The 144,179-nt window shown below is 47.6% G+C and overlaps 1 protein-coding gene across 1 annotated transcript; it reads right to left on the bottom strand.

Moving 5' to 3' along the window:
* Window positions 1-34,934: 34,934 nt before the first annotated feature.
* Window positions 34,935-139,742, bottom strand: LOC148148138 (putative G protein-coupled receptor 139). The gene is made up of 2 exons (XM_087993990.1): window positions 139,610-139,742; window positions 34,935-35,845 (listed from the first exon to the last, which is right to left on the bottom strand). Exons 1-2 carry the CDS (start codon window positions 139,740-139,742, stop codon window positions 34,935-34,937), a joined length of 1,044 nt encoding a protein of 347 aa, XP_087850116.1.
* Between the last annotated feature and the right edge of the window lie 4,437 nt (window positions 139,743-144,179).

The following is a 144,179-nucleotide window of genomic DNA, read 5'->3' as shown; positions in this document are numbered from 1 at the left end:
GGAGGGACACGCACACTCACAGCGAGGGAGGGACACGCAAACTCACAGTAAGGGAGGGACACGCACACACACAGCGAGGGAGGGACACACACACACACACAGCGAGGGAGGGACACACACACACACACACACACAGCGAGGGAGGGACACACACACACACTCACAGCGAGGGAGGGACACGCACACACATATCAAGGGGAGGGCATGTGCACAGAAATTGAGAGGGGGCACACACATGCAAAGCGAGGGAGGGACATGCACAAATACACACACACACAGCGAGGGAGGGACACGCACACACACAGCAAGGGAGGGACACACACACACACAGCGAGGGAGGGAGACACACACACGCAGCGAGGGAGGGAAACACACACACACACAGCGAGGGAGGGACACACACACACACAGCGAGGGAGGGACACACACACACACACAGCGAGTGGGGGACACGCACACACACAGCGAGAGAGGTACACGCACACACAGCGAGGGAGGGAGGGACACACACACAGTTAGGGAGGGACACACGCACAGCAAGAGAGGAACATACACACAGTGAGGGAGGGACGCGCACACTCACAGCGAGGGAGGGACACGCACACTCACAGCGAGGGAGGGACACGCAAACTCACAGGGAGGGAGGGACACACACAGCGAGGGAGGGACACACACTCACAGCGAGGGAGGGACACGCACACACATGTCAAGGGGAGGGCATGTGCACAGAAATTGAGAGGGGGCACACACATGCAAAGCGAGGGAGGGACATGCACAAATACACACACACACACACACAGCGAGGGTCGGGGACGTACACACGCAAAGCGAAGGAGGGACACTCGCACATACACACACAAACACACAGCGAGGGAGAGACGCACACACACAGCGAGGGAGGGACAAACACACACTCTTACGGTGAGGGGAATATACGCAGACAGACAGCGAGGGTGCGACACGCACATACACTGCAAAGGAGGGACACGCACACACTGCGAAGAAGAGACAAGCACACACATGTCGAGGGGGAGGGTATGTGCACAGAAATTGAGAGAGCGCGCGCGCACACACACAAACACACATACAGCGAGAGAGGACACACACAGACACGGCAAGGGTGGGACACAGGCACACAGCAAGCTGGTCACACACACACACACAAGGGACAGACACACGCAAAGCGAGGGAGTGACACGCACGCGTACATACACAGAGCAAGGGAGGGACATGCACACAAGCACACATGCACACAAGGGACGGACACACACTTATACACATACAGAGCAAGGGAGGGATTAACACACACGCACACAAGGGAAGGACACACACGCAAAGCGAGGGAGGGACACGCACAGATATACAAACACACATATACACACACATAAACACAGAGCAAGGGACGGATGCGTGGACACACAGCGAGGGAGGGACACACAACACAGCGAGGGAGTGACATACAAACACACACAGTGAGGGGGTTACCCGCAGACACACCACGAGGGAGAGATACACACAAACACACACACACACAGCGAGGGATGGGCACACACAAACATACAGCAAAGGAAGGGACACATACATGTTACGGGGGAGGGCATGTACACAGAAATTGAGAGGGGGCATGCACACACAGCGAGAGGGGTCACACAGACACGTCAAGGGTGGGACACGCACTCACACACACAAGGGACAGGCACGCAAAGCGATGGAGGGTCACGCACACATACATACACACACAGAAACACAGAGCAAGGGAGGGACATGCACACACGCACACATAAACACAAGGGATGGACACACACATGCAAAGCGAAGGAGGGACACGCACGCATACACAAACACAGAGCAAGGGAGGGACATGCACCCAAGCACACATGCATAGCGAGGGCGGGACACGCACAGATACACACACACATAAACACAGAGGAAGGGACAGACGCGTGCACACACAGCGAGGGAGCGACATGCAAACACACACAGTGAGGGGGTTACCCACAGACACACTGCGAGGGAGGGACACACACAGCGAGGGACAGGGACACACTCATGCAAAGCGAAGGAGGGACACGCAGACAGACAGCGAGGGAGGGACACACAGACTGCGAGGGATGGGGACACATACGTAAAGCGAAGGAGGGAGACGCACACATACACAAAGCAATGAGGGACACGCGCACACACAGCGAGGGAAAGTCACACACAAACACACACACAGAGCAAGAGAGGGATACATGCACACACAGCGAGGTGGAGACACATGCACACGCAGCGAGGGAGGGCCACGCATACACACATACGCACAGCAAGAGGGTCACACACACAAACACACACACACACACAGCAAATAGGGGAACCTCACACATACACAGCGAGGGAGGGACACACACACAGACACAGACAGTGAGGGTGGCACTACACACATACACACACGCACACACACAGCGAGGGAAGGACACACGCGCACACACACACACACACACACACACACACAAAGCAAGGGAGGGACACACACACACGCTCACGCACAGCGAGGGAAGGACGGACACACACACATAATACAGTGAGGGGGGACACGCACATGCACACAGCGAGGGAGGGCCACACACACACACACACAGCGAGGGAGGGACGGACACATACACACACACACACACACACACACACACACACACAGATACAGCGAAGGGGGATACGCACACACACAGCGAGAGAGACCCGCACACTCATAGCGTGGGAAGGAGAAACACTTACACACACAGGAGCAACACGCGCGTAAACACACACACAGAGCGAGGGAGCGATACGCACACACACACACACAGAAACATACACACAACGCGATGGAGTGACACACACTCAAACAGCGACTGAGGGACACGCTGTGAAGGGGGGATACACAAACATATACAGTGAGGATGTGACACGTACACACAACCAGCGAGGAAGGGACACCCACACACATACACACACATAGCGAGCGAGGGAGGGACAAGCACACACAGCGAGGGAGGGACACATGCACACACAGCGAGGGAGGGAGAAGGACACATATGCACATTCACAGAGCAAGGGAGGGGTACGCACATATACAGCAATGGAGGGACACGCACACACACAGGGAAGGAGGGACAAGCAGACAGACGGCGAGGGATAGGGCATGTGCACAGAAATTGAGAGGGGGCACACACACACAGCGAGAGGGGACACGCACAAGCACAGCGAGAGAGGGACATACGCACACACAGCAAGGGGGGATATGCACTCACACACCGAGGGGAGATGCGCACATACAGTGAGGGGGATGAACACAAAGAGCAAGGGAGGGACACACACACACAAGGGAGGGATACACACACACACAGCAAGGGAGCAATACGTGCACACACATTGAGAGAGGGGCATGCGCACACAAATAGGGAAGGACATGCTACACGCGCACGTACACACACACACACACACAGAGGGAGGGATGGAGGGACACACACACAGCGAGGGCAGACACGCACACTCACAGCGAGGAGGGAGACGCACACACAGAATGAGTGAGAAACACATACACACAACACGAGGGAGTGACACACACGCAAACAGCGAGTGAGAGACGTGCAGCAAAGGGGGACACACACAAACACATACTGTGAGGGTGTGACACATACACACACACACACACACACAGCAAGCGAGACACACACACACAAAGCGCGAGCGAGGGACTCACAGCAAGAGAGGGAATTCTTGAGACACGCAGTGAGGGAGGAACACGCACACGCATAGCGAGGGAGGGACACGCGCACACACAGCGAGGGAGGGACACGCACACACAGCGAGAGCGAGACACAATCACTCTATCCCCCTCACAGTGACATCAATGTCACTGTCACACTGGCCCACTCACACTCACTCCGTCACCGTCACCCTGACCCCCTAACACTCACTCCATCAGTCAGCCTCACCCCCTTACAATCACTCGATCACAGTCACCCTGACTGATTCACACTCACTACATCACCATCACCATGATCCCCGCACACTCACTCCGTCACTGTCACACCGGCCCACTCACACTGACTCCATCACTGTCATCCTGACCACCTCACACTCACTCCATCACTGGCACCATGGCCACCTCACACTCACTCCATCATCATCTGCCTGACACACTCACACTCACTCCATCACTGTCACCCTAACCCCCTCATAATCACTCCATTAACGTCACCGTGACCCTGTCGCACTCACTCCATCACCATCACACTGATCTACTCACACACACTCCATCACCGTCACCATGGCCCCCTCACACTCTCTCCATCACTGTCACCCTGACCCCCTCACACTCACTCCATCACTGTCACCCTGACCCACTCACACTCACTCCATCACCGTCACACTGATCACCTCACACTCACTCCATCACTGTCACACTGACCCTCTCACACTCACTCCATCACCGACATCCTTTCCCGCTCTCTCACTCCATCTCGGTCACACTGACCCAATCACACACACTCCATTACCTTCACCCTGAACCGCTTACAATCACTCCATCACCGTCACAATGATCCCCTCACACTCACTCCATCACCGTCACCCTGACCCCCTCACACACACTACATCACTGTCACCCTTCCACCCTCACACACATGCCATGACCATCACACTGACCCTCTCACACTCACTCCATCATCGACACCCTGACTTCCTCACACTCATTCATTCACCGTCACATTGACCCCCTAACTCTCGCTCCATCATTGTCACCCTGATCCCCCACTCTCATTCTATCACCGTATCCCTGACCCCCTCACACACACTCCATCCCCGTCACACTTAACCATCACACTCGCTCCATCAATGTCACCCTGACCAACTCACACTCACTCCATCACCGTCATACTGACCCTCTCACTCTCACTCCATCATTGTCACCCTGACCCCCTCACACTCAATCCATCACCATCACCCTTACCCACTCAAACTCACTCCATCACCGTCACCCTCCCCTTCACACTCACTCCATCACCATCTCCCTGACCCCCTCACACTTAGTCCATCACCGTCACATTGATCCCCCACACTCACTCCATCGTTGTCATCCTGACGCCCTCACACTCAAGCTCTCACACTCGTGTAATCATTGTCACCCTGACTCTCTCACGCTCACTCCATCACCATCACCCTGAGAGTCTCACACTCACTCCATCACCGCCATCCTGACACCCTCAAACACACTCCATCACCGGCACCATGGCTCCATCACACTCACTCCATCTTCGTCTACCTGACAGACTCACACTCACTCCATCACTGTCACCCTGACCCCCTCACACTCACTCCATCACCGTCACCATGAGCCCCTCACACTCACTCCATCAACATCACCCTGAGAGTCTCACACTCACTCCATCACCGCCATCCTGACACCCTCAAACACACTCCATCACCAGCACCATGGCCCCATCACACTCACTCCATCTTCGTCTACCTGACAGACTCACACTCACTCCATCACTGTCATCCTGACCACTCACTCTCATTCCATCACTGTCACCCTGACCCCCTGACACTCACTCCATCTTCGGCAAACTCACCCTCTCACACTCGCTCCAAACCGTCACACTTAAACCCTCACATTCACTCCATCACTGCCACACTGACCCCCTCACACTCACTCCATTAACGTCACCCTGACCCTCACACACTCACTCCATCACCATCACATTGATTTACTCACACACACTCCATCACCATCACCATGGCCCCCTCACACTCTCTCCATTAACGTCACACTGACCCAATCACACTCATTCCATCACTGTCACCCTGACACCATAACACACACTCCATTCTTGTCACCCTGACCCCCTCACATTCACTCCATCACCGGCACACTCACGCTCTCACACTCATTCCATCACTGTCACCATTATCTCCACACACTCACTCCGTCAGTGTCACGCTGGCCCACTCACACTCACTCCATCACTATAACCCTGACCCGCTCACACTTACTCCATCAGTCAGCCTGACCCCCTCACACTCACTCCATAACCATCACCCTGCCGCCCTCACACTCACTGCATCAACGTCACACATCCCCTCACACTCACTCCATCACTGGCACACAAACCCTCTCACACTCACTCCACACTGTCACCATTATCTCCAAACACTCACTCCGTCAGTGTCACAACGACCCACTCACACTCACTCCATCAATGTCACACTGACCCCATCACATTTACACCATCAGTCAGCCTGACCCCCTCACACTCACTCCATCACAGTCACACTGATCTACTCACACACACTCCATCACCGTATCCCTGACCCCCTCACACACACTCCATCACCGTCGCCCTGACCATTACACACTCACTCCAGCACCGTCACACTGCCCGTCTCACACTCACTCCATCATTGTCTCCCAAACTCTCTCACACTCACTCCATAACCGTCACCCTGACAACTCACACTCACGCAATCACTGTCAGCCTGACTCCCTCACACTCACTCCTGCACAGTCACACTGACCCCCTCACACTCACTCCGTCTCTGTCACTCAATCCCCCTCACACTCTTCGATGTCACTGTCACACCGGCCCACTCACACTCACTCCATCACCGTCACCCTGACCCCCTCACACTCACTCGATCACCGTCACCCTGACCCCCTCACACTCACTCCATCACCGTCACCCTGACCCCCTCACACACACTCCATCACCGTCGCCCTGACCATTACACACTCACTCCAGCACCGTCACACTGCCCGTCTCACACTCACTCCATCATTGTCTCCCAAACTCTCTCACACTCACTCCATAACCGTCACCCTGACAACTCACACTCACGCAATCACTGTCAGCCTGACTCCCTCACACTCACTCCTGCACAGTCACACTGACCCCCTCACACTCACTCCGTCTCTGTCACTCAATCCCCCTCACACTCTTCGATGTCACTGTCACACCGGCCCACTCACACTCACTCCATCACCGTCACCCTGACCCCCTCACACTCACTCGATCACCGTCACCCTGACCCCCTCACACTCACTCCATCACCGTCACCCTGACCCCCTCACACTCACTCCATCATCGTCACCCTGACCCCCTTACACTCACTCCATCACCATCACACAGACCGTCTCACACTCACCCCATCATTGTCACCCTGACCCCTCACACTCACGCCATCACTGTCAACCTGTCACCCTCACATTCACTCCTGCACAGTCACACTGACCCCTTCACACTCACTCCATCTCTGTTACTCTATCCCCCTTACACTCATCAACGTCACTGTCACACTGGCCCAGTCACACTCACTCCGTCACCGTCACCCTGACCCCCTAACACTCACTCCATCATCGACACCATGAACACCTCACACTCACTCCATTACCGTCACAATGACCCTCTCACACTCACTCGATCACTGTCACCTTAACACCCTCACACTCACTCCATCAGTCAACCTGACCCCCTTACACTCACTCGATCACAGTCACCCTGACTGATTCACACTCACTTCATCACCATCACCATGATCCCCACACACTCACTCCGTCACTGTTACACCGGCCCACTGACACTCACTCCATCACTGTCATCCTGACCACTCATACTCACTCCATCACCGTCACCATGACCCCCTCAAACTCACTCCATCACCGGCACCATGGCCCCATCACACTCACTCCATCATGGTCTCCCTGACCCACTCACACTCACTCCATCACTGCCACCCTGACCCCCTCACATTCACTCCATCACTGTCACCATGCCCCCCTCACACTCACTGCATCACCGTCACACTGACGCCCTCAGACATACTCCATTACCGTCGCCCTGATCGCCTCACACTCACTTCATTACTGTCACCCTGACCCCCTCACACTCACCCCAATCTCGGCACACAACCCCTCTCACACTCACTCCATAACCATCACACTTAAACCCTCACACTCACTCCATCACTGTCACAGTGAACCCCTCACACTCACTCCATTAACGTTACCGTGACCCTGTCGCACTCACTCCATCACCATTACACTGATCTACTCACACACACTCCATCACCGTCACCATGGCCCCCTCACACTCTCTCCTTCACTTTCACCCTGACCCCCTCACACTCACTCCATCACTGTCACCCTGACACCCTCACACTCACTCCATCACTGTCACACTGTCTCTCTCACACTCACTCCATCACCATCACCCTGATCCCCTCACACTCACTCTATCACTGTCACCCTGACCCACTCACACTCACTCCATCACCGACACCCGTTCCCGCTCTCTCTCACTCCATCTTGGTCACACTGACCCAATCACACACACTCCATTACCTTCACACTGACCCTCACACACTCACTCCATCACCGTCCCCATGACCCTCTCACACTCACTCCATCACCGTCACACTGACCCACTCACACTCACTCTGTCACCGTCACACAAACACTCTCACACTCACTCCATCACCGTCACACTGACCCTCTCACACTCACTCTATCACCGTTACACTGACACGCTCACACTCACTCCATCGCCGTCACACTGACCCTCTCACACTCACTCCATCTCCGTTACACTGACACGCTCACACTCACTCCATCCCCGTCACACTGACCCCCTCACACTCGCTCCATCTCCGTCACCCTGACCACCTCACACTCATTGATTCACCGTCATTTTGACCCCCTCATAGTCATTCCATCAATGACACCCTGACCCCCTCACACTCATTTCATCACCGTCTACCCGGCACACCCCCACTCACTGCGTCCCCGTCACACTTAACCCTCACACTCCATCCATCACTGTCAACCTGAGACCATCACACACACTCCATCAACGTCACCCTGATCCCCTCACACTCACTGCATCACCGTCAACCTGACCCCTCACACTCATTCCGTCACTGTCACCCTGAACACCTCACATTCACTCCATCACCGTCACCCTGAACCCAGCACAGTAACTCCATCACCGTCACACTGATCTACTCACACTCACTCCATCACAGCATCCCTGACCCCCTCACAAACACTCAATCACCGTCACCCTGACCCCCTCACATTCACTCCATCATTGTCACCCTGACACCCTCGCAGTCACTCCATCGCCATCACCCTCACCATCTCACACTCCTTACATCACTGACATCCTTGCACACTCAGGCACACTCCATCACCATCTCACAGACCCTCTCACACTCAATACATCACCGTCACCCTGACCGCCCACACTCACTACATCACTGTCAACATTGCACCCTCACACTCACTCCATCACCGTCACACTGACCATCTCACAAACACTCCATCACCGTCATGCTCTCCCCCCACACTCAGTCCATCACAGACACACTGACCCATTCACACTCACTCTAACACAGTCACCGTGACTCCCTCAAACTCACTGCATCACCGTCACCATGACCCCCTCACACTTACTCCATCAAACAGCCTGATCCCCTCACACTCACTCCATTAACGTCACCCTGACCCTCTCACACTCACTCCATCACCGTCACACTGACCATCTCACAAACACTCCATCACCGACATGCTCTCCCCCCACACTCAGTCCATCACAGACACACTGACCCATCACACTCAATCCAACACTGTCGTCCTGACCCATTCACACTCACTCTAACACAGTCACCCTGACTCCCTCACACTCACTCCATCAATGTCACCGTGACCCCATCACACTTACTCCATCAGTCAGCCTGATCCCCTCACACTCACTCCATCACCGTCACACTGACCGTCTCTCACACACTCCATCATTATCTCCATGACTCTCTCACACTTATTCCATAACAGTCACCCTGACCCCTCACACTCACGCCATTACTGTCAGCCTGACCCCCTCACACTCACTCCCGCACAGTCACACTGACCCCCTCACACTCACTCCATCTCTGTCACTCAATCCGCCTCACACTCATCAATCTTACTGTCACACCGGCCCATTCACACTCACTCCGTTACCGTCACCCTGACCCGCGAACACTCACTTCATCACCGTCACACCGGCCCACTCACACTCACTCCATCACCGTCACCATGACCCCCTCACACTCACTCCATCACCGTCACCATAGCCCACTCACACTTACTCCATCACCGTCTCCCGGACCCCCTCACACTCACTCCATCATTGTCACCCTGACCCCCTCACACTCACTCCATCACCGGCACACTCACCCTCTCACACTCACTCTATCACTGTCACCATGCCCCCTCACACTCACTGCATCACCGTCACACTGACGGCCTCAGACACACTGCATTACCGTCGCCCTGGTCGCCTCACACTCACTTCATTACTGTCAACCTGACCCCCTCACACTCACTCCATCATCGGCACACTCACCCTCTCACACTCAGTCCATAACCGTCACACTTAAACACTCACACTCACACTCACTCCATCACTATCACACTGACCCCCTCACACTCACTCTATTAACGTCATCCTGACCCTCTCACACTCACTCCATCACCATCACACTGATCTACTCACACACACTCCATTACCGTCACCATGGCCCCCTCACACTCTCTCCATCACCGTCTCCCTGATCCCCGCACACTCACTCCATCACTGTCACCCTGACCACCTCACACTCACTCCATCATTGTCACCCTGACTCCCACACACTCAATCCATCACCGGCACACGCACCCTCTCACACTCACTCCATCACTGTCACCATTATCCCCACACACTCACTCCGTCAGTGTCACACCGGCCCACTCACACTCATTCCATCACTGTAACCCTGACCCGCTAACACTGACTCCATCAGTCAGCCTGACCCCCTCACACTCACTCCATCACCATCACCCTGCCGCCCTCACACTCACTGCATCAACGTCACACTGCCCCCCTTACACTCAATGCATCAGCGGCACACTCACCCTCTCACTCACTCCATCATTATCACGATTATCCCCACACACTCACTCCGTCAGTGACACACCGGTCCACTAACACTCACTCCATCACTGTCATCCGGACCTCCTCACACACACTACATCACCGTCGCTCTGACCCCTACACACTCACTCCACCACCGTCACACTGACCCCCTCATACTCACTCCATTAACGTCACGCTGACCCTCTGACACTCACTCCATCACCGTCATCCTGACCCCCTCACACACACTACAGCACCGTCGCTCTGACCCCTACACACTCACTCCACCACCGTCACACTGACCGTCTCACTGACCGTCTCACACTCACTCCATCATTGTCTCCCTGACTCTCTCACATTTACTCTGACACTCACGCCATCACTGTCATCCTGTCCCCCTCACACTCAGTCCCGCACAGTGACACTGACCCACTCACACTCACCCCGTCTCTGTCACTCAATCCCCCTCACACTCATCAACGTCACTGTCACAGCGGCCCTCTCACACTCACTCCGTCACCGTCACCCTGACCGACTAACACTCACTCCATCACCGTCACATTGACCCTCTCACACTCACTCCATCACTGTCACCTTAACACCCTCACACTCACTCCATCACTGTCACCCTGACTCTCCAATACTCACTCCATCACCGTCACACAGACCCTCTCACAATCACCCCATCATTGTCACGCTGACTCTCTCACACTCACTCCATCACTGTCACCCTGACCCCTCACACTCACTCCATCACTGTCACCCTGACTCCTCCATACTCACTCCATCACCGTCACACAGACCCTCTCACACTCACGCCATCACTGTCAGCCTGACTCCCTCACACTCACTCCCGCACAGTCACACTGACCCCCTCACACTCACTCCATTTCTGTCAGTCTATCCCTCTCATACTCATCAACGTCATTGTCACACCGACCCACTCACACTCACTCCGTCAACGTCACCCTGACCCCCTAACACACACTCCATCACCATCACCATGAATACCTCACACTCACTACATTACCGTCACACTAACCCTCTCACCCTCACTCGATCACTGTCACCTTAACACCCCAAACACTCACGCCATCACTGTCACCCTGACACCTCACACTCACTCCATTAGTCAGCCTGACCCCCTTACACTCACTCGACCACAGTCACCCTGACTGATTCACACTCACTTCATCACCATCACCATGATCCACACACACTCACTCTGTCACTGTCACACCGGCCCACTCACACTCACTCCATCACTGTCACACTGACCCCCTCACACTTACTCCATCACCGTCACCTGACCCCTCACACTCACGCCATCACTGTCATCCTGACCCCCTCACACTCACTCCCGCACAGTCACACTGACCCCCTCACACTCACTCCGTCTCTGACACTCAATCCCCCTCACACTCATCAATGTCACTGTCACACAGGCCCACTCACACTCACTCCGTCACTGTCACCCTGACCCCCTCACACTCACTCCATAATTGTCACCCTGACCCTCTCACACTCACTCCATCACCGGCACACTCACCCTCTCACACTCACTCTATCACTGTCACCATGCCCCCTCACACTCACTGCATCACCGTCACACTGACGCCCTCAGACACACTCCATTACCGTGGCCCTGATCGCCTCACACTCACTTCATTACTGTCACCCTGACCCCCTCGCACTCACTCCATCATCGGCGCACTGACCCTCTCGCATTCAGTCCATAACCGTCACAATTTAACCCTCATACTCACTCCATCAATGTCTCCCATCAACGTCACTCTGACTGACTCACACTCACTTCATCACCATCATCATGATCCCCACACACTCACTCTGTCACTGTCAGACCGGCCCACTCACACTCACTCCATCACCGGCACACACTCTCACACTCACTCCATAACTGTCACACTTAAACCCGCACACTCACTCCATCAATGTCTCCCAGACCGCTTACATCCACTCCATCGCTGTCTCACTGATTCCCTCAGACACACACCATCACCGTCACCTTGAACACCTCACACTCTCTCGATCACTGGCACCCTTCCCCTCTCACACTCATTCCGTCAACGCCTCCTTGACATCCTCAAACACACTACATTACAGTCACCCTGACCCCTCACACTCCCTCCATCAGTCAGCCTGTCCCCGTTTCACTCAATCTATCACAGTCACCCTGGCACCCTCACACTGACTTCATCACCGTCACCATGATCCCCACACACTCACTCCGTCATTCTCACACCGGCCCACTCATCAGTCAGCCTGACCCCCTTAAACGGACTCTATCACCTTCACCTGACCCCCTCACACTGACTCCACCACCATCAGCCCGACCCCATCACACACACTCCATCACCGTCCCCCTGAACACCTCACACTCACTCCATCACCGGCACACTCACCCCCTTACACTCCATCACTTTCTCCCTTACCCCCTCACACTCACACTATCACTGTCACCCTAACCCCCTCACACTCACTGCATCACCCTCAACCTGACCACCTCACACTCACTCTATTAAAGTCACCCTGACTCACTTACGTTCACTTCATCACCGTAACAATAACCCCCACACACCCACACTCCATTACAGACACACCGGAGCACGCACACTCACTCCATCATTGTCACCCTGACCCCCTCACACTCACTCCATCACCGTCACCATGACCCACTCACACTCACTCCATCACCGGCACACTCACCCTCTCACACTCACTCCGTCACTGTGTCAACATTATCTCAACACAGTCACTCCGTTAGTTTCACACTGGCCTATTCACACTCTCTCCATGACTGTCACCCTGACCCCCTCATACTCACTCCATTAACGTCACCCTGACCCTCTCACACTCACTCTATCACCGCCACCCTGACACCCTCACACACACTCCATCACCGTCGCCCTGACCCCTACACACTCACTCCACCACCGTCACACCGACCGTCTCACACTCACGCCATCACTGTCAGCTTGACCCCCTCACACTCACTCCCGCACAGTCACACTGACACCCTCACACTCACTCCGTCTCTGTCACTTAATCCCCCTCACCCTCATCAACGTCACTGTCACACCGGTCCACTCAAACTCACTCCGTCACCTTCACCCTGACCACCTAACACTCACTCCATCACCGTCACAATGAACCCTTCACACTCACTCCATCACCGTCACATTGACACTCTCACACTCACTCGATCACTGTCACCTTAACACCCTCACACTCACTCCATCACTGTCACCTGACTACCTCATACTCACTCCATCATTGTCACGCTGACTCTCTCACACTCACTCCATCACTGTCACCCTGACCCCTCACACTCACGCCATCACTGTCAGCCTGACCCCTCACACTCACGCCATCACTGTCAACCTGACCCCCTCACACTCTCTCCTGCACAGTCTCACTGACCCCCTCACACTCACTCCATCTCTGTCATTCTATCCCCCTCACTCTCATCAACGTCACTCATATTCACTCCATCACCGCGATCCTGACACCCTCAAACTCACTCCATTACAGTTACTAAGACCACCACACACTCACTCCATCTCCATCACTCCGGCCCACTCACACTCACTCCGTCAACGCCTCCCTGACATCCTCAAACACACTCCATTACAGTCACCCTGACCCCTCACACTCCCTCCATCAGTCAGCCTGACCCCGTTTCACTCAATCTATCACAGTCACCATGGCACCCTCACACTGATTTCATCACCGTCACCCTGATCCCCACACACTCACTCCGTCATTCTCACACCGGCCCACTCATCAGTCAGCCTGACCCCCTTAAACGGACTCTATCACCTTCACCTGACCCCCTCACACTGACTCCACCACCATCAGCCCGACCCCATCACACACACTCCATCATCGTCCCCCTGAACACCTCACACTCACTCCATCACCGGCACACTCACCCCCTTACACTCCATCACTTTCTCCCTTACCCCCTCACACTCACACTATCACTGTCACCCTAACCCCCTCACACTCACTGCATCACCCTCAACCTGACCACCTCACACTCACTCTATTAAAGTCACCCTGACTCACTTACGTTCACTTCATCACCGTAACAATAACCCCCACACACCCACACTCCATCACAGACACACCGGAGCACGCACACTCACTCCATCATTGTCACCCTGACCCCCTCACACTCACTCCATCACCGTCACCATGACCCACTCACACTCACTCCATCACCGGCACACTCACCCTCTCACACTCACTCCGTCACTGTGTCAACATTATCTCAACACAGTCACTCCGTTAGTTTCACACTGGCCTATTCACACTCTCTCCATGACTGTCACCCTGACCCCCTCATACTCACTCCATTAACGTCACCCTGACCCTCTCACACTCACTCTATCACCGCCACCCTGACACCCTCACACACACTCCATCACCGTCGCCCTGACCCCTACACACTCACTCCACCACCGTCACACCGACCGTCTCACACTCACGCCATCACTGTCAGCTTGACCCCCTCACACTCACTCCCGCACAGTCACACTGACCCCCTCACACTCACTCCGTCTCTGTCACTTAATCCCCCTCACCCTCATCAACGTCACTGTCACACCGGTCCACTCACACTCACTCCGTCACCTTCACCCTGACCACCTAACACTCACTCCATCACCGTCACAATGAACCCTTCACACTCACTCCATCACCGTCACATTGACACTCTCACACTCACTCGATCACTGTCACCTTAACACCCTCACACTCACTCCATCACTGTCACCTGACTACCTCATACTCACTCCATCATTGTCACGCTGACTCTCTCACACTCACTCCATCACTGTCACCCTGACCCCTCACACTCACGCCATCACTGTCAGCCTGACCCCTCACACTCACGCCATCACTGTCAGCCTGACCCCCTCACACTCACTCCCGCACAATACACTGACCCCCTCAGACTCACTCCATCTCTGTCATTCTATCCCCCTCACTCTCATCAACGTCACTCATATTCACTCCATCACCGCGATCCTGACACCCTCAAACTCACTCCATTACAGTTACTAAGACCACCACACACTCACTCCATCTCCATCATCCCGGCCCACTCACACTCACTCCATCACAGACACACTGACCCCCTCACACTCACTCCATTTTCGTCACCCTGACCCCCTCACACTCACTCCATCGACGTCACACTGATCTACTCACACACACTACATCACCATATTCCTGACCCCCTCACACATTCCATCACCGTCGCCCTGACCCCTACACACTCACTCCACCGCCATCACACTGTCTCACACTCACTCCATCATTGTCTCCCTGACTCTCTCACACTCACTCCATCACCGTCACCCTGACCTCTCACACTCAAGCCATCACTGTCAGCCTGACCCACCTCACACTCACTCCCGCACAATACACTGACCCCCTCAGACTCACTTCATCTCTGTCACTCAATCCCCCTCACATTCATCAACGTCACTGTCACACCGGCCCACTCACACTCACTCCATCACCGTCATCCTGATTGCCTAACACTCACTCCTCCCCCTCACCATGAACCTCTCACACTCACTCCATCACCGTCACACTGACCCTATTACACTCACTCGATCACTGTTACCTTAACACTCTCACACTCATGCCATCACTGTCATCCTGACACCTCACACTCACTCCATCAGTCAGTCTGACCCCCTTACACTCACTCGATCACAGTCACCCTGACTGACTCACACTCACTTCATCACCATCACCATGATCCCCACACACTCACTCCGTCCCTGTCACACCGGCCCACTCACACTCACTCCATCACCGTCACCCTGACCCCCTTACACTCACTCCATCACCGTCACCATGAACCCCTCACACTCACGCCATCAATGTCATCCTGACACCTCACACTCACTCCATCAGTCAGCCTGTCCCCCTTACACTCACTCAATCACCATCACTATGATCCCCACACACTCACTCCGTCCCTGTCAAACCGGCCCACTCACATTCACTGCACCACGGTCACCCTGACCCCCTCACACTCACTTCATCACTGTCACACTGATTCCCTCAGACACACTCCATCACCGTCTCCCTGACCCCCTCACACTCTCTCGATCACTGTCACCCTACCCTTCCTCACACTTACTCCGTCATCGCCTCCCTGACACCCTCAAACGCAGTCCATTACCGTCAACCTGACTCCTCACACTCCGACCAACCGTCAGCCTGACCCCCTTTCACTCAGTCTATTACAGTCACCCAGACTACCTCACACTCACTCCATCACCGTCACCATGATCCCCACGCACTCACTCCGTCACTCTCACGCCAGCCCACTTACACTCACTCCATCAATCAGCCTGACCCCCTTAAACAGACTCTATCATCTTCACCCTGACACACTCACACTCACTCCACCACTGTCACACTGACCCCCTCACACTCCCTTCACCCCGTCACCATGGCCCCCTCACACTCACTTCATCACTGCCAGACTGATTCCCTCAGACACACTCCATCACCGTCACACTGACCCATAACACTGACTCGATCACTGTCACCTGAACACCCACACACTCACGCCGTCACTGTCAGACTGACACCTCACACTCAGTTCATCAGTCAGCCTGACGCCCTTCGACTTCCTCGATCACAGTCACCCTGACTGACTCACACACTCTTCATCACCATCACCATGATCCCCACACACTCACTCCATGCCCGTCACCAACGACCCCTCACACTCACTCCATCACCTTCACAGTGACCCTTTTACACTCATTCCATCACTGTCACCCTGACGCTCACACTCACTCCATCACCGTCACCATGACCCACTCACACTCACTTCATCACTGTCACACTGATTCCCTCAGACAGACTCTATCACCGTCACCCTGACCTCCTGACACTCTCTCGATCACTGTCACCCTACCCCGTCACACTCACTCCGTCATCGCCTCCCTGACACCCTCAAACGCACTCCATTACAGTCACCACCACTGTCCCTCTCACACTCACTGCATCACAGTCACCCTGACTCCCTCACACTTACTCCAACAACGTCACATTGATCCCCTCAAACTCACTCCATCACCGTCACTCTGCCCCTCTCACACTCACTTCATCACTGTCACACTGATTCCCTCAGACACACTCCGTCACCGTCACCCTGACCCCCTCACACTCTCCCGATCACTGTCACCCTACCCCCTCACACTGACTCCGTCACGCCTCCCTAACACCCTCAAATGCACTCCATTACAGTCACCCTGACCCCTCACACTCCCTCCATTAGTCAGCCTGACCCCCTTTCAATCACTCTATTACTGTCACCCTGACTACCTCACACTCACTCAATCACCTTCATCTAACCCCCTCATACTCACTCCATCACCGCCATCCTGACACACTCAAACTCACTCCATTACAGTCACTATGACCACCACACACTCATTGCATCACCATCACATCGGCCCACTTACACTCACTATATCGCTGTCACTCTGCCCCTCTCACACTCACACCATTAATGTCACCCTGACCCTCTCACACTCACTCCATCAATGTCACACTGATCTACTCACACACACTCCATCACCGCATCGCTGACCCCAGGGCACACACTCCATCACCGTCGCCCTGACATCTACACACTCACTCCACCACCGTCACACTGACTGCCTCACACTCACTCCATCATTGTCTCCCTGACGCTCACACACTCACTCCATCAATGTCAGCCTGACCCCCTCACACTCACTTCTGCACAGTCACACTGCCCCCCTCGCACTCACTCCATCTCTGTCACTCAATCCCCCTCACACTCATCAATGTCACTGTCACACCGGCCCACTCACACTCACTCCATCACCGTCACCCTAACCCCCTAACACTCACTCCATCACCGTCACCAGGAACCCCTCACACTCACTCCATCACCGTCACACTGATCCTATTACACTCACTCGATCACTGTCACTTTAACACCCTCACACTCACGCCATCACTGTCATCCTGACACCTCACACTCACTCCATCAGTCAGCCTGACCCTCTTACACTCACTCGATCACAGTCAAACTGACTGACACACACTCACGTCATCACCGTCACTATGATCCCTACACACTCACTCCGTCCCTGTCACACCGGCTCACTCACAATCACTCCATCACTGTCACCCTGACCGCCTCACACTCACGTCATCCCTGTCACCATGACCCCCTCACACTCACGTCTGCAATGTCACACTGATTCCCTCAGACACACTCCATCACCGTCACCCTGACCCCCTGACTCTCTCTCGATCACTGTCACACTACCCCCTCACACTCACTCCATCATCGCCTCCCTGACACCCTCAAACGCACTCCATTACAGTCACCCTGACCCATCACACTCCCTCCATCAATCAGCCTGACCCCCTTTCACTCACACTATTTCAGTCACCCTGACTACCTCACACTCACTCCATCACCGCCACCATGATCCCCACACACTCACTCCATCACTTTCACACCGGCCCACTCACAATCACTCCATCACCGTCACCCTAACCCCCTAACACTCACTCCATCACCGTCACCAGGAACCCCTCACACTCACTCCATCACCGTCACACTGATCCTATTACACTCACTCGATCACTGTCACTTTAACACCCTCACACTCACGCCATCACTGTCATCCTGACACCTCACACTCACTCCATCAGTCAGCCTGACCCTCTTACACTCACTCGATCACAGTCAAACTGACTGACACACACTCACGTCATCACCGTCACTATGATCCCTACACACTCACTCCGTCCCTGTCACACCGGCTCACTCACAATCACTCCATCACTGTCACCCTGACCGCCTCACACTCACGTCATCCCTGTCACCATGACCCCCTCACACTCACGTCTGCAATGTCACACTGATTCCCTCAGACACACTTAATCACCGTCACCCTGACCCCCTGACTCTCTCTCGATCACTGTCACACTACCCCCTCACACTCACTCCATCATCGCCTCCCTGACACCCTCAAACGCACTCCATTACTGTCACCCTGACCCATCACACTCCCTCCATCAATCAGCCTGACCCCCTTTCACTCACACTATTTCAGTCACCCTGACTACCTCACACTCACTCCATCACCGCCACCATGATCCCCACACACTCACTCCATCACTTTCACACCGGCCCACTCACAATCACTCCATCAGTCAGCCTGAGCCCATTAAACAGATTCTATCACCTTCACCCTGACACACGCACACTCACTCCACGACTGTCACACTGACCCCCTCACATTCACTCCATTAACGTCACCCTGAAACCCTCACACTCACTCCATCACCGGCACAATGTCCCCTCACACTCAATCACTTTCTCCCTTAACCCCTGATACTCACACGAACACCATCGCTGGTGGGCGGCACAGTGGCACAGTGGTTAGCACTGCTGCCTCACAGCGCCAGAGACCCGGGTTCAGTTCCCACCTCAGGCGACTGACTGTGTGGAGTTTGCACGTTCTCCCCGTGTCTGCGTGGGTTTCCTCCGGGTGCTCCGGTTTCCTCCCACCATCAAAAGATGTGCTGGGTCAGGTGAATTGCCCATACTAAATTGCACGTAATGTTAGGTAAGGGTTAAATGTAGGGTTATGAGTGGGTTTCGCTTCGGCGGGTCGGTGCGGACTTGTTGGGCCGAAGGGCCTGTTTCCACACTGTAATCTAATCTAAATCGCCATGACCCCCTCACACTCACTTCACCACAATCAACCTGACCCCATCACACACACTCCATCACCGTCACCTTGATTTCCTCACACTCACTCCATCACCGGCACACTCACCCCCTCACACTCCATCACTTTCTCTCATATCCCCTCACACTCACACCATCACCATCACCCTAATCCCCTCACACTCACTCCATCAACCTCACACTGACCAGCTCACACTCACTCTATCAACGCCACCCTGACTCACTTACGCTCACTTCATCACCGTAACCATGACTCACACACCATCACTGTCACACTGGACCACGCACACTCACTCCATCATTGTCACCCTGACCCCCTCACACTCACTTCATCACTGTCACTCTGATTCCCTCAGAGACACTCCATCACCGTCTCCCTGTCCCCCCACACTCTCTCGATCACTGTCACCCTACCCCGCTCACACTCACTCATTCATCGCCTCCCTGACACCCTCAAACGCACTCCATTACAGTCACCCTGACCCCTCACACTCCCTCCATCAGTCAGCCTGACCCCCTTTCATTCACTCTATTACAGTCACCCTGACTACCTCACACTCAATCCATCACCATCACCATGATCCCCACACACTCACTCAGTCACTCTCACACCAGCCCACTCACACTCACGCCATCAGACAGCCCGATCCCCTTTAACAGACTCTATCACCTTCACCCTGGCACACTCACACTCACTCCATCACCGTCACCATGAACCCCTCACACTCACTCCATCACCGTAACACTGACCCTATTACACTCACTCGATCACTGTCACCTTAAAACCCTCACACTCACTCCATCATTGTCACCCTGACCCCCTCACACTAACTTCATCACTGTCACACTGATTCCTTCAGACACACTTCATCACCGTCACCCTGACCCCCTCACACTCTCTCGATCACAGTCTCTCTAAGCCCTCACACTCACTCCGTCATCGCCTCCCTGACACACTCAAACGCACTCCATTACAGTCACCCTGACCCCTCACACTCCCTCCATCTGTCAGCCTGATACACTTTCACTCAATTTATTACAGTCACCCTGACTACCTCACACGCACTCCCTCACCGTCACCATGATCCCCACACACTCACTCCGTCACTCTCACACCAGCCCACTCACACTCACTCCATCAGTCAGACGGACCCCCTTAAACAGACTCTATTACCTTCACCCTGACACACTCACACTCACTCCACTATTGTCACACTGTCCCACTTATTCTCACCCCACCACTGTCACACTTACCCACTCACACTCACTCCATCACCGTCACCCTGACCCCCTGACACTCACACCATCACCGTCACCATGAACCCCTCACACTCACTCCATCACCGACACACTGACCCTATTACACTCAGTCGATCACTGTCACCTTAACACCCTCACACTCACGCCATCACTTTCATCCTGACACCTCACACTCACTCCATCAGTCAGCCTGACCCCCTTACACTCACTCGATCACAGTCACTCTGACTGACTCACACTCACTTCATCACCATCACTATGATCCCCACACATTCACTCCGTTCCTGTCACACCGGCCCACTCACACCCATTCCATCACTGTCACCCAGACCACCACACACTCACAGGGTTATGAGTGGGTTTCGCTTCGGGTCGGTGCGGACTTGTTGGGCCGAAGGGCCTGTTTCCACACTGTAATCTAATCTAAATCGCCATGACCCCCTCACACTCACTTCACCAAAATCAACCTGACCCCATCACACACACTCCATCACCGTCACCTTGATTTCCTCACACTCACTCCATCACCGGCACACTCACCCCCTCACACTCCATCACTTTCTCCCATATCCCCTCACACTCACACCATCACCATCACCCTAATCCCCTCACACTCACTCCATCAACCTCACACTGACCAGCTCACACTCACTCTATCAACGCCACCCTGACTCACTTACGCTCACTTCATCACCGTAACCATGACCCCCACACACTCACACACCATCACTGTCACACTGGACCACGCACACTCACTCCATCATTGTCACCCTGACCCCCTCACACTCACTTCATCACTGTCACTCTGATTCCCTCAGAGACACTCCATCACCGTCTCCCTGTCCCCCCACACTCTCTCGATCACTGTCACCCTACCCCGCTCACACTCACTCATTCATCGCCTCCCTGACACCCTCAAACGCACTCCATTACAGTCACCCTGACCCCTCACACTCCCTCCATCAGTCAGCCTGACCCCCTTTCATTCACTCTATTACAGTCACCCTGACTACCTCACACTCAATCCATCACCATCACCATGATCCCCACACACTCACTCAGTCACTCTCACACCAGCCCACTCACACTCACGCCATCAGACAGCCCGACCCCCTTTAACAGACTCTATCACCTTCACCCTGGCACACTCACACTCACTCCATCACCGTCACCATGAACCCCTCACACTCACTCCATCACCGTAACACTGACCCTATTACACTCACTCGATCACTGTCACCTTAAAACCCTCACACTCACTCCATCATTGTCACCCTGACCCCCTCACACTAACTTCATCACTGTCACACTGATTCCTTCAGACACACTTCATCACCGTCACCCTGACCCCCTCACACTCTCTCGATCACAGTCTCTCTAAGCCCTCACACTCTCTCCGTCATCGCCTCCCTGACACACTCAAACGCACTCCATTACAGTCACCCTGACCCCTCACACTCCCTCCATCTGTCAGCCTGATACACTTTCACTCAATTTATTACAGTCACCCTGACTACCTCACACGCACTCCCTCACCGTCACCATGATCCCCACACACTCACTCCGTCACTCTCACACCAGCCCACTCACACTCACTCCATCAGTCAGACGGACCCCCTTAAACAGACTCTATTACCTTCACCCTGACACACTCACACTCACTCCACTATTGTCACACTGTCCCACTTATTCTCACCCCACCACTGTCACACTTACCCACTCACACTCACTCCATCACCGTCACCCTGACCCCCTGACACTCACACCATCACCGTCACCATGAACCCCTCACACTCACTCCATCACCGACACACTGACCCTATTACACTCAGTCGATCACTGTCACCTTAACACCCTCACACTCACGCCATCACTTTCATCCTGACACCTCACACTCACTCCATCAGTCAGCCTGACCCCCTTACACTCACTCGATCACAGTCACTCTGACTGACTCACACTCACTTCATCACCATCACTATGATCCCCACACATTCACTCCGTTCCTGTCACACCGGCCCACTCACACCCATTCCATCACTGTCACCCAGACCACCACACACTCACTCCATCACCATCACCCTGACCCCCTGACACTCACACCATCACCGTCACCATGAACCCCTCACACTCACTCCATCACCGACACACTGACCCTATTACTGTCACTCGATCGCTGTCACCTTAACACCCTCACACTCACGCCATCACTTTCATCCTGACACCTCACACTCACTCCATCAGTCAACCTGACCCCCTTACACTCACTCGATCACAGTAATCCTGACTGACTCACACTCACTTCATCACCATCACTATGATCCCCACACACTCACTCTGTCCCTGTCACACCGGCCCACTCACACTCACTCCATCATTGTCCCCCGGACCCCGTCACACTCACTTCATCCCAGTCACCATGTCCCCCTCACACTCACTTCATCACTGTCACACTGATTACCTCAGGCACACTCCATCACCGACACCCTGACACCTACACACGCACTCCACCACCGTCAGACTGACCGTCTCACACTCACACCATCATTGTCTCCCTGACTCTCACACACTCACTCCATCACTATCAGCCTGGCCCCCTTACACTCACTCCTGCACAGTCACTCTGACACCCTCACACTCACTTCATCTCTGTCATTCAATCAACGTCACTGTCACACCGGCCCACTCACACTCACTCCATCACCGTCACCCTGACCCCCTAACACTCACTCCATCACTGTCACCATGAACCCCTCACACTCACTCCATCACCATCACACTGACCCTATTACACTCACTCAATCACGGTCACCTAAACACCCTCACACTCACTTCATCCCAGTCACCATGACACCCTCACACTCACTCGATCACAGTCACTCTACCCCCTCACACTCACTCCGTCATCGCCACCCTGACACACTCAAACGCACTCCATTACAGTCACGCTGACCCCTCACACTCCCTCCATCAGTCAGCCTGACACACTTTCACTCACTTTATTACAGTCATCCTGACTACCTCACACTCACTCCCTCACCGTCACCATGATCCCCACACACTCACTCCGTCACTCTCACACCAGCCCACTCACACTCACTCCATCAGTCAGACGGACCCCCTTAAACAGACTCTATTACCTTCACCCTGACACACTCACACTCACTCCACTATTGTCATAATGTCGCACTCACTCTCACCCCACCACTGTCACACTTACCCACTCGCATTCATTCCATCACCGTCACCCTGACCCCCTGACACTCACACCATCACCGTCACCATGAACCCCTCACACTCACTACATCACCGATACACTGACCCTATTACACTCACTCGATCACTGTCACCTTAACACCCTCACTCTAACGCCATCACGGTCATTATGACACGTCATACTCTCTCCATCAGACAGCCTGACCCCCTTTCACTCACTCGATCACAGTCACCCTGACTGACTCAGAATCACATCAATCACCATCACTATGATCCCCACACATTCACTCCGTTCCTGTCACACCAGCCCACTCACACCCATTCCATCACTGTCACCCAGACCCCCACACACTCACTTCATCCCCGTCACCATGACCTCCTCACACTCACTTCATCACTGTCACAATGATTAACTCAGACACACTCCATCACCGTCGCCTGACACCTACACACGCACTCCACCACCATCACACTGACCGTCTCACACTCACGCCATCATTGTTTCCCTGACTCTCTCACACTCACTCCATCACCGTCACCCTGACCCCCTAACACTCACTTCATCACCGTCACCATGAACCCCTCACACTCACTCCATCACCATCACACTGACCTTATTACACTCACTCAATCACGGTCACCTTAACGCACTCGCACTCACGCCATCACTGTCATCCTGACACCTCACACTCACTCCATCAGTCAGCCTGACACCCTTACACTCATTCGATCACTGTCACCCTGACTGACTCACACTCACTTCATCACCATCACTATGATCCCCACACATTCACTCCGTCCCTGTCACAGCGGCCCCCTCACACTCACTCCATCACTGTCACCCTGACCCCCTCACACTCACTTCATCCCAGTCACGATGACCCCCTCAGACTCACTTCATCACTGTCACAATGATTCCTTCAGACACACTTCATCACCGTCAGCCTGACCCCCTCACACTCTCTCGATCACAGTCATTGTACCCCCTCACACTCACTCTGTCATAGCCTCCCTGACACTCTCAAACACACTCCATTACAGTCACTCTGACCCCTCACACTCCCTCCATCAGTCAGCCTGACACACTTTCACTCACTTTATTACAGTCATCCTGACTACCTCATACTCACTCCATCACCGTCACCATGATCCCCACACACTCACTCCTTCACTCTCACACCAGCCCACTCACAGTCACTCCATCAGTCAGACGGAACCCCTTAAACAGACTCTATTACCTTCACCCTGACACACTCACACTCGCTCCACTATTGTCACACTCTCCCACTCATTCTCACCCCACCACTGTCACACTTACCCACTCACACTCACTCCATCACCGTCACCCTGACCCCCTGACCCTCACACCATCACCGTCACCATGAACCCCTCACACTCACTCCATCACCGTCACACTGATCCTATTACACTCACTCGATCACTGTCACCTTAACACCCTCACACTCACGCCATCACGGTAATTCTGACACGTCATACTCTCTCCATCAGTCAGCCTGCCCCCCTTACACTCACTCGATCACAGTCACCCTGACCCCCTCACACTCACTTCATCACCATCACAATGATCCCCACACATTCACTCCGTTCCTGTCACACCGGCCCACTCACACCCATTCCATCACTGTCACCCAGACCCCCACTCACTCACTTCATCCCCGTCACCATGACCCCCTCACACTCACTTCATCACTGTCACAATGATTACCTCAGACACACTCCATCATCGTCGCCTGACTCCTACACACGCACTCCACCAACGTCACACTGACCGTCTCACACTCACGCCATCATTGTCTCCCTGACTTTCTCACACTCACTCCATCACTGTCAGCCTGACCCCCTCACACTCACTCCTGCACAGTCACTCTGGCCCCCTCACACTCACTCCATCTCTGTCATTCAATCCCCCTCGTACTCATCAACGTCACTGTCACACCGGCCCACTACACTCACATCATCACCGTCACCCTGACCCCCTAACACTCACTCCATCACCGTCACCATGAACCTCTCACACTCACTCCATCACCATCACACTGACCTTATTACACTCACTCAATCACGGTCACCTTAACAAACTCACACTCACGCCATCACTGTCATCCTGACACCTCACACGCACTCCATCAGTCAGCCTGACCCCCTTACACTCTTTCGATCGCAGTCTCCCTGACTGACTCACACTCACTTCATCACCATCACTATGATCCCCGCACATTCACTCCGTCCCTGTCACACCGGCCCCCTCACACTCACTCCATCACTGTCACCCTAACCCCCTCACACTCACTTCATCCCAGTCACCATGACCCCCTCACACTAACTTCATCACTGTCACACTGATTCCTTCAGACACACTTCATCACCGTCACCCTGACCCCCTTACACTCTCTCGATCACAGTCTCTCGAAGCCCTCACACTCACTCCGTCATCGCCTCCCTGACACACTCAAACGCAATCCATTACAGTCACCCTGACCCCTCACACTCCCTCCATCTGTCAGCCTGATACACTTTCACTCACTTTATTACAGTCACCCTGACTACCTCACACTCACTCCCTCACCGTCACCATGATCCCCACACACTCACTCCGTCACTCTCACACCAGCCCACTCACACTCACTCCATCAGTCAAACGCCTTAAACAGACTCTATCACCTTCACCCTGACACACTCACACTCACTCCACTATTGTCACACTGTCCCACTTATTCTCACCCCACCACTGTCACACTTACCCACTCACACTCACTCCATCACCGTCACCCTGACCCCCTGACACTCACACCATCACCGTCACCATGAACCCCTCACTCTCACTCCATCACCGACACACTGACCCTATTACACTCAGTCGATCACTGTCACCTTAACACACTCACACTCACGCCATCATGGTCATCCTGACACGTCATACTCACTCCATCAGTCAGCCTGCCCCCCTTACACTCACTCGATCACAGTCACCCTGACTGACTCACACTCACTTCATCACCATCACTATGATCCCCACACATTCACTCCGTTCCTGTCACACCGGCCCACTCACACCCATTCCATCACTGTCACCCAGACCACCACACACTCACTCCATCACCGTCACCATGACCCCCTCACACTCACTTCATCACTGTCACACTGATTACCTCAGACACACTCCATCACCGACACCCTGACCCCCTCAGACTCACTCCATCACTGTCACCCTACCCCCTCACACTCACTCCGTGTTCGCCTCCCTGACACCCTCAAACGCTCTCCATTTCAGTCACCCTGACCACTCACACTCCCTCCATCAGTCAGCCTGACCCCCTTTCACTCACTCTATTGCAGTCACCCTGACTAACTCAAACTCACTCCATCACCGTCACCATGATCCCTACACACTCACTCGGTCACTCTCACACCGGCCCACTCACACTCACTCCATCACTGTCACACTGGCCCCCTCACACTCACTCCATTAACGTCACCCTGAACCCCTCACACTCACTCCATCACCGGCACACTGACCCCTTCATACTCCATCACTTTCTCCCTTACCCCCTCACCATCACATCATCACCATCCCCAGGACCCCCTCACACTCACTCCACCACAATCAACCTGATCCCATCACACACACTCCATCACCGTCACCCTGAATTCCTCACACTCACTCCATCACCGGCACACTCACCCCCTCACTCTCCATCACTTTCTCCCTTATCCCCTCACATTCACACCAAAACCATCACCCTAACCTCCTCACACTCACTCCATCACCTTCACACTGACCCGCTCACACTGACTCTATCAAAGTCACCCTGACTCACTTACACTCACTTCATCACCGTAACCATGATCCCCACACACTCACACACCATCACAGTCACACCGGCCCACGCACATTCACTCAATCACCGTCACCCTGCCTCCCTCACATTCACTCGATCACTGTCACAATGACCACCTCACACTCACCCTATCACAGTCACCCTGACCCGCTCACACACACTCCATTACCATCACACTGACCATCCTCACTCATGTATTCACCTTCACCCTGACCCCTACACAGTCACTCCATCACACTCACACCGGTCCACACACACTCGATCCATCACCATCACTCAAAGCCCCTCACACTCACTCCATCACTGCCTCCCTGACACCCTCTAACGCACTCCATTACAGTCACCCTGAACCCGCACACTCCCTCCATCAGTTAGCCTGACCCTCTTACACGCACTCTATCACAGTCACTCTGACCCCCTCACACTCACTTCATCACCGTCACCTTTATCCCCACAGACTCACTCCATCACTGCCACACCGGCACACTCACACTCAATCCATCACTGTCACCCTGACTCACTCACACTCACACCATCACCGTCACCCTAACCCCCTCACACTCATTCCATCATCCTCACACAGACCACCTCACACTCACTCTATCAAAGTCACCCAGACTCCCTCACACCCATTCCATCACCACAACACTGATTCCCACACAATCACTCCATCACCTTTCCCGAACCCCACACTCACTCCATCACCGTCACCCTGACCCCCTCACACTCCCTCCATCACCATCACACTGACCACCTCACACTCACTCCATCACCATCATCCTGACCCTCTCACAGTCACTCCTTCACTCTCACCCTGACCCCCACACAGTTACTACATCACTGTCACACTGACCACCTCACACTCACTCCATCACCATTACCCTAACCCCCTCATACTCACTCCATCACTGCCTCACTTACAGCCTCAAACACACTCCATTACAGTCACCCTGACCCCTCGCACTCACTCCATCAGTTAGCCCTACACTCACTATGACTCACTCCATCACTGCCACACCGGCACACTCACACTCACTCCATCACCATTACCCTAACCCCCTTACACTCACTCTATCACAGTCACCCTGACGCCCTCACACTCACTTCATCACCGTCACCTTTATCCCCACAGACTCGCGACATCACTGTCACTTCGGCCCACTCACACTTACTCCATCAATGTCACCCTGACCCCCTCTCACTCACTCCATCACCGTCAACCTTACACCCTCACACACACTCCATCACCGTCACACTGACCACCTCATACTCATCTATCAAAGTCACAAAGACTCCCTCACACTCACTTCATCACTATCACACAGGCCCACGCACACTCACTCCATCAATGTCTCCCTGATCCCATCACACCCTCTCCATCACCATTACCCTGCCCACTCTCACCCTCTCCATCACCTTAATACTGATTCCCTCACACTCACTCCATCACCTTCCCCCGACCCCCTCACACTCATTCCATTACCGTCAACCTAACACCCTCTCACTCACTCCATCACCATCACACTGACCACCTCACACTCACACCAACACCATCACACTGACCCCCTCACACTCACTCCATCACCGTCACCCAGAACCCCTCACACCCACTGCATCACCATAACACTGACCCCCTCATACTCACTCAATCACTGTCAACCAGACTTTCTCACATTCACTCCATCACTGTCACAACTGCCCCTTTCACACTTGCTCCATCACAGTCACCCTGACTCCCTCACACTCACTCCATCACTGTCACACTGAACCCCTCACACTCACTGCATCACCGTCACCCTGACACCCTCACACTCACTACATCACTGTCACTCTGCCTCTCTCACACTCACTCCATCACCGTCACACTGACTCCCTCAGACACACTCCATCATCGTCACCCTGACCCCCTCACACTCTTTCGATCACTGACAACCTATCCCCCTCACACTAAATCCGTCATCGCCTCCCTGAAACCCTCAAACGCACTCCATTACAGTAATCCTGACCCCTCACACTCCCTCCATCAGTCAGCCTGACCCCCTTTCACTCACTCTATTACAGTCACCCTGACTACCACACACTCACTCCATCACCGTCACCTAACTCCCTCATACTCACTCCATCACCGCCATCCTGACACCCTCACACTCACTCCATTACAGTCACTATGACCACCACACACTCACTGCATCAACATCACACTGGTCCACTCACACTCACTTCATCACTGTCACACTGACCCCCTCACACTCACTCCATTAACGTCACCCTGACCCCCTCACATTCACTCCATCAACGTCACACTGATCTTCTCACACACACTCCATCACTGCCGCCCTGACCCCTGCACATTCAGTCCACCACCGTCACACTGACCGTCTCACACTCACTCCATCATTGTCTCCCTGACTCTCTCACACTCACGCCATCACTGTCAGCCTGACCCCCTCACACTCACTCCTGCAACAGTCACACTGGCCCCATCATACTCACTCCATTTCTGTCACTCAATCCCCCTCACACTCATCAACGTCACTGTCACACCGGCCCACTCACACTCACTCCATCACCGTCACCCTGACTCCCTAACACTCACTCCATCACCGTCACCATGAACCCCTCACAAATAGTCCATCACCGTCACACTGACCCTATTACACTCACTCGATCACAGTCACCCTGACTGACTCACACTCACTTCATTACCATCACTATGATCCCCACACACTCACTCCGTCCCTGTCACACCGGCCCATTCACACTCACTCGATCACTGTCACCCTGACCCCCTCACACTCACTTCATCACAGTCACCATGACCCCCTCACACTCACTTCATCTCTGTCACACAGATTCCCTCAGACACTCTCTCGATCACAGTCATTGTACCCCCTCACACTCACTCTGTCATTGCCTCCCTGACACCCTCAAACGCACACCATTACAGTCACCCTGACCCCTCACACTCCCTCCATCAGTCAGCCTGACCCCCTTTCATCACTCTATTACAGTCACCCTGACTACCTCACACTCACTCCATCACCGTCACCATGATCCCCACACACTGACTCCGTCACTCTCACACCGGCCCAATAAAACTCACTCCATTCGTCAGCCTGACCCCCTTAAACAGACTCTATCACCTTCACCCTGACCCACTCACACTCACTCCATCACTGTCACACTGACCCCCTCACACTCACTCCATTAACGTCACCCTGAACCCGTCACACTCATTCCATCAGCGGCACAATGACCCCCTCACACTCCATCACTTTCTCCCTTACCCCCCAAACTCACACCATCACCATCACCATGACCCCCTCACACTCACTCCACCACAATCAACCTGACCCCATCCCACAACTCCATCACCATCACCCTGTTTTCCTCACATTCACTCCATCACTGTAACCATGACCCCCACACACTCACACACCATCACAGTCACAACGGCCCCCGCACACTCACTCCATCACTGTCACTCTGACCCCCTCACACACACTCCAACACCGTCACACTGACCCCCTCACATTAACTCGATCACCGTCACACTGACCACCTCACAAGCACCCTATCACCGTCACCCTGACCCCCTCACACTCACTTCATAACCATCACACTGACCATCCACACTCACTCCTTCACCCTCACCCTGACCCCCACACAGTCACTCCATCACTCTCACACCGGCCCACGCACACTCGCTCCATCACCATCACCCTAACCCCCTCACACCCACTCCATCACTGCATCCCTGACGCCCTCAGCACACTCCATCACCGTCACTCTGACTCCCTCACACTCACTCCTTCACCGTCATACTGATCGCCTCACACTCACTCCATCACTGTCACCCTGACACCCTCACAGTCACTCCATCACCGTCACCCTAACCTCCCCTCACTCATTCCATCATCGTCACCCTGCCCCCTCACTCTCACTATGTCACACATTGCCGCACACCGCCCTCATCATCTTGCTCACCACCACTCACTCCACCACCATCACTCTCACAGCCGCACAAAACCCCCACCGTCCCACACACACCCACACATTCCACCATTATCACAAACGTTGCCACACACTACCCACACTTTAATGCTCTGCCACCACACTTCACCACCATCATACACACTGCCCTACCCCAACCCCACGGACACGCTCACCCCCACGCTCTCCTCCACCATCACATATACTGCCCCACACCACCTCCACCGTCACGCTCACTCCCATACACTCCAACACTCTCACACACACTGCCCCACACCACGCCCACCGTCATGCCCACACCCACACACTCCACCTCCATCACACACACTGCCCGCACCACCGCCACCGTCACGCTCACCCCCACACTCTCCACCACCCTCACACACACTGCACCATACCGCCCTCACCGTCATGCTTACGACCATCACACTCTACCACCATCACACACAATGCCTCAAACCACACCCACTGTCAGGCCTACCCTCACACTCTCCCCTACTGTCACGTTCACTCTCCTGCACAGTCGCCCACCATCACACTCATTCCACCACACAATGCCCCACTGTCATGCTCACTCACCCTGCACAAAGCCTCACAATCAGACTCACTCAAATACATTCTTCCCCATTGCATCGCTCATTCCCCCAAACACAGCCACAACCTGATTCTCAGACCCCGTGCACTCCCCCACCATCACGCTCACTCTCCCGCATATTCCCACTGTCCCGTACACTCCCCAGCACACGCCCCCATCGTCATACTCACTTCCTCACACTCTCCCACACCGTCACGCTCTCTCCCCCACACCTTCCCCCACCATCAGGCTCATTCCCTTACACACTCCCCCCGCATCACGCTCACACGCCCACGCAGTCTCCCACCATCACACCCATCACACACCTTAAACTGAGCTCCTACCTGTGAACACCGACCAAGTTGATCCCCTCTAAATGGCCTTTGACTCCATCCCCATTCAAATTCCTGAGTAACAGACAGTATGTCTCACACAATGTGTTCTGTTTGTGATAACTTGTTGTACTAGTCTCAGCCACAGACTATGGTGCCACTCCACCTGTTACCCCCTAGTAACAGCTCATGTTCGCACACCCACTGTGTCCCCGAGCAATGGCGTTTGGCCCAAGCTCCATACAGTTGCCGAACAATAGCCTGACATGCCCTCCCAATCTCTGTTGCCTAAAATCGGCCTGAAGATCGACAACCCTCTTCTGTTCCCCCAGCACAGAAGGATTAGAGGAAGACAGCAACGTTGGGAGGTTATGATTGCAAAATGGAAAGAGAGTGAATGAGATTAGGGAAGGCAACGACAGTGGAATTGAGTGTGTAAATGGGAAAAGGAGAGAGAAATAGCAGCGCAATGTGAGAGTGAGAGGGATATATGAAGGGAGAGGGACAAAGGGAACAAGGTGAATTCTGCTGATAGCCAAGTTGGAGTGGGAGACCCAGAAGTGCGAGTAAGGGCAGAGGGAGTTAAACCCATCTCCTGAGCTCAGGGCGCAGTGCCCTCCCCTTCCCTGAGGATCAGGACTTGGGGCTGAGTCTGTCTCACTCCAGCTCAGCTTCTCCAACAAAAAGGCACACAACAGCATCGGTCACTCTGCTGCTCGGCACGCTTTAATGAACATTTTTATTGTTTACAAATGGAAGTGATGGATATAGTCAGTGGGATGGTGACTTTTCTCACTGGCCCCTGAGTTGTGAGAAACATTGAAATGTTACCCTGTAACCCCCCTGTGGGATAAAGATGGACAAACCAGCGCTACCCTCAGTCTGTTACCATAGCGACAGCCTGCTCCATCGATGAAACACTTCACTGAAATGAGAAAATCCCGGATGGATTGATTAATGAGGGAATTTGATGGATGGATGGATTTGGGTGAAGGGATATTTCAGCACATTCTTCAGCTGTTGCCTGAACTTAGTCTGGGTCACGGCATAAATCACGGTGTTTGTGCAGCAACTGAGGAGCTGCAGCATGAAGCCCAATTCCCGCACAAAGCCATCGAGATACACAGTCGTATTACCAATATACCAAATCCGACTCCATATAGAATACAACATTAACGTTGACCATAACAGGATGAAATTGGCCGAGATCACAAACAGTAAAATGATGGATTTTTTTCGGTTTCTCATTTCAGTGTCAGACTGAGCGTTCCCATTGGTGTGAGTGCGGAGTCTCCTGCGGGCTCTGCTGGTCACTAAAATGTGTCTGACGGTGAGAACATTGAGCAGCAGAATCAGGAGAAATGGGACACACGGGGTTAGAATGTGGTGGAGGAACTCGATTGTGACCCAGACAATGGAGAATGCAACAACGTCTGTTACCTCACAAAACCAGGGGTCGTTCCACATCCAATACCGAGCCGTGAGCATGAAATACCAGGAAATGTTCTTTAAACAGCTCAGCACAGTCACTGCTCCCAGAACCACAGCCGCCGTTTTCTCACTACAATATTTACTTTTCAGCTTCTGGCAACAAATGTCCACAAACCGATCAAAGGTGAAAGTGACGGTGAACCAGACAGAGCAGTCAGTGGCTGCATAAAGCAGGACGGCGTGGATATTACACACGGGGACAGAGTAACTCAGGAAATAAAACTGTTCCCGATAAACAATAGGAATGTGTCTCAGGATCAGGTCGAGGATAATGACCAGGAAATCCGCCGCTGCCATGGCCCCCAGGTAACATCTGACACATGGAGACAATCCACAATCTTTATAAAGCAGGACGTAGATGGTCACTACGTTAACTGTGAGGAAGGAAAACAAACCCATTATCCATCAGCCTGGAGGCAAAGGGACCCGTTTGATTGGGGACCCAGTGAGATTTTCAAATGTGTCCCTGTATTCAGAGATTTATTAAAATAATTTGAGCTGGAATAACAAATGGGAAGGTCGGAATTACTGACAAAAATGTGACATAAACCACAAGAAACCCTCCCTCCCCAAACACACAGAGACACATCCATAAGGACAGATGCTTTCTGGAACATTCCCACACACTCGATCACTCGACAGCAGACACAGGTCACTCCTTCCCAGTTCCTAATACGGAGGGTGGAAATATTGCTGTCCTGAAGGATTCTCTCCCAGTTTCTTGAATACAAACGGAGTTTGGGAATTTCTGTATTTTGGACTAAATTGTGGTCGATCCTGTGTCGTGAAGAAATGAAAACGCAGGGAAAACGTATTCACCCCTTTAACTGCCTGAGGAGCCTTTGGAACAGTGTCTCCTTCTCTCCCTGGAACGGGATTTCTTCCCTCGGGATCCTATCGTTTGTTCAATTCACTGACATCCAGCCATTCACAAACAATGTCAGGGACAGAACGTTCCGGGGAATGTCAGTTATAGAATGTTGGGGACTGAACGTTCCGGGGAATGCCAGTTATAGAATGTCGGGGGCAGAAATTTCCGGGGAATATCAGTTATAGAATGTCGGGGCCAGAATATTCCGGGGAATGTCAGTGATAGAATGTTGCGGACTGAACGTTCCGGGGAATGTCAGTTATAGAATGTCGGGGACAGAAATTTCCAGAGAATGTCAGTGAAAGAATGTTGTGGATAGAGCATTCCGGGGAATATCAGTTATAGAATGTCGGGACAGAAAGTTCCGGGGAATGTCAGTTATAGAATGTCGGAGACAGAACCTTCCGGGGAATGTCAGTTAGAGAATATCGAGGGCAGAACGTTCCGGGGAATGTCAGTTTTAGAATGTTGGGGACAGAACGTTCCGGGGAATGTCAGTTATAGAATGTTGGGGACAGAACGTTCCGGGGAATGTCAGTTATAGAATGTTGGGGACAGAACGTTCCGGGGACTGTCAGTTATAGAATTTCGGGGGCACAACGTTCCAGGGAACTCTTTGACCTGTCCAACAACTTTCCCCACTACCCACCCCACCAACATGATGTACTGTGCACAGGCTACATATCCATCCAGTACGCTGAGCTGCACTGACTACATCATTGCATAATCTCTAAACTTATTCACTAGATAGTCTATTCACCACAACGACCTGTGCAATAATCACCCGTGAATTAACCTGCAAACTTGGAGCAGTTACCCTCCCCTCATGTAGAGCTGTGCACCCCACCCCAGTGCATTGCTCAGTAACACTGTGTTAGATCACTGCCCAGTGTGGGGAAACTTGCATCCCATGCTGGAAGTGACAGGATGTGCAGCTCCCACCCATTTCCAGCTCCATGTCTAGATTAGAGTGATGCTGGAAAAGCTCAGCAGTTCAGGCAGCATCCGAGGAGGAGTAAAATAGACGTTTCAGGGAAAAGCCCTTCATCAGGAATGAATGTTGTTACCCGAAACGTTGATTTTACTCCTCCTCGGATGCTGCCTGAACTGCTAAGCTTTTCCAGCATCACTCGAATCGAGACTCTGGTTTCCAGCATCTGCAGTCATTGTTTTTACACAACTCCATATCTCCATTGTGCCATGACAAGGGGGTGCTGTGAGTGTGAACATCACTGCCAGAGAGAGATGGTGGGGGTATCAGTTTAGATATCACCACAAGAGAGGGGTTTAGGGTATAGACAGAGAGGGGGAGACTGAGAGACAGTGTCATAGAAGGATGTGTTCCCAGGTTTCAGAATGCTGAAATGTAGACACTTCGATAACATCCTGTAACATGAGCCAGTCTTCCCAGGAAATATGGGAAAAAGGGATATTGATGTGAGGTCAGATGAGCATTTGTTCTGCATCTTTGTAACAGGAAGTGGTTTCAACAGAATCTATGACCCATTGGGCAGATTATAACAGTAAATTATTTTTGTTTGATTTTCCTTGAGTGTGACAGAGAGATCGTCCAAACGAGGCTGAGCTAGTTTCCTGGTGCTGTCGTACCGAACTCCCCTCATTAACTACCCAACCCACCCTTTCATTCAGTAACAGCCCGATTCTGCCACCCATCATAACTGGAGGTACTCACCACCACCCGGTTATCTCTGGATATTCCGACTATGGCAATTACACCACGGTTTGTTGACAGGGCACGGAGGTCCTGGTTGATGTGCTAGTATAGAGGGAGACCATTCATTTCCCAGAGAGAGCCACACCACCAGACCCACCGAGCATGGTCTGAGCTCACCACCCAGCTCAGTGCGGTATCTTCAGTCTGAGGAAATGTCCAGCAATACGGGACAAGCATCAAAACGCTTCCCCGCTCTGTCAGGGTAAAGGTCACTGTGTCCTCTCTGACCCCTCGCACTCACTGTATATCTGTTACAGCACCTACACCCAAACAAGGCTCATGCTCTACCACTCTCACTGCTGCATGCAGCACCTTCCCCTCCACCCCATCTCTCTCTCTCTCTCTCTCCCCTCCACTTTCCCCACACCAACAGCATTGCATGGATCTAACACTGTGTCCTGACTCCCTCCGAACCCCTCCCTATATTTCCCCACCGACACCAGCACTAACAGCAGGACCATTCACTCCCATCCTTAGTCCCTCCCTCTCTTCTTCCCATTCCAGGAGAAACAGCCTGTAAAAGGACATAAAGGGCCAAGCTGGGTGGTGGAGTGCCCGATATCCGTTCCCTCACTCCCCCTTCCCCCGCCATGTGTGTGTGTGTGGGGGGTTCCATGGTATGAGCCGGAGCGGATGGGGAAGCCTCGTGTGGAGATTCTGAAACATCCACGTCCCACCGACCGAGTAATGAGCAATGTTCAGTGAAGGGCAATTCTCACTTTAAAACCACTGGCAGCTCTGTTTCCCCCCGGCACAACTTATAAGCTGTGGCCCTGATGCCATCGCCCTTTTGCGTTGAGCTGCGACAAATGGAATCCCCACGGTCTCGGTGGGCTCACAACACATCGTCACCACTTCCTCCCAGGAAGGGAATATGAGGGTCCCTCATACACCTCCCTCTGTGAACAGCTCAGATACTGAAACTAATCTGTGATAGTTACTGCTCTCCCCACTTGTCCTGACATCTTCAACAATCTGTGCTCATATACAACAGCGCTCGCTGCTCCTGCACCCGCTTTGTAATGGCACAGCCTGTTTTCAACTATCTTTCATTGTCTTTCCTGCCAAAGTGTATCACCTCAAACTGCTCTGCATTGATCCCCATCTGCCATAAACCTGACCACTACACCAACGTGTGATTGTCCTGTTAGAGTTCCACACTCTCCTCCATAGACTTCAGGTTTGGTCTTATCTACAAACATTGAGATTGTCATAGCATCACAGTCCTCATGAAACAACTGAAATTCCTGTCCCACTCACGAGTGTGAGCCAGTGAAATACTGCTATATTCCCAATACTGCTGTTTAATTTAATTTACCAGATGAGCTTCACGCCGTGTGCTAACAATTCCTGTCAGTGTATCTGTGTGTCTCTGAGTGGGGCAGGTCTGGCAGTCCCTGTGGTGCTTAAAGTGATGCAATGCCACCCTCTGCTGGCCTCTACACGCCTCTGCACAGGCATTTTCAGAGGGTGAAAACCAACAGGGATTAATTTCGAGAGGGGGAGGGAGAGGGCACCTGCTCACAACACCATCCAAAACTGATGCCTCATCCATGTACTGATCTAAATATTCTTTAAACGTTGTAGCTGTCCCTGCCTTCACGACTTCCTCTGGAAGTTCATTCCACACCCAAGCCAGCTTCTGTCTAAAATCATAACCTCTCATGACTTTTGTAAATCTTTTTCCTCGCACCGTAAAATATCCCTCAGTTTTGAATCCCCAACTCTAGGGAAAAGACATTAGCCCTTCAGATTATCTGTACCCCTCATTATTTTGTAAACTTCTGTGAAGTTACCCCTTAATCTCATCCTCTCCAGTGAAAAAAAGTCCGAGCCTAACCAGACTCTCCTTATCGATCACGATCTCCACTCCCAGCAACATCCAGATTAATCTCTTCTGAACCCTCTCCAGTTTAATAATATCAAGGTCAATAATATTAAAGTGAAAAGTCAATGTATTTTATAAGTGTAGGGGAGACCAAAACTAGAGGGCATAGGTTTAAGGTGAGAGATAAACATTGAAAAGTGACCTAAGGGGCAGATTTTTCACACAGAGGGTGGTGTGCCTATGGAATGAGCGGGCAGGGAGACCGGACTGACACAGTATTCCAGAAGAGGTCTCGCCAATATCCTGTACAACCACAACATGACGTCCCAATTCCGATACTCAAAGGTCTAACCAATGAAAACAAGTGTGCTAAACACCTTCTTAACCACACTATCTATCAGAGATGCAAATTTTAAAGGACTATGCCTGATGGCCTAGGTCTAAGTTCTGCAACACTACCAAAGGCCCTACTTTTAATTGTATAGGTCCTGCTCCTGTTTGATTTACCAAATCCAATACCTCGCATTAATCCAATCCACTTGCCACTCTTCAACCCAGTGATTGATATTACCACCTACTCACCTTCCTCGTTTAATTTTAAAATTCCTTCCCCTCTGCAGGATACCTTGATTCCGGCCTTGATTTTCACAAAGACCCTGAGCTTGGGTTGCCTTGTGTTGTTAGGGGGATGAGGGACTGATTGTAGACACAGTCAGTGGGGAAGAGAGGTTGGACAGTAATCAGCTGTCTTGTATCATTTCATGGTTTAAGGAACAGGGCAGTCACACATGAGAGGTGGGTAATGCTGATCCGTATTTTGAGGCCAGAAATTATGGTCTTTCTCTGTCTCTGTCTATTCAAGACCCTTTATTGTGCAGAGTGTGTCTGCAGGATTTCTTTCCCTAATATTACAGACTACAGATAATAGTGATTAAAGATGGTCATAATTAATTTCGATGGCACAGCACGTATACTCAACATCCTACAGTTAAGACAAATACCTTGCATTTGTTTAGCAACACAAAGTGTTTTGTGTCGTTCAATAATGGTAACCTGATTATAATAAATCCACACAAAGCTGAACGCTGTTACATAAAATATGACCGAAAATCTGGGTATGGTCGTGTAGTTGGTAGTGTCCCTGCCTCTGAGCCAGAGCTCTGCATTTTATTCCAATACCTGAACTTGTGTGGTAGGGTTCCTCGCTCTGAACTAGAAGGTCTGGATTCAGGTCCAGCCTGTTGCAGAGGTATGTCACAGCATGTCAGAACAGGCTGATGAACAAACACACAGGCGAATAATGTTACAGCTTTATGGGTATTGCTGAGTGACGCTAGTGTCCCTACCTCCGGACACAAAGGTCTGGGTGTAAATCCCACAGAAATGTCCCAGGATACATCTGAACAAACTGACTAAAATGGATTTAGAATTGTGACTTGATGGAGAAGGAAGAGGTGTCAGTATTGATTTTAAGAATTTAGGTGCGGGATGACTGAAAGCAACCGCAGGAGGTGCAAGACTTGGGCCCACACCTCCCCCCTCACCTCCCTCCAAGGCCCCAAAAGAAACTTCCATATCCGCCACAGATTCACCTGCGCCTCCACACACATCATCTATTGCATCCTCTGCACCCGATGTGGCCTCCTCTATATTGGGGACACAGGCCGCCTACTTGCGGATCATTTCAGAGAACACCTCTGGGACACCCAGACCAACCAACCCAACCACCCTGTGGCTCAACACTTCAACTCCCCCTCCCACTCCACCAAAGATATGCAGGTCTTTGGACTCCTCCATCGCCAGACCACAACAACACGACGGTTGGAGGAAGAGCGCCTCATCTTCCGCCTAGGAACTCTCCAACCACAAGGGATGAACTCGGATTTCACCAGTTTCCTCATTTCCCCCCCCAACCTTGTCTCAGTCTAATCCATCGAATTCAGCACCGCCTTCCTAACCTGCAATTTTTTTCCTGACCACTCCGCCCCCACCCCAGTATGACCTATCACCCTCACCTTGACCTGTTTCCACCTATCACATTTCCGACGCCCCTCCCCAAGTCCCTCTTCCCTACCTTTTATCTTAGCCTGCTGGACAAACTTTCCTCATTCCTGAAGAAGGGCTTATGCCCGAAACGTCGATTCTCCTGTTCCCTGGATGCTGCCTGACCTGCTGCGCTTCTCCAGCAACACATTTTCTGCTCATGACTGAAAGTACAGCCATTCGTGTTGATTGGGGTCACATTTCGCAGCAGTAAAGGTTTTTAATATCAGAACGGTCAAGGATAGGGTGAGTAGTCAGGGTTTTTCATCAGGTTATGGGTGTCCAAAACTAGAGGGCATTGGTTAAAAGTGAGAGGGGCAAGGTTTTGAAGAGGCCTAAGGAGCACCTTTTCACGCAGAGGGTGGTGTATGTCTGGAATGAGCTGCCAGAGGAAGTGATGGAGGCTGGTACAACTACAGCATTCTAAAAGGCATTTGGATGCTGACAGACCTGCCGAGCTTTTCCAGCAATTTCTGTATTTGTTACAAAATGCATTCATTTTAACACAGGTATACTGAATACATTAAACATTTTAGGTTTTAATGACGCAGCAACATATAAACATATCTTCAAAGCGACCGAGACGATTTTCTGTTAAGGGTATGGCTCTGTGTATGACAGCAGCAATGATGCACCTACATGGGACAGGGAATATGATGGAGACATAGGTTGAACAATGTACAAGGAGACCTCACATGGTCCCGTTTGGGAAAGGATGACATTACTGTATGATACAACTCAGAGAGGCAGAAAATGTAATCTGCCTGAGAAGGATTGGCCTGTTGCAATCTCTCTCCTTCCTTGTTCCTCATTACAGCAATGTGTGCGAGCTAAAAATACAACTCTAAAATCATCGTTACCATTCTTATTTTTATAGAATCCCTGCAGTGTGAAACCATGCCTTTCGGCCCAATAACTCCATACCAAGCTTCCAAATAGTAACCTTCCCACCCGTTACCCTATATTTACCCCTGACGAATGCACCTAACCTAGAAATCCCTGAACACTATGGACCATTTAGCATGGCCAATCCACCTAACCTGCATAGCTTTGGACTGTGGGAGGAATCTGGAACACCCATTAGAAGCTCACACAAACAAGGGGAGAATGTACAAACTCCACACAGACAGTCGCCCAAGTTTAGAATCAAACACGGGTCCCTGATGCTATGAGGCAGCGGTGCTAACCATTGAGCCACCGTGCTACTCTTTGGGCGATCACTGACCAGAATCCAATGGAATCTCCTCCCTGCCTAATGCTCAGGGAATTCACCGAAATCCAACTGTTCCAGGATGAAATCCCATTGCTAGCAGCTGTGTGAGTCGAATATCTTCAGAAGCAGAATAATATTTTAGGCAATCTCAGTTTTTACTTTTGTCGTGAGTTACACTAAGATTTCGACAAAGTTCTTTCAAGTTAAAATTACAGAGATTTTGTTTATCATTGTGTGTGTGTGTGTGTGTGTGTGTGTGTGTGTCTCAGTGTTTTAAACAGGGAAATATTGATTATATATTTGCATTACCCAAACATTCATCTTTCCATCCTTGTTTGAGTAAAATTGCTCTGGATCATAAACATGCTATTTTAGCAGATTAAAGAAACTAGCCTGACGTGTTCCTAAAACTGACCCTGACCCAGTCTGAGACCGATATCATCGGCCACATCACCGACCTGGTTACACTTTACATTTGTTGTGAGCAGTGGAGCAGTGGGACTAGAAAAGGAAACAGTGACCAAAAAAGCCGGGAACTATAGACCCGTGAGCCTGATGTCAGAGGTGGATATGTTGTTAGAGGTGATTCTGAGGTATAGGATTTACATACATTTGGGAAGGCAAGGGCTGATCGGGGTAGGCAACGTGTCTTTCTGCTTTGGAAATCATGTCTCATTAATTTTATTGAGTTTTATGAAGAGGTGACAAAGAAGATTGATGAAGGCAGTTTGCTAGACATTGTCCACATGGACCTCTGTAAGGTGTTCATAACATTCCGATTGGTAGGCAGATGAGTAAGGTTCGGTCACATGGGATACAGAGGAAGCTCGTCATAATCGATTTGAAGGAAGAGACGTATTTTTCAGACTGGAGGCTAGTGAGAAGCACTGTGCTGTAAGAATCAGTACTGAGTTCACTGCATTTTATCATTTATGTCAGGGATCTGGATGTGAATATGGGGGCCATAGTCCGTAAGGTTACAGCTTACATCAGAAAGGTGGTGAGGTAGATTATTTCAGAGTACAACGAGACCACAATTAGATGGAACAATGGTGCAAGATGACAGATGACGTTTAATTTCGATAAACACGAGGTTATGCAATTTGGGAAGGCAAATCAGGGCAGAAATTATACACTTAATGGTAAGGTCCTGGGGAGTGTTGTAGAACAAAGGGACCGATGGCTGCAGGTACATTGTTCCTTGAAAGTGGAGTTGCAGGTGGACAGTGTGGCGTAGAACACATTTGGCAATTTTGACTTAATCAGTCAGAGCATTGAATATAGGGGTTGCATCTGTATAGGATGTTGGTGCGGCCACGTTAAGAATACTGCATACAACTTGTTGGTCTGCAGAAAAGAGTGACACGGATGTTCCAGGACTGGAGGGAATTGAGCTTTTGGGAGAAGTTGATTAGGTTGAGGTGTTTCTCCCTGGAGTGTCAGAGGCAGAAGGGTGACATTATAGTGGTATATAAAACCATCAGGGGCATGTACATTCCGAACAGACACTTTCTGTTTCCCAGGGTAGGAGAGCCCACACAAGAGGGCATAGGTTGAAGGCGAGAGGGCGAATGATTTAGAAGGGACCTTAGGGTAAATGTTTCACACAGAGAGTGGTGTGTGTACAGAAAGTGCTGTCAGAGGAAGTGGTGAAGTTGGTTACAATCTCACATTTAAAAAGTATCTGAAAGAGGAGGGATATTGGCCAAATGCTGGCAAATGGGACTGGATCAGATTTGATATCTGATCGGAGTGAACAAATTGGACTAACGGGTCTGTTTCCGTTCTGCATGACTCTCTGATTCTACAAGAGGGATGACGAAAAATTCTAAAATACCCTTTCAAGTCAGAATTCTCTTCACTGAAAATTTATCGTGCCTCTATGTTCACATTGATTGAAGGCTGCTTTAGTTAAATATTTGACAGGGAAGTGAGTCACAGATAATGGGATACAGACAGGACAGTGGGACTGAGTCCAAAATCTGATCAGCCACAATCTTAGTGCCTGGTGAAGAAGGCTCAAAGTATCTAATGACCCACTCCTGCTCCTCAGTCCCATGTTCCTGTGTTCCATTCTGCACACCAACCCTTTTAGACAGGAGCAGTGGAAGGCTACTTACTGCTATAAACTGGTGCACAGCAATAGAGGAGATAATTCAGCCCTTCAAGACTATCATACACGCTTTGAGGTGATTTGGGAAATGTAATTGGAAAGCCCAGGCTGGGTATGAAAGAGGCCCTTCATCTCTCTTTACAGAGCTTCTCCTGTCTGCGACTTGTGCTTCATTGTTGGTCATGTTCTAGACACAAATTCAATGTAAATACAGCCGACATATCTCACCAATCAATGCCTTACAAAGTCATCTGGTCTCCCTGACTGCAACATTCAATATCAGAACATTCACGAAAATAACACCCACTACCTTTCCAATGACAGAATGTGTGACTATTAGAAACAGGGGCAGGTCATTCACTCCCCAAGCCTGCCTTGCCCTTCACTAAGATCGTGACTGATCTGTTCTTGGTCTCAAAACCTCTTTCATAACCAATTCTTCATAGCTCTCAAAGCTGTGACAGGACAATATCCATCGACCTCCTCTTCAAATACTTTCAGTAATCTAGCTCCCCGAACACTCTTGAGAAGAGAAATCCTGACATTCAATACCATCTGTTTGAAAAAAGCACTCGCTCCTCCTATATCATGGCTTATTGATATGAACAAAAGGGGTTAACACAAGGGTTCAGGTACAAATGACTGGCCCTGATATCAAGGCTGTGGTTACCTTCCGCTGGCATCAAGGAGCTTAATAAAACTGGACTTAATGGGAAACAGTGAAAACTCTCCAGTGTTTGGAGTCAAACATGGCACAACGGAAGATGTTCATCATCTCCGTCCGGGGTCACCTCGGTGGGAGATCCTCAGGGTAGCTTCCTCTTCACAAACATCTTCAGCTGCTTTATCAATTTCTCCCCGCCCCCACCTTCCCTACAATATGATCAGAAGTGGGGATGGTCACTGAAGATTCCACAATGTTCAGAACGTTTTGTCCCCGTCAGCTTCTGAATTGGCCTGTATCCATGAGCAGCAAGACCCACACTCCATTGAGGCTTGTGCTGTTAAAGTGTCTGTAACATTCATGTAACAGCACTACCTGACACTGCACATTGCCACAGTAAAACAAGAGTTCATTCAGCACCTCACGCTGGTTTCACAGGAATATGAGGAAGTCATTCAGCCCATTGACATTATTGGAGATGAACAGGGACAGCCCATTCAGTGCCTCCAGCCTATTACTCAGGAAGAGAAGGGGTCAAGCTGATGGACCACACCAGAGCCCCTCGAAAATATTTGAAGGCGGTCGTGTGGACTCTAATGTTTTCTTATTTTAAAGGAAATGTAAAGTGTCTGTTCCAGATACAATGTGACTGGTCAAACTACTCGGTGTGAAGCAAAACCACCATCTACTTAAACATGAAAGATACGATGAAACCAAAGATAGAGGAATTTAGAATAACTTAAATCTATTGTCCAAGTTAACAGAATAATGGATCTTCAAACTATTACTAATGAACTGTTCCTATATACGAAAATCCCATAAACACAGCCCCTGGCAAAAAAGAATATTCAGAAACAAATTGTCACAAACATTTCTCCAATTTAGGAATTAAAAACAGCATCAAGAGAAAATTCAGAAAGAGTAGCAGCCAGGAGACATAGATTGAAGCTTCCAACCCTGTGGAGACCCCAATAGTCTCTGATGTTACTGAGAAACCAAAGTCCAATGATCCTTATCTGTGAGAGCTGGCCACACCCATTCAGGCTGCATTAAAATTAACCTAAGGACATCCTCGCTGTTTACTCAAGTGGTCTGAACTAGCCAGCTTGTTAACGATCATTCAATCTCTCTCTGAAAAGAAACCAGGACAAAATAACCTCTTGGAACTACAGCATCATCGCACTTTTAGCACATCGAGACGTCAACAGTAACCAGGGGTAACCCAAACAGGCCCTTGTCCCTGTCCAATCGGACAAGGAAGAACCCAGTCAGTCCCTTGAGTCACTTCAACAGCAATAAGATGAGGCCATTCAGCCCCTTGAGTGAATTCCACAGCAACAAGGGGAGGCCATTCAGCCCCTCGAGCCACTTATACAGGAACAGGAGGAGGCCATTCCCGCCTCAACGTACTTACACAGGGACAGAATGAGGTAATTGATGCTAATTCATGATGAATGGCTCATGCCCGTAACATCGATTCTCCTGCTCCTCGGATGCTGCCTGACCTGCTGTGTTTTTCCAGCAATCCACTCTCTACTCTGATCTCCAGCATGGACAGTCCTCACTATCTCCTAATTGATGCTCTAACATGATGAATTAGTGGAGCAGAGGCTGCACAGACAGACTGTAGTGCGTTGTTCCTCCTGGTTCCATTGCTTATGATACACATGTGGGACTTTAATGTGGTTTTCTCGCTCTGACGATTGAAGCCATATGTCTTGTGTGAAGTCTCAATAAGGCATCTTCCATCTCCGAGAAACCAGCCTGGTGTTCTCGATGGAGAGCAGAAGCTGGTGGGAATGGCTCCGTGTTTCAGAATGAAGGTATTGTGGCTACTGAACATGGCGTTCGGTACGGGAAAGTTAATTAAGGCACATAAACAATTAGCAAAGCCACGTTAGACTGATGAATGGATTCTCTAAGTTCAAATCATGCCGATCTTGTTCATGTTGATCATGTCTAATGCACGTCCTGTGCAGTATAACCTGTGTGCCTTGCTCTGTCCAGTCTATTTCCACTCTATGATCTGCCTGGCCATGCTGAAATTGATCTGCCTTAACTGCTCATAACTAAAGTGTTTCCCTGTACTGAGGTACACGTGACAATAAATCAGATCAATTAATCCTGGGTAAAGTATGGAACTTCTCACCCTATCAATGTCTCTTTTGGAAATCACTGCCACTCCTCATGTTTTAGCATTGCCATTTCCTCATCTCACACAGCTCCACAGACTAAACCACAACGTCTTCACTCTATCCTCATGTTACCATCACCTATGTCTGGGGTAAGGAGATCATTCCTTACAAGGGAGATCAAATCGGTAGAGAGTGCCCCAAATACTCTCTCAGCAAGTCTACAACATCAGGAAGATGACTTTACTTATGTACTCGAATCATCTTACAATGAAGGACAGCATACCATTGACTACATCCATTACTTATACAGGGTGTGATTTGGACCGGTCAGCATTGACTTGTGAGTGGGATAAAATGCTTCCCAAATTTGTTAGAGTTCATTGATGTAGTGATCAAGAAGGTTGACGAGGGCAGAGTAGTAGACCTAGTCTCAACGGATTTCAGTAAGACCTTTGATAAGGTTCCACAAGGCAGGCTGCTCTGGAAGGTTCCATCACGTGTAATGCTGGGGGAAATAGCCAATTGGATACACTATTGGCTTGATGGTGGGAAGCAGAGGGTTTAGTGGAAGGATGCTTGTCAGACTGGAGGCTGGGTCCATAGCTGTTTGTTATCCATGATTGGGTTGAAAATGTATAAGGCATGATTAGTAAGTTTGCAGGTGGCACTAAAATAAGTGGTAGGGTGATCACTGAGGAAGATTATCAGAAATTGCAGCATAATCTTAATCAAGTGGGGAAGTGGGCCGTAAAATGGAAAATGGAAATTAATGTAGATGTGTGAGTTCTTGCATTTTGGAAACTCAAATTAAGGTAGGAGTTTCATGGTGAATGGGAGGGCCTTAAGGGGTGTAGTGGGCAGAGGGACCTTGGCGTTCAGGTGCATGGCTCTCTGAGAATGGAGTCACATGTAGTCAGGGCAGTGAATAAATCTTTAGACATTCTGTCCTTCATCAGGCAGGATATTGAGTATAGATGTTGGGAATTGATGTTTCAGTTACACAGGACTTTGGTAAGGCTGCACTTGGAGTATTGTGTTCAGTTTTTGTCACGTTGTTTTAAGGAGGATGTTATGAAATGAGAAAGAGTGCAGACGAAATTTACGAAGACGTTGCCAGGACCCAATGGTCTGAGTTATAGGGAGAGGTTGGACAAGCTAGGACCTTTTCTTTAGAGTGTAGGAGTTTGAGGGGGGGGGGGGGGGGGGACCTTATAGAGCTGTATACGATCGTGAGGGTTTATGGATAGGGTGAATGATCTCAGTCTTTTTCCAAGATTTAGAGAATCGAGGACGAGAGGGGATCAGTTCAAGACTAGAGGGGAAGGAATAAAAGGGACCCTGAGAGGCCACTTCTTTACACAGAGGTATGGTACGTGGGATGAGCTACCAGCAGATGTGGTTGAGGTGGGGGGGGGGGGTGCATTAACAACATTTCAAAAGCATTTGGATAAATATGTGGATAGGAAAGGATTGGAAGGATATGGGCCAACTGCATGGAAATGGGGTTAGCGTGGATGGGCATTTACAAGGTGGAGTCGCGCCCCTTTGTTAATTAAACCCAAACATCCAGGAAAGCTCGCCTCACCTCGTAATCTGTTAAAATATGAGCGACACAGATCTCCTAAATTCCACTATTTAAAAAAAATAACAAGTTAGTTTCTTAACTTTAATAGTGAATACTAAACATAAACTGTTCACAAACACAAGCCCCTCTTTTCTTAGCTACTTACTATCTGACTCCAACTCTGTAAATATATGCTGTTCCAACAACCCACATATTAAGTATCACAATCTCAAGACCACACATTCTCTATCTTCCCCGTTGTGTTCATTCTTTCAGCTGCTGATCTCCCTGGGTCATGTTTTTTTTAACTGCAAGTAGGTTTTACATGATAGAGAGTGGTTGAGATGGCCATTTAGCACTTCTGCTCTACAGCAGTTACTCTGCTGTTGGATGGCAGCGGCTCTCCCTCTAGTGTTCAAAATGCTGAAATTATATACTTCCCATGATACAATAATTCTCATAATTTGATTGCTTTCAAGGTGTCCAAACAATAATATTCGAATTCCGTTGGCTTCTGGTATTCTGAGCGTTATTTAAAATCCTTGGTTATATTTGAATTGGTGTCAAAACAGCTATTTCTTACCTAATTGTTACATGTGGAACAGCCTGACCTTTAGCTGGCATTTATGGCTGTACTTTCTATTCAGCAAACCCGTTCTGTCTTAAAGTGACCGGACATGCTTTCAGCTTCATAACACCTCCCCCGCTTTAGAAAAAAATGAACCATCAGAATGAAAAGATAACTTCATTTATGTTCCTCTAATTCTTAATCCCATTATTATGAAATACAAACGTATTAACCTCTGTTATGCCATTCATACTAATTCTACACAGATATAAAACACTGGAATAAGTCAAATCTTATCTACGCTAAGTCCTTTAAATCCTCGATAACACATCTGCTATCACATATTTAGGATCCACAGCATATACATTTTGTAAGTTTAAAGTCGGTAAGATAAGACTCCAATGAAATAGTCTCGTATTCTGGTCTTTAAATATTCCATAAAATGCGAGAGAATTGTTGTTGTCCACAACCATCTCCGAAAATTTGTTTGTCATATAAATATTAAAATATTGTCAGGCCAGTACGAATCATTCTTTTTCAATAATGGAGATTTTGTACTTTTTTTCTGGTGAATATTGAGATTTTTCGACAAGTAGCCAATTGGCCATTCACTTCCATCATCATCGTACTGTATCGATACATCGCCGACACCTATACCCCGAGCATCACACAATTTTCAAAGGGTTTCAAAATATTTGGTGCAGATAAAACTGGTGCAGTGATTAATCCTGCTTTAAAATTTTCAAATGCCTCCTGGCATTGTTCTGTCCAACACAATTCTGTTTCCTTCTTTAATAAATCCATCAGTGATGCCAATACACTGCTGAAGTTTGCAACAAACTTCCAATAGAATCCACTCAGTCCCAAAAATCGCAGCACCTCTTTCTTCGAGAATGGTCGTGGAAATTCCTCAAAGCCCTTCGTCTTTGTGTTTCATGGGGTCAACCTTCCATATCCAATGTAATGTCTCAAGAACGTCCCCTCTGCCTTTGTGATTTCTGTTTTCTTTAAGTTTATTGCCAAGTTTGCTTCTTGTAATCGTTCAACATGCTCGATCAATTGTAATATGTGAGCTTTCAATCACTTGCTAAAGATCACTACGTCATACAGATAAACTGCACAATTTGTTCATCTGGCCACAACTCTGCTCCTGAATCTTAAATATAGTGGTGCATTATTCATTCATATGAAATACTCGGTAATGATTTTGTTATACCCAGTATCTTTACGAGATAGTTTAACTGACTCGACATTTTTTTTAATTTGAAAGAGACCACTAAAACTGACTTTGACGAGATTTCCTACCACTGGTAGCAATATTAATACGTCATTCCCGTATCAAAATTGGGGAAGTAACGGAGAGAGTGAGTGACAGAGTGTCAGTTCCAGGAATGCAGTATGATCTTGGGAACGATTTAACAGGATACAAGTTGGAAGAGGTACCCCCTGTGGTGGAGAAGTCAAAGGAAGACTAGGGAACTGGGGAACTGAAAGAAAAATACTCAGGAATCTTTCCAGACTGTGTAGGAACAATATCCCATAAGTTACAGCAGGAAGGAAAAATAAAAGAAAAAGACAAAAGAGTTGATGTTCAGTGAACTGACACCCTGTTTGATGTAACAGTGCAGAAAAACACCTGAACAGGCAGAGGGTAAAGCAGAGGTGGGAAATCGTCAAAGTTTCAGAGTTTTTATCTGCCACCTGCTTCACTCTATGTTGTGCCCTTTTCAGGTGCTAATTACATAACTCACCTACTCCATATAATCTCTCCCTCAACTCACATATATAATCCAAGTGTGAGATCTCTACTTCGGTCCTGTCAATATATATTTAATTTATTTCAAGGACCTCTCACTTCATATAGGAATATTAACTCAAAGGACGTAAACTGAGTAGATTTATTTGGGGCATCTCCGATGGCAAGCAATTCAATAGTACACCTTTATCCGAATCATTCAGGCAACTGTGATAGTATGCTGTTAACATGGTGTTCAGCATCTGATGCTAACTTTCCAAGGCTCCCTGGGATTCAGGATGGGACGCAGTTGATTTGAAGTGCTGTCTGCCTAAGCTATCCATGACTTCCTAAAACAGCTGAGCGGTAAAATGAGACCCTTGGTCTGACTGAATCTCTCTGCGTAACCCACAGCGAGTAAAAAAAACTAACAACTCTTCCACCTCCCTTTATGCCTTAGCGCTCCATAATGGAATTGCCTCCAAAAATCTGGGAGACACATCAATTAACATCAACAAATATTGGTTTCCACTTTTATTTTAGAAAGGGGGGGCTACACAATTAATCATAACCCACATGAAAGGTTCTTTGAATATAGTAATTGGCAACAATGATGCTGGTTTTATTACTGTCTGTGACTTACCTAATATTTGGCATAAATGATATGTACTACAAAAATTACCCACGTCCTTGTGCATTCCAGGCCAATACAAATGCTTATGTACCTTAGCCTGAGTCTTCCGTACACCTAGGTGACCTCCTGCAGTTAGTTCATGTGCTAACCGTAACACTGTATGCTACCGGTAACACAATGTGTTGCACTTCGGCCCATTTCCCTTCTGCACTAACCTATTGTGATCTCCATTTCAATTTTAGGATTTTATTTTTAAGTTAATAACGTTCGACAATATATTCTGATTCCTTTTCTGTGTGCGTGTGTACGTTTAAGTGCGTGTACATATCTGTTGTAAGTCCATTAGCCTTTCAGGACTAAACTCCTCTGCCTGACCCTCTGCCTGTTCAGGTGTTTTCCTGCACCGTGACATCAAACAGGGTGTCAGTTCACTGAGCATCAACCCATTTGTCTTTTTCTTTTGTTTTTCCTTCCAGCTGTAAGTTATGACAGTGGGATCGTGTTACTACACAGCCTGGAAAACGTACTGGGTAATTTTATTTTAACTCTCCAGTTCCCTAGTCTTCCTTTGACATCTCCACCACAGGGGTGCCTCTCCCCCCACCTTGGATCCTGTTAAATCATTCCCAAGAACGACCTGCATTCTTGGAACTGACAATCTGTCACTCACTGTCACTGTGACTTCCCCAATCTTGATTTGGCACTCCAACCTGATGTTACACAAGGGCATGCTTAATTTCTGTTCCCATTCAACAGATTATCGCGCTCTTGAGTACCATGTCAGAAAGAGTGAAAATACTTCTATCACTTACTATTAGAGGCTGGGAGAAAGTGAGGTCTGCAGATGCTAACGATCAGAGTTGAAAAGTTTGGGGCTGGAAAAACACAGCAAGTCAGGCAGCATCCGAGGGGCAGGAGAATCTACATTTCAGGCTCAAGTCCTTCATCAGGAAAGTAGGGGCTAAGGGAGGGGGGAGTGGTTGTGAAATAAATAGAAGGGAGGGAGTGGAGCTGGGTGGAAGAGAGTTTGGAAGGCGATAGGTAGATGTAGGTGGGGTCTGATGGTGATCGGTCGGAGAGGACGGTGAAGTGGATAGGTGGTAGGACAGCTGAAACCGTCAAACTATACAGTATCAACGTTGACTTCACCAATTTCCAAATCGCCCCGCCCCCAACCATATCCCAGATCCAAACGTTGAACTTAGCACCACCCTCTTGCACTGCCCTAACTGTCCATCTTCCTTCCCACCTATCCCCTCTGACATATCACCATCACTCCCAACAACATTTCCTATCACCTTCCCAATGACCAGCCCAGCTCCTAACCTCCTATTTATCTTTCAGCCCCCTTGTCCCGCCACCACATTCCTGACGATGGGTTTATGTCTGATATGTCGATTGTCCTGCTCTTCGATTGCTGCCTGATCTGTTGTGATTTTCCAGTGCCCCATCTTCTCAACTTTTAGAGACTGAACAGATCCAGTATCTTTCAAAATTATATCTTCTTGTCCTTCTCCCCCTGTTCTTTCTGAGTAAACTTCAACCACAGAGGCGAATTCTTTATAGAGATCAGGCAATGCCTCCATACACAGCCCCTGCCTAGATTGTGCACTCTCCTTCAGCTCGTCGGCTCCACTTGGGGTCTCCTTTTCCAGTTTCACTCATGTCACTGCTTTAACCTCTTCCACACACCTTTTCCCAAAGTGCCTTCCTTCAATCCCTAGCACAGTGTGTCCCAGCTTCACGCAGTGAAAACACCTTTTCCCAGTGCCCTCCTTAAACAATCGGCACTGGATTTTTTTGTGTTCCACTCCTTTATAGTGAGAACACCTGAGACCTTTCAACCCCCTTGGACTTTTTCTTTCACCTGTGGTAAACTATTGCTCGTGTGTTTTACTCAATGTTTTGTAGTGTAGGATCTCCCCTTCTCCTAATTTCTATCCCTCACAGGATGAAACTCCTCCCAGAAGCTAAGTTTCTTCTCATGCACCAATGCATATTTTCCTGCCATTTCTGCTGCGCTTCTGATTTCATGAACTTTCTATTCATTCACATGAATTCTTACCATCTCTGGAAGTAAGTCTTTAAACTCCTTCAGCAGAATAATCTCCCTTCGGGCCTCACAGATCTTGTCCATTTTTAAGGCCTGCACTCATTTCTCAAAATGTCTGTGGTTACTTCTTTCAAACTCAACATCAACCTGACCAGGTTCCGTCTCTATATTTCTGAACAGCTGTCTATATGCTTCTAGTACCAATTCATAAGCACTCAAAATAGCCTGTCTGTCATCTGCATAATCTCTTGCTCCCTCTTGTGACAGCACTACACATATCTTTCAAACTATGCACACCAGCTTAGTCTGAACTACAATTACCCACAAGTTCACTTGACACACCATCCGCCAAGCCAATTTTGCAAATATAACAAAAAAAGTTGTGACGTTTTCCTCACCGAAATATGGCAATATATTAACATAGTAGTATACATCTCTACGTTCACCCTTCATCTTCATCCTGCTAATTTAACTTTCTTACCTAATTCCAAACATCTGAATTTCAAATTCCCTCCCTCTTTTTCCTCTCTTTCTCTTTTTTCTCTCTCTCTTTCTGTCTCTTTCTTTATCGTCTAACTCATGTTGCCGCATGTGCAATTTAAGTTTTTGTAACTCGCTTGCAGTTGCCTGTTTCTCTGACACACCAAAGTGCTTGACCAACTCCATTACAATTTCAGCATTCATTTTGTCCATGGTGAAACCCAATTCTATTCTACTTGTAAATTCTAAAAGTCTGCCCTTCCAATGTCTTTCCACGCCTTCTTGGCAAATTTGGGAATTACCTTCAAATCCCAGAACCTCTTTAGTAACGTTAAAAGCAATTTATTTTAATTTAACCAACCACAAGGAAACAATATTAAATGAAATTTCTCACCTGTTTTATTTGAAGGTCTAGGTCACTAACTGCCAAGTGATGGAATCTGATGGGTCCTTTTATACCCCAAATCTGTTCAAATCTGTCCAAATCCCATACGACGAGCACTCAAACCATTATGATGTCAATGTCGAACCCCTCTGTTAATTAAAACCACACACCCAGAAAAGCTCACCTCGCCTCATACTCTGTTAAAACATGAGTGACAAAGTCCTCCCAAATTCCAGTATTTAAAGAAAAATAACAATTTATTAGGATGTAAGTTAGCTCGCTGAGTTGGAATGTTTGTTTTCAGATGTTTCGTTACCATGACTAGGTAACATAATCAGTAAGAGTCGCAGGTGATACACTGGTGGTATGGCCCGCGACTCTATTTATAGGTTTTGGTTTCTTAAGCTGGGTGATGTCATTTCCAGTTTTTCTTTTCAAGGGAAGGTTGATAGGATCTAAATTGATGTGTTTATCCATGTACTTTTGGTTAGAAGACCATGCCTCTCAGAACTTTCGTGCTTGTCTTTGTTTCGCCTTTCCTAGGATGTGCGTGTAGTCCCAGTCAAAGTGGTGTTCTTCCTTGTCTCTATGTATGGAAACTAGTGATAGTGCGTTATGTCTTTTGGTAGCCAGTTGGTGTTCATGTATCCTGGTAGCACGACAACAGGACAGTTTGAAATGGTGGAAAATGATTTTATATACAGTGTTTAATCAGTGTATGTTCAGATAAGAAAGGTTGTTCATATGTGTACAACACATTCTGAATGAACAACGGAGATACAGTTAACAAAAAATGATGCACATGATGACTAACATTTATAACGTATTCAAACATTATTTTATCCTCATCTAAGTGATATGTTCCCCTTCTCTCAACGTTCCCTCTTTTCTGAGATTCCCTATTCTTGTCTCCCATTCTTTTCAGAATTTGTGATATAAATCTTGGTTATGGTGTCCCAACTTATTTCAGTTAATCCCCTTTCTACCAGGAATTAAATGTATTGGCCTGTTGGGTTCTTCCCAACGCTAGTGTCTGTCATATTATTGGAGAGAAAAATTCTGGCATCAGATCCAGCATTTGAAGATATTACTCTGTTGTACATGCACTGTACAAAGGACAACAGCACACAGGAATTGCCAAAATATTGAAGTATGTACACCTGCTTCTTTCGATAATATCGTTTTCTCATTTTTCTTATCTCCACATCTACATTCTGTCTCTCGTTCTCTCTTTTTATCTAGTGAAGAAATCCCCCAATTATTCTTCGTGTCCCATCTCTCAAAACTCCTTCTTTCGGTTTATGTCTATTGCTCTCATCTCGATGTAATGTGATTATAAGTGAGTGACGTAAGTACAAAGACATGTGGGTGGAGTTGGCCAGAGTTAATTGGAGGGGAAGCCGAACAGGGAAGACCATGGAACAGCAATGGCAGGAGTTTCTGTGGATAATTCGGAGGATATCAGAAATTTATCCCAAAGGAGATGCAACATAGTCATGGGAGGACAAGGTAGCCATGAGCGATAAAGCATCAAACCAAAAGAGGAAACATACAATGTGCTGAAGATGATTGGGTATCCAGAGAATTGATTGGTTCTGAAACTACATAAGGCTGACATCACTGACACGACAGAACTCTTAATCATTGTCAGGGAGAGAAACAGGGAAACACATTCACCTCAAACACAGAAGATGGCATTACTGAAGGAATACTACAGATGAATTAAATAATTGAATTAAAATCAGTTAAATACTTTTTGCAGACTTTGTCAGATTGAAAGCATGACCCAGGGAGAGACCCTCAGCAGAATGACGATTTGAAAATGAAAGTATTAGCACATCAGAAACCAGAGTAAGTCATTGAGTAGAGGGCTGATGGGTGAATGGATCTCGATGTGAATTGGGGAACAGACAGCAGAATTGCATTGCAGACATTGCAGCTCAAAATTGTGTATCCATGTAGTGCTGCAGATCACATCAGCAGGAGAAGCAGACCTGCATTCATACACAACCTGAAACATTTTGCCTTGGATAATCTCCTCAGTCTGCCATTACCAACAACACGATCTATGGTTCAATGACGAGTGTGTGTCAATGTGTCAGGGTTAGAACCACGTGAACCTAAACCTCATGCTAACACATTAAAGCTACCGCACTTGACTAACAGATCTGATTGAAGCTCTGAAGTCTTGCCACATTCAGTCATAAATGGTGATGGATGATGAAGCAAATGACAGAGGAAAGGGCTGCACAAACATCCCCATCCTAAATAATGAAACAGTCCTGCATATTAGTGCAAAATACATGCATGTAATACCTACACCACCGTCAGCCAGAAGTGTTGAGTCAATGATCCATCTCACTTTCGTCATGATGCCCACAGAATCACAGATGCCAGTCTTCAAACAATTTGATTCACTGCATGTGACATGATGAAACAGCTGAACACAGTAGATACGACAAAGGCAATGGGCCCTGACACCATTCTTGCAATAGGACTGAAGACTTGTGCTGCATAACAAGCCGTGTCCCTGGGAAAGCTGTTTCATTCCAGCTCTAACTCTGATATCTCCCTGGCAATGTGGAAAATTACTCAGCTGTGTCCAGTTCCCGACGAGCAGAATAATTCCAATCTGACCAATTACCATGCCCTCAGTACAATCACGATAGTCAAATTGGTGGGTGTTATTTTTGACAGAACTGTCAAGCAGCACAGAAATAACCTGTGCAGATGATGGTTTCAGAGCGTTCCCCATGTAGAGATGGTGCTGTTGTGGAAATGTCATTAGATTACTAATCCAGACCAGGTTAATGCTCTGGCAACTGGTGTAAGTTAAAAACAATTAATAAAATATCGAGATTTAAAATCTGGTACCAGTCAAAGTTACCCTGAAGCCAATGTCGATTGAAAACAGCAGTTTGCTTCCCTAATGTACTTTCAGGAAGTGAATCTCCTGTGGTTTCCTGATCTGGCCTAAAGGTGACTCCAGACGCACAGACATGTGATAAACTCTTCAATGGTCTCTGTAATGGCTCCAAAATTATCATCTCAGCTTCTAATCTGTCTCGGCCTGTCAGAGTTTATATATTTCACTGAGATCTCCACTCATTTTCCTAAAGCCCATGGAATAAAGGCCGAATCGCCCCAAACTCTGCTCCCACAACAAGCCTGTCATCCCAGAGATCAGTCTGGTCATTCTTTGCTGCCCTCCATCAATGTGTTGCTGGAAAAGCGCAGCAGGTCAGGCAGCATCCAGGGTTCCCTGGATGCTGCCTGACCTGCTGCGCTTTTCCAGCAACACATTTTCAGCTCTGATCTCCAGCATCTGCAGACCTCACTTTGCCATCCATCAATGTCAGGTTTGTCCTTTATCAGGTAAGGAGACCAACATTGCACACAATACTGCACAATGTTCGAGTTGGGGTCTCACCAAGGCCCTGTCCAGCTACAGTAAGACACCCTTACACCTGGACTCAGATCCCTCTGAAATGAAGGTCAACACACCATTTACCATCTTAACTGCTTTTTGTTCCTGCAAAAAATACTTTCAGTGACTAGTATGCAGGGAAATCCAGATCCTTTACAATATTAACGGTACCCAACTGTGGGGCTATGTACACTGGTAAGTGTCCCAATGTTATTCCCAGTATTTCCTGGCTTCAGAACTCACTGCACTGTATGGACGGCGGAGGTCGGTGAAGAATTAGATTAGATTAGATTATATTACAGTGTGTAAACAGGCCCTTCGGCCCAACATATCCACACCGACCTGCCGAAGCGTAACCCACCCATACCCATACATTTACCCCTTACCTAACACTACGGACAATTTAGCATGGCTAATTCACCTGACCTGCACATCATTGGAGTGTGGGAGGAAACCGGAGCACCCGGAGGAAACCCACGCAGACACGGGGAGAACGTGCAAACTCCACACAGTCAGTCGCCTGAGGCGGGAATTGAACACGGGTCTCTGGCTGAATGAGACGAAAAGAAGCATAAGTCCCTTTATAGAGTAACATTTTTAAACCTTTTCAAATGGTAGGCTGCCGTTCTATTTTTCCCATCAAAGAGCACAACGTCACATCTATCCACATTGTTCTTCATTGCCTCGCATTTGCACAGACACTTCACTTGCCTCAGTCACCTTGGAGCTTTTTGTTACATCCTCCTCACCCACTCACAATCCGACATCGATTAATGCCATCAGCAGGATTGGAAATATTGCATTTGATTCCCTCTGACAAAAGTTCGGTGTGTATTTGAAATAGCAAGGGCCCAAGCACTGCATCCTGCTACACCCCTGAGTCCTTTGCTCTAAAATAAGCATTGATTTATTCCTACTCCCTGTTTCCTGTTAGCTCTCCCATTGTAAAACCATGCCCTTCTGTTAGCCCCAGTCCCATACGATTCAAATTTGCGTAGTAGGCTTGCGGCTTGATCAAAACTCTTTCTGAAAATCCAATCGTATTGCATGGATTGCTTCTCCATAGTTTTGCTGAAAGTCAGTTTCTCAAATATGATTCCCATTTGATAAATCTCTGTTGTTTTCTACTCAGTCCACTGCTTTCAGTTAAAGTACTTTCTCCATAACGTTTATTTGGTAATTGTATTCTATTCCCTTTTTCTCTCTCACCAGATTCAACTTTCCTCGTATTACGAGGAAGATTGTTTTTATGTTCTATAAGGACATTACTGAAATATTTGCTGCATAGTTCTGCCATTTCCCTCTTCTTCATTCTCCATTCTCTGGATATGGACTGTATAGAACCTGCACCTATTTTTCCCTTAATTTGGCCACTCACGTACTTTATGAAGCTATTACAAGTTCACTCTTCTTATCCTTTTGCATATAGAGTTTTCTGAAACCCATCGATTTCTGTCTTAAGCTTTTTAATGATTGACTTTGCACAACCAATGTTCATAGAAGCATAGACTCTGCACCGTCAGAAAAACAGCACGGTCTACATTAGTCCCACGAGCTGACACTTCAAGAAGTCGTCCAAGTACTTTGTAACAGCTCTGAGGTTACCCGTGACAACTCCCTCTCTGGTCGTACATACCAGGATAGATCGAGTGAATCCTTACAAGAGTATAAAGGAAGTTGGAGTATACTTTAGAGGGAAATCAGGAGGGCAAAACGCGGACATGAGATAGCTTTGGCAAATGGAATTAAGGAGAATCCAAAGTGTTTTTACAAATAGATTAAGGACAAAGGGTAACTAGGGAGAGAACAGGGCCCCTCTAAGATCAGCAAGGCGGCCTTTGTGTGGAGCAACAGAAAATGGGGGAGAGAGAAATGGATATTTTGCATCAGTATTTACTGTGGAAAAGGATATGGAAGATATAGACTGTAGGGAAATCGATGGTGACATCTTGCAAAATGTCCAGATACACAGAGGAGTAAGTGTTGGATGTCTTCAAACGGTTAAAGGTGGATAAATCCCCAGGACCTGCTGGTTCATTTCTGTCCTGTTACATATCTACAAGTTTCAGATTGGGGTTGAATTTCTGTCACAATGGGGAAAGTCTCAAAAGCTGTTTACTGTCCTGCATGAATGCATCATCATAACACGAATTCCTTTGCAAGATAGGAAATGGAGACATCTTCTGGAAGGTGTTTGTATCTCTCTGTGTGTGATTCTTTGTGTCTGTGATTCTGTGTGCATGTTCAGTGTTTTATATATTTTCAAACTGTATTGATGTTGCCAGTCTCTCTTGCTTTTCCTTATTTATAAACTCAATGTCGTCGTTTTGTTGATATAAAATGGTGGCTGTGGACAAATCTAAAATGTCTGCCTGACTGATTTGTGTCAGGAATGCTTTCAGCAAGGGAGAGGGGGCAATGTGTCAAAAGCCATTTCCATTCATTGATACTAGCAGAGATAGGAAATGGAGACAGCTCTTTGAAGGTGATTAAAATGCAAATCCCAGAACCTGTTTACAGTGAGTGCGGAGAGACAATGTGACATTCCAGTAAGGTCTGCCTTACTTTCCAAGCTCCTAATATACGAGAGAAACATAATATACAAAACCTGAAAGAGCTCAGCCACTGAATTGTAGATTTGCAGCGTTTTATCAGGCTAGGCTAGTCTAGGCCTTATCCCAAATTGAAGAGTTTCTCAAATCCAACATTGACCTTCTGTGGGTTTAAATTGGGAACCCATTGACTAGATTCAAGGCTGTAAATCACTCCAGGCTATCTTTTTATTCTGTACATAACCACACTGAACCCCACGATTAAATTCCAAGCTGTAACTCACTCCGGGGTATCTGTTACTCTGTATAAAAATCACACTGAATCCCTCGATTAGATTCCAGGCTGTGTCTCATTCCGGGATATCTGTTATTCTGTATATAAACCAGCCTGAACCCCTCAATTAGATTCCAGGATATAACTCACTCCAGGCTACCTGTTATTTTGTACATATTCCATTCCGAAATCAGCGATTAGATTTCAGGCTGTAACTCTTTCCGGCCTTTCTGTTATTCTGAATATAAACCACCCTGCACCCCTTGATTAGATTTCAGGTTGTAACTCATTCCGGGCTATCTGTTATTTTGTATATAAACCACACTTAGCCCCTCGATTAGATTCCAGGTTGTAACTCACTCTCGGGTATCTGTTATGCTGTATAAAAACCACTCTGAACCCCTCGAATTGATTTCAGTCTGCAACTCATTCCGGGCTATCTGTTATTCTGTATATAAACTACCCTGAACGCCTCGATTGGATTCCAGGCTGTATCTCATTCTGTGGCATCTGTTATTCTGTATATAAACCAATCTGAACACTTCGATTAGATTACAGGCATTAATTAACTCAAGGCTATCTGTTATTCTGGATACTCACTCTATCTCCATCTCACAGAACCCCTCACATTCACTCCATCACCCTCATCCAGACCCCTTCACACTCACTACATCGCCATCACCCTGACCCCCTCGCACTCACTCCATCACCGTCACCCTGACCCCCTCACACTCACTCCATCACCGTCACAATGATCCCCGCACATTCACACCATCACCGTCACCCTGACACCGACACAGTCACTCCTTCTCCGTCACATTGTCCCCCTTACACTCACTCCTTCACCTTCACCCGGACACATTCACACTCATTCCATCTCCGTCACACTGACTCCATTAAACTCACTCCATCAGCTTTACACTGACACACTCACACACACTCCATTACGCTCACACTGACCCCCTCAGATACACTGCATCACTGTCAACCTGACACACTCACAATCACTAGATCACCATCACCCTGACCCCCTCACAGTCACTGCATCACCGTCACCCTGACCCGCTCACACTCATTCTATCATCGTCACCCTGACGCCCTCACACTCACTCCTTAACCGTCACCCTGACCCCGTCACACTCAATCAATCTCCATCGCACAGACTCCATTAAACTCACTCCATCAGCGTCACACTGACACACTCACTCTTACTCCATTACCGTCATACTGACACCCTCAGATGCACTACATCACTGTCACATTGACCCACTCACACTCACTCCTTCACCGTCACACTGACTCCCACACACTCACTCCATCACCGTCACACTGACTCCCACACACTCACTATATGACCGACACACCGCCCCCCTCACACTCACTCCATCACCTTCACTCTGACCCTCGCACACTCACTCCATCACCGTCATTCTGACCCTCGCACACTCACTCCATCTCCGTCACACTGACACCATCACACTCACTCCATCTCTGTCACCCTGACCTCCTCACACTTAGTCCATCACCCAGAACCCCTCACAAACACTCAATCACCGTCAAACTGACCTCTCACACTCAATCCATCACCGTTACCCTGATCCCCTCACAGTCACTCCATCACTGTCACATTGACCTCCTCATTCTCACTCCTTCATCGTCATCCTGATCCCCTCAGACTCACTCCATCACCATCAGTCTGAAACCGTCACACGCACGCCATCACAGTCACACTGATCCGTTCACACTCACTCCATCACCGTCACAGTGATCCCATCACACACACTCCATCACCATCAATCTGACGTCCTCACACTCCTCACATTCACTCCATCACCATCATCCTAACACCCTCACACTCACTCCATCTCCGTGAAACCACCTCTCTCACACTCACTCCATCACCGTCAAACCGACACCAACATACTCACTTCATCACCGTCGCCCTGAACACACTCACACTCATTCCATCACCGTCAAACAGACCGCCTCACACTCACTCCATCACCGTCACACTGACCACCAAACACTCACACCATTACCATCACCGTGACCCTCTCACATTCACTCACTCACTGTCATCTTGACACCTGCACACTCACTCCATCACCATGTTTTAAAAAATTCTCAAGGTCAGGTTCGTAGGAGAGTAGTCTGACACAGAACAAACGACCAAGAGGCGAGACTGCTAGAATATGGGCATTTTATTCCCCGCAGCGTCGCACAACGGGTCTGGCTTATACTCACTCTACATGTTACAAAAACTGGGAGCCGTCAGTTCTCGTAGAGCGGTTGCCAACAACCCACGCTCGGCGGTTAAACGTAACCCCGGAGCAGACTCACCGAACTGGAGACTTTTCCGGCTGATATACTCTTTTCCAGATATAAACATTCATGTGAACAGCAGAAAAACACATTCCATTCTGGTTACATACAGATAATAACAGCAGAGCAAGGCTAAAAAACCCATTCCATTCTGGTTACATACAGATAAGAAGATTCACACGGGACTAAGCAACACCTCCATTCCGGTTAGATTCACACATGTATTGGGACATAATTTTTAACCGTTTCACCACATTCCACTGCTTGGAATTTTACACCACATTCCACTGCTTGGCCCAATACATGTGTTACATTATGCTTAATTCAGTTCAATTCGTTTCAGTTAATTTCAGTTCAGTCAATTCAGTGTAATTCAATTCAGCTCAGTTCAGGTCTGTTCAGTTCAATTCAATTGTGTTCAATTCAGTTCCGTCCATTTCAATTCAATTTAGCTCAGTTCCATTTTGTTCCGTTCAATTTGATTCACTTCAGTTCCACTCAGTTCAGTTCAGTTCAATCCCATTCAATTCTGTTAACTCCACTTCAGCCTTTTGGACATGCCCACATCCTCCGCTGTACCCCAGGCAAGGGGTTCTTCGGCAGGACTGGGATCCTCTCTCAAACAAACTGCCACGTACATGCCCACATCCATGCCATCCCGGGACGGTCGGGACCTCCACAGTTTGTTCTTCTGGTTTCTTAGTCGTTTTCCAAAACATTGTTCTGTATCAAAATCTCTCCTCAATTGCGATTGACCCTGCTCGACTACGCCAAATGTTTTAAAAAATTCTCAAGGTCAGGTTCGTAGGAGAGTAGTCTGACACAGAACAAACGACCAAGAGGCGAGACTGCTAGAATATGGGCATTTTATTCCCCGCAGCGTCGCACAACGGGTCTGGCTTATACTCACTCTACATGTTACAAAAACTGGGAGCCGTCAGTTCTCGTAGAGCGGTTGCCAACAACCCACGCTCGGCGGTTAAACGTAACCCCGGAGCAGACTCACCGAACTGGAGACTTTTCCGGCTGATATACTCTTTTCCAGATATAAACATTCATGTGAACAGCAGAAAAACACATTCCATTCTGGTTACATACAGATAAGAAGATTCACACGGGACTAAGCAACACCTCCATTCCGGTTAGATTCACACATGTATTGGGACATAATTTTTAACCGTTTCACCACATTCCACTGCTTGGAATTTTACACCACACACCATCACCCTGACCGGCTCAAACTCACTCCTACTCCATCACTTTGACCTCCTCATACTCACCCCATCACCGTCAACCTGACCCCCTCACGCTCACAAATTCACCGTCCCACTGACACCCTCACACTCACTCCATTATCATCACCCTGACCCTCACACTCATAAAATTACCGTCTCACTCTTCCCCTCACACTCACTACTTCACCGTCACCCTGACCCTCTAACACTCACTCCATCACCGTCACCCTGACCTCCTCGCAACCACTCCATCACCATCATACTGACCCCCTCACACTCACTCCATTACCGTCACACTGACCCTCTCACACTCACTCCATCACCGTCACCCTGATCCGCTCACACTCACTATATGTCCGTCACACTGACCCCCTCACACTCACTCCATCACCGTCACCCTGACCCGCTCACACACATTCCATCACCGTCACCTTGATCCCCTCACATTCACTCCATCATCGTCACCTTGACAACCCCAACACTCACTCCATCACCACCCTCCAGACCCCTCACAATCATTCGAGCACTGTCACATTTACCTCCTCACACTCACTTCATCACTGTCACCCTGACTCCCACATACTCAGTCCATCACCGTCACTTTGACCCCCAAACACTCATACCATCACCATCACCCTGACCCGCTAACACTCAATCCTTCTACGTCACTTTGACCCACTCACACTTACTCCATCACCGTCACCCTGACCCCCCACGCACTCGCAACTTCACCGGCAACCTGACCCCCTCACAGTCACTCCATTACCGTCACCCTGACACCCTCCCGCTCACTCCATCACCAAAACAGTGACCCCCTCAGACTCACACCATCATCGTCACCCTGACACATTCACACTCACTCCTTCCCCGTCACTTTGACCTCCTCACACTCACTCCATCCTCGTCACCCTGAGCCCCTTACACTCACTCCGTCACCGTCACTCTGATCCCCTCACAGTCACTCCATCACTGTCACACCGACCCCCTGACACTCACTCCTTCATCTTCACCCTGATCCCCTCAGACTCACTCCGTCACCATCACTCTGAAACCCTCACACTCACGCCATCACAGTCACACTGATCCGTTCACACTCACTCCATCACCGTCTCAGTGATCCCATCAAACTCACTCCATCACCGTCACCGTGACACCCTCATACCCACTCCATCACTGTCACTCTGACCCCCAAACACTCACTTCATCACCGTCACCCTGACCCGCTCACATTCGCTCCATCAACGTCATCTTGACCCCCTCACACTCACTCTATCACTGTCAACATGACACAATCACAATCACTCCATCACCATCACCATCACCCTGACCACGTCTCACTCACTACATTACTGTCACCCTGACTCCCACATACTCACTTCATCACCATCACCCTGACCCTCTCACACTCACTCAATCATCGTCATCTTGAACTCCTCACACTGACTCCATCAATGGCACCCTGAACCGCTCACACTCACTCCTTCTCCATCACTTTGACCCCACACACTCACTCCATCACCGTCACCCTGACCCCCTCACACTCACAGCTTCACCGTCACTCTGACAACTTCACACTCACTCCATCATCGTCACCCTGACCCGCTCACACTCACTCCTTCTCCGTCACTTTGACCCCCTCACACTTAATCCATCACCGTCACCCTGTCCCACTCACATTCACTCCATCACCATCAACCTGACCCCCTCACACTCACTCCATTGCCGTCACACTGATCACCTCACACTCACGCCTTCACCGTCACCCTGACCCCCTCACACTCACTCCATCACCGTCAACCTGACCCCCTCACAGTCAATCCATCACCATCAAACTGACCCCCTCACACTCACTGCATCACCGTCACACTGACTCCCACACACTCACTCCATCACCGTCACACTGGCCCCATAAAACTGACTCTGTCAGCGTCACACTGCCACCCACACACTCAATACTTCACCGTCAACCTGACCCCCTCACACTCACTCCATCACCGGCACCATGACCCTGTCAGACTCACTCCATCTCCGTCACATTGACCCAATCACACTTATTCCATCACCATCACCCTGAACGGCTCACACTCAATCCATCACTGTCACCTTGGCCGACTCGCACTTACTCCATCACTTTCACTCTGACCCCCTCACACTCACTGCATCACCCTCACACTGACCCGTAAACACTCACACCATCACCATCACCCTGACTCTCTTACACTCACTCACTCGCTGTCACCCTGACCCCCACCCACTCGCAACTTCACCGGCAACCTGACCCCCTCACATTCACTCCATTACCGTCACCTTGACCCCCTCACACTCACACCATCATCGTTACCCTGACCCGTTCACATTCACTTCTTACCCGTCACTTTGACACCCCTACACTCACTCCATCACCGTCAGACTGACCCCCTCACACTCACTCCATCACCATCACCCTGACCCGCTCACACACATTCCATCACCGTCAACCTGACCCCCTCACATTCACTCCATCACCGTCACCTTGACAAGCCCAACACTCACTCCATCCCCGTCAACCGGAACCCCTCACAATCACTCCATTACCGTCACACTGATCCCCTCACACTCACTGCTGTACCGTCACACTGACCCCCTCACACTCACTCCATCACGGTCAACCTGATCCCCTCACACTCATTCCATCACCATCAAATTGACCCCCTCACACTCACTGCATCACCGTCACATGGACTCCCACACACTGAGTCCATCACCCTCGCACTGATCCCCTCACACTCATTCCATCACTGTCAAACTGACCCCCTCACACTCACTCCATCACTAGCACCCTGACCCTCTCAGAGTAACTCTATCTACGTCACACTGACACCCTCACACTCAATCCATTACTGTCACCTTGACCTCCTCACAATCACACCATCACTTTCACTCTGACCCCTTAACACTCACTCCATCACCCTCTCACTGACCCACAAACACTCACACCATCACCATCACTCTGACCCACTCACACTCACACACCCACTATCATCTTGGCCCCCGCACACTCACTCCATCACCATCACCCTGAACCGCTCACACTCACTCTTTCTCCATCACTTTGACCCCTCACACTCACACCATCACCGTCACCCTGAACCCCTCACACTCACAACTTCACCGTCACTCTGACATCTTCACACTCACTCCATCATCGTCAACCTGACCCGCTCACACTCACTGCTTCTCCGTCTCTTTGACCCCCTCACAGTAACTCCATCACCGTTAATCTGACCCCCTCACACTTAGTCCATCACCGTCACCCTGCCCCCCTCACATTCATTCCATCACCGTCAACCTGATCCACTCACACTCTCACCATTATCGTCACACTGATCCCCTCACACTCACTCCTTCACCGTGACCCTGACCCCCTCACACTCACTCTATCACCGTCAACCTGACCCCCTCACACTCAATCCATCACCATCAAACTGATCCCCTCACACTCACTGCATCACCGTCACACTGACTCCCTCACACTCACTCCATCACCGTCACACTGACCCCATAAAACTGACTCTGTCAGCGTGACACTGACACTCTCACACTAAATCCATCACCGCCAACCTGACCCGCTCACACTCACGCCATCACCGGCAACCTGGCCCTGTCAGACTCACTCCATCTCCAACACATTGACCCACTCACACTCACTCCATCACCCTCACACTGATCCGCATACACTCACATCATCACCATCATCCTGACCCTCTCACACTCACTCACTCGCTGTCATCTTGACCCCCGAACACTCACTCCATCACCATCTCCCTGGGCCGCTCACACTCATAACTTCACCGTCACTCTGACACTCTCACACTAACTCCATCACCATCACACTGGCCCCCTTACACTCACTACGTTACCATCACACTGATCCCCTCACACTCACTCCTTCTCCATCACTTTGACCCACTCACACTCACCCCATCACCTCAACCTGAACCCCTCACACTCACAACTTCACCGTCCCACTGACGCCCTTACACTCACTCCATCATCATCACCCTGACCCTCCCAATCTCACTACATTACAGTCTCACTGATCCCCTCACACTCACTACTTCACCGTCAACCTGACCCCTTCCCACTCCCTCCATCACCGTCAAACTGACCCCCTCACACTCATTCCATCACCGTCATCCTGGCCCACTCACACTCATTCCTTCTCCCTCACTGTGACCCTCTCACCCTCACTTCATCACTGTCATACTGACCCCCTCACACTCATTCCAACACCATCACACTGATTCCACTCACAGTCACCCCAACACCGTAAAGCTGACTCCCTCACACTCACTCCATCACCGTCAAACAGACATCCTCACATTCACTCCATCACCATCACCCTGACCCCCTCACACTCACTACATTACCGTCATACTGATCCCTTCACACTCACTGCATCACCGTCAAGCTGATCCGCTCACACTCACTCTATCTCCGTCACACTGACTCCCTCACATTCACTGCATCACCGTCACCTTGACAAACCTAACACTCACTCCATCACCACCCTCCTGACCCGTCACAATCTTTCCATCACTGTCACCTTGTCGTCCTCACACTCACTTCATCACTGTCATCCTGACTCCCACATACACACTCGATCACCGTCACCCTGACCCGCTCACACTCACAACTTCACTGTCACACTGACACTCTCGCACTCACTCCATCACCATCACCCTGACCCACTTACACTCACTCCATTACTATCACACTGATCCCCTCACATTCACTCCTTCACCGTCACCCTGACCCCCTCACACTCACTCCATCACCGTCAATCTAACTCTCTCACACTCACTCCATCACCTTCAAACCGACACCCACATGCTCACTTCATCGCCGTCACCCTGAACACACTCACACTCATTCCATCACCGTCAAACAGACCCCCTCACACTCACTCCAACACCGTCACAGTGACCACCAAATACTCACACCAACACCATCACCGTGACCCCCTCACACTCACTCACTGTCATCTTGACACCCGCACACTCACTCCATCACCATCACCCTGACCCGCTCACACTCACTCCTTCTCCATCACTTTGACCCCCTCACACTCACCCCATCACCGTCAACCTGACCCCCTCACGCTCACCACTTCAACGTCCCACTGACACCCTCACAGACACTCCGTTATCATCACCCTGACCCTCTCACACTCATAAAATTACCGTCTCACTCATTCCCTCACACTCACTACTTCACCGTCACCCTGACCCCCTCACACTCACTCCATCATCGTCACCCTGACCCGCTCACACTCACTCCTACTCCGTCACTTTGGCCCCCTCACACTCACTCCATCACCGTTAATCTGACCGTCTCGCACTCACTCCATCACCATCACCCTGCCCCCTCACATCCACTCCATCACCGTCAACCTGACCACCTCACACTCCCTCCATTACCGTCACACTGATCCCCTCACACTCACTCCTTCACCGTCACTCTGACCCCCTCACACTCACTCAATCACCGTCACACTGACTCCCTCACCCTTACTCCATCACCGTCACACTGACCCCCTCACACTTACTCCTTCTCCGTCACTTTGACCCCCTCACACTTAGTCCATCACCGTCACCCTGTCCCACTCACATTCACTCCATCACCGTCAACCTGACCCCCTCACACTCAATCCATCACCGTCCACCTGACCCCCTCACACTCACTCCATCACCGGCACCCTGACCCTGTCAGACACACTCCATCACCGTCACACTGACCCCATTAAACTCACTCTGTCAGCGTCATACTGACACCCTCACACTCACTCCATCTCCGTCAAACTGACCCCCTCACACTCTCTCCATCACCGGCACCCTAACCCTGTCAGTCTCACTCCATCACTGTCACCTTGACCTCCTCGCACTCACTCCATCACATTAACTCTGACCCCCTCACACTCATTCCTTCACCCTCACACTGACCCGAATACACTCACACCAGCACCATCACCCTGACCCTCTCACACTCACTCACTCGCTGTCATCTTGACCCCCGAACACTCACTCCATCACGATCACTCTGACCCGCTCACTCTCACAACTTCACCGTCACTCTGACAATCTCATACCCACGCCATCACCATCACACTGACGCCCTGACACTCACTAAATTACCATCACACTGATCCCCTCAAACTCACTCCTTCTCCATCACTTTGACCCACTCACACTCACGCCATCACCGTCAACCTGAACCCCTCACACTCACAACTTCAGCGTCCCACTGACACCCTCACACTCACTCCATTATCATCACCCTGACCCTCTCAATCCCACTACATCACCGTCTCACTGACCCCCTCCCACTCAATACTTCACCGTTAAACTGACCCCATCACACTCACTCATTACCGTCAAACTGGCACGCTCATACTCATTCCTTCTCCCTCACTGTGACCCTCTCACCCTCACTCCATCACTGTCACACGGACCCCCTCACATTCACTCCTTCACCGACACCCTGACCCCCTCACGCTCACTCCATCACCGTCACACTGATTCCCCTCAGACTCACACCAACACCGTCAAACTGACTTCCTCACACTCACTCCATCACCCTCACACTGACTCCCACACAGTCACTCCATCACCATCACCCTGACTCCCTCACACTCTCTACTTTACGGTCACACTGATCCACTCACACTCACTCCATCACTGTCAAGCTGACCAGCTCTCACTCACTCTATCTCCGTCACACTGACCCCCTCACACTCACTCCATCACCGTCACCTTGAAACCCTAACACTCACTCCATCACCACCCTCCTGACCCGTCACAAACTTTCCATCACCGTCACCCTGACGCCCTCACACTCACTCCATCACCGTCAGACTGACCCCCTCACACTCAATCCATCACCATCAAACTGACGCCCTCACACTCACTGCTTCATCGGCACACTGACTCCCACACACACACTCCATCACCATTACCCTGACCCCCTCACACTCACTACATTACGGTCACACTGATCCCCTCACACTCACTCCATCACCGTCAAGATGACCCGCTCACACCCATTCTTTCTCCGTCACACTGACCCCCTCACACTCACTCCATCACCGTCATCTTGAAACCCTAACACTCACTCCATCACCACCCTCCTGACCCGTCACAATCTTTCCATCACCGTCACCCTGACCCCCTCACACTCACTCCATCACCGTCAGACTGACCCCCTCACACTCACTCCATCACCAGCACCCTGACCCTCTCAGGCTCACTCCATCTCCGTCACATTGACCCCTCACACTGACTCCATCACCGTCACCCTGACACGCACGCACTCAATCCATCACCGTCACCTTGATCTCCTCGCACTCACTCCATGTCTTTCACTCTGACCCCCTCACACTTCATTACACTGACCCGCAAATACTCACACCATCACCATCACCCTGACCCTCTCACACTCACTCACTCGCTGTCATCTGGAACCCCGAACACTCACTCCATCACCATCACCCTGACCCTCTCACACTCCCAAATTCACTGTCACACTGACACTCTCGCACTCACTCCATCACCATCACCCTGACCCGCTCACACTCACAACTTCACTGTCACACAGACACTCTCGCACTCACTCCTTCACCGTCACCCTGACCCCCTCATACTCACTCCATCACCGTCAAACAGACACCCACATACTCACTTTATCACCGTCACCCTGAGCACCCTCACACTCATTCCATCACCGTCAAACAGACCCCCTCACACTCAGTCCATCACCATCACAGTGACCACCAAACACCACACCATCATCATCACCGTGACACTCTCACACTCACTCACTGTCATCTTGACACACGCACACTCACTCCATCACCATCACCCTGACCCGCTCACACTCACAACTTCTCCATCACTTTGACACCCTCACACTCACCCCATCACCGTCAACCTGACCCCCTCACACACATTGCTTCACCGTCACCCTGACCCCCTCACACTCACAATCTTTCGAGCACTGTCACATTTACATCCTCACACTCACTTCATCACTGTCACCCTGACTCCATCACCATCAAACTGACCCCCTCACGCTCATTCCATCACCGTCATCCTGACCCGCTCACACTCATTCCTTCTCACTCACTGTGACCCTCTCACCCTCACTCCATCACTGTCACACTGACCCCCTCACACTCACTCCATCACCGTCAAACAGATATCCTCACACTCACTCCATCACCATCACCCTGACCCCCTCACACTTACTACATTACCGTCATACTGATCCCCTCACACTCACTCCATCACCATCAAGCTGACCCGCTCACACTCACTCTATCCCGTCACACTGACCCCCTTACACTCACACCATTCCCATCACACTGATCACCTCACACTCACTCCTTCAACGTCACCCTGACCCCCTCACACTAACTCCATCACCGTCAAACTAACTCTCTCACACTCATTCCATCACCGTCAAACAGTCCCCCTCACACTCACCCCATCATCATCATAGTGAACCCCTCACACTCACTCCATCATCCTCACACTGACCCGCAAACACTCGCACTATCACCATTACCCTGACCCTCTCACACTCACTCACTCGCTGTCATCTTGACCCCCGAACACTCACTCCATCACCATCACCCTGACCCGCCCACACTCAAAATTTCACCGTCACTCTGACATTCTCACACTCACTCCATCACCGTCACACTGACCCCCTTACACTCACTACATTACCATCACACTGATCCCCTCACACTCACTCCTTCTCCATCACATTGACCCACTCACATTCACCCCATCACCGTCAACCTGACCCCCTCACACTCACAACTTCACCGTCCCACTGACGCCCTCACACTCACTCCATCATCATCACCCTGACCCTCTCAATCTCACTACTTTACATTCTCACTGATCCCATCACACTCACTACTTCACCGTCACCCTGAACCCCTCACACTCACTCCATCACCGTCAAACTTTCCTCCTCACACTCACTCATTACCGTCAAACTGACTCCCTCACACTCACTCCGTCACCATCAAACTGACACCCTCACACTCATTCCATCACCGTCATCCTGACCCGCTCACGCTCATTCCTTCTCCGTCACTGTGACCCTCTCACCCTCACTCCATCACCGTCACACTGACCCCCTCACATTCACTCCTTCACCGACACCATGACCCCCTCACGCTCACAACTTCACCGTCCCACTGACACCCTCACACTCACTCCATTATCATCACCCTGACCCTGCCAATTTCACTACATTACCGTCTCACTGATCCCCTCACACTCACTACTTTACCGTCAACTTGACCCCCTCCCACTCTCTCCATCACCGTCAAACTGACCCCCTCACACTCATTCATCACCGTCAAACTAAAGCCCTCACACTCATTCCATCACCGTCTTCCTGACCCGCTCACACTCATTCCTTCTCACTCACTGTGACCCTCTCACCCTCACTCCATCACTGTCACACTGACCCCCTCACACTCACTCCATCACCGTCACACTGATTCCCCTCACACTTACCTCAACACCGTAAAACTGACTCCCTCACACTCACTCCATCACCGTCAAACAGACATCCTCACACTCACTCCATCACCCTCACACTCTCACACACTCACTCCATCACCATCACCCTGACCCCCTCACACTTACCACATTACCATCATACTGATCCCCTCACACTCACTCCATTACCATCAAGCTGACCCGCTCACACTCACTCTATCCCGTCACACTGACCCCCTCATATTCACTCCATCACCGTCACCTTGAAACCCTAACACTCACTCCATCAACACCCTCCTGACCCGTCACAATCTTTCCATCACTGTCACCTTGTCCTCCTCACACTCATTTCATCACTGTCATCCTGACTCCCACATACACACTCGATCACCGTCACCCTGACCCGCTCACACACATTCCATCACCGTCACCCTGACCGCCTCACACTCACTCCATCACCAGCACCCTGACCCTGTCAGACTCACTCCATCTCCGTCACATTGACACCCTCTCACTGACTCCATCACCGTCACCCTGACCCGCACGCACTCAAACCATCACTGTAATCTTGACCTCCTCGCACTCACTTAATCACTTTCACTCTGACCCCCTCACACTTCATCACATTGACCCGCAAACACTCACAACATTACCATCACACTGACCCTCTCACACTCACTCATTCGCTGTCACCTGGACCCCTGAACACTCACTCCATCACCATCGCCCTGACCCGCTCACACTCACAACTTCACTGTCACACAGACATTCTCGCACTCACTCCATTACCATCACACTGATCCCCTCACACTCACTCCTTCACCGTCCCCCCGACCCCCTCACACAAACTCCATCACTGTCACCCTGATGCGCTCACACTCACTATATGTACGTCACACTGACCCCCTCACACTCACTCCATCATCGTCAACCTGACCCGCTCACACACATTCCATCACCGTCACGCTGACCACCTCACATTCACTCTATCACCGTCACCATGACCCCCTCACACTCACTCCATTACCGTCACACTGATCCCCTCACACTCACTCTTGCACCGTCACACTGACCCTCTAACACTCACTCCATCACGGTCAACCTGATCCCCTCACACTCAATCCATCACCGTCACGCTGACCCGCTCACACTCACTCTATCTCCGTCGCACTGACCCCCTCACACTCACTCCATCACCGTCACCTTGAAACCCTAACACTCACTCCATCACCACCCTCCTGACCCGTCACAATCTTTCCATCACCGTCACCCTGACCCCCTCACACTCTCTCCATCACCATCAGACTGACCCCCTCACACTCACTCCATCACCAGCACCCTGACCCTCTCAGGCTCACTCCATCTCCGTCACATTGTCCCCCTCACACTGACTCCATCACGTCACCCTGATCTGCACGGACTCAATTCATCACTGTCACCTTGACCTCCTCGCACTCACTCCATCTCTTTCACTCTGACCCCCTCACACTTCATCACACTGACCCGCAAACACGCACACCATCACCATCACCCTGACCCTCTCACACTCACTCACTCGCTGTCATCTGGAACCCCGAACATTCACTCCATCACCATCACCCTGACCCCCTAACACTCATTCCATTATCATCACACTGATCCCCTCACACACACTCCTTCACCGTCACCCTGACCCCCCTCACACTCACTCTATCACCGTCAAACTAACTCTCTCACACTCACTCCATCACTATCAAACAGACACCCACATACTCACTTCATCACCGTCACCCTGAACACCCTCACACTCATTCCATCTCCGTCGCACTGACCCCCTCACACTCACTCCATCACCGTCACCGTGAAACCCTAACACTCACTCCATCACCACCCTCCTGACCCGTCACAATCTTTCCATCACCGTCACCCTGACCCCCTCACACTCTCTCCATCACCATCAGACTGACCCCCTCACACTCACTCCATCACCAGCACCCTGACCCTCTCAGGCTCACTCCATCTCCGTCACATTGTCCCCCTCACACTGACTCCATCACGTCACCCTGATCTGCACGGACTCAATTCATCACTGTCACCTTGACCTCCTCGCACTCACTCCATCTCTTTCACTCTGACCCCCTCACACTTCATCACACTGACCCGCAAACACGCACACCATCACCATCACCCTGACCCTCTCACACTCACTCACTCGCTGTCATCTGGAACCCCGAACACTCACTCCATCACCATCACCCTGACCCCCTAACACTCATTCCATTATCATCACACTGATCCCCTCACACACACTCCTTCACCGTCACCCTGACCCCCCTCACACTCACTCTATCACCGTCAAACTAACTCTCTCACACTCACTCCATCACTATCAAACAGACACCCACATACTCACTTCATCACCGTCACCCTGAACACCCTCACACTCATTCCATCACCGTCAAACAGACCCCCTCACACTCACTCCATCACCATCACTGTGACCACCAAACACTCACACCATCACCATCACCCTGACCCACTCACACTCACTCCTTCTCTATCACTTTGACCCCCTCACACTCACCCCATCACCGTCAACCTGACCCTCTCACGCTCACAACTTCACCGTCCCACTGATACGCTCACACTCATTCAATTATCATCACCCTGACCCACTCACACTCATAAAATTACCGTCTCGCTGATCCCCTCACACTCACTACTTCACCGTCACCCTGACCCCCTCACACTCACACCATCACCATCACACTGACCTCCTCGCAACCACCACATCACCATCACACTGACCCCCTCACAATCACTCCATTACCTTCACACTGATCCCCTCACACTCACTCCATCACCGTCACCCTGATCCGCTCACACTCACTCTCTGTCCGTCACACTGACCCCCTCACACTCACTCCTTCACCGTCACCCTGACCCGCTCACTCACATTCCATCACCGTCACCCTGACCCCCTCACATTCACTCCATCACCGTCACCTTGGCAACCCCAACGCTCACTCCATCACAACCCTCCTGACCCCTCACAATCTTTCGGGCACTGTCACATTTACATCCTCACACTCACTTCATCACTATCACCCTGACTCCATCACCATCAAACTGACCCCCTCACATTCACTGCATCACCGTCACACTGACTCCCACACACTGACTCCATCACCCTCGCACTGATCCCCTCACACTCACTCCATCTCCGTCTCACTGACCCCCTCACACTCCATCCATTACTTTCACATTGACCTCCTCGCACTCACTCTTTCACTTTCACTCTGACCCCCTAACACTCACTCCATCACCCTCACACTGACCGGCAAACAGTCACACCATCACCATAACCCTGACCCACTCACACTCACTCATCTCTCACTGTCATCTTGACCCCGCACACTCACTCCATCACCGTCACGCTGAACCGCTCACACTCACAACTTCACCGTCACTCTGGCACTCTCACTTTCACTCCATCACCGTCACACTGACCCCATTAAACTCACTCTGTCAGCGTCATACTGACACCCTCACACTCACTCCATCACCGTCTAACTGACCCCCTCACCCTCACTCCATCACCTGCACCCTGCCCTATCAGAATCACTCCATCTGCGTCAAATCGACCCCCTCACACTGACTCCATCACCGTCACCCAGACCCGCTCACACTCAAACCATCACTGTCACCTTGACCTCCTCGCACTCCCTCCATCACTTTCACTCTGACCCCCTCACACTCATTCCATCACCCTCACACTGACTCGCAAACACTCACACTATCACCGTCCCCCTGACCTGCCCACACTCACAATTTCACCGTCACTCTGACACTCTCACACTCACTCCATCACCATCACACTGACCCCTCACACTCACTACATGACAATTACACTGATCCCCTCACACTCACTCCTTCTCCATCACTTTGACCCACTCACATTCACCCCATCACCGTCAACCTGACCCCCTCACACTCAGAACTTCACCGTCCCACTGACACCCTCACACTCACTCCATCATCACTACCCTGACCCTCTCAATCTCACTACATTACAGTCTCACTGATCCCATCACACTCACTACTTCACCGTCACCCTGACGCCCTCACACTCACTCCATCACCATCAAACTGATCCCCTCACACACATTCCATCTCCATCATCCTGACCCGCTTACACTCATTCCTTCTCCGTCACTGTGACCCTCTCACCCTCACTCCATCACCGTCACACTGACCCCCTCACATTCACTCCTTCACCGACACCCTGACCCCCTCACGCTCACTCTATCACCGTCACACTGATCCCCTCACACTCACCCTAACACCGTCAAACTGACTCCCTCACACTTACTCCATCACCGTCAAACAGACATCCTCACACTCACTCCATTACCCTCACACTGACTCCCACACACTCACTCCATCATCATCACCTTGATCCCCTCACACTCACTACATGACCGTCACACTGATCCCCTCACACTCACTCCATCACCGTCAAGCTGACCCGTTCACACTCTCTCTATCTCCGTCACACTGACACCCTCACACTCACTCCATCACTGTCACCTTGATAACCCTAACACTCACTCCATCACCACCCTCCTGACCCGTCACAATCTTTCCATCACTGTCCCCTTTTCGTTCTCACACTCACTTCATCACTGTCACCCTGACTCCCACATACACACTCGATCACCGTCACCCTGACCCGCTCACACACATTCCATCACCGTCACCCTGACCCCCTCACACTCACTCCATCACCGTCAAACTGATCCCCCTCACACTCACTCCATGACCTGCACCCTGACCCCGTCAGACTCACTCCATCTCCGTCACATTGACCCCCTCACACTGACTCCATCACCGTCACCCTGACCCGCACGCACTCAATCCATCACTATCACCTTGACCTCCTCGCACTCACTCCATCACTTTCACTCTGACCCCCTCACACTTCATCACACTGACCCGCAAACACTCACAGCATCACCATCACCCTGACCCTCTCACACTCACTCACTCGCTGTCATCTTGACCCCCAAACACTCACTCCATCACCATCACCCTGACCCGCTCACACCCACAACTTCACTGTCACTCTGACACTCTCGCACTCACTCCATCACCATCACCCTGAACCACTTACACTCACTACATTACCCTCACACTGAACCCCTCACACTCACTCCTTCACCGTCACCCTGACCCCCTCACACTCACTCCATCACCGTCAAACTAACTCTCTCACACTCACTCCATCACCGTCAAACAGACACCCACATACTCACTTCATCACCGTCACCCTGAACACCCTCACACTCATTCCATCACTGTCAAATAGACCCCCTCACACTCCATCACTATCACACTGACCACTAAACACTCATACCATCACCATCACCGTGACCCTCTCACACTCAATCACTCACTGTCATCTTGACACCCGCACACTCACACCATCATCATCACCCTGACCCGCTCACTCTCACTCCTTCTCCATCACTTTGACCCCATCACACTCACCCCATCACCGCCAACCTGACCCCCTCACGCTCACCACTTCACCGTCCCACTGACACCCTCACATTCACTCCATTATCATCACCGTGACCCCGTCATACACATAAAATTACCGTCTCACTGATCCCCTCACACTCACTACTTCACCGCCACCCTGACAGCCTCACACTCACTCCATCATCGTCAAACTGACATCCTCACACTCACGCATCACCGTCAAACTGACTCCCTCACACTCACTCCATCACCGTCACCCTGACCCCCCCTCACTCGTTCCATCTCCGTCATCCTGACCCGCTCACACTCATACCTTCTCCGTCACTGTGACCCTCTCACTCTCACTCCATTACCGTCACACTGATCCCCTCACACTCACCCTAACACCGTCAAACTGACTCCCTCACACTCACTCCATCACATCACACTGACTCCCACACACTCACGCCATCACCATCGCCCTGAACTGTTCACGCTCACAACTTCTCCATCACTTTGACCGCTCACACTCACTCTATCACCGTCACCCTGACCCGCTCACACTCACTCCTTCTCCGTCACTTTGACCCCCTCACACTCACTCCATCGCCGTCACCCTGACCCCCTGACCCCCTGACATTCACTCCATCACCGTCACCCTGACCCCCTCACACTCATTCATTACCATCACACTGATCCCCTCACACTCACTCCCTCACCGTCACCCTGACCCCATCACATTCACTCCATCACCGTCACCTTGACAACCCGAACACTCACTCCATCACCATCACCCTGACCCGCTCACATTCAACCCTTCTACGTCACTTTGACCCCCTTACATTCACTTCATTTCAATTAATCTGACCCACTCACAATTACTCTATCACTGTCACCCTGACCCCCACCCACTCGCAACTTCACCGGCAACCTGACCCCCTCACATTTACTCCATTACCGTCACCCTGACACCCTCAGACTCCCTCCATCCCCGTCACTCTGACCCCCTCACACTCACTCCATCATCGCCAAACTGACCCTCTCACACTCACTCCTTCACCGTCACCCTGACCCCCTCACATTCACTCCATCACCGTCATCCTGACCCCTTCACATTCACTCTATTACCGTCACACCGATCCCCTCACACTCACTCCATCACCAGCACCCTGACCCTCTCACACTCACTCCATCACCGTCAACCTGATCCCCTCACACTCACTCCATCTACGTCACACTGACACCCTGATACTGACCACATCACCATCACCCTGACCCGCTCACACTCAATCCATCAGTGTCACCTTGACCTCCTCACACTCACTCCATCACTTTCACTTGACCCCATAACACTCACTCCATCACCCTCACACTGACCTGCAAACACTCACACTATCACCATCACCCTGACCCACTCACACTCACTCACTCACTGTCATCTTGACCCCCGCACACTCACTCCATCACCATCACCCTGACCCCCTCACACTCACAACGTCACCATCACTCTGCCACCTTCACACTCACTCCATCATCGTCACCCTGACCCGCTCACACTCACTCCTTCTCCGTCACTTTGGCCCCCTCACACTCACTCCATCACCGTTAATCTGACCCCCTCACACTCACTCCATCACCGTCACGCTGACCCCCTCACATTCACTCCATCACCGTCAACCTGACCCCCTCACACTCACTCCATCACCGTCAACCTGACCCCCTCACACTCAATCCATCACCATCAAAATGACCACTCGCACTCACTCCTTCACCGTCAAACTGACCCTCTCACACTCACTCCATCACAAGCACCCTGACCCTGTCAGACTCACTCTATCTCCGTCACAATTACCCCCTCAAACTGACTCCATCACCGTCACCCAAACCCGCTCACACTCAATCCATCACTGTCACCTTGACATCCTTGCACACACTCCATCAATTTCATTCTGACCCCCTCACACTCACTTCATCACCCTCACACGGACCCGCAAACAGTCACACCATCACCATCACTCTGACCCTCTCACACTCACTCACTCGCGGTCATCTTGACCCCCGAACACTCACTCCATCACCATCACAATGACCCGCTCACACTAACACCTTCACCGTCACTCTAACACTCTCACACTCACTCTATCACCACCACACTGACCCCCTTACAGTCAGTACATTACCATAACACTGATCCCCTCACACTCACTCCTTCGCCATCACTTTGACCAACTCACACTCACCCCATCAACGTCAACCTGACCCGCTCACACTCACAACTTCACCGTCACTCTGACACTCTCACACTCACTCCATCACCATCACACTGACCCCCTCACACTCACTTCATCACTGCCACCCTGAACACCCTCACACTCATTTCATCACCGTCAAACAGACCCCCTCACACTCACTCCATCACCGTCACACTGTCCGCCAAACACTCACACCATCACCATCACCGTGGCCCTCTCACATTCACTCACTCACTGTCATCTTGACCCCCGCACACTCACTCCATCACCATCACCCTGAACCGCTCACACTCACTCCTTCTTCATCACTTTAACCCACTCACACTCACCCCATCACCGTCAACCTGACCCCCTCACACTCACAATTTCAACGTCCCACTGACATCCTCACACTCACTCAATCATCATCACCCTGATCCTCTGACTCTTACTACATTACCGTCTCACTGATCACCTCACACTCACTACTTCACCGTTACCCGCACCCCCTCACACTCACTCCATCACCGTCAAACTGACTCCCTAACACTCACTCCATCACCATCCAACTGACACCCTCACACTCATTCCATTACCGTCATCCTGACCCGCTCATACTCATTCCTTCTCCGTCACTGTGACCCTCTCATCCTCACTCCATCACCTTCACACTGACCCCCTCACATTCACTCCTTCACCGATAACCTGACCCCTCACACTCACTCCATCACCGTCACACTGATCCCCTCACACTCACCCTAAAACCGTCAAAATGGCTGCCTCACACTCGCTCCATCACCGTCAAACAGACATCCTCACACTCACTCCATCACCGTCACACTGATCCCCTCACACTCACTCCATCACCGTCACGCTGACTCGCTCACACTCACTCTATCTCCGTCACACTGACCCCCTCACACTCACTCCATCACCATCACCTTGACAACCCCAACACTCCCTCCATCACCACCCTCCTGACCCGTCACAATCTTTCCATTACTGTCACCTTGACCTCCTCACACTCACTTCATCATTGTCACACTGACTCCCACATACACACTCGATCACCGTCGCCCTGACCCGCTCACACACATTCCATCACCGTCACCCTGACCCCCTCACATTCATTGCATCACCGTCAACTCGACAACCCGAACAGTCACTCCATCACCACCCTTCTGACCCCTCACAATCTTTCGAGCACTGTCACCTTTACCTCCTCACACTCACTATATCACTGTCACCCTGTCTCCCATATACTCAATCCATCACCGTCTGTCTGACCCCCAAACACACACACCATCACCATCACCGTGACCCGCTCACAATCAATCCTTCTACGTCACTTTGACCCACTCACACTTACTTCATCACCGTCACCCTGACCCCCACCCACTCGCAACTTCATCTGCAACCTGACCCCCTCACATTCACTCTATTATCGTCACACTGACCCGCTCACACTCACTCTATCTCCGTCACACTGACCACCTCACATTCACTCCATCACCGACAAACTGACCCCCTCACACTCACTCCTTCACCGTCACCCAGACCCCCTCACATTCACTCCATCACCGTCATCTTGACCACCTCATACTCACTCCATTACCGTCATACTGATTCCCTCACACTCACTCCATCACCGTCAACCTGACCCCCTCACACTCACTCCATCACCGTCAACCTGACCCCCTCACACTCAATCCATCACCATCAAAATGACCCCCTCACACTCACTGCATCACCGTCACACTGACTCCCACACACTCACTCCATCATCCTCGCACTGATCCCCTCAAACTCACTCCATCACCGTCATACTGACCCTATTAAACTCACTCTGTCAGCGTCATACTGACACTTTCGCACTGAATCCATCACCATCAAACGGACCCCCTCACACTCACTCCATCACCGTCAAACAGACCCCCTCACACTCACTCCATCACCTGCACCCTGACCCTGTCAGACTCACTCCATCTCCGTCACACTGACCCCCTCACACTGACTCCATCACCGTCACCCTGACCCGCTCACACTGAATCCATCAGTGTCACCTTGACCTCCTCACACTCACTCCATCACTTTCACTCTGACATACTCACACTCACTCCATCACCCTCACACTGACCCGCAAACACTCAGACTATCACCATCACCCTGACCCACTCACACTTACTCACTCACTGTCATCTTGACCCCCGCACACTCACTCCAACACCATCACCCTGAACCACTCACACTCACTCCTTCTCCATCAGTTTGACCCACTCACACTCACTCCATCATCGTCACCCTGACGCCCTCACACTCACAACTGCACCGTTACTCTGACACCTTCACACTCACTCCATCATCGTCAACCTGACCCACTCACACTCATTCCTTCTCCGTCACTTTGACCCCCTCACACTCACTCACTCACTGTCATCTTGACACCCGCACACTCACTCCATCACCATCACCCTGAACCGCTCACACTCACTCCTTCTCCATCACTTTGACCCCCACACACTCACTCCATCACCGTCACCCTGACCCCCTCACATTCACTCCATGACCGTCAACCTGACCCTCTCACACTCACTCCATCACCGTCAACCTGACCCCCTCACACTCAATCCATCACCATCAAACTGAACCCCTCACACTCACTGCATCACCGTCACACTGACACCCACACACTCACTCCATCACACTCGTACTGACCCCCTCACACTCACTCCATCACCGTCACACTGACCCCACTAAACTCACTCTGTCAGCATCATACTGACACCCTCACACTCAATCCATCACCGTCAAACTGACCCCCTCACACTCACTCCATCACCGGCACCCTGACCCTCTCAGACTCACATCATCTCCGTCACATTGACCCCCTCACACTGACTCTATCACCGTCACCCTGACCCGCTCACACTCACTACATTACCATCACACTGATCCCCTCACACTCACTCAAACGCTGTCATCTTGACCCCCAAATACTCACTCCATCACCATCACCCTGACCCTCTCACACTCACTACATTACCATCACACTGATCCCCTCACACTCACTCCTTCACCGTCACCCTGAGCCCCTCACACTCACTCCATCACCATCAAAGTAACTCTCTCACACTCACTGCATCACCGACAAACAGACCCTCACATACTCACGTCATCACCGTCACCCTGAACACCCTCACACTCATTCCATCACTTTGACCCTAACCCCCTCACACTCACGCCATCACCGTCACACTGACCACCAGACACTCACACCATCACCATCACCGTGACCCTCTCACACTCACTCACTCACTGTCATCTTGACCCCCGCACACTCACTCCATCACTATCAACCTGACTCGCTAACACCCACTCCTTCTCCATCACTTTGACCCCCTCCCACTCACTCCATCACCGTCACCCTGCCCCCCTCACACTCATTCCATCACCATCACCCTGACTCCCTCACACTCACTACATTACCATCATAATGATCCCCTCACACTCACTCCTTCACCGTCAGCCTGACACCCTCACTCTCACTCCATCAGCGTCAAATTGACTCCCTCACACTCACTACATCACCGTCAAACTGACACCCTCGAACTCACTCATCACCGTCAAACTGACTCCCTCACACTTATTCCATCATCGTCACCCTGACCCGCTCACACTCATTCCTTCTCCGCCACTTTGACCCTCTCACCCTCACTCCATCACCGTCTCACTGGCCCCCTCACATTCACTCCTTCACCGTCACCCTGAATCCCTCACACTCACTCCATCACTGTTTCACTGATCCTCTCACACTCACTCCATCGCCGTTAAACTGACTCCCTCACACTCACTCCATCACTGTCAAACAGACTCCCTCACACTCACTCCATCACCGTCACACTGTCTCTCACACACTCACTCCATCACCCTACACTGACCCCCTCACACTCACTCCATCATGTCACCCTGACCCCCTCGCACTCACTCCATCTCCGTCACCGTGACCCCCTCACCCTCACTCCATCACCGTCACCCTGACCCTTCTCACACTCAGTCCATCACCAACAACCTGACCCCATCACACTCACTCCATCATCAACACCCTGACCCCCTCATACTCACTACGTCACACAATGCCCCGCCACGACTTCCACCCTCACGCTCACCCCACACACTCCAACACCATCACACACACTGCCCCACACCACCCTCACCGTCACGCTCACCACCACAAATTCCACCAAACTCACACATACTGCCCCACACCGCCTCCACCGTCACGCTCATCCCCACACACGCCGCCACCCCACACTCACTGCACCACACCGCGCCCACAGCCACGCTCTCCCCACACACTCCACCACCAACACACACACTGCCCCACACCTCCCTCACCGTCACGCTAACCACCACACACTCCACCAAACTCACACATACTGCCCCACAAAACACCCACCGTCACGCACACCCCATCACACTCCACCACCGTCAGACACACTGCCCCACATCACCCCCACTTCACACTCACCCCCACACACTCCACCACCCTCACACACACTGCCCCACACCACCCTCAACGTCGCGTTCACTGCCCCACTCACTTCACCACCCTCTCGCAAACTGCTCCACATCATCCCCACCGTCTCACTCACCCCCCCACACTCCACCACCCTCACACACATTGCCCCACAGAACCCTCACCGTCACGCTCACCCCCACACACTCCACCACCGTCACACACTGGTCCACAGCACCCTCACCATCATGCTCACCCCCACACTCTCCACCACCATCAGACACATTGCCCCCAATCACCATCATCGTCACACTCACCCCCACACACTCCACCATCCTCATACATACTTGTCCACACTACCCTCACCGTCACACTCACCCCCACACTCTCCACCACCATCACACACACTGCCCCACACCACACCCACCGTCACGGTCACCCCCCCCCCCACTCTCCACACCATCACACACACTGCCCCACACCACACCCACCGTCACGCTCACCCCATCACGCTCCATCACCGCTAGACTCACTGCCCCACTCCACCCTCGCATCACACTCACCCCCACACTCTCCACCACCATGACACACACTGTCCCACACCACCCTCACCGTCATCCACACCCCCACACTCTCCACCACCGTCGCACACACTGACCCACACCTTCCCCCGTCACGCTCACACCCACACACTCCACCACCATCTCACACACTGCCCCACACCACCCCCACCGTCACGCTCTCACCCACACACTCCACCAGCATCACACACACTGCCCCACACCACCCTCACCCTCATGCTTATCCCCACACACTCCACCACCATCATACACACTGCACCACACCATCCTCACTATCACGCTCATCCCCACACACTCCACCACCATCACACACAATGCCCCACATCACTCCTCCACCACAGTCACGCTCACCCCCACACATTACACCACACCACCGTCACGCTCATCCCCACACACTCCACCACCATCACACACACTGCCCCACACAGTCCCCACCATCACGCTCACCCCCACAAACTGGACCACACCACCCTCACCTTCACGCTCACCCCCACATAATTTACAATTCTCCCACACACTCCCCTTCCGTTACGTTCACTCCTGCATAGTCGCCCAACTGATCCCCTCTAAATGGCCTTTCACCCCATCCCCATTCTATTCCCTGAGTAACAGACAGTATGTCCCATACAATGTGTTCTGTTTGTGATATCCTGTTGTACCAGTCCCAGCCACAGCCTACGGTGCCACTCCACCTATTACCCCCTAGTAACGGCTCATGTTCTCACACCCATTATGTCCCCGAGCAATGGGTTTTGGCCCAAGCTCCATACAGTTGCCCTAGCAATGGCCTGATATGCAGTCCCAATCTCTGTTCCCTAACATCGGCCTGAAGATCGACAACCCTCTTCTGTTCCCCCAGCACCGAAGGATTCGAGGAAGACAGTAACATTGGGAGGTTATGATCACAAGATGGAAAGAGAGTGAATGAGATTGTGGAAGGCAACAACAGTGGAATTGAGTGTGCAAATGGGAAAATGAGAGAGAAATAATAGTGCAGTGTGAGAGTGAGAGGGATATATGGAGGAAGAAAGGGAGCAAGGTGAATTCTGCTGATAGCCAAGTTGGAGTGGGAGACCCAGAGGTGAAAGTAAGGACAGAGGGAGTTAAACCCGGCTCTTGAGCTCAGGGCGCGGTGCCCTCCCCTTCCCAGAGGACCAGGACTTGGGGCTGAGTCGGTCTCTCTCCAGCTCAGTTTCTCCAACACAAAGACACACAACAACATCGGTCACTCTGCTGCTCGGCATGCTTTAATGAACATTTTTATTGTTTACAAATGGAAGTGATGGATACAGTCAGTGGGATGGAGCCTTTTCACATTGGCACCTGAGTTGTTAGAAACATTGAAATGTTTCCCTGTCACCCCTCTGGGGGATAAGGATGGACAAACCAGCGCTACCCTCAGTCTGAGACCATAGCGACAGGCTGCTCCATCGCTGAAACACTGAACTGAAATTAGAAAATCTCGGATGGATTGATTAATGAGGGAATTTGATTGATGGATGGATTTGGGTGAAGGGATATTTCAGCACATTCTTCAGCTGCTGCCTCAACTTAGTCTGAGTCACGGCATAAATCGCGGTGTTTGTGCAGCAACTGAGGAGCTGCAGCATGAAGCCCAATTCCTGCACAAAGCGATGGAGATACACAGACCAATACTCAATCCAATACATCCATACCTATATAGAATACAGCATTATCGTTGACCATAACAGGATTAGATTAGATTATATTCCCTACAATGTGGAAACAGGCCCATTGGCCAACCAGTCCACACCGACCCGCCGAAGCGTACACCACCCAGACCCATACTCCTACATTTACCCGTTTCCCTAACACTACGGGCAATTTAGCATGGTCAATTCACCTAACCTGCACATTTTTGGACTGTGGGAGCAAACCGGAGCACCCGGACGAAACGCACGCAGACACGGCGAGAATGTGCAAACTCCACACAGACAGTCACCCGAGGCTGGAATCGAACCTGGGACCCTGGTGCTTGAAATTGGCCGAGATCAAAAACAGTAAAATGATGGGTTTTTTTTCGGTTTCTCATTTCTGTGTCAGACTGAGCGTCCCCATTGGTGTGTGCGCACAGTCTCCTGTGTGCTCTGCTGGTCACTAAAATGTGTCTGACGGTGAGAACATTGAGCATCAGAATCAGGAGAAATGGGACACACGGGGTTAGAATGTGGTGGAGGGACTAGATTGTGACCCAGACACTGGAGATTCGAACAGCGTCTGTTAACTCACAAAACCAGGGGATGTTCCACAGCCGATACCGAGCCATGAACATAAAATACCAGAAAATGTTCTTTAAATAGTTCAGCACAGTCACTGCTCCCAGAACCACAGCCGCCGTTTTTTTTTCTCACTGCAATATTTACTTTTCAGCTTCTGGCAACAAATGGCCACAAACCGATAAAAGGTGAAAGTGACAGTGAACCAGACAGAGCAGTCAGTGGCTGCATAAAGCAGGATGTCATGGATATTACACATGGGGACGGAGTACACCAGGAAGTAAAACTGTTCCCAATCTACAATGGGAATGTGTCGCAGTGTCAGGTCGAGGATAATGACCAGGAGATCCGCCGCTGCCATGGCCCCCAGGTAACGTCTGACACATGGAGACAATCCACAATCTGTATAAAGCAGGACGTAGATGGTCACTAAGTTAACTGTGAGGAAGGAAAACAAACCCATTATGCAGCAGCAGAAGGGACCCGTTTGATTGGGGACCCGGTGAGATTTTCAAATGTGTCCTTGTATTCAGGGATTTAGTAAAATATTTGGAGCTGGAATAACAAAATGGGAAGGTCTGAATTACTGACAAAAATGTGACATAAACCACAAGAAACCCTTCCTCCCCACACACACACAGACACATCCAAAAGGACAGATGCTTTCTAGAACATTCCCACACACTCGATCACTCGACAGCAGACACAGGTTACTCCTTCCCAGTTCCTAATACGGAGGGTGGAAATATTGCTGTCCTGAAGGATTCTCTCCCAGTTTCCTGAAGATAAACAGAGTTTGGGAATTCCTGTATTTTGCTCTAAATTGTGGTCGATCCTGTGTCATGAAGAAATGTAAATGCAGGGAAAACGTGTTCACCCATTTAACTGCCTGAGGGGCCTTCGGAACAGTGTCTCCTTCTCCCTGGAACGGCATCTCTTCCCTCGGGATGTGATCGTTTGTTCAATTCACTGATGTCCGGCCGTTCACAAACAATGGCAGGGACAGAATGTTCCGGGGAATGTCAGTTATAGAATGTTGGGGTCAGAACGTTCTGGGGAATGTCAGTTATAGAATATCATGGACAGAACTTTCCGGGGAATGTCAGTTATCGAATGTCCGGGGCAGAACGTCCCGGGAAATGTCAGTTATCGAATGTCGGGGGCAGAATGTTCCGGAAAATGTCAGTTATAGAATATCATGGACAGAACTTTCCGGGGAATGTCAGTTATCGAATGTCGGGGGCAGAAAGTTCCAGAAAATGTCAGTTATAGAATGTCGAGGACAGAACATTCTGGGGAAGAGCAGTTATAGAATGTTGTGGATAGAACGTTCCAGGGAATGTCAGTTATAGAATTCCGGGACAGAACGTTCCGGGAAATGCCAGTTATAGAATGTTGTGGATAGAACATTCCGAGGAATGTCAGTTATAGAATGTCGGGGACAGAACGTTCTAGGGAATGGCAGTTATATAATATCAGGGACAGAACTTTCCAGGGAACTCCTTGACCTGTCCATAACCTTTCCCCCCTATCCACCCCACCAACATGATGTACTGTGCACAGGTTACATATCCATCCAGCACGCTGACCTGCACTGACCACATCATTGCATAATCTATAAACCTATTCACCAGATAGGTAAAAACAATGATTGCAGATGCTGGAAACCAGATTCTGGATCAATGGTGCTGGAATAGCACAGCAATTCAGGCAGCATCGAGGAGCTTCAGTAAAATCGACGTTTCGGGCAAAAGCCCTACATCAGTGCTAACAATCGTGCTCCCTTTGCGTGATCCCTGACCAGACGTCACTGGAATCTCCTCACTGCCTTAAGCAAAGGGAATTCAGCCAAATCCAAGTCTCCCAGGATGAAATCCCATTACTAGGACATGTGTGAGTACAATATCTTCAGAAGCATAGTAACGTTTTGGACAAGCTTGCAATTTTTCCTTTGTCATGAGTTCCAATATTATCTGAACAAAGTTCTTTCAAGTTAAAATTGCAGAGATTTTGTTTATCATTGTGTGTGTGTGTGTGTGTGTATGTGTGTGTGTGTGTATGTGTGTGTGTGTGTGTGTGTGTGTGTGTGTATGTGTGTGTGTGTGTGTGTGTGTGTGTGTGTGTGTATGTGTGTGTGTGTGTGTGTGTGTGTCAGTGTTTTTAGAAAGGGAAATATTGATTATATATTTGCAATACCCAACCAGTTTGCCATTCATCTTTCCATCATAGCTTGAGTAACATTGTTCTGGATCATAAACGTGTTGTTTTACCAGATTAAAGAAACTAGACTGACATGCTCCTAAACCTGACCCAGACCCAGTCTGAGACCGATGTGATCGGCCATATCACCGACCTGGTTACATTTAACATTTGTTGTGAGCAGTGGAGGAGTGGGATTAGAAAAGGAAACAGTGAACCAAGAAGCCGGGAACTATCGGCCGGTAAGCCTGATGTCAGTGGTGGGTAAGTTGTTGGAGGAGAATGTGAGGGATAACTTTTACACACATTTGGGAAGTTAAGGGCTGATCGGGGTAGACAACATAGCTTTCTGCATGGGAAATCATGTCTCATTAATGTAGTTGAGTTTTATGAAGAGGTGACAAAGAAGATTGATGAAGGCAGTTTGGTAGGCATTGTCTATATGGACTTCAGCAAGGTGTTCATTTAAAGAACAAAGAGCAAAGAAAATTTACCGCCCAGGAACAGGCCCTTCGCCCTCCAAGCCTGAGACGATCCAAATTTGTTGTCTACATCTGTAGATCAATTCCTAAGCATCTGTATCCCTCTGCTCCCCACCTACTCATGCATCTGTCCAGACGCATCTTAAATGAATCTGCCGTGCCTGCCTCTACCATCTCTGCTAGCAACGCGTTCCAAACGCCCACCAACCTCTGCGTGAAGTACTTACCGCGCGTATCCCCCTTAAACATTCCATCTCTCACTTTGAAAGCACGACTTCTCGTTATTGAATCCTTCACCGTGGGAAAAAAGCTTGTCTCTAACCACCCTGTCTATACCCTTCATGATTTTGTAAACCTCAATCAGGTCACCCCTCAATCTCCTTTTATCTAGTGAAAATAAACCTAACCTACTCAGCCTCTCTTCAGAGACAGTATTTCATTCTGATTGGTTGACAGATTAGTAAGTTTCGGTCAGATGGGATACAGGAGAAGCTAGACACAATTGGCTTGAAGGAAGAGGGATATTTTTCAGACTGGAGGATGGTCAGCAGCACTGTGCTGTAAGAATCAGTACTGAGTTCACTGCATTTCATCATTTATGTAAAGGATTTCGATGTGAATATTGGGGCGATAGATAGTAAGTTTACAGATGTCATCAGAAAGGTGGTGTAGTAGATAATCTCGGAGTACAACGAGACCACAATTACATGGGACAAACGGATAAGGAGTGAAAGATGAAGTTTAATTTAGATAAATACGAGGTTTTGCAGTTTAGGAAGGCAAATCAGGGCAGAAATTATTCACTTTATGGTAAGGTCCTGGAGAGTGTTGTGGAACAAAGGGACTTAGGACTGCAGGTACATTGTTCCTTGAAAGTGGAGTCGCAGGTAGACAGTGGGGGCAGAGCACATTTGGCAAATTTGCCTTAATCAGTCAGAGCACTGAGTATAGGAGTTGTGGCGGCATGTTACATCTGTACAGGATGTTAGTGAGGCCACTTTAAGAATACTGCGAACATCTCGGTTTTCTGCAGAAATGACTTGCACACAGATGTTCCAGGACTGGAAGTTTGAGCTTTAGGGAGAGGTTAATTAGGTTGAGGCGTTTCCCCCGGAGTGTCAGAGGTTGAGGGATGACATTATAGAGATTTATAAAACAGCAGGGGCATGGATATTCTGAACAGCCATGTTCTGCTCCCCAGGGTAGGGGAGTCAAGAGCAAGATGGCATAGGTTGAAGGGGAGAGGGCGAATGATTTAGAATGGACCTGAAGATAAATGTTTCACACAGAGAGTGGTGTGTGTACAGAAATTGCTGTCAGAGGAAGTGTTGAAGGCGGTTACAGTTGCACATTTAAAAAGTATCTGAAAGAGGAGGGATATTGGCCAAATGCTGGCAAATGGGACTGGATCAGATTTGATATCTGATCGGAGTGAACAGATTGGACGAACTGGTCTGTTTCCGTTCTGCATGATTCTCTGATTCTATAAGAGGGATGATGAAAAATTCTGAAATGACCTTTCAAGTGGGAATTCTCTTCACTGGAGGTTTATTGTACCTCTATTTTCACATTGATTGAAAGCTGCACTAGGTAAATATTTGACAGAGAAGTGAGTCATGCAAAATGGGATGCAGGCAGGAATGTGGGGCTGAGACAACAACTTGATCAGCCTCAATCTTAGTGCCTGGTGGAGAAGGCTCAAAGTATCTAATGACCCACTCCTGCTCCACCGCCCCATGTTTCTGTGTTCAATTCAGCCCCTCAAATCTGCTAGATAGGAACAGTCGGAGGACAATTACTCCTATAACCTGGTGCACATAAATAGAGGAGACATTCAGTCTCTCAAGACTGTCCCACACGCTTTGAAGTGATTTGGGAAATACAGTTGGAAAACCCAGGCTGGGTATGAAAGAGGCCCCTCATCTCTCTTCAGAGAGCTTCCCCTCTCTGCAACTTGTGCTTCATTTGTTGGTCATGCTGTCGACGCAGATTCACTGTGAATACAGCACATATACCTCACCTAGAGATGTCTCACAAAATCGTCGGTTCTTCCTGACTTCAATATTCAATAACATAACATTAATGAAATTAACACCCACTAACTTTCCAATAACAGAATGTGAGAACATCAGAAACAGGGGCATGTCGTTCACTCCCCAAGCCTGCCTTGTACTTCACTAAAATCATGACCGATCTGCTCTTGGTCTCAAATCCTCTTTCATACCCAATTCCTCATCGCCCTCAACTCTCTGTCACGTCAATATCCATCTACCCCTCTTCAAATACTTTCAGTCATCTAGCTCCCCGAACACTCTTGAGAAGAGAAATCCTGACATTCAGCACCACCTGTTTGAAGAAAACACTTGCTGCTCCTATATCATGGCCTATTAATATGAACAAAAGAGGTTGACGCAAGGGTTCAGGTAAAAATGACTGGCCCCGATATCAAGGCAGTGGTTGGCTTCTGTTTACATCAAGGAGCTGAACAAAACTGAACTTAATGGGAATCAGAGTAAACTCTCCAGTGTTTGGTGTCAAACATGGCACAAAGGAAGATGTTCATCATCTCAGTCCTGTGTCAGCTCTGTGGGAGATCCTCAGGGTAGCTTCCTCTTCACAAACATCTTCAGCTGCTTCATCAATGTCTCCCCGCCCTCCCCACGAAAAGATCAGAATTGGGGATGGTCATTGAAGATTCCACAATGTTCAGAACTTCTTGTCCCCCGTCAGCTCCTGAACTGGTTTGTGCCCATGTGCCTCAAGACCTGGACTCCACTGAGGCTTGTGCTGTTAAAGGGTCCGTAACATTCACGTAAAAGCACTGCCTGGCACTGCACATTGCCACAATAAAATAAGAGTTCATTCAGCTCCTCACGCTAGTTTCACAGGAATATGAGGAAGTCATTCAGCCCATTTACACTATTGGAGAAGAACAGGGAAAGCCCATTCAGTGAGGTCATTCCCACCTCAATGCACTTACACTGGGATAGACTCAGGTTGTTGATGCTGATTCCTGATGAACTGCTTCTGCCCAAAACATCGATTCTCCTGATTCTCGGATGCTGCCTGACCTTCTGTGCTTTTCCAGCAATCGACTCTCTACTCTGATGTCCAACATTGGTAGTCCTCACTGTCTCCTAATTGATGCTCTAACATGATGACCAAGTGGAGCAGTGATTGCACAGAGAGACTGCTCCATGTTGTTCCTCGCGGCTCCGTTGCTTATGACACACACGTGGGACTTTAAAGTGGTTTTCTAGTGGTGAGGAGGGAAGCCATATGCCTTGTGTGAAGATTCAAGAAGGGTTCTTCCATCTCCAAGAAGCCAGCCTGTGTTCTCTATGTAGGGCGGGAGCTGATTGGACTGGATACCTGCTTCAGATGGAAGGTATTGTGGCTGCTCTTGGGGATTGTGAATTACCTGACGTTCTGTACAGGGTTCACACGCCGACTGCAAAATAACATGGGGATAGCTATTTTAGGAATATAAACAATGAGGAAAGTCAGGTTTGACTGATGAATGGACTCTCTAAGTTCAAATAATGCTGATCTTGTTCATATTGATCTTGTCTAGTGCACGTCCTGTGCAGTGTAAACTATATGCCTTACTCTATCCAAGTCTATTTCCAACCTATGATCTGTCTGACCATGCTTACTATGATCTTCCTCCACTGCTCATAAATAAAGTGTTTCCCTGTACTGAGGTAAACATGGCAATAAATGAAACCAATCAATCCTGGTTAGAGTATAGAATTTCTCACCCTATTAATGTCTCTTTTGGAAAGATGTGATCGCTGCCACTCCTCGTGTTTCAGTATCACCATTTCTTCATCTCTCACAGCTCTACGGATTAAACACGCACCTTCTTTACTCAATCCTCATGTTGCCAGCATCCGTGACTGTGTTAAGGATATAATTCCTTACAAAAGAGATCAAATCTGTACAGAGTGCCGCTCATGCTCTCTCAGCAAGGCTCTACAACTGCAGTAAGATGACTTTACTTATGTACTCGAATCATCTTACAATGAAGGACAGCATACCATTGTCTGCACCCATTACTTACACAGGATTTGATTCAGATCATTCAGCATAGTCTTGTGAGTGGGAGATCATGCTTCCCAAATTTGTTAGCGTTTTTGATGAAGTGACCAGGAAGGTTGATGAGGGCAGAGCAGTAAACGTAGTCTCTATGGATTTCAGTAAGGCCTTTGATAAGGTTCCACGTAGCAGGTTGCCCTAGAAGGTTACACCACTTGGAATGCTGGGGGAACTGGTCAATAGGATACACAATTGGTTTGATGGTAGGAAGCAAAGGGTTTAGTGGAAGGATGCTTGTCGGACTGGAGCATGGGTCCATTGCTGTTTGTTGTGCCTGATTTCGTTGAGAATGTACAAGGGATGATTAGTAAGTTTGAAGATGACACTAAAGTGATTTGGGAGCGAGATCAGTGAGGACGTTTATCAGAAATTGCAACAGGACCATAAGCAGCTGGGGAAGTGGGCCGAGAAATGGCAATGGAATTTAATATAGATGCGTGAGGTCTTGCATTTTGGGAACTCAAATCAAGGTAGGAGTTTCATGGTGAATGGGAGGACTTTAAGGTTGGCAGTGGGTAGAAACACCTTGGTGTTCACGTGCATGGTTCTCTAAGAGTGGGGTCATAGTTGGACAGGGCAGTGAAGAAGGCTTTTAGTACACTGGCCTTCATCACGCAGAATATTGAGTATCTAAGTTGGGAATTTATGTTGCAGTTACACAGGACTTTGTTAAGGCCGCACTTGGAGTATTGTGTTCTGTTATGTCACCTTGTTATGGGGAGGATGTTATTAAATTAGAAAGAACGCAGAAGAAATTTACAAGGACGTTGCCAGGACCCAATGGTCTGAGTTATAGGGAGAGGTTGGACATTTTTTTTAGCGTTTAGGAGACTGAGTGGGGACCTTATAGAGCTGTATAAGATCATGAGGGGTATGGATAGGGTTAATGCTCTTAACCTTTTTCCAAGGTGTAGAGAATCGAGGACTAGAGGGGATCAGTTTAAGGTTAGAGGGGAAGGATTAAAAGGGAAACTGAGGGGCCATTTCTTTACACAGAGGGATGGTGTGTGGATGAGCTGCCAGCAGATGTGGTTGAGAGGGGTACTTTAACAACATTTCAAACGCATTTGCATAAATATGTGGATAGGAAAGGACGAGAAGGATATTGGCCAACTGCAGTGACATGGGGTTAGCGAGGATGGACATTTACAAGGTAGAGTCAAACCCCTCTGTTAATTAAAACCAAACAACCAGAAAAGCCCGCATCACCTCGTAATCTGTTAAAATATGAGCGACACTGATCTCCTACATTCCACGACTTATACAAAAAATAACAAGTTAGTTTCTTAATTTTAATAGTGAACACTAAACAACAACTATTCAAAAATACAAACCCCTCTTTTCTTAACTACTTACTTTCTGCTAAAATTCTGTAAAAATATGCTGTTCCAACAACCCACATATTAAACATTACAATCTCAAGATCATGCAGTCTCCATCTTCCTCGCTGTGTTCATTCTTCCAGCTGCTGATCTCCCTGAGTCATATTTTGTTAACTGCAAGTAGCTTTGATATGAACATGTATCTTTGATAGAGAGTGTTTGAGTTGGCCAGTTAGCACTCCTGCTCTACAGCAGTTACTCTGCTCTTGGGTGGCAGTGGCTCCCCCTCTAGTGTTCAAAATGCTGGGTTTATATACTTTCCATGATACAACATTTCTCATAATTTGATTGCTTAACAGGTGCCCAAATAATAATATTCAAATTCCGTTGGCTTCTGGTATCCTGAGCGTTATTTAAACTCCTTGATTGCATTTGAATTGCTGTCAAAACAGCAACCAAAACTCAGGTATCCATTTCCCAGCTGATTGTGACATTTGAAACAGTCTGACCGTTAGCTGGCTGTACTTTCTATTCAGCAAGACCCGTTCTGTCTTAAAGTGACCAGACATGCTTTCGGCTTCATAACATCTCCCCCCATCTGGAAAACAAATATGAACCAACAGAATGAAAAGATGGCTTCATTTCTTTTCCTCTAATTCTTAATCCCATTTTTATGATATGCAAAAGTATTAATCTCAGTTATAACATTCATATTAATTCTCCACACATATATAATACTGGAATAAGTCAATTTTATTCTAAACTTCTTCCTTTAAATTCACGATAACATATCTGCTATAATATTTTTACCACCCAAAGCATGTACATTTTGTGAGTTTAAAGTCGGTAACATAAGACTTCAATGAAATATTTTGGTCTTTAAATTGCCAAAACAATGGGAGAGGATTGCCATTGTTGTCCACAACAGTCTCCGACAATGTATTCGTCATGTGAACATTACAATACTGTCAGGCCAGTACAAAACTTAATCATTCTTTTTCAATAATGAGATGTTGTATTTATTTCTGGTGGATATTGAGCTTTTTCGTCAAGGAGCCAATTGGCCATTCAATTCCATCATCATCTTTCTGCATCAATACATCTCCGATCTCTATATCCTGAGCATCAGACACAATTTTCAAAGGCTTTCAAAATATTTGGTGCAGATAAAACTGGCGCGGTGATTTAACATGCTTTAACATTCTCAAATGTCTCCTGGCATTGTTCTGTCCACCACAATTCTGCATTCTTCTTTAATAAATCCAGCAGTGGTGCCAATATGCTGCTAAAGTTTGGAACAAACCTCCAATAGAATCCACTCAGTTCCAAAAATAAATGCACCTCTTTGAGAATGGTCGTGGAAATTCCTCAAAGCCCTTCGTCTTTATGTTCCATGGGGTCAACCTTCCATGTCAAATGTGATGTCCCAACAACGTCACCTCTGTCTACGCGATTTCTTTTTTCTTTAATTTTATTACCAAGTTTGCTTCTTGTAATCATTCAACATGCTCTGCCAACTGAAACATGTGAGCTTTCAATCACTTGCTAAAGATCACTACATCATACAGATAAGCTGCACAATTTGTTCATATGGCCACAACTCTGTTTCTGAGTCTGCAATGTGGCTGGTGCATTATTCATCCATATGAAATATTCGATAAAGTTTTTTTGTCATCTCTGGTATCTTTACTAGATAGTTTAACTGACTCCACATATTTTTTTAATTTGAAAGGGGCCACTAAACCTGGCTTTGAACAGATTTCTTACCACTGGTGGCAATACGAATACATCATCGCCACGGGAAATCTTCAAAGTTTCAGTGATTTTATCTGCCACCTGCTTCACTCTCTGTTGTGCTCTTTAGATACTGTTTAGCAAACTCACCTACTCCATCTACTCTCTCCTTCACCTCATACACATAATCCAGGTGTGAGATTTCCGACTTCGGTCCTGTCACTTTATATTTAATTAATTTCAAAGGGCCTCTCACTTCATGTACGAATATTAACTCAAAGGAAGTAATTTGAGTAGATTTATTTGGGCATCTCTAATGGCAAAAAAAATAATGGGACACCTTTATTCCAATCATTTGGTCAACCCTGACAGTACGCTGTTAACATAGTCTTCAGCGTCTGATGCTAACTTTCCAAGGCTCCATTGGATTCAGGATGGGACGCCCTTGATTTGAAATGCTGTCTGCCTATGCCATTCATGACTTCCTTAAACAGCTGAGCGGGAAAATGAGACCCTTTGTCTGACTGAATCTCTCTGGGCAGTCCACAGTGAGTAAAGAAAGCTACCAAATCCTCCACCTCCCTTTTTGCCTTGACACTCCAATAATGGAATTGCCTCTGGAAATCTGGTAGACACATTCATTATGGTCAGCAAATATTGGTTTCCACTTTTACTTCAGAAAGGGGAGTGACACAATTAAACATAACCTACGTGCAAGGTTCTTCGAATGCAGGAATTGCCAACAATTCCTGCATTCCTGTGACTTACCTACCATTTGGTATATATGTCACGTACAACAAAAATTAACAGCGTCCTTGTGCATTCCAGGCCACTAGAAATGCTTCTGTACCTTAGCCTGAGTCTTCTGTACACCTATGTGACCGCCTGCAGTTAGTTTATGAGCTACCCGTAACACTGTACGTTACTGCTAACACAAATTGGTGCACTTCGGCCCATTTCCCTTCTGCAGTAACCTATCAGGGTCTCCATTTTAATTTTATGATTCTATCTTTAAGTTAATAACATTCAACAATATATTCTGATTCATTTTCTGTGTGTGTGCATGTGTATGTGTGTGTGAATGTGTTTGTATATATCTGTTGTAAGTCCATTAGCCTTTTAGGACAAAACACCTCTGCCTGATCCTCTGCCTATTCAGGTTTTTCCTGCACCGTTACGTCAAACAGTGTGTCAGTTCACTGAGCATCAACCCATTTGTCTTTTTCGTTCGTTTTTCCTTCCTGCTGTAACTTATGACAGTGGGATCTTGTTACTACACTGCCTGGAAAAATTCCTGGGTAATTTTCTTTTAACTCACTAATTCCCGAGACTTCCACCACAAGGGGTGCCTATCCCATCTCGCCTCCTGCTAAATCGTTCCCATGAACAAACTGTATTCCTGGGACAGACACTCTGTTACTCACTGTCACTGTTACTTCCCTAATCTTGATTTTACAGTGCATCCTGATGTTACACAATGGAATGCTTAATTTCTGTCCCCATTCCACAAGTTATCATGCTCTTGATTAACATGCCAGAAAGAGTGAAAAAAACTTTAATCTCTTACTATTAGAGGGTGAGAGAAAGTGAGGGCTGCAGATGCTGGAGATGAGAGTTGAAAAGTGAAGGGCTGGAAAAGCACAGAACGTCGGCAGCATCCGAGGGGCAGGAGCGTTTCAGGATAAATGATTCATCAGGAAAGTGAGAGATAAGGGAGGGGGGAGGAGATTGAGAAATAAATGGGAGAGTGGGGGTGGAGCTGGCTGGAAGGGAGCTCGAAAGGCGATAGGTAGATTCAAGTGGGGTGTGATGATGGTAGGTCGGAGAGGTGGGTGATAGGACTCCTATCGGTGGTAGGTCAGCTGGAACCCTCAAACTGTACTGCATCAACGTTGACTTCACCAAATTCCAAATCTCCCCTCCACCAACCTCTCCCAGATCCAACCGTTCAACCTAGCACTGTCCACTTGAACTGGCCTAACTTCCTTTTCACCTATCAACTCCACCCTTCCCTGTGACATATCACTATCACTCCCACCTACATCTTCCTATTGCCTTCTCAGTGACCCTCCCACCAGCCCAGCTACTACCGTCGTATTTATCTAACAGCCCTCTTGTCCCCCCACGACATTCCTGATGATGGGTTTATGTCTGATATGTCGATTGTCCTGCTCTTCGGCTGCTGCCTGATCTGTTGTGCTTTTCCGGCGCCTCACTTCTCAACTATTAGAGACTGAGCAGATCTGGTATCTCACAAAATTATAACTTCTTGTCCTTCTCCCCCTGTTCTTTCTGAGTAAATTGTATCTACAGAGATGAATTATTGTGAGAGATCAGGCACTGCCTCCATACCAAGCCCTTGCCGAGGCTATGCAATTTCCAGCAGCTCCTCGGCTTCACTTGGGGTCTCCTTTACCAGTTTCACTAGTGCCACTGAGCTTAGCCTTTTCTACAACATCTTTCTCCAAAGTGTCTTCCTTCAACGCCCAATACGGTGTGTCCAAGCTTACTGCAGTGAAACCATCCTTTTCCCAGTGCCCTTCTTAAACCAGCAGCACTGTAATTTTATGTGTTCCACTCCCTTATTAGTGAGAATACCTGAGGCCTTTCACCACCTTTCAACACCCGTGGGCTTTTTTTCCCTTGTGGTAAACTATTGTGCGTTACTGCTCGCTTTGTAATGTGTGAACTTTCCTTCTCCCAATTTCTATCCCTCACAGGATGACAATCCTGCCAGAAGCTAAATATCATCTCACGCCCCAATGCATATTTACCTGCCATTTATGCCATGCTTCTCACTTCTTGAACTTTCTGTACATTCACATGAATTCTTACTATCTCTGGAAGCGAGTCTTTTAACTTCTCCAGCAGAATAACCTTCCTTCAAGCCTCACAGGTCTTATCCATTTTTAAGGCCAGCACCCACCTATCAAAATGACTGTGGTCAATTCTTTCAAACTCAATATAAGTCTGATCTGGTTGCGTCTCTATTTTTCTGAATTTCTGTGTATATGCCTCTAGTACCAATTCATAACCAATCAAAATAGCCAGTTTGAGATCTTGATAATCTCTTGACCCTTCATCTGACAGCGCTGCACATACCTCACCAGCTGTGCCCACCAGCTTAGTCTGAACTAGCATTACCCACAAGTTCGCTGGATACGTCATCCGCCAAGCCATTTTTTTCAAATGAAATAAAAAAGGTTTTGACATTTTTCTATCCGAAATATGGCAAGTTATTAACATAGTTGTATAAAACAGTACGTTCTCCCTTCATCTCCATCCTGTTGAGTTAACTTTCATGTCTAATTCCCAACTTCTGAATTTCAAATCCCCTCTCTCTTTCTTTTTCCTCTCTTTCTCTTTCTTCTCTCTTTGTTTCCATCCCTTTATTTATCTTCTAACTCCAGGTACCACATTTGCAATTTAAGTTTTTTCTAACTCTATTGCATTTGCCTACTTCTCTGATACATCAAAGTGCTTGAGCAACTCCATTACAATTTCAACTTCTCTTTTCTCCCTGGTTAAACACCATTCCAACCTATTTGCTAATTCTAAAAAATGTCCTCCTTCTGTCTTTCTAAACTTCCTTGGAAAATTTGGGAACCTCTTTAGTAATGTTAAAAGCCATTTCCTCACTTTTAATTTAACCAACCACAATTAACAAAATTAAACGAAATTTTCCACTGGTTTTATTTGAAGATCAAAGTCATTAATTGCAATGAGTTGGAATTTGCTGGGATCTTTTGTACCCCAAATCTGTTCAAATCTGTCCAAATCCCATACGGCAAGGCCCCAAACTGTTATGACATCAATGTCGAATCCCTCTGTTAATTAAAACTACACACCCATAAAAGCTCACCTCACATCATAATGTGTTAAAACGTGAGCAACAGAGAACTCCTAAATTCCACTAATAAACAAAAAATAACAATTTATATGTATGCAAGTTAGCTCTCTGAGCTTGAAGGTTTGTTTTCAGAAGTGTCGTCACCATGAATAGGTGACATCATCAGTGAGAGTCTCTGCTGAAACTCTGGTGGTATATCCCGCCTCTCTATTTATAGATCTTCTTAAAGTGTATGATGTCATTTCCAGTTATTTTAACAAGAGAATGTAGACAGGATCTAAATTGATGCATTTATTGATGGACTTCTGGTTTGAATGCCATTCCTCTAAGAAGGTCCTTGCGTGTCTAAGTATGCCTGTGTGCTTTGTCCCAGTCAACGTGGTGCCTTTCTTTGTCTGTATGTATGGAATATAGTGATAGTGGGTCATTTCTTTTGGTGGCCAGTTGGTGTTCATGTATCCTCGTAACACGACAACAGGATAGTTTCAATGGTGGAAAAGTGATTTTATACACACTGTTTAATCAATGTGTGTGTGCAGATAAGTAGCATTTTTCACATGTGCACAACACATTGTAAATGAACAACAGAGACACAGTTTACGAAAAATGATGCATATGATGTATAAAATTGATAAAACATTAAAACATGATTTGATCCTCTCAACGTTCCCTCCTTTTCTGGGATTCCCAACTCTAATCTCTCATTCCTACCAGGATGAGTGCTCCAAATTCTTGATTCTAGTGTCCCAACTTATTTCAGTTAATTCCCTTTCAAACGGGACTTCAATATATTGGCCTGTTGTGTTTTTCCAAAGCTAGTGGCTGTCATATTATTGGAGATAAATATTCTGGCATCAGACTCAGCATTTGAACATATTACTCTGTTGTACATACACTGTACAAAGGACCACAGCACACAGGCATTGCCAAAACATTGGGGAATGTTCATCTACTTCTTTCGATAATGTACTTTTCTCATTTTCCACATCTCCATATCTATATCCTCTCTCTCGTTCTCCCTATGTGTCGAGTTAAGAAATCCACCAATTTTTCGTCGTGTCCCATCTCTCAAAACCCCTTCGTTCAGTTTATATCTAATGCTCTCATCAAGATGTAATGTGGTTATAATTAAGCAATGTAACTACAAATACATGCGGGAGTAGCTGGCCAGAGTTAATTGGAAGGGGAGCTGAGCAGGGAAGACCATGGAGCAGCAATGGGAGGAGGTTCTGGGGATAATTCGAAGATAATACCAGAAATGCAACCCCAAGAAGATGAAACATACTCATGGGAGGACAAAGCAGCCATGAGTGATAAGGCATCAAACCAAAGGAGAAAACATACAATGTGGTGAAGCTGATTGGGAATCCAGAGAATTCATTGGCTCTGAAACTACAGAAGGCTGGTATCACTGACACTACAGAACTCTTAGTCATGATCAGGGAAAGAAACAGAGGAAACACATTCACTTTAAACACAGAAGATGGTATTTCTCAAGGAAAAAGATTCAGGTGAATTAAACATTTGAATTAAGATCAGTTAAATGCTTTTGCGGAATGTGTCAGATTGGAAGCAACTCGAGGAGACAGACCCTCAGCAGAATGAGAGTTTGAAAATGGAAGTGTTTCCACATCAGAAACCAGGTTAGCTCACAGTGCAGGGCTGATGGGTGAATGGGTCTCAGTGAGAATTGGGGAACAGACAGCAGAATTGCATTGCAGATATTGCAGCTCGAAACTGCGTATTCATGTAGTGCTGTAGACCACAGCAGCAGGAGAAGCAGACATGCATTAAACCACAACCTGTAACTATTTGCCAGGGTAACACCTCAGTCTGTCATTACCATCAACACCATCTATGGCTCGGGGACGAGTGTGGGTGAACATGTCAGAGTCAGAACTACATGAACCTTAACCTGATGCTACCTCATTAAAGCTACCGGACTTGACCAACAGATCTGATCGAAGCCCTGCAGTGCTGCCACATTCAGTCATAAATGATGATGGACGATGAAGCAAATGACTGGAGGAGAGGGATCCACAAACATTCCCATCCTAAATAATGGAACAGACCTGCACATCAGTGTAAAAGAGAAGGATGTTTTATCTGCACCATCTTCTCCCAGAAGTATTGAGTCGACGATACACACCACCCTCATCATGATGCCCACAAAATCACAGATGCCAGTCTTCAGCCAATTTGGTTCGCTGCACGTGACATGAAGAAACAGGTGAACACAGTAGATACGACACAGACAATGGGTCCTGACTCCATTCTTGCAATGGACTGAAGACTTGTGCTGCACAACAAGCAGTGTCCCTGATGAAGTTGTTTCATTCCAGCTCCAACTCTGACATCTCCCTGGCAATATGGAAAAATACTCAGCTGAGTCCCATTCCCTAAGAGGGATAATTACAATCTGACCAAATACCACCTCCTCATTCCCATCACGACAGTCAAATTGGTGTGAGTTCTTTTGGACAGAGCTGATAAGCAGCACAGAAATAACCTGCTCAGTGTGGTTTTTGACAGGTCCCCACGTGGAGGTGGTGCCGTTGTAGAAATATCTCTGGATTACTAATCCAGACCAGACTAGTGCTCTGGCAGCGGGTGGAAGTTAAAAACAATTAATAAAATATCGAGATCTAATATCTGGGGTTGGAAACAGTGACATTGAAGCCAATATGGATTGTAAACAGAATTTCCTTCTCCAAAATACTTTTCGGAAGTGAATCTCCCGTGATTTCCTGGGCTGGCCTAAAAGTGACTCCAAAGACCCTGACATATGATAAACATTTCAATGGTCTATAAAACGGCCAAGTGAGGGCAGTCATTTGTATCAAACTATTCCGAGGTCTGAAAGGATGAAACCGGACAGAACATCCAGCTTCAGCATCAGTATCGGAAAAGGAGATGGGAACACATTCCTGTCGACCCTGCAGAAACCCAGTTCCTAACACCTGAGAGCTTGTGACAGCATTTACAGGGCTTTCCCACAGACTGCACAGAAATAGCGGGAAAGGAGTAGGTCATACAACACATTGAGCCTCCCCATTCTAGTTCATGGAAAAAATCTCCTCAATTCACTTACCCCACACGATATACATATCCGTTAATGTGAGTAACCTTGGGAAACAATAAAATTGGTGGTGCAGTAGTACGTTTGGTCCATCGAGTTTGCTACCCAACTCAATGTAATGATGGTTGGCCCTTCATTTCCACACCGTCCTCCTGCTCTTCCACCATCACTTTACTGTCTCGAAATCCTTATTTATAATCAGTGTCCTGGTTTCCAGGTGGGAGCGAATTCCCCAGGTTCACCAGTCAGTGAGTGCAGACATTTATTCTCATCTCAATGCAGAGTGACCTGCCTGTACCTAATACTGTGGCCGCTTGATTTCGACGTCCCAGCCAGAGGAATTATCATCCCTGCTTCCAATCTGTCTCACCTTGTCAGAGTTTTGTATATTTCACTGAGATCTCCACTCATTTTCCTAAACCCCATGGAATGCAGTTCCAGTCGCCCCGATGTCTGCTCCCACAACAAGCCTGTCATCCCAGAGATCAGTCTGGTCATCCTTCACTGTTCTCCCTCAATGTCAGGTTTGTCCTTCATTAGGTACGGAGATGAAAACTGCCCACAATACTGCACAATGTTCGAGATGATATCTCACCAAGGCCATGTACAGCTACAGTAAGACGCCCTTTCTCCTGGAATCACATCACCCTGAAAGGAAAGTCAGCACACCATTTATTTCCCTCACTGCTTTCTGTTTCTGCAATATTGCTTTCAGCAACTGGTGTACAGGGAGATGCAGATCCTTTTCAGTGTTAAAGGTCCCCACTTGTTGGTTCTATATACAATGGTCAGCGTGCCAATGACATGCTCAGTATTGACTTATGGTGCAGAACTCACTGCGCTGCAGGGGCCTCAGAGGTTTATGCAGAAGGAAACAACAAAAAGGAGCATACGTTCCTTTGTAGATCAACATGTTTCAACCAATCCCTTTCAAATGGTAGGCTGCCAATTTATCATTTCCACCAAGGAGCACACCATCACCTCTATCCACATTGTACTCCATCTGTCACGTATTTACCCATTCACTCCACTTGTCTTCGTTTTCTCGGTGCTTTATTACATCCTCCTCACCCACTCACAATCCTACATCCGTTAGTGCTGTCAGCAGGCTGGGATATATTGTGTCTGATTCCAGCAACCAAATGTTTAATAGGCATTGTGAACAGCTGGGCCCCAAGCACCGTTCCCTGCGACATCTCAGCAACCTTCCTCTGTTAATTTCTATTTATTTATTTCTTGAATCTCGGAGTCACTGGCTGGGTCAGCAATTCTTGTTTGTTCCTAGTTGCCCTTGAGAATGTAGTGGTGAGCTGTCTTGTTGATCGCTGCAGTCCACCTGCTGTGGTTGACCTCCAATGCCATTAGGGAGGGAAACCCAGGATTCTGACCCAGTGGCTGTGAAGGAGCGGTGATATATTTCCAAGTCAGGATTTTGAATAGCTTGGAGGGAACCTAAAGTTGATGGTATTCACATACATTTGTAGCCCTTGTCCTTCTAGATAGACATGGTCCTGAGTTGGGAAGATGGTCTCTGATGATCTTTGGTGAATCATTTCATTGCAGCATGTAGATAACAAGCACTGCAGCTGCTGCTGAGCGTTGATGGTGGAGCATTGTGGATGAAGAGACAGTCAAACTGGCTGCTTTGTCCTGATGTTCTTGGGGCTGCACTCATCCAGGCAAATTGGGAGTCTTCTATCACACTTCTGACTTATGCATTGTAGATGATGGACAGATTTTTGGAAGTCAGGATGTGAGTTACACGCCGCAGTATTTCTAGCTTCTGACCTGCTCTTATAATTACTGTGTTCATGTGGCGAGACCAGTGAGTTTCTGAGCAACATTTACCCACCAGGACTTTGACACTGAGTGATTCTGTGATAGTAACACCATTGAATGTCAGGGGCAGGTTAGATTGTATTTTATTGGTGATGGTCATGGTCTGGCATTCGTGTGGCCTGAATATTACTTGCCATTTGTCAGCCTAGATACTGTCCAGATCTTGTCGCATTTGAACATGGACTGCTTCTGTATCTGAGGAGCCACAAATGTTAAAGAACATTGTACAATCATTGGCGAACATCCCCACTTCTGACCTTAAAATGGAGGGAAGGTCATTGATGAAGTCGCCCTGAAGAAGTTTTCGGCCACTGCTCGAGGGACTCCTACAGACTAGGAGCTGAGTTGACTGACCTTTACCAACAATGACCATCTTCCTACGTGTCAGGTATGATTATAACCAGCAGGGATTTTGCCTCTGATACCCATTGATTCCAGTGTTGCTAAGGTCCCGTGATGCCACCCATAGTCGAATGCAGCCTTGATTTAAAAGTCTATCGCTCTCACCCCACCTCTGGAATTCAGCTCTTTTGTCCATGTTTGAAAAAAGGTAATAAGGTCAGGAGCTTAATGGTCCTGGTGGAGCCCAAACTGGGCGTCATTGAACCGGGTATTGCTGAGCAGGTTGCTGCTTAAAAGCACTGAGACCTTCCACCACTTTACTGATGATCGAGAGTAGACTGATGGAGTGGTATTTGGATGGATTGGATTTGTTCTGCTTTTTATATACAGGATATGCTTGGGGTAATTTTCCACATAATGAGGAAAAGCCATTCTTGTAACTGTATTGAACCAGTTTGGCTAGGGGAGTGGCAAGTTATGGAGCACAAGATTTCAATACTATTGCCAGAATGTTGTCAGATTATGGACCCTATAGAGTATCCAGTATCTCCAACCGTTTCTGGATATCGCCTGGACTGAATCAAATTGGTTGATGACTGGTAAATGAATTGCTGTGGACCACTGGAGGAGACTGAAATGGATCATCCACTCAGCACTGACTGAAGATTGTTGCGAATGGATCAGCCTTATCTTATACACTGAAGTGCTGGGCTCTTCCATCATGGAGGAAGGGGTTATTTGAGGAATCCCTTCCTCCAGTGAATTGTTTAATTGTCCCCAACGTTTATTGACTAGATGTGGGAGGACTGCAGAGCTTAGATCTGATACTTTGCTTGTAGGATCGCTCAGCTCTTTCTATCACTTACTGCTTATGCTGTTTGGCGCACAGGTAACCCTGCTTCTTGGCTTCACCAGGCTGATACCTGCGCACTCCATTGAACCAATGTTGATCCTCTGGGTTGATGGCAATTGTTGCAAGGGGGATATGCCAGGCCATGAGGTTATGTGGGAGTACAATTCTTCTGTGATAGATGACCCACAACACCTTACGGTCATCCAGACTTGAGCTGCTAGATCTGTTCAAAGTCTGCCCTATTAAGCACCGTGATATTGCCAACCAAAATGGTGGAGGTTATTCTCAATGTGCAGGTGTGACTTTGTCTCCACAATGACTATGCGGTGGTCTCCCTTACCGATAATGTCATGGACAGATACTCCTGCAACTGGCAGATTAGTAAGGCTGTGGTCAGTATGTATTTTCCTCTTGTTGGTTCCTTCACCACCTCCCGCAGAACCAGTCACGCAGTTATATCCTTTGGGACCCAGCCAGCTCGATCAGTGATGCTGTAGCTAAGATACTGTTGGTGGTGAACATTGAAATCCCCCACCCAGAGTACATCCTGCATACGTGCTACCATCAGTGCTTCCTGCAAGTGTTGGTCAGCATGGAGGAGTACTGATTCATCATTTGAGAGAGGCTGGTACATGGTAATCAGCAGGAGGTTTACTTTCCCATGTGCAAACTAATGCCATGAGATTTCATGAGATACGGAGTCACTGTTGAGGACTCTAAGAGCAATTCCCTTCCAACTGTATCCCACTGTGCCGCCACTTCTGCTGTGTCCGCTCTGCTGATGAGACAGGAGTTACCTGGGGAAGGTAATAGGGACTCTGGGACATAGTCATACTCACAGAATCATATCTTACAGACAATGTCAGGCTGTTGCTTGACGAGTCTGTTTATTTCTATTCACATTTTCCTGCCAGCTGTCCCATTCGAGAAACATGTCCATATATGAGCCCAAGATTTGAATTTGCAAATTGGGCTTAGAGCTTTACAAAACCTTTTCTAAAAATCAAAATGTTTTACATCCATTGTTTCTCTTTCATTTGTCTCCCTGTTTGTTTCTCAAACATATTTCCCATTTCATGAAATCTATGTTAGTGTTGTCTATGACCATTGCATTCAGCCACAATAATTTCTCCCAAACCATTTACTTACTATGTTCTATGTTCCATGTACTCAATCATTTTCCCACACCAGACTTGGTTTTCCTTGTATTGTTAGAAAGTTTTGTGAAGACAGAACTGAACTAAAGTAGGGGCCTCATAGTTCTGCTATTTCCCTGTTCCCCATTCTTCATTCTCTGGTTGAAAACTGTAAGGAATCTGCACTTGTTTTCTCATATTTCTCACAATGACATAATTTATCAAGCTATTGCAGTTCACTCTTATAACCCTTATGAATATAACTCTTCAGAAACCCATTAATTCCAGCCTTAAACTGCTCAATAATTGACCTTCCACACCATACACTCACAGGAGCATAGACTCTGTGCCACCAGAAATACAGCACGATCTATATTAGTCCTACTTTCCTTCACCAGGCCCATAACCTGGAATGTTATGACACTTCCAAGTGCTGGTCCAAGTACTTTTTACCGATTGTGGGGTTACCAGTGATAATTCCCCTCTCAGGAAGTAATCCCAGAACCCCACATCTCGAGGTGAAAAAATCTTTAAAATATATCTGAACCTCAAACTCTTCACTTTAAAAGTGTGCTCCTTTGTTCTTGACCCTCTGACTAAAAGGAATAGCTGCTGCCTACCACCCTGTCCGTGTCGCTTATAATCTTATCCGTCTGAATCCCTGACCCTCAGCTTTCTCTGCTCCAAAGTCAACAACCCGAGCTTATCCAGTCTCTCTCCAGAGCTGATATATTCCATTCCAGAAAACATCCTGGTGAATCACCTCTGCAAACCCCAGTACAATCACATCCTTCCTGGACTGTGGCTCCCGGAGCTACATACAGTACTCCATTTTGGCCGAACCAAAGCCCTGAAAGCTCTTATAATCTACTCCCTGATTAGGAAACACAACACCCAAGGTCTAATCCTTAACTAGTCCATTAACCTGTCCAGTCACATTCAGGGATGTGTGGAGAAGCACAATCTGAGCTTCCCAGTGTGCTGCCATTCATTGAGTCCTTCCATGTCTGGTTCCTTCTCCCAAAGTACATCACCTTATATTTATTAGGGTTACATCTCATCTGCCATTGATGTCTCATCTGACCATTCCATCTGCATCTTCCTGTAACTTAAGGCCTTCCTCCTCACTGCGAACCACCCAGCCAATCTTTATGTCAAACATACACTTACTTGTTACACCTCCCCCACTCTCCACCTAGCCCCCTCCACATTCACATTTATATTTTTTATGAATAACACAAACAATAAGGGACATAGCACTGATCCCTGTGGTACAACAGGGGACACTGGTCTCCAGGCACACAAACAGCCTTCTCCCACCACCCTCTGCCTCCTGCCAATTTTCGTTGTGAGATTTTACATTATTTTTCAGTTTCCCAGCTGGAAATTTGTCAAAGGCCTTCCTACAAAACTAAACAATCGACCTCGTAAACTAATTCAATCAAATCCTTTAGATGTGACTTCCTTCTGATAAAGTCATGATGATTATCCCTGATCAAACCTTGTGACTCTGATTGGAGTTCAATTTTCTCCTTTCCTATTTTCTCCAGTCGTTTCCTTAACAGTGATCAAATACTCGCTCGTCTATAGTTCCCTGGTCTATCTCTCCCACGCTTACTGTGAAGTGGAATCGTATTAGCAGTTCTCCAGTTCTCTGGCACCTCCCCAATGGTCAGATTCTAATTAAAATATTCAGTCAGGGACTTTCCTCCCTTGATCCCAATAGCCGCCTGTGATACATGGAGATTGGTCCAAATTTATACAGAACAAAGCCTCAAATTCCTGCTCGTATTTTGCATCAAAGTGTTCAAGAGTTTCCAGTCCATATTTTTGAATTCTGTACCTGCATCCTCCTTCTCCCAAGTAAAATAGATGTGAAGGTCTCATGTAACAATCCTTCTCTGTTCTCCAGCTTGACACACAGATTGCCTCTTTGGTTTCTAATGGACACTAACTGTTTGCTGATTATTCTGTTCTACTTGTCCGTGTAGAATACCGTGGAATTCTCCCAGATCTCCCCTACTTGTACTTCCTCATGTCCCTCTGTTATTCAGTCCTTTCGATGTTTCTAAGATTCACTACAATCACCTCTTATTTTTTGAAACTCGAGGTTGAAGGCTGAATTTCCCCGTCAGACAACCTTGCCAACTTAAGGATTCATTTGTAGAATACCTATTGCAGTTCTTCTGTAGTCAGTATATTCTTGCTTAGATTGAGATTCCGAACGATACACAATACTCTAAATTTAGTCTTACCAACACTCGTTACAATTTCTGCACGACATCCTCTATATTCCAATTACAATCACATGAATGCAAACCTAATTTTTACTTTACTATTTGCATATGTTCTTCCCAATACCTCTCGCTTTAACTTTTCTTATGAGCTTACTGTGTGAGTTATTTGAAAGAATAAGCCCATGAATATCCAACTATATGTTATACATTATTTCTTCATTGCCTATGTCCAAATAATCATCTTCAAACCATTCTAAAAAAACTGTTTGCCACTCCTTATTTTCCTTTTATCGATACATTTTCACACTCTCCAGTTATGTTATTACCTTCTAAATATCGAGTAGCATGTACTTTGTAATCGAGTCCAACCGATACCCAACTGCGGATGACAAGATAACAGGTCTGTAGTTCACCACTCTCTATCTTCATCCTTTCTTAAAGTGTTGGATAATATTTATAACCTTCGCCTTATCCAGATTGGCTAAATGCCTTTCGGGAATGTGTCAGAAAATAAAGTGAAAATCTGCGATGCAATCAATATGTCTATTGCTGCTTCCTCTGAAATTGGGACATCTAGTCTGTCAGATTTATAAATACTCAATTAAGCTTTTTTTTTCAAGGATGACCAGAAAACTGAAAAGAATGGTCTTAGACTTTACTTACACAAGTCCCATGGTCACTTCGTATTTCTGGAATAATTTCTGGACATTCTCCCATGTCGATAGACACAAATAAACTGTTTCTTTTCCCTGCGATTTCTCTGTTCTCTGCAATAAATTATCCTGAACGCATACTAACTGTTCCACATTTGACCATGTTTTTATTTTTTTCATAAATTGATAGACGCTTTTTAGCAGTCTTTATGTTTTTCTTTTGTTTGCACGCTTTTTCTCTTTCTGATTTTCTTCTCAGTTTCTTGATCATCCTTTGCTGGGTCCTACATTTCTCTGAATCCATTGGCTTACTGCAACACTTGGCATTTTTTCTAAGCTGCCTCCTTTTATCTAATAGGTAGATGAAGGTGGGGTTGAAAGTGATAGTCGGAGAGGAGGGTGGACCAGATTGATAGGGAGGAAGATGGACACATAGGAACATTCAAAAGAGCGGTGCTAACTTGGAAGTTTGGAGTAGGATAAGGTGGGATTAGAGGAAATGGAGAAATCCACTATGAGCCCCTGTGTTTGGAAGGTCCTAAGACAGAAGATGAGGATTTCTTTCTTTGTATTTGATATATAACTCCCCTCAATGGTTGCTCCTCCTTGCTGTTTTTGCGCTCCTCCTTACTAGATTCTGTGGAATCTGAGCGATGTGGGTTCTGGGGAGATTAACGGGCAGACATCTCTCACATCGTTTATGATCTTCTCAAACTTTAATTTCTCCAGATCTCCCGTTATGCTGATGGAGTAGAGAAGGACAATGATCTTCCAACAATGCTCTGTATTCCCCCAGAGAGCTGAGACAGCTCTAACCTGGGTAGGAACCTTGCAGCAGGCTGGTAAAGGGTTGCTGCTAATGTACAGGATCTTAGTGAGATCACATCTGGATTCGTGTGTACAGATTTAATCTCTTCAATGAAGAAAATATGTTGTTATCCCTCAACTGATTCCTCCAATGAAGGTGCTAGCTTATAACGAAAGGATGATCAGGTTGACACAGTAGCCATTGGAGTTTACAAAAGTTAAGGATGATCTTATTTCAACATAGATGACAGAAGGAGTCAACAAATGAAGCAAATTTCACAGATACTGGAAAAATCCATTCTGTTCTCCAGCCTGTTACGCAGGAACAACAGGAGGATATTCAGGCCTTCGAGCCTGTTGCACCAAACCAGGACGAGGCTATTCAGCCCCTGGACCCTGATATACATTTACAGAAGGAGGCCAATCAGCCACTCGAGCCTAGAACAGTAGGCCATGCTGCACCAGTATCCTGTTAAACCGCAACAGGATCAGTCCATTCAGCCTCCTCAAGTCTGTAACATAGGAAATGGAAGAAGTCACACAGTGACTGGAGATTGCTCCACTGGGATAACAGGAGGCCATTCAGACCCACAGAGCCTATTACAAGGGAATTGGATTAGGATAAAAACTATCTGACACTTCTTTCATGAGAAAGGAAAAGGTAATTTAGACACGTGTCCGTTGTATGGGAACAAGAGAAGACCAATCAATCCCTCGGTCCCATCTCCGGGATACATGAGGAGACCGTTCAGTATTTCCACATGTTATGGAGAAGTATGAGAAGACCCATCGGCCCCTCAAAATGTTAGACAGCAACATGAAGATTCCATAATCTCCCAATCCTCTAAAGCATCAACAGGTGCAGGTCATTCTGGCCTTGGAGATGACAATATGGGAACATCAGAAAGACGTCAGCTCATCGAGTTTATATACCAACAGGATGATGAGTCCATTCAGCCACACATGGCCCTTACACAGCAATTGGAGCACATCTCTTAAAAACAGGTGCCCATGAAATAGGAATTCAAAGAAAACGTAAAGGTTTTCGAAAGGGATGATCGTATAATAATGGCATACATTAGGGACTAAAGTGTAACAATAAACTATTGTAATTTAAGGCTAATTGTTAGAGTCCATTGTTCAGGATATTTACAAAGTTAAGCCACAATCCATCAGAGTAAACATCGTTTTACAAAGGCTAAATTTGAATTGTTTGCTTGAGTTATTTGAAGATGTCATAAACAAGGTGGAGCGTGGGGATCCTGGAGATGGACTATATCTGGTCTTCCTGAAGGCATTGGACATGTCGCTTCTCCAAAGGGTAAGTGGTAAGATCAGACAACATGGGTTTAGGAGTAATTTATTAGCTTGGATGGAGGATTGGTTAACCAACAAAATGGAGTCAGATGGATTAAATGTGTCATTTTCTTTTGGCAAATGCAATTTGTGGGGTGCCATTGATTTCAGTTATCATGTCTCAACCATTTGCGATCGATGGTATTACTGTACTCGGCTGACGGAATAGAAAATACGACGTCACATTTTCAGATGACACTAGCATTGGTGGGAAATTACTTCGGAATGATGATGCAAGAGATTTTAAAACTATATGGATAGGTTGGGTGAATGGGCCAACATTTGGCAAGGCAAATTAAAGTGAATAAATATGGGGCTATTCAAGTTGGCCAGTATAACAGAAAGACAAATTATTATCTAAATGGAGAGAAAGTTCAATGTGCTTAGGTGCAGAGGGATCTGACTGTCTGCTTGCATATCACAGAAAACCTGCCTGCGGGTACTTCAAATAATGAGATATGCAAGCATAATTTCAGTGTTTATTTATAAAAGGACAGAGTAGAAGGATAGGGAGTGTTGGTGTAGCTATGCAAGGCATTAGTGAGGCTGCAACTAGAGTACAGTTTGGGTGTCCTGCAGAATGAGGTTTTCTATTGGAGGCAATTCAGAAGAGCTTCATTAGATTGATTCCATATTTGAAGTGTTTGTTTTATGAAGAGATTTTGAGCAGTTTAGGCCTATACTCTCCAGCTTGAAACTTTTGGGTCGAATAACCTGTAGGGATTGTAATTCTAAACCCAATTATCGATTTAGAACCAGACAAGAGACCCCAGTTTGCTATAGACCGACTAGACTGCATCAAACTATTTTAAGAAGGTAGCTTGGATGCCAACCTTCCCTTTATAACAAGATAGATGGGAATTGAATGTCCCAGATGTGATTCTACTCGTCAAACCACACACCCATTATGCAAAACACACTTTATTTAAACACTCTAATGAAAATCCATACAAAATGAAGAGGAATTTAGAATAACTTAGCTATTGGAAACCTTAACTGAATGATGGACACAGAATCTGCTACAAATGAACTGTTCCAATATACTAACATCACCTAAACACACCCCTTGGCAAAAATGAGCATTCAAACATATATTCTTGCATACAGTTCTCCAGTCCAGGAGGAAACAGTATCAAGTGAGGTTTCAGAGAGAATAGCAGCTAGGGATAATTTCTTAAAACTTCCAACCCTTCTGGGACACCAAGCACCTGGGAACTGTGACATCTAAAAGAAAAAAACTAGAAAGCCTGCTCTGTGCGAGCTGGCCATTGTTACTACTATTTATATTTTAAAAAATAAAAGCTTCATAAGTTTTTTAGTTGAGCAGTTTTCAGTAGGCACTTTGGCCTTTGAGACCTCTTACTAAAAAAAGGAGAAAATCATATTTTCGTTCAAAAAAGGGACAGCATTGCCACACAATTTAGATGACTGTTCCTTTATTCAAGGGGCTTCCTCGTGTTACTGACAGCAAGATCACCTGAGAGGGGCAAACACAGGTACAGGCCAAGTTACAAGGATGTGTCGCATAATTTCTGGAACACGCCTGTCCATTCACAATCACATGGGACGTACCGGGAAGTGAACAACAACTTTACACACACCATTTCATTGCTTCTGAGCTACACAATGCCAGCAATCGATATACTAGGGAGCCAAAACCCGAGGCCAGGGAAAAATACAGAAGGACAGAGATATTCACATTAAAGACAGAAACAGACAGTTAATTAACTGAAAATATGTTGTGGAAATATGGGGAAAAAGACGTGGCAGTCGGACGAACTGGAGAAGTGAGATCTTCGAGAGTAAAATCACAAGAATGAGAACATTGAATAAAGGCATTGCCAGATCAGCAGAAATGGTTTGTTACATCAAATTCTGAATTTGCTTCACAGAACATCACAAATACCATAAACTGGGACAAGATGATAGCCCAGCATGGAGAGCTGTGCAGACCATGCCAGAGTGTTACTCAGTAAACTGCACTATCTGCCCAGCATGAGAGTATTGCAAACTTTATTATCATATGCTAACTATACTCGCATCAGATTACTGCCTACAATGGGAAGATTTGCTCTCTCTGCCTGTGTGTATGTGTTCATCAGAGATGGAGAGAGAGTGCGTGTGTGCGCGCGATTGGCGTGGTTGAATGCGAAACTCATTGTTTGAGAACGAACGCACATGGAGGAAACTATTTTAAATACGAACAACTGGCAGGCATTTTGTTAATCGACAGAGAGGGAATGAGAGAAGTTTCATGGACAGATGAGGTAAAGTGTTTGAGAATGTTAAAATAAAGGCATTGCCAAACACAATAGCAATATACATCGGCGTGCACATGAATGACAGATGGATTGGAGTTCGAATCAGATTTGCTTCGGCAGGTTTGAAGCCGGAGCGTCAGCAGGAGATTATTGGCTTCATTAAGACTGTATTTCAAAGCTCAAGGTTCAAACTGCAGATGGAATACGCCAGTGAGATATATTCTGGAGTGGTGAGTATTTCAAGTTAGAAATGGTCAGGGAATGATGTGAAGAATGAGTTCAATGTATTTTTCAATGTATAATTTCAGTTACATCACACTGTAAATTTTTGCTATAAATTCTGAGCCTTAGAATTATTTCCTCCACTATCATTTGATGAAGGAGCGGCACTCCAAAAGCTCGTGTGCTTCCAATTAAACCTGTTGTTGTGTGATTTTTAACTTTGTGCACCCCCAGTCCAACACAGGCATCTCCAGATCATGACTGAATAAACAGCCCAGTTAACCAGTTCCACACATTACTTTTCATATCAGTATTAAAGGGAACTTGACTGGGTTTGGATGGAATGAGTGAGGGTTGCTGAGGGACAGACAATAAATCATTATAATCTTTTTGTAACATGTGTATGAGAGTATTAACAGAACACTGCAGAGGTCTATATATGTTCCACTGTGTTTATGAAAGGAAGCAGTTATAAAATAACAGATGGACTGCATAAAAAAAAGTCGAGTGGGCAAGTTTCTAGATACCTCAACACAAAGTATGATATTATTGACCAGTGTGATGCTACTCACTTAAGTGCCCTGTTATCAAATCCTTTCATAACCTTGAGACAGAGCATTGAGATTGCTGCTCAGCAACAGGCCGAAGCAATTCTGTCCCGATGGGCCTCTTACAGAGGGATTAGAGAAGACCATTTAGCCCATATTAGCCTGTTGCGACTTGAAAAGGTGGAAATCTAGAATATTGGCACATGTTGCCAACAGAATCATTCAAAACAAAGAGATGTGTCGCTGCAGCTGTTTGAGGTGTTACTGAGAGGGCACCTGGAGTACATTGTGTTGTTTGTGTTTCTGTAACTGAGAAGGGTTGGACCTCCATCAGATACAGTTTAACGGCTGCTTGTAACCACGGGTTGCTGTGGCATTTAATGTCTCAGGTCTGGAACATGGGAACAGGAGGAGGCCATTCAGCCTTTCCAGTCTATTGCAGAGGACCACGAGGCGCCCATTCAGCCTCTCGAGCCTGTTACGGAGGGGCAGGAAGTGTTTATTTAACTTTCAAGTCTGTTACGTAAAATATTAGTTTTAAATTAATTGTGGAATAGGAAAGACCTGATGTATACATTAAAGTTCTAACTTTGAACAAGGCCAATTTTGAAAGTGTTAGGCGAGCCCCGTGAAAGGCTGATTGGAATACCCTATTCACAGGTAAAGGAACGGTTGGAAAACACAAGGCCATGAAAACGTGGTTTCAGAGAGTCCAGAGCCAACGTGTTTCTATTAGTGAGAGGGGCAAGGCTGGTTGGCTAGATATATTGATGCTCTGGTCAAGGTAAGAAAGGAGGCATATGTCAGGTAAACAGAGCTGAGATCAAGTGAATCCCGAGAGGTGTATAAGGGCAGTACGTGTATAGGCAACGGGGAAATCAAGCCAGAAAAATGTGGACGTGAGATGGCTTTATAAATAGGGTAAACGAGGCATTGAAGAAATTCTACAAATCCTTTAATAGCAAAAGATTAACTCGGGATAGAATAGGGCCCCTTAAAGATCAGTAAGGCTACCTATGCGTGAAACCACAGGAGATGGATGGGATACGAAACAAATATTTCTTCTCAGTATTTAATGTCGAGGAGGTTACAAGAACGAGAGAATGAAAAAAATATATAGTGATATCTTGAAAAGTATTTATATTACAAGGGGGTGTTGGACATTTTAAAACACATAAAGGTGAACAAATCTCCGGCACCTGATCAGTTGTATCCCAGACGTTTGTGGGAAGTTAGGAAAGAGATTGCCCAGCATTGTGCTGATATATTTGTAACATTTATTTCCACAGGTGAGGTGTCAAAAGACTAGAGGACTGCTAATGTAGTTTCATTATTTAAGAAACTAAGGAAAAAGCGGGTAACTATAGATCACTGAGCCTGACGTCAATGGTGACTACATTGTTGGAGGGGATTTTGAGGGAAAGGATGTATATGCATTTGGAAAGATAAGGAATGAAGAGGGCGTTTTACATTGGAGATCACGTCTCACTGAATCGGTAGAATTTTTTGAGGAAGTGATGAAGATGCTTGATGAAGACGGGACAGTGGATGTTTTCTTTATGGAATTCAGTAAGAAAACCAAAATGTTCTACATGGTAGACTAGTTAGCATGGTTAGATTGCCTGGAATCCGGGGAGAGCTCGCCATTTAGATGCAATTTTGTTCTTGAATATTGGAGACAGGGCGTGACAGTGGATATTTCTTCATTAACCTTGGAGACCTGTGACCAGTGGCGTGCCGCAAAGATCAATAATGAGTCCATTGTCTTTTGTCACTTATACAAATCATTTGCATTTGAGCTATGTATAATTGTCAGTAAGTTTGATGATAATTCCAAATTTGTTGGTGTAGTGGACAGTGAAGAATGATCTCTCAGACTATAATGGGACATTGCTTAGGTGAACCGAGGAGTGGCAGATGGGGTTTATGAAAGATAAATGTAAGATGTTGCATTTTAGCAAGATAGATTAAGGGAAGACATGTAGGTAGGGTTCTGTCAAAAGCTGCCAATCAAGGAGAACTCCATAGAAATGATCGAATCCCTACAGTGAGGAAACAGTCTATTCGGCCCATCGAGGCCACACCCAACCTCTAAACAGCATCCCATTGGACAAACCCCTACTCTATCCCTCTGAGTCTGCATCTCCCATAGCTAATCCACTTCGCCTACACATCCCTGGGTACTACACGCAATTTAGCATGGTTAATCTACCCTTATCTATATATCTTTATATTGTCGGAGGAAAACATAACATCCGGAGGAAACTCATGCAGGCACGGGGAGAATGTGCAAACTCCACACAGGCTGTCATTCAAGGATGGAATTAAACCCAGATCTCTGCACTCTGAAGAAGGAATGCTAGCCACTGAGCGACTGTGTCACCTTGTGGTGCAGGTTCTCCGTTCCTTGAAAGTGCCATCACAGGTAGACAGCGCAGTGAAGAAGGCACTTGGTGATCTTCCCTTTATTGGTGCGTGCTTTGTGTCTAAACATTTTCACGACATGTTGCATCTGCACAGGACATTGGTTTGGCCACTTTTGTAATATTGCCTTTAATTCTGGTCTCCCTGCTATCGGAAAGATGTTGTCAAATTTGAAAGGGTGTAGAAGAGATTTAAAAGAATGTTGCAGGTGTTGGAGGGTTAGAGTCACAGGGAGAGTTTAAATAGGCTGTGACTATTTTCAAGTGTTGAGGCTGAGGTGGGACCTTAAAGAGATTTATAAAATCAGGAGGGGCATAGATAAGGTAAACAGTCGATGTCTTTTACCCAGTATAAGCGAGTCCAAAATTAGAAGACAAAGGTTTAAGGTGAGAGGGGAAAGATTTAAAAAGGGACATGAGGGACAACATTTTCACACAGAGACTGCTGTGTGTATGGATTGAACAGCCAAAAGAGGTGGTGTAGGCAGGTGCGGTTACACCATTTAAAATTGAGTTGGATGGATACATGCATGGGAAGTGTTTAAAGGGAGATGGGCCAAGTGCTGGCAAGGAGGACGAGATTTATTTCGGATATTTGGTCGGTATGGGCGATCAGACTGAAAGGTCTTTTTCTGTGCTGTACATGTCCGAGACTCTATTGCCTCTTGAGTGTATACCACAGGAACAGGAGGAGGCTATTCAGCTTCTGAATTCTGTCAGTCAACTTGTTTGCTCAATTACTGAGAGTAAAATACAAAAAATACATCATTCAGATTTTGATGGTTGTTTACAGAAACAGGAGAAAGGCTTTTAGTCAAGAGAAGCCATTCAGGCCCTGAACTCCATTCCCCAGGAGCAGCAGGTGAGCACAGAGCTATTGGAGCCTGTCAGTCAGTAGTAGGAGGAGGACGTCTACTTTCACAAACCTTGGATCAGGAGGCAGTCACTCAGCTGCCCAAGATTGGGACACAGGAACACGACGCAGTCATTCAACTGCTTGCGACTAGAGCACAGGGAAAGGAGAGTCACTCAGAGCTCGAAACTGGGACGCTGGAACAGGAGGCAGTTACTCAATTGCTTGAGACTGTGACATCGGAACAGGAGGCAGTCATTCAACTGCTTGAAACTGGGACACAGGAACAGGAGGCAGTCACTCAGAGCTCGAAACAGGGGCACATGGAAATCTGGAGGTTAGTGAGGCCCCAGCATCATGTTATGTAAGGACAGCAGAAGATGACTCACTCCTGACCAGTATGGGACACTGGGAGAGAAGGGGAGTTTGCTTGGAACAAACAGAAATATATGAATAAGTTGCATCAGTGGTCCATTCAATCCTGCAGCACCATTCACAAAGACCACGTCTGATCTGATTGTGATTCCCTCATTCCATTTTACGGAGACTCCCCTCTCTGCAACCTCTGCTCCATTTGTTGGTCATGTTGCAGACTCAGGTGCTGCGACAACACTCACCATGACTCATCCAGAAGGATGGTACTAACAGGATAAGTAAATATTTGAAGGTCCAATCACAAGAATGAAAACACAAAATCAAGGTATTGTCAGATGTTTAGTATTCTCACATTCGCAATCCAACTCACAAAACCAGCCCATCTATTACATATTCAGGATGGAGCACTGTGTAGATCCGGATAGTGCATAGCTGTATGTAACCCATCAATGTCCAGAGTGAAACTCTGTGCAGCCCACACCAATGCTGGATCTATAATCCTGGAATAAATATCCAGCTTGGGGAGCTGTGCAGTCCGCACTGGTTCATTCATATATAAACCCAGGCCGTTGCATTGTTCGGTAACACTGCATTAGATCACTGCCCAGTGTGGGGAAACATGTAACCAATGCTGAAATTGACAGGATGTGCAGTTCCCATCCATTTACAGCTCCATATCTCTACTGTGCCTTGGCAAGGGATGCTGTGAATGTGAAAGTCACTGCAACGAAGAGATGTAAATCGAAACAATTTAAATACCAATAGTTCTGATTAAGGCGAGTATCACTGTAGTATTTAAAGATGAAATAACTGAGAAAATGTCCAATAAGATTTTGTGAACAGTGCAAAATGTAAGAGCGGTATGGTGTTGATATAGTGGTTGCACTATAAGCCTCCAAATAATCAATGGGAATTAGAGGAACAAATATGCAGTTCATCTAACTGGCGAGACTTGCAGGAGCAATAGGGTTGTCATTATAGGTGATTTTAATTTTCTTAACATAGACTGGGACTTCCAGATGGTTATGACCTTCGATGGAACGTAATTTGTTAAGTGTTTTCAGGAACGTTTCCACAAGCAATATATCGAGGGTCCTACTGGGGAAGGGACAAACTCGACTTACTTTTGGGACATAGGGAAGGATAGGTGACGGAGGTAAAGTAGGGGAGCATTTTGGGAAAAGTGACTAGAGTTGTATTAATTTTAAAATAGTTATGGTAGGGAAAAATTGTTCCACGGATTCAAGTTCTAAGCTGGGGCAAGGCGTATTTTGTTGGAATTAGACAGGGATTGCAGGGGTTGATTGGAGTAGTTTATTTCCAGGTAAACGGATCCAGGGCAAGTGGGAGAGCTTCAAAAGTGAGATAGCTCGAGTTCAAGGTCTAAATGTTCCTGTGAGAGTGAAGGGAAAGTGAGGCTGGAAGAGAGAACCCTGGATGACAAGAGATATTGAGTCTCTGACCAGCAAAAACTGGAGGCGTGGCTCACGTACAGGCAGCTGGGACCAAGGGAATCCCTAGAGTTACACACGGGATACAGGAGTTTAGTGAAGAAGGAAATCAGCAAGGTGAAAAGGGCGTATGAGATAGCCTTGGCTGAGCAGATTAATGTGAATCCAAATTCAGTATAGTAAAGAAAAAGAACAACCAGAGAGAGTATAGGACGTCTTAAAATCCAAAATGGGCATGCATGTGTAAAACCTCAAGAGATGCTTGAGTTCCTCAATTGCCCTTCTGTGTTTGCCATGAAGAAAGACTTGAAGACCTGTGACATTTGGGAGGTTAATTGTCATATCTTGGTACAGTGCATATCACAGTAGAGGTGCTGATGCTCTTATTAGAAATCATAAAGTCAGTTAAATCGCTTGTTCCTGACCAAATATATCCAAGAGCACTGCAAGAAGCGAGATAAAACAGTTAAGGGGCCAAGGACTCGGAAGACTGGACGGTAACAAATGTTCCCTTATTGAGGAAGGTCTGCAAATAAATGCCTGGGAAGTATAGACCAGTAGGCTCACATCTGTTTTCGGTAAACCGTTTGAGAAGGTTCTGAGGTATAAGATATGCATGCATTTGGAAAGACAGGGTTTGACCTGGAGCAGTCAGCATAGCTTTGTGCGTGGCAGATCATGTCTTACAAATTTTGTTAGAGAGTTTTGAGGAAGGGACCAGTAAGGTTGACAAGGGTAGGGTGGTGGACATAGTCTATATGGATTTCAGTAAGGCCTTTGATAATGTTCCACATGGTAGGCCACTCTGGATGGTTAGATTGCATAGACTCTAATGTAAACTGGCAAATTTGCGACACAATTGATTTGACGTTATGAATCAAATGGCTATGGTGGAGGGATGCTCGTCGGACTGGAGGTCTTTGACTAGTGGAGTGCCTCAGCAGTCGGTCCTGAGCCCATTGCTGTTTGTTATCTCTATCAATGATTTGGACCAGAGTGCAGAACGCAAGGTTAGTAAGTTTGCAGATGATTCTAAATTAGGAGGCATAATTTACAGTGAGGAACATTATCAGAAATTGCAGCAGTACGTTGACCAGCTGAGGAAGTGGGCTGAAAAATAGCAACTGGCGTTTAATATAGATAAGTGTGACGTCTTGCGTTTTGGGAAGTCTTATCCAGGTAGGAGTTTAATAATGAATGAGAGGGTCTTAAGGCGTGTAGTGGAACAAAAGGACGTTGGAGATCAGATGCACGGTTATCTGAAATTTAAGTAACAGATACACAGGACAATGAAGACACATTGAGTGTCGATGTTGGGACGTTATGTTGCAGTTGTACAGGATGTTGTTCTGGCTGCAGTTGGAGTATTATTAAAAGAGAAAGAGTGTAGAAGAAATTTACAATGATTTTTCCTGGGCTAAAGGCTCTAAGTTATAGGCAGAGGTTCGGACAGGTTAGAACTTATTCTTTCCAGTGTAGGAACTGAGAGGGTTCTTGCAGAAGTGTAACTCTTATAAAATCATGAGAGGCGTGTATGGGGTGAATACTTCAACATTTTTCCCAAGGTTGTGGAATCGACGACTAGAGGAAATCCATTAATGTTTGGAAAGGAAAAAAATATATATAAAAAAGGAACTGAGGGGCAACTTTTTTACATAGAGTTTGATACGCATGTGGACAGAGCTGCCAGTGGAAGTGATTAAGGTGGGTACAATAACAACATTTAAAAGGCATTTGGACAAAAACACAGATTGGAAAGGATTAGAGGGATACAGAGCAAGGGCAGGGAAATGGGGTGAGTGTGCATAGACATTTTGGTTGGCATGGAAGAGCTGGGCCAAATGGTCAGTCATGCTGGCAGTCTCGTGCAGTATGACTGTAAATGAGTGTGGGGGAGACTGAGAAAAAATGTCATGGAACGATATGTGCACAGGATTCAGAATGCTGAAATGAAGACATTTCGATAGTATCATGCAACACGGGTCAGTATTATGAAGAATTATGAGTGAAAGGGATATTGCTGTGAGTTCAGGCGATGGAGAGTTTTGGTGAGCATTTGTTCTGCAGCGTTGTAACTGGGAGTGAGGACAGCAGAGTCTTCGCCTCACTGGGCTCAACCTAACAAAAAACTGACTCAGTGACATTTTCATTGAGTGTGACAGAGGGATTGCCTGCACGAGGCCGAGCTAGTTTCCTGGTGCTATCTTACCAAACTCATCTCATTAACTACCCACCCCACTCTATGGTGTCCCTTTCATACAATGCCAGACCGATTCTCCCAAACATGACGACTGGAGGTACTCACCATCGCCTGGATGCACCTGGATATTCCTTGATCCCTGACACTGGGGTCATCTTTAAAACGCTAATGGGCACACGGTTGAGCTTTCTCAGTTTGGAGCTGCCCTGCACAGTTTGCCACGAGCATGCCAGATAAGGGGCAATTACACCACGGTTTCTTTTCAGGGGCACGGAGGTCCTGGTGGATAGGCTAGTACAGAGGGGAACCAACCTCTTCCCAGAGGGATCACACCACCAGACCCACCGAGCCTGGTCTGAGCTCTCCTTGCATTTCTAATGCCCACCACACAGTTATAGAATATTTTGGAGAATGCCAATTATGGCATTCAGATAATGTTCCAACTTATTCCCAGTTTCAGTAAAACGGCAGTGCCCCAGTGTGTAACACGTAAGAGGATGGAGTAGAGATGTACGTTTTTCAAATCACACACAGTTAAAATCCATGATCAGGCCATTCGGTACTTAAAACATGCTCCAACATTCAATATGTTTGGGGGTGATGTGATGGTTTTTTCAGCTCCATGTTACAGGAATTTTCAGTCATTCAACCCCCAGCTTACTCTTAGCGAGCACATGATTCTCAGAAACTTTTCACCCCGTGTTTCTTCTAGCATGTGTTCAGAAGGCATTTCCCATGGGGACGGACTCTCCTAACAATATGTTTCATCTGTTTTATAAATTCATACAACAGTCAGCATGCTTTCCACAGAACAATCAAAAACATGCACTTATTTTATGGTTATCGGTATCCAATCACAATTAGTCATTCTGGTTATTTCATTTGTCTCATTTGTCTCACCTTATTGTCTTCAGCCAAAGACTTCTTCCAAACACTTGTCTCATTATAAAATACAATTTCGAGCAGAGAACATTTTTATCCTCAGCCGTTATCATGACTGTTATCTCAAGTATACCGTTTTCCTTGTCATGAAAGTTTCTCTTGCCCTTTGTCTGTGACTGAATCTGCGTGTAACAGTTATACAGTCTTCCACTCAGTTGGCTGGATGGTTGGTTTGTGATGCAGAGGGAGGCCATCAGCGCAGGTTCAATTCCCCATACTGACTGAGGTTACCATGAAGGGGATGCTCTCTCAACTTCACCCCATCACCCGAAGTGTTGTGACATTCAGCGTAAACCACCATGAGTGGTCTATTTAATAAGAGTTCTTTGGGACTCTATTCTATCAATGTTACCATTTTAATTTGTTTAACATTTTTTTTACTGAAAAATATATCCTTATTATTATATTAAACCAATAACAAAACAACTCAAATAACTGAACAAAATTACACCCATGTGACGGTGCATACAAAACAAGTTAAAGTCTCTTAACGGACAGAAGAAAAACAAAAACAAACAACATTATAAATAAATAATACGGCTCAGAATAACAAAATGATAGCTCTTGTGGGAGGGTGGGGGGGATTCAGAAGTCCAACAAAACAGAACATTTTTCCTGGCACAGGAAGTGTGGGGGATATACTAAACGAGTATTTTTCATCATTATTTACTGTGGAAAATGATATGGAAGATATAACATGTAGGGAAACAGATGGTGACACCTTGCAAAATGTCCATATTACAGAGGAGGAAATGCTTGCTGTCTTAAAACGGGTAAAGGTGGATACATCCCCAGGACCTGATCAGGTGTACCCTAGAACTCTGTGGGAAGCTAGAGAAGTGATTGCGGGGCCTCTTGCTGAGATATTTGTAAAATGGATAGTCACTGGTAAGGTGCTGGAAGACTGGAGGTCCAGTCGGCTAACAATTTGCCCCTGTTTAAGAAGGGTGGTAAGGACAAGCCAGGGAACTATAGATCAGTGAGCCTGAAGTTGGTGGTGGGCACGTTGTTGGAGGGAATCCTGAGGGACAGGATGTGTATGCATTTGGAAAGGCAAGGACTGATTAGTGATAGTCAACATGGCTTTGTGCGTGGGAAATCATGTCTCACAAACTTGATTGAGTTTGTTGAGGAAATAACAAAGAGGATTGATGAGGGCAGAGGGGTAGATGTGATCTATATGGACTTCAGTAAAGGTTTGGACAAGGTTCCCCATGGGAGACTGATTAGCAAGGTTCGATCTCATGTAATACAGGGAGAAGTAGCCATTTGGATGCAGAATTAGGTCAAAGGTAGAAGACAGAGGGTGGAGGGTTGTTTTTCAGACTGGAGGCCTGTGCGCAGTGGTGTGCCACAAGGATCAGTGCTGGATTCACTACTTTTTGTCATTGACATTAATGATTTGGATGCGACCATAAGAGGTACAGTTCGTAAGTTTGCAGATGACATCAAAATTGGAGGTACAGAGGACAGCGAAGCGGGTCACCCCAAGATCCTGACCACATGGGCCAATGGGCTGAGAAGTGGCAGATGGAGTATAATTCAGATAAATGCGAAGTGCTGCATTTTGGGAAAGCAAATCTGAGCAGGACTTTTACATTTCATGGTAAGGTCCTAGGGAGTATTGCTGAACAAAGAGACCTTGGACTGCAGGTTCATAGCTCCTTGAAAGTGGAGTCGCAGTAGATAGGATAGTGAAGAAGGCGTTTGTTAAACTTTCGTTTATTGGTCAGAGTATTGAGCGCAGGAGTTGAAAGATCATGTTGCAACTGTACAGGATATTGGTTAGGCCACTGTTGGAATACTGCGTGCAATTCTGCTCTCCTTCCTATCGGAAAGGTGTTGTGAAACTTGAAAGGTTTCAGAAAGGTTTTACAAGGATGTTGCCAGAGTTGGAGGATTTGAGATACAGGGAGAGGCTGAATAGGTTGGGGCTGTTTTCACTGGAGCATCTGATGCTGAGGGGTGACATTATAGATGTTTTCAAAATTATAAGGGCCAGGACAAGCTTGGATGAGCTTACAAAGACCCAACAGGCCCTCGGACATTCAGACATCCAACACAACAGAATATTTTTTCCAAGCACAGAAAGTAAGGATATAATTTTTCCCCCATCCGCATCTGCGTATGATACTCCAGGCAGGCCCAGGGAAAGAGAAACCGTGTCCATCCACAATTCAGTCCCCAAGACCCACTCTACCACACCTAACACAGTGATCCAACATATACAAAGCCTGCAGCAGGACCTCATGCAATGAGTAAGAGTGCCCGTAGTCATTCTGCATTTAGGAGATGCTGAAGATAATCCCACACTGAATTTTGTAAGAAAATCTGGTGTTAGAAGAATTTTCAACTGCATGGAATGAGTCCTATTACAGATCAAAATCCTTCGAGCATTTTTACCAACATCCTCCCATGTCTACAAAGAGATCTGTACCCCCAAACTATTTCGCACAGACGTCACGAAGCTGCACAGTCTTGTCTGAGGGGACACACTTCATCAAATGATAAAGAATACTAACAAAGATTATATCCTTAGCAATATGCATCCACTTCTCTGTATCGGATCCGGAAGAGTCTGTTAAAAGTGTATGGTTTTAAAATCAAATCTCTCGTCTGGAAAAAAAAAAGTAGAAGAAGTCTCGACCAGGTAGTCCATACTTACGAGTTATTTGATCAAATGATATCATTGTTTCTCCCTCACGTAACACGTGGTGGCACAGTCGTTTGCACTGCTGACTCACTGCACCAGGGTCACGGGTTTGGTTCCAGTCTTGGGTGATTGGCTGTGTGGAGTTAGTATGTTCTCCACTGTGTCTGCGTAGGTTTCCTCCCACAGTCACAAAGATGTGCAGGTTAGATGCATTAGCAATTGCTAAATCGCTCATAGTGTTCTAGGATCTGTAAGTTCAGTCAGGATAAATATAGGATAAATATAGGAAGGGGAATGGGTCTGGGTGGGTAATTCTTCAGAGTATCGAAGTGGACATGCTGGGCCCAAGGGCTTGTATCCACACTGTAGGGATTCTACTAATTTTAAATCACCCAAGCAAGGTACCCCCCTCGCTGACCACAGTTTAAACCTGGAATCTATTACCCCGGTCGACAACCCGGCATACCAATTATAGGAGTAAGAAACGTGGATTTGGCTGTATTGCCCTCGATCTGACGCATTGTCCTTCAAGTTTTAACAGTATTCATAATTATTAGTTTTTAACAATACTCCATAAATGTTGTCATTTTATCTAAGAACAACAGACTAATAAGGGTTCACTTTGTCTGAGTGGGCTCAATGTCTAGGTGTATTGACGCCGAGTCCTTCGCGGTCCAGGCACTAATATAGGATGATAAAAGAGCTTAATTGACAACTTTTAATTGGGGAGATCAACTCCCCACAATCTGTGGAGCAGTTGCAATTTTGTTAGCTTGATAAAGAATCGCTTATGTTGCCAAATAAAAAAGCTAAAAGAGCCATTATGTTTCCAAATATCTGTCTGGGCAACATCAAAGAAAGCATTCACACGGGGGGTAACAAATGAGGAAGGACATTCATTTTAATAACAGCTATCCGAACTAGCCAGGATATTGGAGATGCCTCCCATCTTTGAAGGTCTTGTTTAATTTTGTCAAACAAATTGACACAGTTCACGATAAAAAATGATCAAAAACAGATGTAATGAATATACTGAAATAGCGAAACCACCCCAGTAACCATTTAATAGGAAATCAGGATTTTCCCTCAGTATCAGTTATTTCCCTAAGAACCTCCATAGGCATGGCCTTCAACTTTGTAAAGTTAATCTTATCACCCAGAAAGACAACAAGCGAATTAATGCATTGCATCACATGAACTACCGAAATTATGGGATTTGACAAAAAAACATAAGACAATCATCTGCATGCAATGTAATTGTGAGAAACAAAGCTCACTCACTTCAATAATTTCTGTCTGAGACAAGACCTGAATAAGTAGTTAGTCATTTATTTTATCCTTGCAAGAGGGTGCGACGTCCACTGTCTACAAGGCAGGGACACATACACTGATTTCAACGAATACACGATATTTATCTAATTTGGTTCCTTTTTTTTATCCTATTGCTCCTCCCCGTTTACATTTTCCACTTCTCTAAGACTGGCACCCATTACTCCTGTTTATCTCTTGCCTTATCCGGCCTTGTCTGTGACAAAATGCTTATTTCTGGCCTCACAAGGCCGTTTGAACACATCCCGCTGTGGCCCATTGTTAGGTATATCCTTTCTTCACCATTATCTACTCCCTCCATCTGTGCTTTCCCCAACCATACTGATCCTTATGAACTTTTAATTGGGGTTTGTTCCTGTGTTTCTGTAAAAGTGGGAAACAGATGCTGATAACTACTGCTTGTGAAAGCATATCTGGCTTAACCTACATCCTCACAGCACCTTTCCTATTTGTCTGTAACATCTACCATTGTTTTGCAGTCACGTTTCATTCTTGCATACAATTTTAGCTAATACAAAAACAATTATGTATTTCCTTCACATAGTTTGCATTCTAGTTGACTCAGCTCTTAGTTGAAACAATTACACACTGGTGTGAGTTCACTTACCTTGCACAAGTAATTATAATTGGAGAAGTAACACTACTTTACCTATATCCCCACAATTTCCCATTTTTCTTTAATTACCATTTGGTGCCTTCTGCATTTTTCTTTTCAGCATCACTCCCAAACTTCGCAAGCATCATTCTGGAGATTTCATCCATCTTGGTCTCACTCATCCCCTCATTATTTAGTCGATAAAGTTCATCTGCCTGATTCCCTTTTAGTGGCATCTGTTTCATTAAGGTTGTCTCAATCAGTATTTGGGTGAGCCCTCGTATACAGGGTATGACACAACAGCCAATGGCCACCAATACCCCGACTACTACTATCAGGGAAGTAAGGATGGAAACCATTACCCCCTTCCATTTTCAAGGTACAACAGCTTCTTCCTAACATCACACACTCACACCTTTTTCCTGCTAAAATTATATCAAGGGCCATTCTGTTTTCCCACGCCATCCCACTTGTCGTATCAAGCTGTTCTGATATTCCTTTAACCGCGTCTCTTGTATAACTTATAAATCACTGTTGATTATAGAAAATGTAATTTATCCAATGTACATTTTTATTAATCGTTACCCACCAGAAGAGAGCTGACTCAAAGCCTGCTGCAATCTGGTTGCGAGCCTTGAACTCATCAGACACCCTTCTAGGGACTCCTATAGAATCGAGATAAATCCTGTCATCAAAAGAAGTGTCTAACAGTATTTTTTTTACCCCTTCCCTTTTTACCTACTATCGTTTCCCTCTCAAATGCCAGGGTAAATGGAATTGCCAATTGTACAATTGCACATATCCCTCTCCAATCCAGTGGTAGGGTGGGTCTGAATATTTTGCCTCCACAGTACCACCACAGATCCACTCGGGGAGCCTTTGGTGCTGAGTAGTTCCCTCCCTTCTCCGTTTTGGTGACATTCTTAATCTCTGTACACAATTTCAGCTCCCCCAAATCTCTAGACCGATTTGTACCCAATCTACGCACACATGACGTGTGATTTCCAACTGCGGCTGAAAACATTGGGGGGGGGGGGTGCTTTTGAATCTTTCTTCTCCAAGGGAGGGAACATCAGAGATATGGAGGTACAATTCCTATCATTCCATGCAATCTCATCCTGATACAGGGGTATCATACATTTCATGCCCTTCCTGTCTCGCTTCCACCCGAGCGGAAAGGGAACCACCTGGGCCACTGGCCTCCCGGGGGCACATGCATAGCAATTGGTCTTGTTCAGAATTTTTACAGTATACTTTACTCATTCAACCCAAGCATTTGCATCCCCGTACCCAGTTTCTATTTCGATGGTCTGTTTCAAGTCCTTTATCTCTATAATGTTTACTACTTTAGGGTCATTGGTAGGAGTGAAAGGTTGTACCTTATTATCCAGTAGTTCTACCCGTTTTCCCTGTCCTATAATAATTCGAAATCAACAGTCCGAGAAATCCTTCCCGTTTGCTTTCATTTCTATCCCAAATGTTCGATCTAATTGTATCTCATAGGTGCCCCCCCACCCCAGAATTGCTTCGTGTCATGTGGTTTTCTTTATCATTAGGTATATTGGGTTACACGTTTTATCAGGACAATCGCGAGCTGATCGGAAGGGCGCCCGGTGTACTGTGACGAGACAATTATACCAAGTACCATCCCCAAGGCCATCCGCATAAGACTTAAGATGTATCTCTGAGCTGTGGTACTGTCTGTGATTAACCTACATCCTCACAGCACCTTATCTATTTGTCTGTAACATCTACCATTGTTTTGCAGTCACGTTTCATTCTTGCATACAATTTTAGCCAATACAAAAACAATTACGTATTTCCTCCACATAGTTTGCATTCTAGTTGACTCAGCTCTTAGTTGAAACAATTACACACTGGTGTGAGTTCATTTACCTTGCATAAGTAATTACAATTGCAGAAATAACACTACTTGACCTATACCCCACAGTAATCTTACATGACATCTGTCCTACTTCTGGGGCAGATATGTTGACATCGCTCCGGATGGCCTCCGCCATCTGCTCAATCACCAACGTATACAACAATGGTGAAAGCTGTCAACCTTGCCGGCTGCCTGGAGAAACATTAATATGACTGGTGGGCACACCATTAGTGAGAACCACAGCCAGAGGATCACCGTAAAGGACCCTCACCCACTTGATAAAATCTTAGCGTAGACCAAACAGTTCTAATGTACAGAAGAGATCCACTCAACCGAATCAAATGCCATCTCTCATCTAAAGAGATCAATAATCCCTGGACAGATTGTTGTTGACACTCTTGGATCATATTGAGTAAATTCTTAACATTAAAGGAAGATCTGCGGCCCTTTATAAAACATGTTTGGTCCTCTTTGGCAACTGAAGGCAGCAAAGTTTCCAGCTTTAATGCACGGGTCTCAGAATGGATTTTGAAACCAACATTTAAATGTGAGATTGGCGTCTAAGAAGCACAATCCTCCAGGGTCTTCCTTTCTTCATCATCAGGGGGTTATGAGCCTCTCTTAAGGATGGAGGGAGGGATTCGTGACTGTATGAGTGACAGAACATATTAAACATCAGCCCTGACAATAGCTTTATACATTATTTATAAAATTCACTCGGAAATCCGTCAGGACTGTGAGCCTTCACATTCTGAAGCTGCTTCCACCATCCTGCGCTGACAATGGTGCATTAAGGCACAACACCTATTCAGGGGTTACCCCTGGAAGACCCAGGTTCTTGAAAAATGACTCCATCTTAATCAATCTATCCTCACAATGTTCAGTCTGAATAATTCGGAGATAAATCTCGGACAGGCTGCATTAATCATTTTGGAATCAAAGGTAAGGATCCCAGTACCTTCCCTAATTGAGGTAATGGCTTGAGAGTGGCGCTCGTTTTCCTGGAAAGATAGGCTAAATACTTCCCTGGCATATTACCATGTTGAAACAGCCTTTGTTTTACAAAAGTAAGTTCCTTCTTGGCTGTCTGTGTGAGCGTGGAATTCACTGTAGACCGAAGCATTGTGATCCTCTGCAGCTTAGCCAATGAGGGTATATCACAGTATGCCCTTTCGGCTGCCCTCAGCTGTGCCTCAAGCCAGCGTTCCTGCTCCCCTTTCTGCTGCATCCTAAGGAATAATTATTCCTTTGGCATAAGCCTTAGCTTTTTCCCGTAGAATGGGTGGCTTACTGGTTGAATCTGAATTAATGGCTAAGAAAGATGTGAATACGCAACGCACTAACTAGCCTTAAGAATAAAGGGATACATTCGCCAGTGTCTCGAATCTGTTATACTGACCTTAATCTTAATCAATAAGTATACTACTTCATGGTTAGAAATGGTAATATTCACAATTGAGCAGGATGTCACTGAATCTAAGATTGCTTCAGGGATGGGGAAGATATCAACCCTCGTGCGGCATTTCTGCGGGTTAAAGAAGAAAATAAAAGCCCTACTTGTGAGGTAGATCTGCCTCCAGACATCCACCAGCTCTCGTTCTGCACACAAATCCACTAATTGATTACATTATAAGGAGGGTACTGGGGGACCTTTGGTCATTCTGCCCACTGTGGCGTACGTAAAGCAGTTGAAATCGTCTGTAATAATGTGGCACGAGGCAAGATAACTTGATTTGGTAAATGCATCTACCACGGTTTTAAGAGGGTGCGCCGAGAGGCAATAAACATTCAAAATACTGTATTTTTCCCATAGTTCAAGGATTTCGGGATTATGATCCTCCTATGAGTATCAAATATAATCTAGTAATTTAACTGGAAGATTCTTCCTATCCAGTATGGCTCTCCCCTACTCCTACTATTAAAAAAACGAGAAATAAACCCGACCAAACCCACCCTGCTGTAATGTCAAATGTTCCTTGTCATCAAGGTGCATCTCCTGCAATAGGACAACATCCACCCTCTCCTTTCTAAGACTAGAAAGTACATTTTTCCTCTTGAATGGACGATGGCTCCCCTTATTGTTCTAGGTACACCATTTATAAACATTATTATCCATCACACACTGTAGCAACATTTGAGCTCTAGAAAGGAAGAACTCGAATTACACATCAATGATCATGAATGAAAAAAGACTCATAGAACTTAAAAACAACACAAACTAAGACTACTACAACTAACAAGCTCTCTAAACTTCCCAAAACTAAACTCGTAAAAAAAGAAGAAACAAAATCCAAAGTGCCAACGTCATTCGATAGGGAATTTATCCCAGTCCCGCCCAGTGGGGACGGTTCCATATCACAAAACGTTGTCTTCTGCCTGCTACCAATATGACATCCAGGGCAATTAAGAACAAAAATCGGGCTTCAACTGCCCTTTGGTCGGTACTTTGTCATCACAACTACCTTTGTAACCCACTCCAGCTTGAGCCACAGCCCAGACACAAGCAAGGAAAGACAAAAAAGAGTAGTAATACTAATGAAGAAGTTAAACGTGAGTACTCTACCCATCTACCCATCCCCGACTATAATTTAACACTGGTTAATACCAGGAAATTCCAAGAAAATTTCTTACAGAGAGAAACATGATTATCTAAACATGCATCTTACTTTAAAATGTCACAAAGTTTTCGCTTTCTCTGGAGTGTCAGACGAGTGTATGGATACATTGAAAGCAATACGGAGCACCGCTGGGTACCGTAAGGAATACTGAATCCAGAGTTCCCTTACTCTTCTCTTGATGTCATCAAAAGATTTTCTTTCCTGAGTCACCACCGTTGAATAGTCCTGAACGAACAAAGTACTGAAGCCCTCGTGAATTAAAACAATCGGATCTGTCCCCTGTGGCCCAGAAATTCCATCAGTCTTTGTTTATCCCCATAACTATGTAACCGCACAAGGACAGAGCGAAGGCGCTGGTCTGAGTTTGACCTGCGCACCATAACCCGACGAACTGTCTCAGTCTTCACCTGTCCCTTTTCAGTTTTGAAGTGAAGGAATCACAGCAGCCAGTTCTCAATAAACTCACCCGCTGACCACCTTCCGTCCGGTCCAGCAAACCGGCGATGTGAACATTCTTCATCCTATCCCTGTTCTCGAGGTGGTCTTCTTGTTCAGTTAAGGTATAGACCTGGTTTTCAAAGGAATCAAAAGAGAGGAATTGATCGCGGTCTCTGTCGCTGAAGCTCGGCGCTTGACATCATCTGTTCTATTTCCAAGGCTGTCAAGTTGCTGCTCATGTTTATCGAGCACGGCAGAGAGTGGCTCGAGCCACGGCTGAACCCTTCTTCAATCATGGCTTCAACCATTTCACGTAACGTGGTGAACTCAGTGATCAAGGCCTGGTGAGTAACTGGGTCCATGGATCGAGCAGAGTGGGAAGCTTACAAAGACAAACCAGAGTACAAACAAAACAAAATAAGGAGGGAGATTATTAAATATGGGGGGTAAGCGGGCCAGTAATGTAAAAGAAGACTGTAACAGTTTCTTTCGATATATAATATACAAAAGAGCGGCAAAAGTGAACAATGGACCACTGGAAAATGATACTGGAGGGATAGCAGTGTGGAACGAGAAAATGGTCAAGGAACTGAATAAATACTTTGCATTAGGTTTCACGGTGGAAGACACGAGTAATTCCGAAAACGTTCAAAAGATTGAAGGGCCAGAGGTGACTGTGATGGCCACGAAAAAAATGAATAACACGAAGGTGGTTAAATAACCTTGACCAGATGGAACACACCCCTGTGTTATAAGGGAGATAGCTGAAGAGGGAGTGGAGGCGGTCGTGTTTATCTTTCAGGAACCAGTTAAATAAAGAACGATCCCAGAGCACTGGAAACACACTAACGTGACACCACTTTTTAACAAGGGAGTAAGGAAAAACACATAAACTCTATAATGAATACCTTAACCATGAGGAGGCATGGTTGAGGAGTCTGGGTCTATATTCAATAAAGTTTATAAGAATGAAAGGAATTATAATGGAAGCATGCAAAATACTGACCTGGATAGAGTATACGTTGATAGATGTTTCCATTGGACGAGGACCCGAGAGCATAGCCTTAGATGAAAGGGAACACCCTTTTGAACAGTGATAAGGAGAAATGTCTTTAACCAGACAATGGACAATTTTTGAAATTTATTGCCACAGAAGGCAGTGGGGCCAGGTCATTGATAATATTTGAGAAGGAGGTAGATACGTATTGATTATCCAAGGGATCAATAGTTACAAAAAGGAAGGTCGGAAAATAGGTCACAGAAAACTGTCAGCGATGATTGAATAGTGGTGCAGACTCGATGGGCTAACTGGCCTAATGACTGCTTCTATGTCTTATAGACTTATGGTTTAAACCTCAAGGACGCACCTTGCATCGATGAGAAGATGGATTCATGTCCTTCATGAATGTCAGTTGCTGGATGGAATAGTTAACTGTTTTAGAATGAAGGTATTGTGGCAGCTGTCAGGGTTGTGGATAATATGATATTCAGTACAGGATCACACACCCACTGCACTGTATTAATGTGGAGAGCGTTTATTCAAAACCTTGACGTCTCTGTCTCTGTCTCTGTCAATCACCGTGAAGAGTGCGGGTTGGGTTGGGAGGGCGTAACGTCCTCCCAGGCACTTAAACTATCCAGCATCATGCATCCTGAGTGAAATAATAGTCATTGAAGCTGCGACCTTCTCATTGTCTGTTTATAATTTAAGGAGTGATTGTCGATCCCACTCAGTGTTCAACGCAATCAACTCGTATTCTCTCACAGCGCTCCAGATCAACTTTCACTCACTCCTCGTGGTGCTATCATCAAAGAGATTAATCTGGTGGAACTCCTGTTCATTCTCCTGAGGTAAGGAGCTCACACCATATGAAGGAGAGAAAATCTGCCCACAATGCTCCAAATAGTGCCTCAACAACACTCTCAGGTTTGATCGCAATAATTCATTTCCCTCACTTAGCTGGCTCCATTTCTTTTGTGTGAAATAGGAAACTATTAATTTACGATGCACTGTCACTGATTAAAAATTTAAAACATCCTTACATCTGTAGGTCAGCATCAATAAAGCCAGCACTGGAGGTGCCTATCGAGATGGACATTACTCTCAGCGAGAGACTCAATCACAAAGAATCAATCTAAAACACTAAATGGCCACCTATCTGAATGGAAATCAGCTGCAGGAATGTAGGAGAGAGACAGATGAAGGGAGGTATCTTTCCTTTGATCTGCCCTCACGGGATGTTTGCAGACCTGATCAGGCCAGCAGTTTATGCCTTACTTGAACTGAGTGTTCAGTTGCTCCACAGGACAGTAAATAGTAAAACACTGCAGTTACACAGAGACCTAACCAGAGAAGGATGACCCACGGCTTTTTCTAATGGACATGAGGCAAGCCGATATCAACAGATTGTTATTCTGTGGTTCCAGATTATGAGCCAATGGTCTGACCACCATACACTGTCTTCCCATCTTTCAGAATTTGTGCAGAGAACAAGTTAAACATTTCAAGTGCAATTACTTTACAATGGATTCGTAGAAAGAAGGGTTTTGAAACATCTGTATCCGGAATTAACAAATGCACAAATTATGGTTTATTCAGGCGTTGCAATGAGGCTAAGGAGGAGCCTGGACGTCATAATGGTGGTACTCGAAAGGATTGGTGAGTGCGGAGGGTATGGAGATGTAAACTGTGCAGGAGAAAATGAATCAAGGAAGTTGAGAACAGTCTGTTTCATCCTCACATATCGGTGAGCACTTTGTATTGAGTATTTGCTAGTTATCAATTCTAAGGAATGGAACCATTGATTGGAACTGGAAACGTTGATTAGTACCTTTCCAAAATTTACATATCATGAGCATCAATTCAGTTCAGACCGTTTTACTAGACAGCTCGAGTGACTTACCAGAAACACCAACTATAGCAAGGATAGGATAGTAACCAGCTTGAATAACCATTAGTACATCTTCAATCCACAATTCTAAAGATATCCAGGACTGAGAAAGCCAGGAAAGACCAGCGGATAAACTTCTGTCCATTCTTGCAAACTTTCAGTCTAATTGTTGTGGTTCTGTTCGCCGAGCTGGGAATTTCTGTCGCAGACGTTTCGTCCCCTGTCCAAGTGACATCCTCAGTGCTTGGGAGCCTCCTGTGAAGCGCTTCTGTGATCTTTCCTCCGGCATTTATAGTGATTTGCATCTGCCGCTTCCAGTTGTCAGTCCCAGCTGTCCGTTGCAGTGGTCAATATATTGGGTCCAGGTCAATGTGTTTATTGATTGAATCTGTTGATGAGTGCCATGCCTCTAGGAATTCCCTCGCTGTTCTCTGTTTGGCTTGTCCTATAATAGTAGTGTTGTCCCATTCGAACAGTGACAGCTAGACTACTGCGATTACTAGGACTCATAACAGCACACAAACCAACAGCCACTCTCAGACAACAACTCACCAGAACGAAGGACCCGATACCCAGCATGAGCAAAACCAATGTAGTGTACAAAATCCCATGCAAGGACTGCACAAAACACTACATAGGACAAACAGGAAGACAGCTAACGATCCGCATCCATGAACACCAACTGTCCACGGAACGACACGACCAGCTATCCTTAGTAGCCACACACGCAGATGGCAAGCAATATGAATTCGACTGGGACAACACTATTATTATAGGAAAAGCCAAACAGAGAACAGCCAGGGAATTCCTAAAGGCATGGCACTCATCCACAAATTCAATCAATAAGCTCATCGACCTGGGTCCAATATACCAGCCACTGGAACGGACAGCTGGAACTGACAACCGGAAGCGGCAGATTCAAACCACTAGAAATGCCAGAGGAAAGATCACAGAAGCGCTTCCCAGGAGGCTCTCAAGCACTGAGGATGTCACCTAGACAGGGGACGAAATGTCTGCAACACAAATTCCCAGCTCGGTGAACAGAACCACAACAACGAGCACCCGAGTTGCAAATCTTCTCACAAAGTTTGAATTCCAGTCTAATGTTCACAGATTCTGATCCAGTGTTGGAATATTCCAATCTCATGCTATCAGTTTCTGATCTCTCCTCCGCCTCTCTCTGAAGCAGCGGATCCCTGTTACTGGTGTGGGTGATGCTCACGCTCATAGGATGGTACAAAACACTGAAAACATTCTTTATTCATTGAAGAGAGGCGCATAGGATCCATGGAGACTGACATAATCACAATTGCTGAATAAACAGCTCAGTTAATCCCTTTCAATTCAATACTATTTCATTAGAATTCAAAATAACTTTGAACATTCGTGCATTCTGGGTGTGATATGTGAGTGTGACTAAGGAAGGACTGTTGAAGATGGAAGATTGTTTGCGTGTAATCATTCAGTCTTTCTTGGGTATAGAAATGATGCCAGAGGTTTAACAGAACATAAACATACTTCTCTGCTCTTACATGGAGAAAGACATTCTGTAATTACAGATCGTTCATTGCAATATTCACATTGTTATTCCAGAGTCAGAGAGGGCTGGTGTGGGTCATGTTGTTGATGTTATCGATGCTAAGAAACTGTGATGGTGTATCACTTACTGGACTTCATTTACTTTGTGATTATGACATTGGGGAAAAAAAAGAAGGTGGAGAGGATTCGGGGACATGGCTGTTCAGTCTGGGCGGAGGAACAATGATGTTCCCCAATCACTAGGATTGGAACTTTGCTTCTAATAACTCATACAAAGAACAGATTACAAAACTATGGAAGTGGTGTGAAATATTTATCAATCATTATTTGATCCACAGCTGAGATCCTGATTTCCCCTCCGTCAGTGTAATGGAAAATTAACAAAATTAATATTTTCTGTGAAACCTGAAAGAGAATGCTATGCTAAATTTCAAACTTTTCTGAACTTTGCTAATCGTTTGCGCAATTCTGCAGTCGAAGAGACAGCTTGTCTTTGCTGAATATTGTAAACATTCAACCTGGTCTGGCGAGCAGTCGAATTCATCAGAAAAGAGAAAACATAGAGACAGTTATTTCCAAGGCAAACGAATGAGAAAATAAGAACTCGAATGTTTCCCAGCCCTTATTTTTGAGCGTGTGATAAGAATAGTTTAAAGGAATATATGAATTTTGTTCAGGGCCCTTACACTAAGTCTTTTTTGCCAAGTGTATTGGTTCACTGCAGTGGTTAAAAATAAAGCTTTTTCTTTGGACTTGATAGCTTCTGAGTTCAGTCAGTTTAATTTCCATGACAGTAAACGTGGGGGCTCATCCAGTATCCCGCGGTTAGGTAAGATTCTGAAGATTCCTAGGAGGCGCAGGTGGCAGCGCCTTGACGGTCCTTCACATCATCTTGAGCACTGAAGTGTCCCCTTTGCGTGAGAGGACTGGGAGACTGTGGATTGCACCAGAGCCGGGGGTTTGAATCGACTAATGTCGGGGTAAGAGCCGTCACTTTAATAATCCTATGTAGAGACTCATTCTAAGAGAATAAATTAATCAGGAAGAGGGTTCAGTAAACTCTCGCACGGTATTCGAGCAAAACTCAAGGGAAAGGATTGCCGTCTGTAGAGTAGTTAAGAGACAGCAGGCTAAGGGTGGTTTTAGACTTGGAACCAACACAGGTTGAGTTTGACTCGCCAAAGACATACCGGGTACATGGTTTCTTAGTTTACAAAAAAACAAGTCATTGTGGCGGACGCACCCAATGCCAGAGGAAACCTCCAGAGGTAAAGGCAGTTCAAATCGAAAAGATAACGGTACCACGAGAGAGCTGAACACTTTTCCAGTAACGCCGAAAATGGGCTTCAGCCAGTTCAAACAAAAAGAGGGTTAACAGAGGATTTGGATGGCCAACCAACAATACAGTATATGTTAAATAATTACGGCTCAGAGTCTGTAAAGCAGTTAGAATTCTGGATCAAGGAATGTGGTTTGTGTAAAAGGCAATTGGAAATACTGAGGTCACGGTTGGAGGACAGAGAGTAGGAGAAACGGAAGGGAAAAGTAGAAACTAGGAATTGGAGTGTTTATAATATGTGGAAGGCTGAGGCTGACATCAGAGAAAGGAAATCTCAAGAAAAAGACATATCAAATACACGTACAAACACTAGAGCATATGCAGACGTATGCAGAAAACAACCTAACGAAGCTGAACAGCGCTTTAAGTCTGTTTCAGATCCTGACATTGACGGCTACCCTCCGAGACCAATAGCTCCCCGACAAGATCTGCCTGGTGAAGATCTCAAGTTAGCGACCTCAGCCTCAGAGTCTGCTGAATCACTGATGGCATGCCATAACCTCAACCAACTGAAGGAAGAAGGCCAAAAGAACGATGCCCACTCCATGACAGGAAGGTATCCAGAGTCTGTCCGCGATCACCCCATGACGGATGATGAGTCAGGCGGTGAGAGCATTAGTGTATGATCATCTTACCAGGTAGTTCTGCAAGCGCCAATGGTTGATGTTGCAGATCCAGAAGGGTGCCCAGTGTGGGTCCACCGACCATGGACCATTAAAGATTTCGGACGTGCCTCTGGGCAGTTGCCTGATCCACGTAAGATTGGAGGGAATAAGTTCACCGAAGAAGTGACTAAGTTCTGTACCGAGTTCTGTCCCACATTGCATGCGATGACACGCCTCTTGGGACGAAAGCTTTGTGCTGATGTCTCCAAAATCAAGTATAACTGGCCAGCCGTAAATGTCCATGCCAGATCAAACGGCCCACAAGTGGAAGAAAATGGAGACTTTAATGCTTTTGTTGCAGCGCTGGCAATCGCCTGTAGGGAGGCACTCCCATTGCGAATTGCCATGACCAAAACTGCAATGTGTAAACAAGGAGAAGTTGAGACAGTGTCCCAGTACCTTCCACGCCTCACTGAAGTCCATAATATCCATAGTGGACTGAGACCACCCGACACAATAATGGCAGAAATCACGGCGTATGAGGAACACCTGAGGAACAGCTTCATCAATGGAATGAAGAACGAAATAGTGAAAAAGGTAAAAGGCACATATATATTACCTGGGACACGGGAAAGCTAAATTTGACAGAGCAACATGCGATACATGCAGAAAGCCTCTTTCCTTTATGCTTGGCAACGAAGACTCGCTTATGCTAATCTCTTCTACTAACCTTATTGGCCCTGAGACGTGTCCCACTTCGACATTGAGCACTGCGATTGCGAAGTGTGGACAATACGTTCATTATAACAACGATGCCTATAAGTCGATGCCTACCTCTATGTTAAATGTGGAAGGTACACCAGGTTACTTTTTTAAGTAGACACAGGAGTGGCATATTCAGTTATTAAATCAAGCCTGTTCAGAGAGTCAACGCCAATAAATTTGAGTGGAAGGTTCCTGAACTCAATGGGTGCATCAGGAGTTGTGCTACGAGAGAGATTTACAGCACCGCTGCCAGAGCAGAATAACCGTTAAAACCTGAGGCTATAGCAGGAATTACTCCAGTCTTTGAATCTCCCTTTTCAGGCAATAACTCTGT

Source organism: Chiloscyllium plagiosum, unplaced genomic scaffold (genome assembly GCF_037043375.1).
Source record: "Chiloscyllium plagiosum isolate Xiang-an unplaced genomic scaffold, Cpla_swu_hap1 HiC_scaffold_14, whole genome shotgun sequence".
In the NCBI taxonomy this organism is placed as follows: Eukaryota; Metazoa; Chordata; class Chondrichthyes; order Orectolobiformes; family Hemiscylliidae; genus Chiloscyllium; species Chiloscyllium plagiosum.
This window is presented reverse-complemented; position numbering and strand designations above follow the sequence as displayed.

Bases quoted from the DNA above. Each gene is read 5' to 3' on its own strand.
- LOC148148138 (XM_087993990.1), bottom strand. From the start codon at position 139,742: ATGGACAGAAGTTTATCCGCTGGTCTTTCCTGGCTTTCTCAGTCCTGG. The intron at 35,846-139,609 runs GTAAGTCACTCG...CCTTCCTCACAG, and splicing joins TGCTATAGTTGGTGTTTCTG to TTAACGTAGTGACCATCTAC.